This window comes from Dryobates pubescens, chromosome 34 (genome assembly GCF_014839835.1).
Source record: "Dryobates pubescens isolate bDryPub1 chromosome 34, bDryPub1.pri, whole genome shotgun sequence".
Classification (NCBI taxonomy): Eukaryota; Metazoa; Chordata; class Aves; order Piciformes; family Picidae; genus Dryobates; species Dryobates pubescens.
In genome coordinates this window covers 2,713,632-2,831,232 of record NC_071645.1, presented here as the reverse complement: position 1 = coordinate 2,831,232, position 117,601 = coordinate 2,713,632, and the positions used below count along the sequence as shown (strand labels likewise).

Below are 117,601 nucleotides of genomic sequence, written 5' to 3'. Positions count from 1 at the left end.
TCCTCTAGCACTGGGGAGCTGGCAGGAGAGGAAGGAACTGGACCAATCCTGTAGTGCGAGGCTGAGGGCTGCAGCACCAGACGGTCAGTTTCCTCAGCTGTGGAGTCCCTGTAGCCTTGTAACCCTCCAGCCTTCTCTGCTCCACTGCAGTTTTATTTTCCTGTTTGTTTGTTTTCAATAGTGAGAAAAGGAAAGCTTTTCAGCCATCAATTAATTGGTCTCCTGCATTAGGAGCAATGAACTATTGTTTGACAGAAATTCATCTTCTCCTCCTGCTGAGAAGAAATAAGCTGGAGGAAAAGAACCAGCTTCACAGGGGGGAGAAGAAAATACAACCAACCACCAGCAACAAAAAACCTGCAAAAAAACAACAACCTGCCTCTGCTTCAGAGACAAATTATTCATGAAAGACATAGGAAACAGGCACAGGGGGCTTTGAGCTCATCCCTTTTACACATCATTTCCCTCAGGCCCACAGCTACCAGTCAATTGCTTTGAGTGATCCCTGGGCCTTTGCACCAGTGACCCTGCCCAACAAGCCCTTCCAAGCACTCATTATTCTCAGAACTGAAGAGCATTTCCTTACCTCGGGGCTTTGTTTGCTTTTCATTTATGATTGTGGCCCTCAAGGTCCAGATTCCCTGTCTGGGCTGCAGCTCAACCCTGCAGGGAGCTTCCTGCTGCTGTCTGAGCACAGGCAAAGCAAGTGGCGGTGGTGCCTGGGGCTGGGAATACATAACCTGGTTGGCAGAGCACAGCACCTCTGCAGACTCAAGAAGTGGGAGATGCAGAGCCCACCTCTTCCTCCCGTGCTGCCACACCTGAGCCAGGTGAGGCTTCCCCAGCACAGCCCTCACAGGCATTATGCCACCAAATGCTGCTTCACAGAATGACAGAAGGGCAGGGGTTGGAAGGAGCCTCTGAAGATCATCGACTCCAACTCCCTGTCTGAGCAGGATCACCTGAAGCAGGTCACACAGGAACACATCCAGGTGGGCCTTGAATGTCTCCAGAGACACAGACTCCACCATGTCTCTGGGCAGCCTGCTCCAGTGCTCTGCCACCCTCAAAGTACAGAAGTTTCTCCTCATGTTCAGGTGGAACTTCCCATGCTCAAGTTTATGCTCATTGCCTCTTGTCCACATTGCTTTCTGTTAGACACCTTTGGCAGTGTGCACGTATCTCTGCATGCCCTTCATGCAGTTCTTGGAGCCTCAGCCTTGCTGTTGCACTCTGACAGGGTAACCTGAAGCCTAGAAAGCTGGTACAAAGCCTTCACCTCAACACCTCCATAAGCCATCCTCTGGCACAGCATAAACCAGTGCAGCATCACAGAAATTAGGGCACCTGAAGGGAGGTTGTAGCCAGGTGGGGGTTGGTCTCTTCTCCCAGGCAACCAGCACCAGAACAAGAGGACACAGTCTCAAGCTGTGCCAGGGGAGGTTTAGACTAGATGTTAGGAAGAAATTCTTTATAGAAAGAGAGATTGCTTATTGGAATGTGCTGCCCAGGGAGGTGGTGGAGTCACCATCACTGGAGGTATTTAGAAGGAGACTTGATGGGGTGCTTGGTGCCATGGTTTAGTTGATTAGATGGTGGTTGATAGGTTGGACTCCATGATCTTGAAGGTCTCTTCCAACCTGGTCTATTCCATTCCATTCCATTCCATTCCATTCCATTCCATTCCATTCCATTCCATTCCATTCCATTCCATTCCATTCCATTCCATTCCATTCCATTCCATTCCCCCTTGTCAGCCACCAGCAGGTGAGACCTAGCTAAGAGAAGGCAATATGAAGAGGACAGCTGTCCAGAGTTGTCACCAGGGACTTGGAAAGCAGAAGGCAGATGTGCTGCCTGCCCCTGCTGTCCATCTGGGCAGTGAAAAGCCTTCCTTTCACCTCAACTGTGATGGGCAAACAAACCTCCAGCCTAATGCAACCCTTCCTCACCACATCATCAGGACTGTTCCCAACCTATGAGTCCTGCAAGGCAGAGTGACGAACAGCACAGCTGAGCTCCGTTCCTTTCCCCCTGCTTGCTTCCTTCCTCCCCTGCTCTTGAAGAGCTCAGGCTCTCCTGGTGCAGTTCTCCCCACCGAGTCTCAGCAATGAGAGCTGGATTCCAATTATTTCCAGCTTAATTTGCTCTCTCTGGTTTCTGAGACAGTTGTGTTTTATTTAAAACCTTTGGGGATTTTTTTTTGTTGTTGTTTTTAATGCTGAAGATAATTTAGCAAGGGAACAAATGGGGTAGAAACTGTTTGCAAATAAATCTGGCTTGGTTTGGAAATAAAGGATTCTAACCATAAAGAGAGAGGTTTGTGAAACTGCCTTCTGATAGAAAGTGTTACTTGAGGAGAGGAGGGGGAGGGAAGCCATCCAACTAGTTTTAAAATAGAGTTTGGTCATTTTATGAATGAGCTTATCTGGCACAGTTGCCTGCAAAACAAGAAAAGCAAAGGAGTTTGGTGACCCAGAAAAATGCTGTTTGTGGAGGGAACTGTTGTCATTGTAAGGCTGCAAATACAAAGATTATGGAGAGTTTGGGACCCCACTTACACTCAGGGGCACAGAACGGCAGGGAACAGCCATTGACACCTCAAAGGCAGACTCTTTCCCAGGGAGTCAGAAACAAAGGGCCCTCCAGGGTGTTCAGGGCAGAGCACTGGTCCCTTGGTCTCAGCTGCAACACAAACCCCTGAGAACTTCTTCTCTGAGTCACTGCTCAGAATCATAGCTTCATGAAATGGTTTGGGTTAGAAGAGACTTTAAGGTCAGCAAGGCATTGGGGGGAAATCAAATGGCCTTGGGAAACAAGTTAGTTGTCCAAAACAGGGGCTCAGAATAACAGTTGTGACATAGAATCATAGAATGGCTTGGGTTGGAAGGGAACTTAGAGATCAGCTACCCCAACCTTCCTGCCATGGGCAGGGTCACTTCTCAACTAGACTCAGCTGCTCAAGGCTGCTCATCCAACCTGGCCTTGAACACCCTCCAGGGAAGAGGCATCCACAACCCCTCCAGGCAACCTAGTCCAGTTTCACCTCTCTGGTACTGAAGAACTGCTTCCTAAGCTCCAGTCTCACTCTACTCTCCCTCGCTCCAAACCATTCTCTCTTGTCCTGTCTCTAGACACCCTCATGAACAGTCCCTCTGCAACCTTCCAGTAGGATCCCTTCAGCTATTGGAAGGCAGCTCAAATCACAGGGGCTGGAAGGGACCTTGAAAGATCATCCAGTCCAATCCCCCTGCCAGAGCAAACCCACACCAGATTACACAGGAACACATCCTCTAAGGTCCCCCCCGGAGTCTTCTCTTCTGTAGGCCATTGCAGGTCCAGCTCAGTCCAGCCCCAAACCTTCTTTCCCTAGCAGCAGCTTCAGGGCTGTGCCCACACTGAGTGGCAGCCAGCCTGCAGTGCTGGGTATGGCTCAGCCTGCCCCTGGTTAGGATCATAGAATCATCAAATCAACCAGGCTGGAGAAAACCTCAGAGATCATCCAGTCCAACCTATCACCCAACACCACATGAATAGAATGAGCCAAAACTACTATTTTCCCCCCTTTTCAAACATAAAAAAGGTTGATCAAACTGTATTGTACTCTACCCACACTCATTGCTTGCCCTCGCTGTTTTCTTGTTTGATAGAATAGAATTAACCAGGTTGGAAGAGACCTCAGAGATCATCAAGTCCAACCTATCATCCAACACCATCTAATCAACTAAACCATGGCACCAAGCATCCCATCCAGTCTCTTCCTAAACACCTCCAGGCATGGGGACTCCACCACCTCCCTGGGCAGCACATCCCAGTGGCCAATTACTTTTTCTGGGAAGAACTTTCTCTTCACCTCAAGGTTCACCACTTCCCCTGGCACAGCTTGAGACTGCATCCTCTTGTTCTGGTGCTGCTTGCCTGGGAGAAGAGATCAATCCCCACCTGCCTACAACCTCTCTTCAGGTTGTTGTTGTACAATTTCAGGTAGTTGTAGAGAGCAATAAGGTCTCCCTTGAGCCTTCCCTTCTCCAGGCTAAACACCCCAAGCTGCCTTGCTAACAAGAGGCTGTTTGTTCCACAGAACAATCCACCATCTCCAGATCCAAACATCTGGGGGAAATAGCCACCATCAGTACCCACCCTGCTTATTTGTGGCATATTATATGTTCTAAGCAATTAAATCAGCTCTTCCCTCTCAGCTGCACCATGCGGGGCTCTGATCTCCGCCGTGACATGAAGCTGAGCCCTGGCTCCTTCCACCAGCTGCTCCATTTATCTTCATAGGTGGCTATATTTCAGCAGAAGAGTAAATAACAGTGCCACTGTAAAACAGTGGCAGGCAACTGCATGAAGCACTGAGAGAGATTTCTGGGGATAAAAGACATTGCAAAAGTGGGGAGGGGGGGAAGAAAAATTCCCATTTGACTGAAATACCTCTATAAAACCCAAATCTGTATGTGCCAGGGTTTGGTTTTTCCCCTTCAAGGTTCATAACAACTCTCTATTGGTAATAGAACACATCCAAATTAGATAATTTCCAGGATAAGAAGAGCTCTGAAGGAACCAGCCAGCAGGATAAGTAACTGGTGGTAGTTACATAAAAAAGCCCATCTAATTACATATATATATATATATATATATTTAGATGGCTCCAAGAAGTTAGTAGGATGAGTTAGATAAATAAGGAACATTTTGTGGAACAGTTTGTTTGCTGTCTCTTTCATGCAAAAAAAGAAAATGCCTTGTGGAGTGCAGGAAGCTGGAGTCAGAAGCAGCATCTGCAATCCTGATGCAAAACTGGGAGGGATACTGGAAGCGGCAGCTGGGGAGGCTGCTCCACACCCATCTTGTGTAACTCAGCTCCAAGCCTGATGCATGTGGAGGTGCAAAGCTTTCCACTGGGTGAGGCTGTGTCATAGAATCAAAGAATGGTTTGGGTTGGAAGGGACCTTCAAGATCAGCCAGTTCCAACCCCCTTGCCATGGGCAGGGACACCTCCCTCCAGCCCATGCTCAAAGCCTCATCCAACCTGGCCATGAACGCCTCCAAAGAAAAGGAATCCACAGCCTCCCTGGGCAACCTGTTCCAGTGTCTCCCCACCCTCACTGGAAAGAATTTCTTCCTAATCTCCAGTCAAAATCTCCCTCCTCAAGCTTCAATCCATTCCCTCTCATCATGCCACAACAAGCCCCCTGTAGAAAGTCCCTCCCCAGCTCTCCTGTAGCCCCCTTCAAGTACTGGAAAGCTGCTGTAAGGTCTCCCCAGCTTCTGATGCCACCCAGGACACAGTTTCTGGGCTGCCAGTGCACATTGCCACCAGATGACTCAGGGCACTGCCATGCAGCAGGTGCAGAGGCAGCTGCAGATCCAGGAGATGTGAAATATGAAATCTGGAGGCCACCACTGACATTTTGCTGGTTTGCTGTTCTGCAGCCAGGCATGGCCATTTCCCAGGCACTCTGGGTCATGATGACTTGCCTTCCAGGCCTGCTTTCCAGAGATGTGGGAGTTCTGCTACCACCCTGGCATCACCAACCTTTCAACAGCTCCTGCCACAACCACAGGGATCATTTTTGCTTGAAATGCAGTCCCTGTTCACTGAACCCCCTGGCTAGCACCTTGGACTCCAACCAAGAGCTGGGTACTCAGTCTCAGGTCCTGTCTAGGCTGTATCTCACCTGTTAACAGCCTCCACTCTCCCACTGCTGCTCATTCCCAGTTCTGAAATCAACCCATTACCTTTAACTACCATTTAATCTCCCTAATATGTAGACATATCCACGTGTAGTTAGTGCCTAATGCTTCCAAAAGAGATTGATTCCATCCCCCCTCAGGTGGTGTACACAGAGTGAAACAATCCTGGAAGATCAGAGCATTTAAATAAGGTTCAGAGCAGTGGAGAGGGGGAACAGGCTTGGAGCAATGCCACAATTTCAAGGAGGGTCACACTGGCTTGGGAGGCAAATCTCAGAATCAGACTCAAGCACTTTTAGGCACAGCCCTGTGCTTTCAGAAGGAGATCTGTCCTCTTCAGATGCTAATAAATATTGGACTGAGTGTTTGCAAAGCGTTTATCTTCACTTGCATCTCACTTTTCCTTGCTTTTTGGTGTTCTCTTTGTTGCAATTGCTGCCATCAAAGGAAGTTCTCTCCTGTATGCATTCCTTTGCCACACCAAAGAAAAAGAAGTCATTTAAAAAGCAAGGCAAAAGAAAACCCTCCCAAAAAACCCTAGCCTGACAAAACCAACCACACAACTTAGCTCTCTTTGAAATGTGGTCAAAGCAAAAGATTAAGAGACATTCAGGTGAGAAATAACTAAGCAAAGGGAATAATGAAGAAAGAAACTGACTTCAGAGGGCTCTCATCAGCAGGTTGGTCCAAGGACTAAGTACACAGCTTGGAGAGGAAGAGATGCTGGCTGAGCAGGGCCCTGACAGCAACTGGCAAACTTCCTGAGCCTGGGAGCAGCATTGCACCTTCCCCATCTTGGCAGCAGGTTCAGGGAACTCCAGCCCTGGAGTCTCTGCTCTGTCTGTGACCCACTCTGGGGCAAATTAGTCTGCCCTTAAATCTCCACCAGTTTATAAAGCCTCTGGTCATCAGGGCAAGTGGTCAGGGATGTAGAAACTCCTTTTACTGCTCCAGTTTCCAAAGGAAGCATCAATGGCCCAGGATCACTTGGCTCTCAGGGTTGGCCAGACCTGTTTTAAGTCAGCAAATGCCATTCTGAGCTGAGCCCTGAGCATGCCATTCTGATTTTTCTCAAGGGCACAAAGCAGGATATTTTCCAGCACTAATACTTCTGTGGAGAGCTAAGAAAGCAGAGGAGACAAAGGCTCAGGCTGAGGATGGTCTGTATCTGTACAGTCACTGAACTTTGACTTGGGCCAGAGGAGAATGCAACCCTCAAGTCTCTTAAGCCTAGAATAGAATAGAATTAACCAGGTTGGAAGAGACCTCAGAGATCATCAAGTCCAACCTCTCACCCAGCACCATCTAATCAACTAAACCATGGCACCAAGCACCCCATCCAGTCTCTTCCTAAACACCTCCAGTGATGGTGACTCCACCACCTCCCTGGGCAGCACATTCCAATGGGCAATCTCTCTTTCTTTGAAGAATTTGTTCCTAACATCCAGCCTAAACCTCCCCTGGCACAGCTTGAGACTGTGTCCTCTTGTTCTGGTGCTGGTTGCCTGGGAGAAGAGACCAACCCCCACCTGGCTCCAACCTCCTTTCAGGTAGTTGTAGAGAGCAAAAGGTCTTCCCTGAGCCTCCTCTTCTCCTAAGCATAGAGCAGAGTCCCCAAGGAGCAGCTGAAGCCAGGCAGCCAGCCCAGCACAGCCCTCTGATGCAGGACCAGCAGGTTATCAAGAGGAGAAGCCAAAACTGGAGTCTCTCCCTGCTCCTTTGCTAATACTGAATCACAGAATTGTCAGGGTGGGAAGAGATATTAAACACCATCCAGTTCCAACCCCCTGCCATGGCAGGGACACCTCCCACCAGCCCAGCTTGCTCAAGGCCTCATCCAACCTGGCCTTGAACAGCTCCAGGCAGGGGACATCAAGCAGCCTCCCTGGGCAGCCTGTTGCAGTGTCTCACCAGCCTCACATGGGCTAAGCTACTAAGAGCTCTCCCATGGCTGTGACTGACTGGGGACACCACTGCCTCTCCAGTTGCTGCAGTAGCAGAATGGAAGACTTTTGGGGGTTGGTTTGGGGGTGATATTTTTTCTGTTGTTGCTAAAGTGACCTTATAGTGTCCAGCCTCTCATCAGCATTTGCTTTTTGCCAACTGCAGCCCAGACACAGAGCCCATCTTCCAGGGAGAGACAGATGAGCAATAGCTCAGCAGTGACAGGGGACAGTTTTATTACAGCAGAATAAAGAAATTTCAGAGGGGAAAAAAGATGAGTCCAATATAAGATACAATTGAGGCTATTTGACTTCTGCTGCATGCATCCACCAAAATGATGATGATGAATGGGGTCAGAGGGGCTTCATCTGAAAAGGCTGTGAGCTGGTTTCTTCCAGGACAGAAGTTACAGAAGGAAAGGGAAGCTAATTGTCAGTATCTGGAGGTGAAAAGCGAGGTAAAGGGCATGCAGAGCAGAACATAGAACAAGCAGTTCTATAATCAAGTTCTTGTGTCAAATAAGTGAACCAGCAGCAGAACTGCTGGAGAGAAGGGAGGGCATCTCTTCTGCTCACTGCTGTCTAGGGACAGTATTAAAAGGAGATGGAAGAAGGAGCAGAAACCTCCAGCAGGATTCAAAAAGGCAGTGCAGACCCACAGAGAGGGGTTTCAGCTCCTCTTCTTCACAAAGGTCAGAGGGGAACAGATGGAGGTGTAGCCAATACATAGATTCAGAGAATGGGTTGGGTTGGAAGGGAAGTTCAAGTTCATTCAGCTCCAACCCCCTGCTATGGGCAGGGACACCTCCCACCAGCCCAGGTTGCTCAAGGCCTCATCCAGCCTGGCCTTGAATAGTTCCAGGGAGGGGACATCCACAGCCTCCCCGGGCAGCCTGTTCCAGGTTCTCTCTACCCTCACTGTGAAGAATTTCTTCCCAATCTGCAGTCTAAATTTCCCCTCCACAAGCTTCAATCCATTCCCTCTCACCCTGTCACTACAAGCCCTTGCAAAAAAAAGAGTCCCTCCCTAGCTTTCTTGTATCCAGGTACTGGAAGACCACTGGAAGACCTCCTTGGAGCCTTCTTTTCTCCAAGCCATCTATATAAAGCTAAAGAGAAGGAGACAGAGATGACAAGAAGTGAACACAAAGCTTCCTCCTTTCCATGTTAATTCAGATGTTGCTTTTGCACCATAAGTTGGATGTGGATTGAAGTTTCAAGAGACAGGAGGACAGAAGATGTGCTCATTAATATCCTACTGTAACAATAATCTCAGAGCATATGAATTACTGCAAAGCCCCAGAGAGCTGATAGAAATGGAGATTTACTCTCTCATCCATGGAGCTTCACTTAATACAGCTTATTCAGAAGCACTGAGTAAATATCAACAAGAAGGTTAAAATATTGATCAGGGAAAATACTTCACACTGAATAAGCTGCAGACATCTGGAAACAAACAAACAAACTGGTGCAAGAAAGCAGCAGAGATATTTTGGGCATTTGATTTTGCCAAAAGCCCAGCTGATGATTCACAGCTGTAATCTCCCATCTGGAGAGGAAGCAGGGAAAGGAATAGATGTTCCCTGACTGAAGACGGAAACCCTGTTGATTGTTCTTGGGGTTGTGATGTGGAGAAATGCAGGAGGGATTTGCACAGTCAGAGACTCACAGAATGGGTTGGGTTGGAAGGGACTTCAAAGATCACCCAGTTCCAACCCCCTGCCATGGGCAGGGGCACCTCCCACCTTGCTCAAAGCCTCATCCAACCTGGCCTTGAAGACCTCCAGGGAGGGGACATCCATGAGCTCCTTGGGCAACCTACAGAATCATAGAATCAATAAGGTTGGAAAAGACCTCAGAGATCATCAAGTCCAACTTATTACCCAATACTCAACACCTCCTGACTAACTAAACCATGGCTCCAAGTGCCACAACCAATCCTTTCTTGAACACCTCCAGGGATGGGGACTCCACCACCTCCCTGGGCAGCACATTACTGTTTCTGGAAAGAACTTTCTCCTCACCTCCAGCCTAAACTTCCCCTGCCACAGTGTGAGACTGTGTCCTCTTGTTCTGGTGCTGCTTGCCTGGGAGAAGGAGACTGGAGACCAACCCCCTCCTGGCTCCAACCTCCCTTCAGGTAGCTGTAGAGAGCAAGAAAGTCTCCCCTGAGCCTCCTCTTCCAGTCCCAGTGTCTCCCCACCCTCACTGGCATCTCAAGCAAGGAACACACTTCTCCCAGAATTATTTGCCAGGAAGTGATCCAATCCGTTCCTGGGGCTGGAAATCCCCTTGGCAACACTTCCAGCTCTGCAGAATGGCTCTGCAGGCTCTCCCACAGCAGCAGCAGCCATCTCGTCCTACTTGGTTGCATCTCTTGCCGCTTAGGCAGCAATGCTCCAACCTTTCCAGTGTAGAGCTGGAAGCTGGCTGCTTTCTAAAGCTACCCTGAGCCTCCCTCTTTTTCTTCTTCTTTTTTCCCCTCCTTTTTTGTCCCCCCCTTCTAAATCACAGGTGACTAAAAAGTTCTGCAGGTTTGTTAAGCCAACCTCTTAACACAGCCATATGCTGGGGATCAATCCCACGGTGCTGCCCATCCGACTGTTGGATCACGCTGAAAGCAAACTCATCCAAGCTCTCATTTCAGTGTGAGCTGTGCCCTGCCTGGGTCCATTTCTCTGGTGATTCATTTCCCCTCATCATAATCAGACCAACTGGCAAAGGATACATGCCAGGGACTGGACAGCTTCCATCTGATGCCAACGTGCACAAACATTTTAAGAGGAGGAAAACAACAGCAGCAATAGTCTGGAATCCATTGGCTAGCTGATGAAAACAAAAGGGTAATTTATAGGCATTCCTCAGCAAATAACCAAAGCCACCCTTGCCAAAGGAGGTTTCCTGGAACAGAAAAAGCAATTGGCCACTGGAATGTGCTGCCCAAGGGAGGTGGTGGAGTCCCCATCCCTGGAGGTGGTCACGAAAGGATTGGATATGGCACTTGGAGCCATGGTTTAGTTAGTCAGGAAGTGTTAGGTGTCAGGTAATAGGTTGGACTTGATGCTCTCTGAGGTCTTTTCCAGCCTGGTTGATTCTATTGATTCTATGAAAATGGAATACATAGTTAACTTTTGCTGTTTGGGGTGGGGGTGCCATCCTGATTGCTCAGAAAGCCCCTGGGATCACTGAGTGTGTGAGCAACAGTGGCCAAGACCTCTAGGGGACTTACCCCTAGACCTAGGGAAAGACTAGGAGAAACTTCACACCAAAGAGTGGGAGGTGAGCAGCACTGGAGATGCACTGCAAGTGGAGCACTGCTTGCATCCAAAGCCTGCTGCAGCCTCCTGCTGACTTCAAGCATTCTGGCCCTGAAATTGGTCTTGTAAAGTTGGTGGCACAGTGAAATCCACAGTCCCAGCTACAACTGTCAGGCATTACCATGTTAGGTACATTGATCAGAGAAGCAATAAGGCTGGAAAAGACTTCAAAGATCATCAAGTCCAACCTGCCACCCAAGAGATGGACAAGTATCTTTTACAAGGGCTCGTAGTGATAGGATGAGGGGAAATAGGTAGAAGGAGGAGGGGAGATACAGACTGGGGATGGGGAAGAAATTCTTGCCAGAGAGGGTGGAGAGACACTGGCACAGGCTGCCCAGGGAGGCTGTGGATGTCCCCTCCCTGGAGGCGTTCAAGGCCAGGCTGGATGAGGCCTCGAGCAAACTGTGCTGGTGGGAGGTGTCCCTGCCCATGGCAGGGGGGTTGGAACTGGATGGTGTTTAATGTCCCTTCCAAGCCAAACCATTCTCTGAATCTCTGACTGAGTTTTACCAAACACTGCACCATTCCTGGGAGCTATGCTGCACGACCAGAATCTTTTCAACAACATAACCCAGGAATGACACAAAGCCATCCACACTTTGGAATCCTCTCTTGTGCCTCCCAAACCCCTATCTATGGCAGGCAGCAAGGGAGAGATTAATTCCCTGCATGAACCCTAAGTGATGCAGTGCAGTTCTCTCCCAGCCCTAAGTGGGATTCAAGGGCACAGGCTGCAGGAGGGAACAGAAGGCTCAAGTTTTTCTGCACTGTTTATTTTGAGTCATTTATTTACAGCAGCACAGTAAAGGGAAGATATAAAATAACATTTAAACAGGCAAAACACGAGCAGCATCATTAGGAGAGCATAATGGAGCTCAGATTACCAATTATAATAAAGTAATCTCTCAAGGAGCTTCAGAGACACTGCAGAGGTGTGTGTAGGGGGGGGGGAGGCTTGAAATATTCAGCAATGTTGCTGATTTGGTTTGTTTTCTGTTTGGGAGCCTTGGGGTTTTGATTCCTTCAATTTTATCAGCTTGTCTATCAGAGATGGGAGTGCATCCCTCGCCAGGGAAGCCCAAAGACAGGAATGTCACTAAATGACAGGGATTTGGGTGAAGCACCCTCTGCAAAACAGAGGCCTTGGCACAAAACTCTCAGCACAGATGTTCCCCATTAAAAAAGAATTCTGCAAGTTCCCTCAACAGCAAATTTCCATTTCACTTCTCTCTCACATGTCTGTGGGATCCTAGTGGAGAGAAAGACACCCAGCAAAGGAAAGGGAAGGGAAAGGCTCAAGTGCTGCCCTGCACTGCTGCACAGAGCTTCTGCTGTGGCCTGCCAGTAGCTGAAGGGGGCTACAAGAAAGCTGGGGAGGGACTTTTGAGGGTGTCAGGGAGTGATAGGACTGGGGGGGATGGAGCAAAACTAGAAATGGGGAGATTCAGATTGGATGTTAGGAAGAAGTTCTTCCCCATGAGGGTGGTGAGAGACTGGCACAGGTTGCCCAGGGAGGTGGTGGAAGCCTCATCCATCCCTGGAGGTATGCAAATCCAGGCTGGATGTGGTTCTGAGCAACCTGCTGTAGTGTGAGGTGTCCCTGCCCATGGCAGGAGGGTTGGAACTGGCTGAGCCTTGAGGTCCCTTCCAACCCTAACAATTCTGTGGCTCTATGATTCTATTATGTGACTGTCCCCATAGAGACTCAACCCCACATCCTGTGAGGAGGCTGCCAAGCTCAAGGCTGAAGTTTCATCTTCTAGAAGATCAAACTGAGTAGAGCAGAGCATTTTTGAGAGGAAAAAACCCAAATGCCTTGCTCTGCTGCAAGCAGCCTGGCCAGCAGATGGAGAGAGGTGATTCTGCCCCTCTGCTCTGCTGACACCTCACCTGCAGTGCTGTCTCCAGCCAACACTTCTTTCCTGGTGCTGGGTTGCTCCTTGGATTCAATGATCTTAAGAGGACTTCTCCAACGCAAACAACTCCATCAGCACCAGATTCTGGAAGGTCATTTTGCAGCCTTGCTGATCAAGATGGGTTTACCCTGCCAAAATTCCCTAGGCAGGTAAAAGCAAACCCCTCTCCCCCCAGCCCCTCCAAACAATCCCCCAAACAAAACTTAGCTCCTGGTGTTGGGTTGCCGCTTGGACTCGATGATCTCAAGAGGACTTCTCCAACTCCAACAGCACCAAACTGATTCTGGAAGGTCATTTTGGAGCCTTGCTGATCAAGATGGCTTTGCCCTGCCAAGTTCCTCAGGCAGGTAAAAGCAACCCCCCCAAAAAAAACTTAGGTCCTGGTGTTGGGTTGCTGGTTGAATTTGATGATCTTAAGAGGACTTCCCCAACCCAAACAGCTCCATCAACACCAGATTCTGGAAGGCCATTTTGCAGCCTTGCTGATCAAGATGGGTTTGCCCTGCCAAAATTCCCTAGGCAATACCTCCCACCCCCAAACAAAACCTAGCTCTTGGTGTTGGGCTGCTGCTTGTACTCGATGATCTTAAGAGGACTTCCCCAACCCAAACAGCTCCATCAACACCAGATTCTGGAAGGTCATTTTGCAGCCTTGCTGATCAAGATGGGTTTTGCCCTGCCAAGTTCCCCAGGCAGGTTAAAAGCAAAACCCTCTCCTCCCAGCCCCTCCAAACAATTCCCCAAACAAAACTTAGCTCTTGGTGTTGGGCTGCTGTTTGGACTCAATGATCTTAAGAGGACTTCCCCAACCCAAACAGCTCCATCAACACCAGATTCTGGAAGGCCATTTTGCAGCCTTGCTGATCAAGATGGGTTTTGCCCTGCCAAAATTCCCTAGGCAGGTTAAAAGCAAACCCCCTTCCCCCCAGCCCCCCACCCCAAACAATCCAGCAGCCAACACTTCTTTCCTTTAAGCTTATTTAATGATATTTGAAAGGCTTAAATTGTTTTGTTTTTTTTTTCCTCTTTCTATTTCCCAGCTCCTTGAAAACAGATTTTTTATTTATTTATTTATTTACTTTTTTTTTAATTATTCTTTCTTTTTTTGTTGTTGTTTAAGTGACCAATATTTAATTCCAGAAACATACAACAACCTTACCAGCTAAAGTCATAAAAGAGCTATTTTACAAACATACATCTGGATAATTAGAACAATAAAGTCTTTGTTTTTCTTTCTTTCTTCTGTTTTTGTTTTAGACATTCAAACAGGATCAGTTAAAAATACAGGATTAATAATAAAGATTTTTTGTGTGTGTGTAGGTTTTGTGGTTTTATTTAAAGAATACTTCCAGATTTATTTTTATCACTTTTTTTTTTGTCCTTTTTTTCCTTGATTTTTTCCTTATTTTTTCCTTCTTTTTTTTTCCTTTTTTTTTCCTTCTTTTTTCTTCTTTTTTTCCTTATTTTCCTTTTTCCTCCTTCTTTTTTCCCCCTATTTTTTCCTCTTTTTTCCTTCTTTTTTCCTTCCTTTTTTCCTTCTTTTTTTCCCCTCTTCCTTTTTTCCTTCTTTTTTTTTTTCTTCCTTTTTTCCTTCTTTTTTTTCTTCTTCTTTTTTTTTTTTTACCTTGTTTTTTTTTTTTATTTTTTAACCTCTTTAAAAGTAAAATCTCTGTTAAGAGTACATGATTGTATGTTGTACAAAGGGAAAAGGCAAAGAAAACAAAACCAACCAAACAAACAACAAAAAGTGTTCTAGCATGAAGAGAGCTCTCCAGGAGACTTGGTTGCAAAAGCAAACAGCAGTGCTTTTGGCTGCAGTATCCCTTTTGCAGTACATCTGCTTGTCAATTGGCACCTTGGTTTTGGGGGTTAGGGGCAAGGAGTGAAGAGGATTTCTTTGGGCAACAGGGGAAGAAACAATACCAGCACTGAGATTCAAATCAAGGGGCACCTGCTGAGGCAGACCCAACCTCTAGGAACAGGGACATCAGAGTATCAGAAGGTGAATGAAAACCCTGGCAATAGGCAAGGAGTGAAGAGGATTTCTTTGGGCAATAGGGGAGGAAACAATACCAGCATTCAGATTCAATTCAAGGTTCACCTGCTGAAGCATCAGACCCAACCTCTAGGAACAGGGACATCAGAGTATCAAAAGGTGAATGAAAACCCTGGCAATAGGCAAGGAATGAAGAGGATTTCTTTGGGCAACAGGGGAGGAAACAATACCAGCACTGAGATTCAAATCAAGGGGCACCTGCTGAAGCATCAGACCCCACCGGTAGGAACAGGGACATCAGAGTATCAGAAGGTGAACAAAAACCCTGGCAATAGGCCACGGTGCTGTCTGAGAGCTAAGCAAATCCAGCCAGGCTTCTTGGCTCTTGAGGTGTGCACTCCTCAACCTTCTTTCTGCTGTCAAATAAATCTCCTCTCTTTCCAGACAAGGGATGTTTGAGAAACTACAGTGAGCAGACACCAGCTTCCCCACACCACAAAGAGCCTTTGCTCTGCTATCCTTTTCCAGGAGAAGGAAAATTCCCCTTTCCAGCAAGCATCCATCTGACTTGTTTTGCTTGCCCCTCAGCAGCAGAAAGGAAATCACTTCTCAGGAGCACAGGAAAGCATGGTTGCTATCCTAGCTTGGTTGCTATACTGCATCTTTGTTCCCAAGGTAAGAAATTCTTGCTCATCTTTTATTTGGTGTGGTGGGGGGGAAGAAGATAAATAGAAGAAAGGAATCCAAACAGTGGGGAGGAAGGGCTGGGTGCAATGAAACCAGAGATCATTGTCCTGCTCTGCCAGCCAGGCTGAAGAAGGGAATGCACCATCAACCAATCACCTACCAGGGGCAAACTAAAATGCTTCCTTGCACTGGAAACAAAATTTAAAACAGGGTCATTTTATGGCTTAAAGAGGGGGAATGAGAATCCTGAATAGTGCATTTTGGTTCCAGCTCCTTCCACACAGTGAGACATGGTCTGAGGTCTGCCACGCAGTCAATGTGCTAGAGGGGAAGAAGGGATCACCACCATGCCAGGGTGCTGCTCTCAGAAGGTAATAGGTCCCTGATCACACTCTAGAGTAATGCCCTGTTGGCAGGGATGATCAGTGTAGCAGAAGGGCAGCTGAAACAGAATCCAACCAGTGCAGAGCACAGTGTGCACTCTGTAGTGCACACAGAACTGGCTTCAGATGGGCTGCTCTTCTCTAACACCTCCTGAAGCTCTCTGCCATCTCCTGGCCTGCAAACTGTCTGTTTTACCCAGCACAAAAGCTTCTCTGCCTTCAACATTCAGCCTGGCACAAGGTGTGGGTGCCTCCCCTTACACATCCTGAGGTGTGACAGGGGCAGAACTGCTCCTGGCCTTCCAATGGATTATGGCCAAGGTAGTGTTAGGGGACCATGGGGAATCCAGCAGCCCCAGAGGCAGAAACTTAAGGATGACTTCACTACAACCCCCCTGCATTCCCAGCTTCTGCACTGCTGCTACATCTCATAAAGATGGAGCAGTGATGGATGATGCTACAAAATGCTTATGCAAAGGTGACAAGGTCAGAGGCAGCATGGGCAGGTTGCTCCCCCATGGCCCATCCAAGCAGCTAGATGCTGCTCACCATGAACCATCAAATTCATGCAACTTGGGAGAAAACCTGAGAACCAAGGATTTTGCCTTTAGTCACAAGGAAAGAGCATCAAGCAACCAGGTCCCATCTTTGCTGGTCTTCCAGCATGCTCTTGAAAAGCTCTCCCTGACAGACTTCAGTGGTAATTTTTAACCAGCCCCAGAAGCCTGCTGGAAAACATTTAGACAGCTACAGTCAGAGTAACTGCTCCTGTTTCTGGAGTGTGTAGATGCAGGCAAGCATCATGCCAAGGGTTTGAGGGGGAGAAAGGGCCTTAAACATGAAGTCTGGCTGTAGCCCAGTTCTCTTCCTGGCAGGATTAGGTAAAGGATACCCCACCAGCACGAGGCAGCAGAAGTCTGGATGTTTATAACCAAAGGAACCGTATGGCTGAGGTGAGGAGGGAAGATCCCACCCACCAAGAATGGAACCACTCAGATAATACTGACAGAAACTCAGAGAGGTGCAACAGGACAGGCCTTGGTGGGTGCCAAGGAAGAGGAAGCTGCTGCCAGCCTGGAGGAGAACCCTTCAGCTTCTGTTGGCAGTGGAATGCTCTGCTGGTGAAAACAGCAGCTTGTGCAGCTGGCTCTTAAAGCAAGAGATATCCCTCCCTGCTCTAGAAGGGCTCATGTCTCCAACCTTCACATCACCTCTGCTCAACCTCTATTAACCTTCACAGAGTTTATCCCTTGCACATTTCTAACAGGGAGAACCAGAACTCTTTTTTCCCCCCTGCATCAGTAAATAAAGGGCAGATCTGATTTCTTGCCAGCACCTAAAGGTTTGTCTGAAAGGAGCAAGGAGAAGGATCTCTATGCTGCCCAAAGCCAGACCGCCAGCACTTCAGGCTGCAGGCAGTGATGCAAAGATGGCTCTAGCAGTTCTGACCTCTCCCTGGGGTTTACAGGCTTGGCATGCTGTTTAGTTTGGGTTCATTGCACAGTTTAAAACTTGGGAAGAGGCTATAGAGGAGAGTGTCTTACACACCTCCCATGAGCAGTCCCATTCATGGTGTCTGGGACAGCAGGGACAGCTTCAACCATCCTGTGTCAAGCAGCAACTCTCTGCCTTAGGACCAATTTCAGAGCTGAAGCACAGCCAGCTTAGGTTGTTCAGTGTTAGGTCTGCTGGGAGCCTGATACTGACCATCTTGTTCCCAGACTGGAAGGAATTCCAACAGCAAAACCCATTAGACCAGGCCTAAGGAAGCACTTAAGAGGGCTGTTTCAGCCTTCTTTGCTCTGCACACCTCCATTTCAGTGAGAACAACACTGGCTGGCACAAATCAGCCTTCCTTATAAAGAAACAAACCCCAGGACAGCCACCTGAAACAAAAGATCAACCCAGCCCCACCTCTCCCCCCCAAAAATCCCACCCCCAAACCCACCCCAAGCCCTCAGCAAGACATACTTCCAGGTACTGTAACTTACTGGCCCTATAATCAGCAGTACCTGTGGCTAACACAAATGGCAGCCCTTAGTCATTCAGTAGTGAATCAGGGGCACTTCTGCCCCACATCTTTGAAACACTTCTGGGTTTGCATTTTTCTCTTGTTGGTATTTTTTTTTTCTCTCTTTTTGATCCAGAGGAGAGTTACAAAAGTGCTGCAGGTCCAAGTATTTTTATCACTTTACAAAGGAGACAATGATCAAAGCCAACAAAGTCAAGGGGAAAAAAAAAAGAGACCACAATAATTCAACCCATCTCTCTCCTCTCCCAGCCTAATCTTGCACATCAACAAAGGAGACTCCAAATGGGAGAGGAGAAGGAAAATTTGCCCATCTCAAGTGCCTGGCAATTTAGTGCATGGAGAAACCTCTTGGTAGAGCTGTGGTGAGAGGAGCAGTTCCCATGCAATCCTTGAGTCCAGATGGTTCCAGCCACAAGCCATCCTAACCCCTTCAGAAGTAGCTCTTCATGTGGCAGTTTGAATGCCAGCAGGGAGTGCAGAGTCCCAGTCCAGTGAAGTAAAGACACAGCTGCACAGTGTGTGTGTGTGTGTGTGTAGGGGGGGACACCCTCAGGCCTGACTCACTGGGGTTCAGGAGCAGCGGCAGGCAAGGGTGCCCCTGTATGCAGAGGGCTAGAACTGGTCACTGCCCAGTGAAAACAGAACAACAACAACAACATCATCATCCAAACAAAACAAACCAGAACAAAACAAAAAGGCAGATGAAAAAAGAAAACCAACAACAACACCACCCCCAAAATTAAAATGTGCTTTTGATACAAGGAATGAAGTCAAATAAATACATTGATTTCTCTCTCTCTCTTTTTTAATGTCTAAATAACATATTTGCTTTTTTTTTTTTTTTATATCCTACACCCAAAGCTCTGTACATTTGGTTTGGTTTCTTATTTTTTTTTATGTTTTTTTTTTTGTGGTTTTTTTTTTTCCTGCTCTGAAAAAAAAAAAACCAACAAAACCAAAAAGAAGAATTTCTGGGGAGCAAGGAGAGAAGCAGAATAAAGTACGGTTCGTGTTTGGATGATCCAAACCCTCTCACAGCTCAGAGTCCACCAGCAGGACAGCAAAGTGCTGTGTCCTTCATCCAGTCTTCAGCCACTCCTGAAAACCTGACCAGCTTTAGTCTGAAGGAGGAGGGGAGGGGGGAAAGAAAAACATACATGAAGAGGTTGGTGAGAAAGAGGAAGAGTGCAATGAGGGATGAATGCCCAACATCTCTTGAGCAGAGGCAGTGTGTTAAGTGAGAGACAGCACATCCATTTAACCCTAGGGCCTCTGCTAGTAATTCCAGCAATTATCTGGGATCTCCAGGATGCCTAAGGCAAATGTAAAAGGGACCCATGGCAACCACTTTACTCAGCATCAGAGACACCTCAGAGAAAGACAAGACAGATTAGAATCATTTCGCACGTTCCAAACCCCTCCCCTCTGGGACTTTACATCAATCCAGGCTTCTCTTCCAAAGAAGTTGTACATCTTGAGATGGAGGCCTTTGGCAGGAAGGGGGTGAGACATCTTGCAAACAGCATTTGCAGAGGAAGGAACGAGCTCCTCTGCACATGTGAGCCTCAGTGGATTCCACTGACCTTTGCTGCAATCAGCAGGGGCTCAGCCCTCAGAGAGCTGCTGGGGCAGGTGAAACGTTTTGGATGTATGAGGAACATTAAAAATTGACTTTGTGCTCTTTGTTTAATGTTTGAAGCTAGTGTGGTGCCAGCTACCCATTACCCACAGCCTGGCTGCATACCTGAGTGCTCTCCTGTGGAGGCTGATCCAGCCAGCCCTTGGCGTCGGAGAATGGTGTAGTCTTCCTCAACCTCCTGAAAAACAACACAACCCCCAAGAGTCAAGTGGCATCACAGAATGCTTTGGGTTGAAAGGGATCTTAAAGATCACCTTGGTCAAAATCCACCTGCCATGGAGGGACACCTCCCAGGTTGCTCAACTCATCCAACCTGGCCTTGAACACCCCCCAAGGAGGAACAGCCACAGCCTCCCTGGGCAGCCTGTTCCAGTGTCCCCCCACCCTCACTGGAAAGAATTTCTTCCTCATCTCCAGTCTCAATCTGCCTTCCTCAAGCTTCAATCCATTCCCTCTCATTCCATCACTAAAATCCCTTGTAAAAAGACCCTCCCCAGCTCTCCTGTAGCCCCCTTCAGTTACTGGAAGGCTGTTCTAAGGCCTCTCTGCAGCCTTCTCTTTTCCAGGCTGAACAGCCCCAACTCTCCCAGCCTGTCCCTGCAGGGGAGGCTCTCCAGCCCTCTGATCATCTTTCTGGACTCCTCTAGACCCCCTCCAGTAGTTCCATGTCCTTCTTGTGCTGGGGGGCACAGTGCTCCAGGTAGGGCCTCAGCAGAGGAGAGCAGAGGGGCAGACTCTCCTCATTTACTAAAGAGGGCTTTGAAGAGAAGTTGGACTACAGCTGAGTGGTCTGGAAATACCCCTGCTGCACAGTGCCCCACACTGGATCTCAACTCCTTTAGCAGCAGCTTTGTCAGGCCTTCCATTGGCATGCAATAGTCCACTTTCTTTACAGACTTCAGTTAAATTCAAGGCTGGCTGCTGACTCAGTATTTCAGTGAGTCTCATATGGCAAGATGCTAGAAACCTTCCCCAGCAGTGGCTGTTATGTACAGGGAATCCCCACTACATGCAAGAGGTCATTCTGAACACAGGCTGAAAACCTTGCTACTGATCTACTGCAACTCAGCACCTTCATTGACATGAGCAGCAGCTGGGTTTTTCATGTCAGCAATTCACATTCCTTAGGCCAGTGGCCCTTCAGAAGTCCACTGCTGCAGACTTGCATCAGTTTTGTCCTGTCCCTGAGGAACCTCTCCAAAGTCCAATCAAAGCAGGCTTAGATCCCTGCCAGCTCTAGCAGGACTGCTCGCCTCTCCTCACCCACAACTCCATGCAAGCAAAACAGCACCAGAGTGTGACTTCAAAAGCTTCCAGAGATGAGAGGCAAAGGCACAAAGAGGCACAGCTGCCTTTCTTCCTGCTCAAAATGATTTTTCAAGCTCTCCTCTAAAACACAAACCTGAGGCAGATGCAGCCCTTGCTGCATGCCAACAGGAACGAGCCATACCTTTAACTTTTCAAGGTCATCCTCTATCTTCTGGATGTACTGCATCATCTGCAGGCGCGACTCGAGAGAGAAGGGAGGGCTTGCTACGAAGGAACAGGACTCTTCCACCCCTGCCCAGCGTGAGGCCATCATCTCCTCAGCAAAAGGGGAGCTTCCTCCATCAGACTGGGTGTCCCGTGGGGAAAGTGGCTGCTGCTGTGCAGAGTCCAAAGAGCTGTGGCCACCCGCAGTGCACTGGAGAACCAGCGCCGACACCTCCTCGTCTGTCGAGCTCTCCTGCACCGTGCCATATCCATCAAGGATCAAATAATTTCCTGGGAAGGGAACAGCTTTTTACCACCAGGCCCAGCTCAGTAATCACCAAGAAGCACTGAGCTGCAGATAGCTTGAGCAGGCTTTAGGGAAGATGAGCGGCGAGAGGTCCATCGCCCGAGACACTCGCAAATGGCTAAGGAAAAGCATTTGTGAGCACTACCCAGAGCAGTGATTGTATCAGACCAGACCTATTTGGCTCTGAATTAGGCTTCAGAGATCATGGCTGGTTTTTGGACTGCAGTTTGAGAAGGACACCATTAGATGAGCTCATCACCCACCCTCCTCCCTGCCCCAAATCCATGTTTCTATTACCATGCCTGAAAACCCTGCACTTATTAACAGCACCTGACAACTCAGGCTGCTGCATTTCCAACATCCACTTATTAGCTGTAGTACTGAGGATGCTTTTAAGATTGGTTGGCTTGAAGACTTAGCTTTTAACATAGCAGCAGCAAGCTACAAAGCTGATCAGGGGGCTGGAGCACCTCTCCTATGAGGACAGACTGAAAGAGTTGGAGCTGTTCAGTCTGGAGAAAAGAAGGCTCTAAGGTGACCTTATTGTGGCCTTCCAGTATCTGAAGGGGGCTACAAGAAGGCTGGGGAGGGACTTCTTAGGATCTCAGGTAGTGACAGGACTAGGGGGAATGGAATGAAGCTGGAGGTGGGGAGGTTCAGGCTGGAGGGGAGGAGGAAGTTCTCCCCCATGAGAGTGGTGAAGCCCTGGAATGGGTTGTCCAGGGAGGTGGTTGAGGCCCCATCCCTGTAGGTGTTTAAGCCCAGGCTGGACGAGGCTCTGGCCAGCCTGATCTAGTGTGAGGTGTCCCTGCCCATGGCAGGGGGGTTGGAACTAACTGATCCTTGTGGTCCCTTCCAACCCTGACTGATTCTATGATTCTATGCTATGCTTCTAAGCTACAACAATCAGAGAGAGAAATTCTTTCACAGCCTGCACCCAGCAATAGGGTTGCATTAAATAGTTTTCTCCCCAGCAAAGCTAGCAACTAAACCCAAGCCAATCTCATTCTGATATCCCTGCACAGTTAAGAAAGTAAACAGCATAAGAGGTGACAAATAAATTAAGATGCTTCAAGTTGTTGGCTCAGTTTTAATAATTTAAAATGCCTCTGCAATTCATGGAAAGAAAGAAAGGGAAAAAAAGCCTTTTCAATATGCAGTTGGGAGGCAGCATTCAGACAGGCACAAATTGGCTTCCTCACAATGAACAGAATCCAACTTTTCAATGCAAGGATATTTATGGCTAAGCAATTTAAAGGCATACAGTCAAGTGGAGGCCACATGCTAAGGGCTACTTCTACCACAACAGGCAGGTGTGAGGCAAACCAACTCTTGTGCTAAATGCATTGCAGTGGCACCATGCTGGCTGAGCAAATTCACAGGGTTTTCCAAACACAAAGTGTGCAAAGACCCCTCCAAGGGCTCACAGTTGCTGTCTTGGAGCTGGTTTTGTGCAGAGTTAACAGCTCTGCAACCTTCTTGAAGGCTGGAGTAGATACACTCTGAAACACTGCTCAGGTAACTGCCAAAGTTACAACATGCAGCAATGGTAACAGGACCAACAGAAATCTGAAGCTTTTAAGAGCTCCAGACTAGGGTAAGGCTGCAGGAGACAATTACAGTGCAAAGCTGAACTTGGGAGTTTGTTTTCTGAAGCTCACAATCATAGACTTGTTTGGTTGGAAAAGGCCTGTAAGATCATCCAGTCCAACCATCAGCCCAACACCACCATGGCCATCCAACCATATCCCCCATGTTTCTTGAACACCTCCAGGGATGGTGACTCCACCACCAACCTGGGCAGCTTGTTCCAATGCCTGTCCACTCCTGCAGGGAAGAGTTTTCTTGCTCATCTCCAACCTAAACTTCCCCTGGCACAATTTCAGGCTCGATTAGGCAAAGCCATCACCGTATCTACAAAACAGCACCAGTCATGGGGACTCTCTGTGTCACACTAAGGAAGTGCTTTGCCTTCAGGGAAAATGTCCCAACAGTCAGTTGAGAGATAAAGCAGCCCAGTGGCAAAGGCAATCAAGAGCTTGCATTGTGCCTGGTGCCTCTGTAATTACAGACTGTCACAGTAATCCCACAGTACTTCAGCTTCTCCTTTCACAGAGTAGAGAATTCATTAGGTCCGTGTTTGCACAGCCCTTTTTCAAGGCTAAAATGACTGCCAAGGTCTGAGAGTTGACTTCAAATGCCCTATAAGCAAGAGAGGAAGTCTCTAATAACGCATCTGCAGGGACTGGGGCTCAATAAGTGAATGAAATCTGCTCACCTGAGATGCGGATTTGCACATCCTCTTCCTCCTTCCTTTCCATCAGTTCGCTTTCAGAGGGATTTTCATCGCTGTGAGCTTCTCGGGCATCAAAGAAATGCTCCCCGCTCTCATCAGCACCCACCCCTTCCAGCTCTGCACTCGCCATCTCCAGGTTCAGACTCATGTGCTCCATTGCCAAGGTACTGCCTGGTCTGGGCTCTCTCCCCACCAGCTGCATGGCATCCCCTGAAGCCGGCGGTTCGGCGGAAGTCCGGAGGCCATAGGCAGCTGCGGCCCCATTAGCGCCGGCTCTTGGCAGTGTTCTGTCTGCTCCGGGCTGATGAAGTTTGTTGTTGTCAGAGTGCTGCAGTCCAGGCTCATTCCCACTCTCTGTTTGGGCCTCTTGAGAAACTGTCCTGAACCTGGGGAAGCGCTGCCAGTCTTCGTGGGTGCCCTTCTCAGCGAAGCCGAACTGCTGCACCAACAGCTGCTTCAGCAGGCCCACTGCAAGAGGAGGCAATGGTCACAGGGCTCCACACACCAGGACCTCCCTAACAGCACCTCAGGCATACACAAAGGCCACCTTAGCTAGAGGGAGGATCTCATAGCAGCCAGCCCTCTCTTTGCTCTTGGTAGGAAACCACAGGATGTAAGGAGTTGGAAGGGACCTCCAGAGATCATTGAGTCCAACCCCCCCCAGCCAGGGCAGGACCATAGAATCTAATGCAGGTTGTGCAGGAATGCATCCAGATGGGTCTTGAATGTCTCCAGAGGAAGAGACTCCACAACCCCTCTGGGGAGCCTGTTCCAGTGCTCCATGACCCTCACAGTGAAGAAGCTCCTCCTCATGTTGAGGTGGAACCTCCTGTGTTGTAGTTTATACCCATTACCCCTTGTCCTATCACAGGGCTAAACCCAGGGAGGCCTGAAGCCTTACTCCACATTTTGCCTTACATGCAAGAGCAAACAAAAAGAGCACGAGTTCCACCTTGCTTAGGGAAAGCCAGGCTGGATGAGGCCTTGAGCAACCTGGGCTAGTGGAAGGTGTCCCTGCCCACAGCAGGGGGGTTGGATCTAGATGATCTTTGGGGTCCCCTCCAACCCAAACCATTCTAGGAATTATTTTATACATGGAAAACCCACAGAAAAACACTGAGATGCCTAAAGCCAAAGGAAGGGCCAGCATTAAGAATCCTAAAATCATGTTGGTTGGCAAAAGGCTTTTAAGATCATGGAGTCCAACCATCAGTGGATGAATCCAGAACTCAGAATTTCCTGCTGTCAGATCCATTTCATTTTGCTCTCATCTACAGCACAGAAATGGGCTTTAGATTTTATTTTAACTCATTGACTTAGGTGATTGACCTAACAAATTCCACCTCCACATCCCACCAGACACTGCCCACAGATACTCACAGTTCCTTAATGCATCCAATGCCCACTGCCCTTCTGCTACCGAAGGCAAACTGCTGGCTGTGTGCTCAAAGCATGCAGAAGGATCTTTAAGTGTCAGGTCTGCCTGCTGCACTTTATCAAACTGTCTTTCTGACACTAGAAGACTTTCTACCTTGGACTTCTCAGACATGATGGGTGAAGAAGACTGAGCATTCAGTATTAAGGGAGCTTCGAGGCCCAAATCTTTATCTAGCAAACAAAAACACAGACACTCAGGTTAAACAACCATGGCAGAGAGGATTGGGAACTGCAGAAAACTCTGCTTCACACTGAAATGTATGAAACCACTACAAATTACAGCTCTTGGGGCTTGAGGAAAGGGCAATTCTTTCCAGGGGAAGAAAAAAAAAAAGATAGTATTTCCCAGCAATTTATAAAGCAAAGCAGTGAGAGAGACATTTCCAAGAGGCTCAGTATCACCTCTCTGTATGAATTACAAGGAAATTACTCCCTTGCAGAGCTATGAAAGGATCCAAGCCTCAAGGAATACGGCTTGGCACCTTTGCACTCCATGGAGCAAATCTACTGCCACCACTTCCCTGGACCACTGTTTCACCTGGACTTTGCAGGCTGCTGGCAGGAATGTCATGCTGCTCCTTGAGCTTCTGTTGCTCCTCTTCCTCACGTTCCTCCCTGCAGGGAGGAAAGAATGAACATGTTCTTGCAGTCACATGTACCTGACCTGCCAGAATCCCTGCTTTAGCTAGCAATATTTTAGCAGGAGGAGGTGTACTGGAAAAGGGAGGAGCAGCCTTTCTTCCTCCAGCTACTTACTCGCCAGGTCCTGATTGTGGTAATGGAATCACTCTTCTGCTGCTCCCCATTTTTACAGTCCCTGCCATCTGAGCTATAAGGTCCTGCCACCTGTAATAGAAACATCAAATAAATACATGCAAGACATGAAATGGAATGAATCCTTCCCTGCTTAACACCTCTTCAGTGCAGTTAATGCTCTTACTGCTTTTCTTATCAACAGAAATACCTTCTCCTTTATTTTATGTTAATGCTGTGACATTCAATTCCTCACTAACACCTGGCAAGCACAAGTGAAGCATCAAAGCATAATGCTCACCTCTTGTGCAGGAGAAAATGAGTGGCAGGGCCTTAGCAGGAGCTGTCAGGTGAGGCAGTTATTTTATATATAAATTTCACATATTAGTGAAGAGTTTTGTACATGACACAGTAGAAGAGCTGTTATGAATCATACAAATAAGTCTATGCCCTGCTTGTACTTCAGAAGAAAAAAAGCATTTCTACTCAAGAGGAAACAAAGCCTTCAGCTAGGGAACCAAATTTCATGCACTGGGGTGCTTTCCAGCATCAGTGCCTGACAAAGCTTAGCTGGTTCTGCATGAGGATGCAGGATTTCAGTTACTTATCTAGAAGATCAGGATTGGAAAGGTAAATAAAAGCATTTTTGAGGTGAAACCAGAGTCTGGGGTGATCCAGACAGCAAAGAACGTCGGAGTGTACCTGTGGGGTGGGCGGTTTCACACCTCTGTGTGTGTGTGGTTAGGGAGACTAACCTTGGCTCCTTCCCACACAGGCTAATGGAGCTCTGTTTTCAGCTAAGCTTAGAGAAGAAACTCATGGACACCTGCACAGTTAACTGCAGGCAAGCAGATGTGAAAGATCTCCCAAGTACAAGCTCAGCAAGAGCAGATGCAGCTGAAGCAAATACTTACACATTCTTTTCTGAAACAGTCTGTGCCACCAGTTCATAAATATGAGCCCCGTTCTCCGACATGGAGATGACAAAGAAAGCTTTGTTATCTGCAACAGCACAAGGAGAGAGGAGTTGCACTGCATTCCTTGTCCCACAGAGCTTTCTGAAAATTCCTAAAGCTAGGCATAACCCCAACCAGAAGCAGCAAAAGAAGAGCTGATGAGACGACCTTCCGAAGCTCTCATATACAAAGATCCGTCCCTCCCTATCCAGGAATTTCTCTGTTAGTCCTGAAAGAAAAGAACCATCACTGCCCAAACACTGAAGGGTTGGAGCATGTCCAGAGAAGGGCAAGGAAGCTGTTGAAGGGACTGAAGAACAGGGCTGGTGAGGAGCAGCTGAAGAAACCATGGGTGTTTAGTCTGGACAAAAAGGAGGCTGAGGGGAGGCCTCGCTGCTGTCTGCAACTCCCTGAAAGGAGATTGGATTGAGGTGGGGGTTGGTCTCTTCTGGCTGAAGGAAAGGAAATGGCCTGAAATTGCACCAGGGGAGGTTTAGGTTGGATATCAGTGACAATTTCCTTGCTGCAAGAGTGGTCAGGCATCATAACAGACTGCCCAGGAAGGTGGTGGAGTCCCCATCCTTGGAGGTGCTCAAGAAACCTGTGGACATGGCTTACTGGCCATGGAGGTGCTGGGTTGAAGGTTGGACTTGATCTTAAAAGGTTTTTTTCCAACCCAAACACTTTTTCTTCTCTTCTCTCTCTTAATAATTTCTAGAGTACCTTTCATCTAATACAATCAGAGCACTTTAATTTAGAAATCTATTTAAAACTCAAGCTGTGCTTATTACTGATGCAAAGAAGTTAAACAGCTCATACATACAAAGCAAGATGTTGGACAACCAAGAATTAAGCCCACACATTTTTCCATCTTCTACTCTGGAACTCCAGGCAAAAGCCCATCTCCCCTCAACTGATCCAGTCTGCATTTTGGGCTTCCTCTGTTGCTTTTTCAATTGCTTGCACTGACCTGTTGCCACCTGACGAACCAGAACGGTGTTGAGCTTGATGATAGGGCTGAAGGTGTGTTTGCTGTCAGCTGTTGAGGCCAAGATTTTACTGTGACACTTCAGGACCAGTTTATCATCTTGTTTCTGCAACAGCACCAGAATGTCCTCCAGAAGCAGAGTGTAGAGGTCTGCAGAGAGTGCAAAAGAAGCCAGAATGAGTTAAAAGAAGTCATAGTTTTGTATCACACTCCTGCAGAAAGGAAAAGAAGGCTGCATTTTTGATTACTCATGCAGAGGCAGTAATCAGTGCTCTGCCATTCTAGGCAATGCTTGCAAATCTTCCTCATCAAAACTACAGCAGAAAGCTACAGATGGAATTGGATCATCTCATGACTGACTGCTGTGTCCCTGCATGGCCTTAATGACACTCCAGCACCAATTCAGAATTGACAAGAATAATTTAATCAGCTCTGAGAAACACACAGGCATTATTCTAGGTGGCAGGAAGAATGGTAATTGGGAGCTGGAGAAATGCTCTCTCTGCTCAGCAAACACACACAAAGCAAAGGCAGCTGATGGAATGAGACTCACCAATAGTTTTGTCACGATTAACCTTCCAAGTCAGAGGTCCTTCGTGAAGCATTTTTCTCTTGGTTAGGTCCAAGTTCTGGCACCAGGGAAAAGAAAATCAACAAGAAAAAACAAGCAGCATTTGAAATTTCTGTGGATGCAGGTAAGAGGAAGGGATAGGAATGTCAGAAGAGGGCTAGGAAACTGCAGTTTGGAGGGAGAGGATGAACCCAGACTGGAAAATGGAACCTGGAGCAGGATTAGGCTGGGCATGTAAAGCGAAATTTCATGAGAGCTGTTTGTGGCAGACCTTAGAGCTACATTCAAGATCTGAAGGGGGCCTATATGAAGGCTGGGGAGGGACTGCTTAGAAGAGCTTTCAGTGATAGCATGAGGGGCAAGGGTTTGAAACTGGAGCAAGGGAGATTTAGGTTGGACATCAGGAGGAAGCTCTGCACAATGAGAGTGGTGAAACCCTGGAACAGGCTGCCCAGGGATGTGGCTGAGGCCCCATCCCTGAAGACACTGAAGATCAGACTTGCTGTGGCCCTGCGCAGCCTGATATTGTTGGAGATGTCCCTGCTGTCTGTAGGGAAGTTGGACAAGATGAGCTTTGGGGGTCCCTTCCAACTCATTGCTGTGAATCTGTGTTTATTATTACTCTCCCTCCGTCACTGCTCCTTGGCAGATGCTGGGGGCACAGGGTAGAGACTTTCCCTACCAAGGCATTAGGATGTCATCTGTTTTCTAGGGGTTTTTCATATATCCCATAGAAATCCCACAGTTCTGGGATTACAAGTGGTTAATGCTTTAGTGCTTGATTTGCAAGTCAAGTGTGCCCACCAAATGCTGCACTGATACACAAATCATTCCACTGATCTGATGGACTTTAGAATGTCAATGGATTCTTCAGTCATTTCAGCGCCTGTGACATTTAGATCTGCAGGCAAGCAGCAGCCACAGTTTTCACAAGTCATTCCTTCCAAGTCTCAGAGTCTACAATCAATGACAGCAAGATTTCATAACTCCCAGCAAGTTCTTCCTTTCCTAACTACATGCCTGCAAGTTTATTTGTGGGAGGATACATGACACAGTTTTATAGAGAAGCTTTCACAAAAATGTCTTTGGATACCCACTGGTGTTGGGGAAGACAGGGGAGTGATAAATAAATAACAGAGAATCTATACAAAACACAGGCAGTGATCAAAATTAAGGACATCACAAGGAAAAGAAGCAGGAGCAGAAGGGGGAAGTGTCCCTGTGCAAAAGCTAGTTCATGGAATCCTAGAATGGTTCAGGTTGGAAGGGATCTTAGAGATCATCTACTCCAGCCTCCCTGCCATGGGCAACTAGACTTGATTGCTCAAGGCCCATCCAACCTGGCCTTGAACACCTCCAGGGCACCTACTGGAACACCTATTTGGAACAAGAAAGAAAACTTTGAGGGTTTAGGTTGGACATCCAGAGGAAATTCTTCACAGTGAGAGCAGTGAAATCCTGGAACAGGTTGCCCAGGGATGTGGTTGAGGCCCCATCCATGGAGACATTCAAGATCAGCCTTAATGTAATCCTGGGCAGCCTGATCTAGTTGGGTGTCCCTTTTGCCTGCAGGGAGGTTGGCCAAAATGACCTTTTGAGGGTCCCCTGCAGCCTGATGCAATCTGTGAATCTGCAAGTCTTCAGAGGTGCCTTTCAACCACCACCACTCTGAGCTGCTGTGATCATCCAGAAAGTGAGGCACGAACTGAGTAAGGCTGCAGTCCCTGCTTACACAGAGACTGCTTTAATGGTGCCACTCACCCTGAACTCATCCATCATGGGATCCTCAGATTGCTTCAAGTAGGAAAGGTCAAGACGCCGCTGATAGTCCTCTAAATGCTGCAGAAAGCAGAAGGCAGATGGTCACTGCTCAGCAGAACTCACCAGAGCTGGAGTGCAGGCAGTCAGGATTCCTGCCACACATTCCCAAATGCCTGGGATTCCTCCTCTCACAGGAACACTTGTGCCACAAAAGACCTTTGAAACACTACACAGTCACTAGCAGAGGCACTCCAGCTCTCTCAAACGGCTCGCTGCCCTTCAGCTCTCTTCTCCCTAACCCTTGCTGCTCACTGTTCACCTCCTACCTGCTTGTTCTCAGACTCTTTGACAGCCTGGTTCACGTGGTTAAGGATCTGACGACAATGATCTGCTGCTTTCTTCACTTTCTCTTTCTCTTCAGGAAGTTCTGCAAGAGGGGAAAAAAGAAAGGCAATGCAGTAATACTTTCCAATAAAGGTTCAGAAAGTCAGGAATCTGAAAGTGCAGCTTCCTGACCTCAAATTTGAGAGAGTTCCCATTCACAGAGCAGCCTGTCAGCAAAAGCACTGCATTTCAAAAGTGAAATGACAAGCCCAGGTTTGTGACAGGAGATAATGCAGACTGCCCTACAGGCCCTGAGGTCTTAGAGCAGCCTTCAGTACCTGAAGGGGGCACAGGAGAGCTGGGGAGAGACTTTTTATAAGGGCTTGGAATGATAGGATGAGAGGGAATGGATTTAAGCTGGAAGAGGGGAGATTTAGACTGGGGATTGGGAAGAAATTCTTTCCAGTGAGGGTGGGGAGACACTGGAACAAGCTGCCCAGGGAGGTTGTGGATATTCCCTCCCTGGAGGTATTCAAGGCCAGGCTGGATGAAGCCTTGAGCAACCTGGGCTAGCTGAGAGGCTTTCCTGCCCATGGCAGTGGGGTTTGGGGAAGACAAACTCCGAGATCCTTTTCCACCTAAGCCATTCTATGCTTAGATTATCTTTTTTTCATTGTGCAGAAGGCACAATGGAAACAGAGGGACACATGAAATTGAGCTGCTCATCAACACGTGCTTTGAGGCCCCTTTTGTGTAGAAAACCTGTTGAGATGACAGCACAAACCCTGGTGGCGAGGCTTTACCTGTGTACTTAGCAATGTTATCCAGCAGCAGAGGGTACTTAGTCAACCTCTGCATCTCTTTGGGAATGATATCCTTCAGCTGCAACCGGCGGCACAGGGGATTACTCTCAGCATCCTAAATTTAAGCACCACAATAACTGCATTTGTCATTTTTATTAAGACCTTAATTACCTGAAGGTGTTAACATCTATTCATCACATAAACATCTATTACTTCACTTTTCAGTAATTAAATACAAGACAAGAAATGCCAAGATCTATCACTCAGACAACACATTCCCCCTCCATGTGCACTCATATAGCAAGTGCTCATCACAAAATCAGCAGCTTCCTTCTCTCATTACTTCACAGAAGCCTGCTTCCATCTCCAATCAATCTCAGTCACCACCACACAGGGAAGGCATCAGTTGAGGCTTTTGCACTACAGCAAAAGCCCAGTACATTTTTCAGCATAATCTCAGCCCTTGTATTACTGAGTTCTTCCCAGCCTGTGCTAATGGAGATCATGCTCTCTCCTCCAACCACCACAAGCCCCTTTCCTGGCAGGCAGAACAGGTGTCTGTCATCTGTCTTCTAGCCAGCATTTTTCCCCACTGAAGTGAACCATCCACCTCAAGTTGAGATACCATCTCCTGCCTGGACAGCACATGCTGTCCTGCACTCTACCAGCACATTCTGTGTTCCCCAGAATGAAAGGCTCCTCCCTCCACAAATGATCAGCAAGAGATAAATACAGGATTGGAAACGATCCCCATCTAAAGCCGACGTTAGATGTGACGTCATTAATCACCATAACTTTATCTACAAGCCTTCATTATACCATGCTGGCCACCAGCCACATCCTCAGGCAACTCAAGAGTCTTGCACGAAATTCACCTGCACAAAGGTCTGGAAGCGAGAATCCTTCTTCTGGCGTGACTTGATGACCTCTAGAGCAAAGGGCTGGTTACTGCAGAAAGTGGCAGTTGCATGTTTCAGCTTCTCCTCTGCTGGTCCACTAAACTGTGTCAGAAAGCCAAGAAAGTCCAATCGAGACAGAATTCAATTCAGCAGGTGCCACTTAAAACAGACAAAGAGCCACACAGCAGACTGCAGCCTCGCTGGGCAAGAAAGAATTAGTGGCAAAACAAGAGCAGCAATTTCCCCCCTGGTTTCAAGCCCTTGTGTTCCCAGCTTCCTGAGGAATCCCTTTTCATCAAGCTCTACAGTTCTCCTGCCTCTAGCCCTAGCACATCCAACTCTTTCCATAAACACTCTGCTGATTCAAAGAGAGAACACAGTGCCATGTCTGTCCTGTTAGCTATAAGGAGAGCAGAAAGAAAACCTGCTCTCAACTGAGTAACAAAGGATTATTTACCAGACTGCTGGTCAGCAAAGCTACCTTACTTGTTTCTCAGGGACACTCATGCTTGAACACCAGAATATCTTATTTCCTAAACAAAACCCATGGCACAGCCATGAGCAGAAGTGAGAAATGTGCTGCAGATGAGAAATAGTTCATCTGGTACTGCAACTGCTCCCATTCCTGCTCCCCTCACCTGGTACTGCAACTGCTCCTATTCCTGCTCCCCTCACCTGGTACTGCAACTGCTCCCATTCCTGCTACTGCAACTCTTCCCATTCCTGCTACTGCAACTCTTCCCATTCCTGCTACCCAGCCTGTGATCCTTCAAACACTCACTCTGGAGATCAGGATTCTGTCTTTTGTTGTTTTAGTCACTTAGCCAAAGCATTACCCAAGGGCATTAAACTATTTGCTTAAGGTCTAGCTTGCTCTAGCAGAGATTTTCTTCTCTTTTCCTCCACAATGCACATAAGAACTGAAAAGGGTTGGAGGTGTTTTCTTTACCAGCCACATCTGATTTTCATTTTCTTCCTTTTTTTCTGTACTAGACAAACAGTGGGAGATATATATATATATAAAAAAAACAAGGACCCTGCAAGAGGCTTCTGCATGAAGGGTTGAAAAGAATAAGCAGATCAATCTTCAGTCCTAAATTAAGCAGGTTTGAAAGCAAACAAACTGGGTGATTCCTGAGAGAGAATTGATTTGGGGTTTTTTTTTTAAGCAGCTTATCACTCCTGCTCCTGTCATCTGGAGCTCAGAAAGGAAGCCTGCAACAGTGCTGTAAATCTGAAAAGGTTCAGTTATGTAAATTCTAAGATTGGAAAGCAGTATTTTAACTTTTAACTGCACCACAGGCAGCCCAAGATTTATGTTTCGGTGGGACTGAAATAAATGGTGCTATTATATTTTTCCCAAATCCTGCTCTCATTCTCACCTTTATGTCTCTCTACTGACACACCATAAGGAAATGGTTTTATTTTTTTTTTAAACCTTCTTTAAATTACTCTTAGCCAAATGAAAACCCTAAGAGTTCCTCCTGCTTTCCTTCAACCTTCATTCTCTAGGTTTGTGGAGCCAACACGGAGGCGACAACTCCAAGCCGTTCTGTCCCTCGCTAACCTCTGGCTCTTGTTTGTCAGAAACATATTTCCAAGTGCAAGAGAGCAAAAAGCATTTTACATATGAAACATTATTTCCAAGTACAAGAAAGCAAAAAGGATTTTACCCAGGAGAGCAAATCTTCCCCAATCTCATCAATAACAGAGGTCTCGTTCCTTTTCCGGACGGCTTTCATCTGATCATTTAATGCAACTTTGACAAAGAAAAGAAGGAGGGAGGGGGAAAAAAAAGGTAAATTTTATTAATACTGCTCAAATTTTCCACTAAATTTTCAGCATTTATTTAATCAATGCAGCAGAGTAGCTAAGAAAATGCTAGAGACTCCTTTGCATTTCTGGCTCCTTGTCTTCAAATGCCCCCTAAAAACTTTTCCAGCCTGATCTTTTCTGAGGCTCAACTATCGCTGCCCTTTCCACCACAGCAGTAATGTAGAACACAATTCAAGCCACAAAAATCTGTAAGTGATAATTCAGTGGCAGAGCTGAAATTCTGATTCTGAAGAGTCCTTTACTCTAAACAATTAGGGAGGGTCACCCCTCAAATCCACCTCCAGACTGGGTTTCATACTCTCTTCAACAGCTGTATCGTTTTAGAACGTTAACCCACCAAGACCATTGCTCCTCTTATCAAAGCATGGACCAGCACAAGAGAGGCTGTGCATACAGATAACAAAAAGCAAGCTCACTGCAACACAGGAATACTTTATCCAAATATCTGTGTTAACCAGCAATGGCAAAACTGTGTGCAAGAGGAAGAACACTTCTGAAGTGTTGTATGAGGTTTGCCTCTTGTTTCGGGAGCACCTGCTCGCATTTTTCAGATGCTTGTATCCAGAATTACAGCCAAGACCACAAACCCAGAAGGCACTCAGCTGCTCCTACCGTGAAGCCCAAGGATATCCTCCAGATTGGAGAAGATTTTCCTTTTGTCACTGGAGTTGAGGATGCCCTCCCGGGTGACACGCTGATAGAAGACATTGTGCAGAACCTTCAGCGTGCGGACGTGAGCTCGCTCGGTGTAAAACAGCTCTGCAGAGAGAGGGGAAAGCAGGAGTGTAACCACCTCCTCCAAGAGGTGTGGCAAGGGGGATCCAAAACATGAAACTAACAGAAATCAGAAGCATGAACTTGGAACAAAACAGGAATAGGAATAGAAGAGGAATAGGAATAGAACAGGAATAGGAATAGAATTAACCAGGTTGGAAAAGACCTTTGAAATCATCGAGTCCAACCTATCACTCAACACCATCTAATCAACTAAACCATGGCACCAAGTGCCTCATCCAGCCTCCTCTTAAACCCTTCCCGTGATGGTGACTCCACCACCTCCCTGGGCAGCACATTCCAATGGCCAATCTCTCTTGCTGGGAAGAACTTCCTAACATCCAGCCTAAACCTCCCCTGGCACAGTGTGGCCTGGGAGAAGAGACCAACCCCCACCTGGCTACAACCTCCCTTCAGGTAGTTTTAGACAGCAAGAAGGTCTCCTCTGAGCCTCCTCTTCTCCAGGCTAAGCAACCCCAGCTCCCTCAGCCTCTCCTCACAGGGCTGTGCTCCAAACCCCTCCCCAGCTTTGTTGCCCTTCTCTGGACACTTTCCAGCAACTCAACATCTTTCCTAAACTGAGGAGCCCAGAACTGGACACAGGATCAAAGTGTGGCCTAACCAGTGCTGAGTACAAGGCAGAATGACTTCCCTGCTCCTGCTGGCCACACTATTCCTGATCTAGGCCAGGATGCCATTGGCCTTCTTGGCCACATGCTGCTGGCTCATGTTCAGCCTACTATCAACCACTACCCCCAGGTCCCTTTCTGCCTGGCTGCTCTCCAGCCAGCCTCCCTCCATCCCCAGCACATCCTTTGCTGTCCCATATTCCAGCTCGCTCCAGAATGAAGCTGTGCTCTAATTCCATGTATGAAAGCACAGTGCAGCCAATTGATTTGTGACTAATAACTGACCCCAAACACACAGAGGAAGCTCTGAGCAGCTCATGTAGCCAGACACTGCTCTGCAGGATTGTGGAACATGAAACTGAGTGAAGCTTGGAAGCTTGCTAGCAGCCCTCCTTAGCATTATCTCCTTGCTAGCAGCCCTCCTTTGCATCATCTCCTTTCCAATGGTCTAGACAGGGCCTCTTGCATTCTTTTATAGAACAGGAGATTGCAAACTGGCCTTTCAGTGTCCAAACACTGAACTTTATTTCTGCTCTAAGGACTGGAGCAGTCCCACCTCAGGATACTTTTCAGTAACAAACATGAGCTCTGTAAACCACAAGCAAAGATGACCACTACCTTGAGCAGACCAGTGCAGAAAGATCTAGCTATGAATGTCAAGAACTGATCTCAAAGGTCTTTTCCAGCCTGCTTAATTCTTTATCTATCTATAGATCCAAGATAAAAATCTCCATCTCACCATTAATGACTTCCTGGCGCTTGATTTCGTAGGGCTTGAGCCCCATCAACACCTCCCTGCTGACAAGTTGCTGCCAGTTGGGAGGGTCCATGTCCATGTCAAAATCACAGAGCTCATCTTCGCTCTGCACATCTGCGAAACCAACGCTGTCCGTCCTAACAGGGAAAAACAGGTCAGATACTACCCCCTCTTACAGGCATGGATGTAAAGGTGAAAGAAGAGAAAACTCCAAGTCTATACATCAGTTGTAAAGCATCATGAATGTGGCTCTCCAGAGCAGTCTTAACCTCGAGGCATCTTTCCTCATTTTGCCTTTTACAGCTGAATTAAGAGAGAATCTCTTCCCCATCTCCCCTACCACTCCTTTTAATGACACAGAAAAAAGAATTTCCTTAAAGTAAACCAAAACTTGGTGAAAAGGCAGGTTACAGTTTCTTTCCTCCATTTACCTGCAGATACAGAGCTAACAGCACTGCACAACTGTCCTGGCTCAGAACAGAGAGCAGTGCAGCATTCATTCTACTTCAGTCTCACCAAAACTCAGGGAAGTTCACACATGTAGCAGTCTACTCACTTGCGAAAAGGCTTTGGTGTTCCCATGTCAACCACTCTGCAAAGAAGGAAAGAAATGATTAGGGAAGGCTTGCAAGAATTTCATCAGACATTCAGCATAACTTCAGAGGCAAGGCCTAGCCTCCTAACTGGAAGATGTGGTCAATCTGCCACCCAACCCCTTTCCTGATCATGGTTTTCAAGTACTGTCACAGCAGCACAGACATCAGCATCTCCTACTTCTACCCATACTGTTGAACACCAAGGATGGCACTCACAGTTCTATGAACTAAGCTTCAACAGCCACTGTCACATCAACTTTCTTCCAAGGGCACCATAGTTACCTCTCTGATTCTCCCTCCTCCTCCTGCAAGTTCTCCAAAGGCGATGGGAATTCAAAGGTATTATTAGGTGTGCGGGGTGTGCCATCCATGGAGTCATTTGCAGGTGGAGCTTCTCCAGTCTGCTTCAAACCTAAACAGAGAACAAGTCCAAAAAGTCAAGAACCATCCCAAGTTAGACTACAGGAGAGAACTTCATAGCCTCTTTACAACCTCTTGATTCACAGCCTCATTTCTGCTTGAGGCTGGAGGAAATGAATTCCCAGCTTGGTAAGGAAACTCTCAGTGACAAATGCTTCCAGCTGACACCGACTTGGTGCTTACAAAAGCAGGCAGCTGAGCTCATTTTTTTCCCCTGCTACATGATCCAATGCCACAGTGATAGAATCCACCTACCAACAATTCCTGGCCACGATAAGAATTCCTGATCTGAACCAGAAAAGATGACTAAGGTGAGGTAGAGGACATCTAATGACATCAGCACATTTCCCAATTTGGCAGCTTTGTTGCATCAGAACTGTGCTTTGCATATCCCCTTCACAAAAGAATCTTTCATCATTCCTCTTCGCTAGCATCATCCTACCTGCTTCACTGTCCTTGCTTCCCTCTGGAGAAGAGAAGGGACCCACTGCCAAAGGAGACATTGGGTTGGCTGGCTGGTATGGTGCTTCTGCTCCATCACTGGAGGAGCCACTCTGGCGCATTTTGCCAGGGTCTGGTGGCTCAGGGCTAACAGAAGCTGCTGTGGTTAAGTGCTTTGGATGGCGAGGCTTCTGCATTTCCATGGCTCTGCCAACTGAACAAACACACAGCGGTTACCTTGCTGAAAGAGCTTCTGCCCCTCCTCAGTGATGAAGAGAGGAAGCATTTCAGGACAAAATAAAGTTTGTGTGTCTTTAGAAACATCTTTGAAAACCAAACAGGTGACTGAGTCTGCTCCACAAAAACTTCAGCTGGTTAGGGAACAAAGATTCCCTTGTCTGACATACTTGCACTGCTATCGTGTCGACTTGGTCTCCTTGGTGGGCCCAGAATATTAGGAAAGCCTCTTCTCTTTCCTTTTTCCTCTCCTTCTTTCTCCTTCTTGATACTTTGCTGCAGATAACACACAAGAAGGAAAAGCAAAGCAAGAGATCACTCATTCCTTCAAAACCACTTTCAGACTTCCTCTTTCAAACTGCAGGAGTTTGGTACGTGAGAATTTTGTTGCTGACAAGTTATTGAGAGGTCAACATCCTGCAGCATTCAGGGGCAAAGACAAGCTATGGAGAGACTATTAGTGGTGTAGGATGGAGACACATCACATTAGGAGATTCATAGATTCACAGGATGGTTTAGGCTGGAAGGGTCTTTACAGATCATCTAGTTCTAAGGGCAGGGACATCATCCACTAGCCCAGGTTGCCCAAGGCCCTGGCCCTGAACACCTCCAGGGAGGGAAAATCCACAACCTCCCTGGGCAACCTGTTCCAGTGTCTTAAGTATTCTAAGCAAAAAACCCCACACCTTGTTTTTAACTTAGCAGGAGTTGGACTCCACTCTCCTCCCTAGAGTAAGAGACTTATTTACAGTGACCAGCAACACTTCCTTTCTCTGAGGCACATCTTGTGCCTCCAAATCTCCCACAAGCATACAGACTCATCTGGGAGAGAGAAATACAACTTGTTGTACTACTTCACAAAGGTTGTGAGTGCTTAACCAAACCTCTTTTCGCTGTCAGAGCAGAACTGCTCCTAACAGCCTCAAGATTTCAAAGGAAGTTGGAATGCTGATAAAAATAAGTAGCTGCTGTGACCAGATACACCCCCAGAGCGTGGGAGACAATTGAACACACCCACAGAGATGGAGTTTTGGTGGAAAAAGTCATTATATAACTAGGGAAGTGTGGGTGGCAGGAAGAGCAGCTCTCCTGCATCATGCAACATGAGTTTTTGGGCAAGTTTCTCAAGAAGAAAACTGAAGTACACAGCCTTAATGAGACCCTCAAGTGATTCATGGTAGTGATACATGAAACATGGAGTGAGAAGTGTTTCAATGAGGCTAGTATCGGGAAAACCAAGCTGCTAGAATTCAGGGACAGAAATAAAGGAAGCAAGAAGGCAACTCAGTTCTAATGAATGTTTGGAATCCTACGTAGAGCCCACTTTCAACTTCAGGCTTTCCGTCCAGCTCAGTAATCCCAGATCCTCTTGCTGCAGCCTTGAAGACTGTAAAACAGCCTCAAATTGCAATGTGTCAGGCACAAGTGGAGTTTGAATTCTGACAAAGCTGCTGGGCAGCTTTAAAGCAACAGATTCTTGCTACAATGTTGTTACCTTGATCTTTGGCAAGAAACCAATGCGGCCACGCTTCTGCTCCAGGTTCCGAGGCTCCTTCACTTTGACTCCCAGGTGTTTCATGTAGGTGAGAATCACATACTGCATGGTGGAACTGCCAAGGGCAGAGAGACACAAAAAAAACTCCCATCAAAACAGGAGGAGGAGAAATGCACTGGGGGAAACACAAAATTCTTCTGTCAAGAAACTTAAGAAGGTGAAATGCAAAGGTTCTCTTGAGAAATTAGTGTTTTAGACTAAACAGAATTGGGGATCTCTCCATTTTTTAATGTGAAACAAACCACCACAGCAATGGCAAAGACTGAACAGGAGACATATAAGGAGTATATGAAAGATATAGGAAGTATAAGTATAAAAAGACTATATAAAAGATATACAAAGAAGATGTAAAAGATGATATATAAAGACTACATAAAAGCTACATAAAGAGTCCATAAAAGATATGTAAAGAGTATCTAAAAGGTGGCAACTACCCAAAAGGTCCTAAAATCACAGAATGGTTTAGGTTGGAAGGGTCCTGAGATCAGCTACTCCAACCTCCATACCATGGCCAGGGACACTTCTCAACTAGACTCAGCTGCTCAAGGCTGCTCATCCAACGTGGCCTTCAACACCCAAAGGCAGGAAGCATCCACAGTCTCCCTGGGCAACCTAGTCCAGTCTCACCATTCTGGTACTGAAGAACTTCTTTCTAAGCTCCAGTCTCACCCTACTCTCCTTCAGCTTCAAACCATTCCCCCTTGTCCTGTTTCCAGACACTCTCATGGAAAGTCCCTCTGCAACCTTCCTGTAGGATCCCTTCACCTATTGGAAGGCAGCTCTAAAGTCCCCCAGGAGTCTTCTCTGTTTTAGGCTGAACAACCCCAGCTCCCTCAGCCTGTCCTCATAGCAGAGGTGCTCCAGCCCTTGGATCATCTTTGTGGCCTCATCTGGACTCTCACCAACAGCTCTGTGTCCTTGTTATGCTGGGGACAGCAGAACTGGATGCAGTATTCAAGGTATTTACACCAGAGCAGAGTAAAAAGGAAGAATCACCTTTACTCTCATGAGACCCCGTCTTGAATAGCATTAAATATTTACTTCAAGTCCCAGAATAATTTTGATTTATGGTAAAAACAAGCAACAGTAAAAGGCACAGCTGCTGTGAAGAGTAGAAAGCTGCCCAGATGGTTGTATAAATGCAAACTGAACAGGGCAAGGCACATAGAGAAAACAAAAATGAGACCAGGTTAAAACAGCTACAGAAGACAACCAAAAGAAAGATGAACTCAAAGTGACAGCAACTTTTTTACATGTGAAACAAATGCAACAAACTTCAGCATAAGCAAGGGTTGAGAGCTAGAGGCTGAAGCTCTGAAGTGAATGATGCCAGGGGACTCAGGAAATGAGAGCTAGAGCCAGCAGAGGGCTGTCATGCTCTGCTCAGCACAGAGCCAGCAGTAGGCTTCTACACAAATTAAGCAAGCCCACACAAATTCCATTACCTCCTGTCTTCTTCCAAAGGCTGAGATGTCATCCTAAAAAGAAGAGAGAATACAAAACCAGAACTCAAACCCCAGTGAACACACAGTCACATCCACCCTGAGCATTAGCAGTTCTTTAGAATTAGTTAGAAAGCCCCAGGAGAGAAATAAGTAAACAAACTGAAGAGTTAGCCTGGAAAACTGGATTCAGCTCACACCAGAAGAAGAAACAGGTTCTGAGCCTGTAGGTTTCTACAGCCCATAAACAGGACTCTGTTCTAATAAAGTGCAAGCTGTGGAAACACCACCTCTGCTCTTTGAACAGCAGCCTCCTTGAAAAGCTATTATGGACTGTACCTAACTATCAGCTTACTTCTGGCTAGTGTCACTCAAACATACACTGACAGCAAACAGGGGAAGCAATACAAACACAGTGATGGCAAATTGCTTCCAGTTCCTCATTTCTTGCCCTGCTGTTGGCAGGTTCAGGGTAGAATCTTTTCCCACTCCCCCACAGTTATACTCACAAGACTTCCTCAATTTTAGCAATGATCTGTTCTGCACATGCTCTTTCCTTCTCCACCGAATTCCTGTCACGGACTCGCTCTGCATCCAGCCTGCTCAGCTCTCCTTCTGCCAGGGTCAATCCCATGCTCCTTTTCTGCCTAGAAAAGGGGGAGAGGGAAGCATTATTTGAAACTGAACACTGACAGCTCCAGGGTAAAGGACCCAGAGGTTCTGGTGGACAACAGGATGACCACGAGCCAGCGATGCGCCCTTGTGGTCAATCAGGCCCATGGCATCCTGGGGTGTATTGGAAGGGGTGTGGTGAGGAGGTTGAGAGAGGTTCTCCTCCCCCTCTACTCTGCCCTGCTGAGGCCACATCTGGAAGATTGTGTCCAGTTCTGGGCCCCTCAATTCAAGAAGGACTTTTGGGAAATGCTTGAAAGAGCCCAGCACAGAGCCACAAAGATGCTGAAGGCAGTGGAACACCTGCCTGCTGAGGGAAGTCTGAGGGAGCTGAGGCACTTCAGTTTGGAGCAGAGGAGCCTGAGGAGTGTGGGGAGGATGGAGCCAGGCTCTGCTCAGTGCTGGTCAATGACAGGACAAGGGACAACGGGGGCAAGCTGGAGCAGAGGAGGTCCCACAGGAAAAGAAGGAAGAAGTTTTTACTGTGAGGGTGACAGAGCCCTGGAGCAGGCTTACCAGAGAGGCTGTGGAGTCTCCTTCACTGGAGACATTCCAAACCTGCCTGGATGTGTTCCTGTGTGACCTGTCCCTGGTGATCCTGCTATGGCAGGGGAATTGGACCCAGATCTTTTGAGGTCCTTTCCAACTCCTAACATTCTATGATTCTGTATGGAAAAACCCCTCCATTATTGGGTTGAAAATAGAGCAGTCACAACATTTCCCTGTAACATTTGCACTCCCTGTAAAGCACAGCTAAGATAGGCTTGGAAGGGACAAAGCTGTTTGGTATTTATCAAGAGAGGCAGCCACTCTGAGGGTCAAGAAAAAGAAGTTATTCTTTTTGCAGCACGCAAGGTTGGCTATTGGAAGAATATCCTTGAACTGAGACAGTTTGGTGTCTGAAAAAGTCCATTACTGAGCACTTGTCTTGGTGTATAATGCCTCCTGTTGGCACAGAACTCTTGTGACTTCACATGAAAGGGCATATTAATGATGAAATTCTACTATATGCCCATGACAGCTCTCTAAAGTGGATTATTCCATGCCCAAAGGGGAAAGGGTAGGAAAAAAGAAAGGGGAAAAAAAGAGACCTAAGCTGATTATAAACACAATTAGTAAGAAGGATTTATATGACCTCATCTATGAAACCATATTTTGAAACTGCCTCAAATAGCTTCAAGGAATGAAGAACGGAGGCTCTAAAAATAATCTTGCAATTGATTACTTGCAACACTGTCAAAAAACATTCAAGGAATGGTCACAGGGTGAGCCTGCAGGCCCTCTCCAGGGGCATCTTCCTGTTCAGTCCAAGATGAATTACTTTGCCCCTCAAGTCTGGGCTTCCCCTGTATTGGGCAGGCCTTGCTGTTACCTGAAATCTTCCAGATTCCTCTGAACTTCTGGACAGACTTTATCTTGCATGGTCTGAATGAACTGGCGATGAAGCTCTTCAGGAAGGAGTTCTGGTCTTCTTCTGTCTGTAATTCAGAAGACCAAAGTTAATAGACTATTCAAGGCCAGGTGGGATGAGGCCTTGAGCAGTCAAGTCTAGTGAGAGGTGTCTCTGCCCATGGCAGGGAGGTTGAAGCAGATGAGCTCTGAGCTCCCTTCCAAGCTAAGTCATTCTATGATACACACGTATCAGAGCATGCATTATGTCCTCCTCAAGAAACCTAGCAAGACTTGTCTCTCCCTGTAATACATGACAGTGTGTGTTTGAATTAACTCCAAGTGCATTTCAAACTTGCTTGGACTGCCTCAGAGAGCAGAAACAGCAGAAATAGATACCCAGGGCAAGAGCACCCTACCTAGTTCTAAGGAGATTTCTTCTGGAACTGGAACTTTGAGATTCTGCAAAAGAAAAGAAAAGAAAGGCTAAAGAAATACACACCAAATACCCCTGCAATAAAACAAAGAGTGCAGAGCATAGAAGAAAATCCCCTCCATAGCCATAATCACACAACCTGAACACACCTGAGGTGACTCTCATCCTGCATATTTATTACCCAAGGTTTATTTAAGCTAAACCTGCAGTACTACACCACCTAAGAGCCCAACACATAACAGTGAAGAAGTTTCTCAGGTATCCAAACAGCAAGTTTCCCAATACATCAGAAGAGCAGCAATTACTCACTAAAAGGCAATGTGCAACAGCTTGGGCTTGCTTATGGATCACAAAATTATTTCTCCTATCAGATAAAGCACTCCCCGTGATGTACTGAGTTACCAGGCACCCCAGACTATACACCATTCATTCTGCCACATTCACTGGGAACTTTTCACTTTGGAGGAGTTAAATAATTGCTTTGTGGGGAGAGTGGAGGAAGTCAACATGCTAGACATGCTTGAAAATCTGAGAAGTGGCTGGAACCTACTGCAGCTCGGTCCAAGAAGAACTGATAAAACTCAAGGAAGACACGCCGAGTCTCCTTGGAGTTGGTTTGCTTGTACAAGTCTGTGTAAAGGTAGCACAGCTGTGGGGAAAAAGGAAGGCAACAAATCAAAGGATGCCATGAGAACTCTTCTGACATCCTAAATCCAAGTTTTCTTTCAAATATTTCAAGGGATTCAGCATTGCTGAGCTGATATTCTTCTCTGCTACCTTCAGCCACCCAGACTGCTCTTCTAGGCTGCCCAGGTGAAGGGAAAGTAGGGGAGGTTGGGGAGAGGGGAGGAAGAGAGAGATCAGAACTTCCCCACAAACCACTAATCCCCTCAAGGTGGAATTAAATGCTTTCAAGAGCTAAGAACTTGTTTGTCAACAGTGAAATGTAAGCAGAAAGAGACAGTTCTCTCTGTGCTTCTCTTCACCTGTCTGTGAAACACTCTCATGCCTGCACAGGATGTGTATTTCTCTCCTTGCCAATCCAGCCATGGCACTGCCAGTTCCACAAGAACAGGGAGATCTTGCCACACTCTGGTTAAGACTACCAATTTGGGCCAGGGAAACAACCCCAGAACATCTTACCAATGCTGCAGGGTCAAACTGGGACACCACATGGTGCAGAAGAACAGCCAGGTGAGCTGGGCGAGATTTCAGGAGCTCAATGTTTTGGAAACAGCTGCACTGTCCATTAATCTGCAGAGATGCAAAGAAGCTGCTTGAATTATTCAACAAAGTTACTGTGAGCAAAAAAAAAAACCCACCTCAAACCAAAACCAAGCAGCTTTGTTCCAACAGCTTAGCTCCTTATTTCTTTAATTAGAATAAAAACTTATCAAGGCCAGAACCTTTGCAATGCCATTCGAACATCCCAGGAAGAGCTCACAACGATAAGGCTGCTTTAAAATAGTCTCCTGAGCACAATGCAATGAAGCACAATTAACAGCAAAGGACAGCTAAAATAACTCTCAGGATTAATAAATCAAAAGCCATGGTAGTAGTAGTAATGCAGAACCTGGCCTAGAGGTGTTCAAGGCCAGGTTGGATGAGGCTTTGAACAACCTGGGCTAGTGGGAAGGTGTCCCTGCACATGGCAGGGGGTTGGAACTAGGTGATCTTTAAGGCCCCTTCCAACCCAAACCATTCTATGAATCTATGAACTTAATAGAAACTAAATAAGCAAAGGGAAATTAAATAAGTCAAAGAGAAATTCTAGAAAGCCTGAAATTAAGAGAAGAAAGAGGAACAGAAAGAACAAGAAGATGACATATTGCCAGAAATTCCCCAAATTATTTCATTTGGCAAAATCAGCACCTACAGGGATCACATTCTGCAGCTCTTCACTCACCACACAAGAAGTGCTCAATAAGAACAAGTGCTACAGCACCTGCAGTTTAGGCACAGAGGAAAAGAATTCTGGCTGAGGGAGGAAAAAGATGTGGCTGAGGCTAAAGCAGTCGCACCTGCTCCTGTTCGGTGTCAAAGTCGTCATCCTCTGCTCCAATGATCTGAGGCCCCACTCGGGATAAAGGACTTCCAACACCAGACTGGCAATCCTGGGGTGAGTTGGAAGTGAGGGAAGAGAAAGAGCAGGGAAGGGAAGAAATGCACAGTGCTGTTATTCTCTTGGCACAGTAAACCAAGTTAGAGATGTTACCTTTTGTTTTATTCCCCTTCTCAAAACTCAGTGGAAACCCACGTGCCTTTCACTCGGCCCTGTCCAAGCTTGCAGCTGCTGTGAACTGCAAACTGCAGCTGCATCCAAGTTGCAGTTGTGAACTGCACACTGCAGTGGAACTGCAGCTGTGCCCAAGATGCATTCCTTACAAATGCTTCCATGCATCCAGAAACATTCAAGCAGATGACTCAACCCCAACCACATCACCCACAGATAGGAGCACACTAAGCACGTGGCATGTTTTCATCATTAAGATGACAAATGCCATCTCACTACAAAAGCAGAAATATGACTTTGAGAAGTCAAGCAGATGAGGTGGAAAATGCTTTAGAATTCATCCTAAGGATGAAAATAATACACTCAGACAGGTCTGCACTTTCTGCTGTGTCTCACTTCTACCTAAGCTTGAAGCCATCCCTCATGACAAAATATCCTAAAGGCTGTTTCCTTTACTGCTGGCCTCAAGGAATAAAATGTGTACAACTGCTCTACCTATTTTATGTCCAGCTGTTTCACTGCTGATTATGTATTTCTTGCCTCTAAATGAGCCTGCTCTTAAGCTCCATAAACATTTACTCAGCTAATTACCTTTCCTTGCACAACTATAATTGCATTTTATTTTCTAAAGCAAAGTTTGTGCATGCTCCATCTATGAAATGGGGGAAATCAGCAAGATTTTAATGAGTGCACTACAGGAGATGCTGTTGTAAGACTTTATGCTTTGTACTCACAGTATCTTGAAGCTCAGTCTTTTCTGGGCTCTCATCTGGATAAATCTGCTCCTTCAAGCCACTGCGAGGACTCTGGGGAAGGAGGAAGCTCTGGTGAGCAGCAGCAAAGGCAGGAAAATGAGAACTGCACAAGAAATCTGCCAGCCACAAGAGCCAAAACTTCTTCTTTCTCACAGAGTGAGCTGTTAAACAGCTGAGGGATGAACAACCAAACTCAAATGCATCATATGCACAGTTTCCAAAAAACCCCACCCCAACCAACCAAATGCAGAAGGAGTTTTGGTAAAAAAAACCCCAAAACCCCAGCGAGAGAAAATAGCAGAAGCCAGCAACTTCCCTCCACCTGCTGGGCAACCTCTTTCTCATGTGGCCCAGTAGACAGAGCTTTATTTGCAAAACCAAAATGCTGCAAAATTGAAGTGCATCCACAGCAACACTCAGGTCTTTTCAGCTAGGCTGCTAACTCAGCCTGTTGATTCCCAGCCTACAGGAAGGCTGCAGAGGGACTTTTCATAAAGGGTGTCTAGCAATAGGACAAGGGGGAACGGCTTGAAGCTGAAGGAAGGCAGAGTTAGACTGGATCTTAAGAAGATCTTCAGGTGGGTGGTAGAACTGCAATAGGTTGCTTTGAGTGATACTAGAACAGGCTGCCCAGGGAGGTGGTGGAAGCCTCATCCCTGGAGGTGTTGAAGGCCAGGCTGGATGTGGCTCTGGGCAACCTTATCTAGTGCAAGGGGTCCCTGCCCATGGCAGAGGAGTTGGAACTAGATGATCCTTGGGGTCCCTTCCAACCCTAACAATTCTATGATTCTATGATTGTGGATGCCCCCTCCCTGGAGGTGCTCAAAGCCAGCCTAGAGCAGCCAAGTCTAGCTGAGAGGTGTCCCTGCCCATGGCAGGGAAAATTGGAGATGATCTCTGAGGCCCCTTCCCAAATCAGCCATTCTATGATTCTACCAGGAAGAGAGCTATGAATTTTGTTGTGCATTTTATATACAAGCACGAGTGCTATCTAGTCAGATTTAGAGAGGGAGGAGGAAGGTTTCAAAATAGCCATGTATGCTCACATTCTGGAGGTGTATCTGACCCACCTTCCTTTTCACTTCCACCCCCTTGCAAAAATTTAGCTCCCACATGCTTAACTTCTAACAACAACTCAGGCCAAAACCCAAGTGCAGAGTCTCAGTTCCCCTGCACTAATCAGATAATGACTTCACTAATGATTAGGTGCCTAGAGACTCCAATAGGGAGATCATATGAGCCCACAGATTGCTAACTAATGAGTGAACAGACTAAGAGCTTTACTGTTGGCAATAATTGAAGCTGAGTTGGTAGAAGTGAGGCTCTTCCCCACTTACATGGATGGCAGCTTGCCCACCGGCTGGATCTGAGTCACAGCTGCCACAACCAGAACATTACCACGCTCTTAAAAGATGCTCTAATTGGCATCTCCACGTTCTGAAGAAGATGCTGGCATCCATCTTTCTTTCTTTGGTTAAGGGAATTGTGCCAGGAAAAAAAAAATCTAAATCTGGATTAAAAAAAACCCCAACAACCCAAACCCCTCATTATTTCTTTCCCAGTCCCTAATGGAAGCACAATAAAATATGCTTCTGCAGGGAAGTATTTTTGCTGTGTACAGAGAAGCCTGTTTTAGCAATACACAGTGCTACTGATGCACAGGCCAACAGAAGCAAAGAATCTGCACAAGAAAACCAAAACCAAAAGGTATCTAAGCAAAGCCATGGCGCTCACATCAGCAATGTCACTGTTTGGTCGGGAGGGGCTGTCCCCACTGTAATCCAGTTTGCTCACACAGTCCCCGCTCTCTGCCTCCACGTCGCTGATCTGCAGAGATTCTGTAACAGACCTGGAGGACAAGACTCCATCCTAAAAAGAGAAAGGGGGTGGGGAGAAATGGGGAGACATCCTTCAACATTAGCTGTTTCCAAATGCAGGTAGTTTTCATCACTTATAAGACATTTTTATACAAGGGTTGGTAGTGATAGGATGAGAGGGAATGGATTGCAGCTGGAGGAGGGGAGATTTAGACTGGAGATTAGGTAGGAAGACTTTTTTTTACAGTGAGGGTGGGGAGACACTGGACCAGGTTGCCCAGGGAGGTTGTAGATGCACCTCCCTGGAGGTGTTCAAGGTCAGGTTGGAAGAGGCCTTGAGCAACTTGATGTAGTAGGAGGTGTTCTTGGCCATGGCAGGGCACTTGGATCTAGATGACCTTAAAGGCTCCTTCCAACCCAAACCATTTTATATATCTAAGAACTGAAAGTCCACTGTCAATTCCACCACACACAGTCACACTGCCCTGTATTTATTGCCTGACAAGCTCTGCAAGCCTCATTGCCAGTCTCAACTCTAGAGGGTGCAATTCGCCTGTACAAGCAGAGAAGAGCAGGGCAGGGAACTCCTCCTTGCCCAGAACATCATCATCTCCCAGGAATTTCCACCCGGAACTCAGCACAGAGCAGCCTGACACATTCTGTTACCTGAGCAGAGCCTGTGGCTTTGGACAGCTGCTCCTGCAGCTGGGGAATGTGTTTCTTTGTTTCCTGTATCTCCTTGAGCAGCCTTGTGGTATGTGACCGGCTGTACTCTTCTTGCAGAGACTGAAAAACAATTTAGGAGCTTTCAATTCAGTATCTCCTCAATATCAAAGCTGAAAACTACAACCTACTACTAATCTGCATTCCATTTCCACATTTTACATAATAAACAGCACATCTGTACACATTTCAAGTAGATACCAGCCTAGAGAAGAGCATACTCTAAGGGGACCTTGGAGCTGCCTTCCAGTAGCTGAAAGGATCCTACAGGAAGGCTGCAGAGGGACTTTTCATGACAGTGTCTACAGACAGGACAAGGGGGAATGGTTTAAAGCTGAGGGAGAGAAGTGTTGGACTGGATCTTAGCAAGAAGTTCTTCAGTATAAGGATGGTGAGACTCTAGAATGGGCTGCCCAGGTGGTGGATGCCTCCTCCCTGGAGGGTGTTTAAGGCCAGGTTGGATGAGGCCTTGAGCAGCTGAGTCTAATTGAGAGGCATCCCTGCCCATGGCAGGGAGGTTGGAGTAGATGATCTCTGAGGTCCCTTCCAACCCAAATCATTCTATGATTTTGTGTAACTGGATCTCTGGTGTTAGGCTGGTATATAGAAAAGCTAAGCTGCAACACAAGCTCTGCAAAGGCATGGTGAATGTGCTGCTAAGAAGGGATTCAACAATCAGTCTTTGTATCTGCACCACTGCTTTCTTCCACCTCCCTCCACCTCACACAGCTCCAGTACCTGCAGCCGCTCCTGCTCTTTCTGTAGCATCTTTCTCAGAATCTCCACCTTCTGGTTATGGACAATATTATTTTCCTCCTAGAAAACATGGAGAGATTAAAGGTTGGGGTGGGGGGTTGGTGGAGCTGGGAAGAAAGATAATGGAATGGATATGCTCAACTTTTCATCTACTTCCTAATCTGTGCTCTGAAGCCCTGGAAGAAACAACTAAAGTTTCCAAATCCTGTCCTGTGCATTCTTTCCTACTTTGGAACACAGCTATCAGCATGAAACAAATCAATACATAACAACAGTCAGACCACAAGTGTTTGCTTAGTTGCTTTCTCTGCTCTTCTTTGCCTTATCTACTTTTGAACAGAAGTTTCAGCATGCCTGACTCGGACCCAACCAACACCCAGCCTCACATGATGCAAAAGGCAGTCCAAGACAACCTGTGATTAACCCCTCTACTGTATTTCTATTACCCTCAGATGGAGCTGGCTATTTTTACTGGCAAAATGGTTTTCCCCACTGGGTAGCAGGATAAATATTCCAATTCCAATTTGTTGAGTTGTGCAAAACAATTCAAGACACACACAAAAAAAGAAAAGATTCAAGCCCAGATGGTTTCCACTGCTAGATTGGTTCTTTGGAAAAAAGAGCTTTAAATCTTACCCCCACCAGCACTGGGCTAGTGATCCTTTCTGCATTTACAGCTGTGCCAGGAGAATGGGGAGATGACATGATGGGAGACATATGCCCAAATGCTGCCAGATCCACTTCAGAATCAACTAATGGAATCTGAGGCGACCCTGGTGGGCGCCCCTGAACAGTGAGAGCTACATAGGAGCCCGCTGCAGGGAGAAGAAGAAGAAGAAGAACAAGTCAAACTTCAGACACACTGACAGATTTCTATGGTTGTCCTTTCATCCTAGAGACAAAGCTCAGGCCACTGTCAAGTCTGTTTCAGGTAATCCAAAAACTTGGCCTTGAACACAGCCAGGTTGGATAAGGCCTTAAGCAACCAAATCTAGTTGAAGGGGGTATCCCTGCCCATAACAGGGAGACTGGAGTAGATGATCTCTGAGGTCCCTTCCAACTTGACCCATTCTACTTCATACTCATCCTACATTCTCATTCTATATACATTCTCATCCTACATACTCATTCTACATTCATACTCATCCTTTGTTATGATCCTAGAATCAGCCTTGCAGGCAATGCAATTGCCAGTCTATCAGGTTACAATTATCAGGTTGCTTTTACAGCACACACATGCTCACACCACAAAATAAACTGTGCTGGGGTGGATGGAACCACCACTATCACCTTCTTGGTACAAAAAAAGTTATCAGCCAAGCATGACAGCATTTTGCAAGCACCATACAGTTCTACCTACATTAAGAGTGTCTCCATAGCTATGGGGGAATCAAAAGATGGGAAGATACACAGGCAAAGTTTGATAGTAACTTCAAACATGAATGAAGCTAAGGAGAAACTCCAGAAGCATGTGTCAGCTCAAGCCTGGGATGTCAGTGAAGTTTCACTTCAGTGTTTCATACACACCCTTCGTCTCTCAGCATGGTTAAACCTCATTGTTGTCACTTGACTGCTGAATTGGTCATTGGTCCTTTTAAATGAAGTCTTTCATGCTTTAAAGGAGCACAGTGACAAAAATAGTAACCTGCCCTTACTTACACTTGATCAGCTTTACCACCTCCAAATGGTTTGAGTGTGTTACAAGAGTGCCATTCACCTGGGGAAAGGGAGGAAGCAAAAGTTAACAGTGTTTAGCTCCTGGTTTCCAACCCAAGGCAGCCAAACACTAAAGAACAAGCATATGAGGAATATTGTCCTTGCCCCTCCATCACCATGTTTTTTCAAGACACTAGCAGATAAACATTTGCTCCTTCTAACAGTTTATCTAGGTGAGAAGAGCTCTGCAAAGACTAAAACTATACAAACATACCAAAGGAAGCCAAGGAAGTGGACACAAAAAAAGCAATCCACCTCTGCCTGGGCAGAAAAAAAATGAGGGTAGCTATTTAAACTCCTTTATTTCAATGCCTACTTGAAATCTCAGCTCTTTGTGTGCAAAAACACCACAGCATTTTGTAGCAACAGTTCAACTAAGTTGTGGTTTTAGTTCCTGATTTGATTTCTTAGCTGTTTGAAAGAGAGGACACAGACCTGAGGGCAGTTAGGGGATGAAAATGCAACCCCCAAAGACTATTTATTTACAGCTAATTAGCAAGAAATTTCTACTCCTCCTCTCCCCTCCCCAACCTCTGTCTTTATTTCATGTGTAATACCTGAACTTTGCAGGATGCTGCACTTGCCTCTGTGTCTTTATATCATGTGTAATACCTGAACTTTGCAGGATGCTGAACTTGCCCATAAAGTTCTGCAGTGAAAGTGATCTCCAGTACAGAACCCCATCATTCAGCAGTGGGTTTTCAGTGGTTGCTGTCCTGGTATCCCCTGAACATGGAAACTTAGCCCCTTCCCCTCTCCCACAAGCAAATACAAACCTCACAGCAGACAGATCAGTGACACTCCTTCAGGGAAAGGCAGCATTCAATACAAAGGGTCAATTTCTCTGGTGATTTGAATGCCCTTACCTTGATAATTCTATCACCTGTTTGCACTCCAGCCCGCATGGCTGCTCCATCTAGAGAAGCAAGAAAGGATTTAGTTCCAGTTTCAGCAGAACTATTCAAAGCAAGACCAGAAAGATTTCAAGCACTTCTGCAGTCCCACACAAAGCTGCTTCCTGCACTCACACAATCACCAAGGCTGGAAGAGACCTCAAACACTCACTCAAGCTTCCTCTGTTTCTAGCAGATAAAAATCTCTGAGTATCTGGACTAGAGCAGCTCTGTTCTCATATTGCAGTGGCTACATCAAACCACAATCCCACCAGGTTCCAAGCAAGACTTCCTCTCAGACACAAGAGGGCAGTTTCCAAATCCATCGGATGACGGCATCCCGGCGGCGCAGCGCACCGTCCTTGCGCCGAGCTCTAGCCATGCCGCGTGCCAGGAAGGCAGGAGCAGTTTTCTCCTCCAGCTCACTCGTGGTTCTTTTGACTCCCAGGAAAGCTGTGCAGGCTGCTCCCTGGCCACCACACTGGGCAAAGGCTGCTCACCTTCCTTGACGGACTGCACGAAGACCGGATTGTCTCCGCTGACTGTCAGCCCAAAGCCGTTCTCATCCCGTTGGATAACAACACACCGCTGAACGAGACCTGGATAAGAACGGTGGGGAGAGGGCAGGAGAAAGAGAAGGAGAGAAATACAAAGAGACACAAGCTAGGCATCAGTCCAAAACCTTATCCTCCTAGATAATCACAGAGCACTGAGAGAAACCGGTACAGTACAACAGAGGGAAGAATACAGGAGAGACAGGAACAGGGCATCAGTCCAGAAACAGACAGGAATGGCAAGACAGGTCAAGCTCATTGCTTCAGTTACACAAAACAGAGATCTCCAAGAGCAGAGATGCAGATAGCTCTGGCACATCAGACACAACTGGAGGTACAAGCAGCTTTTAAAGAACAGCAGCTATGTACACAAACCAATGAGCATCGCTCCCTTTGTCTGTATTCATAGCTCCTCAGGGTATGGTAGAGGGCTGTCACCTTCCAGTACATCACCCAAAGCCACCAAACAACTTTTACAATCTCCTCTGAAAAAAACCAAGTCACAAATCTCTCAGACTAACTTCTGCATTTTGGACTAGGCCAGATTTATTGATCAGGAGAAGTCCTCCCAGTTCTCAGCAAAAATCTCCTCTGAAGGCACCTGCTGGTCCAGATGACAATACCACACGGAACCTGAACAGCAGCAGTAAAGGAGAACAAGACACACTTGGAACAGGACTTCATGATTGTCACTCAGCTCCTGGATGACAGGGCCAAAGTTCTAGGAGATGGGAGCTAGAATCTGCTCCTCCTCTAACCTGCTGAGTGACAAAGGCAATCTGTTCTGCTTCCTGGTGGCAGGATTACTCAGGATGTGACCAAAAACCTGCTGCAGAGACGGTGGGGACAGCATCTTGGAAAGGGGAAGTGCTGGGCAGTTTTCTTGAGCTTGGAAGGAACAAAAGCAATTGTGAAGATGCTGTCCCAGCAACAGTGCCTCTTCTGGAATCATTTTTAAGGAATTAATTGTAACAATTGTAACAGAGCCATACCCCTGTCTTAGATTCCTGTTGCCCCATCAGAGCCCCTTTCACTTCTCTGGAGCAACTCCCAATGGAAGTGAGGAGCCTCAGTGAAAATACTCTCTCTGCCCAGTCATCCCTCTTCTCCTTAAGGTTGGCAGAGATGAAAATGGTTGTGGGAATAGTGCAAAAGGTTCCACTCCAGAACCTCTTGCAGCAGTCAGGTCACAGTATCACAGCCCAGTAATTCCCTCTCTGCCAGCAAAGCAGAAGCAAATTGTGCTACACATCACAATCTACAGCTGATGGAAGGGATGCAAGGTGAAAGCAGGCAAGAGTACCACAACCCACCACCTTGCAGACCCTGTTTACATGGTTAAGCAGAAGAAGATGCCTCTCCCTTCTGTACCTCCCATTTTTCTATATGACCAAGCTTCTTTAAGCCTCACTTCACAAGAATGATGCCCCAGGGTGGGGTGTGGGAAAAAGAACATATGCTAGTTCATAAAAACAGCTCAGTTTAAAGCCTATGCCAGATGCACAGCTTTTATGAGTAAGACACCAACTAAATCTCTTGACTCACAAGAACTGTCCCTGTTTAAAGGCACAGCACAGCTCTGTGCCCTCGTTGCTCTTCCACTGAAGCTCTTCCTTTCCAGGAATCAATAAACCCTGCATCTACTGAGAAGCTTCTTCCTTGCATGAAACTGATGCCAAAGCAGTGGCAATGCAGGAGGACCTTCCAGAGTATAATTTGAGTTCTAACAATAATCAAGTTCAACTATACTGAAGCCCCATCCCTGGAGACATCCAAGATCAGCCTTGATGTGGCCCTGGGCTGCCTGATGTAGTTGGAGGTGTCCCTGCTGACTGAGATGACCTCTGAGGGTCCCTTCCAACCCAATGTAAACTGTGCATCTGTGCTTTACATCACAAGTCTCAATTGCACTCAAGATCTTTTAATTTCAGAATGGAGAGGCAACCACAATTAGGACAACTTGAACCCAAACGAGTCTGTAATTGCTTTTCCTCCACATCTGTTCTCTTCAGACAAGAAGCAGGTGCTTCATCCTTGCCCTACCACAATGTAAAAGGCTGGAACGAGGTCCACATGGGCCAGCTGAGAGAGGCTGTGCTTGACAGAGACACACAACAGCTTTAGAGTGATTTTAACGAAGCTATCTGAAAGTTTTCCAAAGACAACACTGTGACCTGCAGAACTAGATCAGCACTCTGGCTGAACCAGGTAGACTACAAAGAGCAACCCTGAAGTGCTCCCTTTTACTGTGCTGTGGGGGGGGGGGGGTGGAACTCAGCAGAGAACTCCTCCTGAATCTGTCATTTGTTCACTTTTGTTCTTTAAGTGAAATACATTCAATGTGAAATCTGCTTAGTGGTGGAATGTTAAGATCAGAGCAGCAGTGTTTTCATAACCCATGCCTTGTACCTTGAACATTTCCTTAGACACGCTGGAATGGGCTGAAAGGGAAGCTACAAACCATTGAGAACCTAATAACACAGAATCACAGAATTGTCAGGGTTGGAAAGGACCTCAAGGATCATCTAGTTCCAACCCCCCTGCCATGGGCAGGGACACCTCACACTTGCTGGCTATGCTTCTCTTGATGCAGCCCAGGATGGGATTGGCTTTCTGGGCTGCAAGTGCACCCTGGTGGCTCATGTTGAGTTTCTCATCTCCCACCACCCCCAGGTCCTTTTCTTTTGCAGGCTGGGCACTAACTGGCTTGAGAGCAGCCCTGAGTTTGCAATAGCTGCCACCAACATGCCTGGGTATCACTGCAACTGACTCTTAACAAGGGCTTGCAGTGATAGGACAAGGGGGAATGGATTGAAGCTTGAGGAGGGGAGATTTAGACTAGAAATTAGGAAGAAATTCTTTAGAGACTCTGGAACAGGTTGCCCAGGGAGGTTGTGGATGCCTCCTCCCTCCCATGGCAGGGAGGTTGGAAGAGCCATCTCTGAGGTCCCCTCCAACCTAAGCCACTCTACGATGATTCTTCAGTCAAGAGATGATTTACCTTCTTCTCTCCTACAGATTTAAATGACTGCAATTAATTCAATCAACTAGGAAATCTCATTTCCCTAGCAGTGCACAACAACTGGAGCAAGGGTTCAGCCTAAAAAAACCCTGACTCACTGGAGAGAACAGACACGTCAATTCCACATCCCATAATACAAAGTAGCTTTTCCTCTGATCAGACTTTTGTGGGACATGGCATGGGAGGAGCCTTGTGAACTCTAACCTCCCTGGAGGCATGAGGGCCACAATGGGAAACTGTAACTCAATATTGTGATTTGAAATGAATCACTCAATAAACAAAGCCAAGCTCCTTGGGGTTTTGAGGAGGTCCCAAAGGTTTCACATCCCTTGGGAAGTTCTCCTTTCCAGAAATGATTTGCAGAGCCCCTGCTCTGCAAAATAAACTATCAAGAAGATTAATATATATATATAAAGACTTCTCACAGGATGAAATTCTGCATTTCATTTAGGATGCTCATACCAAACACCACACTAGAAGCATTCTCCAGGTGATCTCTAAGGTCCCTTCCAACCTAAGCCATTCAATGCTGATTCTTCCACTAACCTGGTAACAGAAACCCTGTAAAGCCCCTGCAGATACTCCCTGGTTTTAAATTCATGGGAGGTATTGACTTGATAAAACCATTCAGAACAATGGCACTGAGCAGTGTTCATAAAACAAGGGTTGGGAACCTCACCAGCAAAACAGCAGCATGGATTTGGACCATGATCAATAGGGACTATCTGCTGCCATGGCAACCACACATTCAAGCCCTGTGGTCAAGTGCCCCTTGCACTACTGCCTGTTACAAGGGCACTGATGAGAGGCTTGCAAGAGTCCTTTCATGATCTGCAAAAATGGCAGTCACCAGATAAAGACACAAGCTGCAAGAAACTGAACAGGAAGGGGCAGCCTGATTTAAAAGCATCTCACCAGGGGTAAAATGATGAGAGTCCAAAAGAAAAACGTTTACAAAATTACCCCAAAGTTGCAGGGAATATATGGAAGAGTCCCCTATGGAGACAGGCTGTGAGGGGCTGCCCAGACTGGACAAGGGGAGGCTCTAGGGAGACCTCAGAGCAGCCTTCCAGTACCTGAAAGGAGCTACAGGAGAACTGGGGAGGGACTTTTTACAAGGGTTTGTAGTGACAGGATTAGAGGGAATGGATTGAAGCCTGAGGAAGGCAGATTTAGACTGGAGATTAGGAAGAAATTCTGTCCAGTGAGGGTGGAGAGACACTGGAACAGGTTGCCCAGGGAGGTTGTGGATATTCCGTCCCTGGAGGTGTTCAAGGCCAGGTTGGATGAGGCCTTGAGCAACCTGGGCTGCTGGAAGGTGTCCCTGGCCCACGGTGGAGTGGTTGGACATATGTGATCTCTAAGTCCCATTCCAACCCAAACCATTCTATGAATCTATGAATTGTGGAAGGTTATGACACTAAACAGTCAGTTGCAGCTACCTAAACCTCCACTCACTCTCTCTCCTGATCACATAAAGGTTGTTGACTACATAGATAGGAGATGGGTGGATTTATGGATGCAAATATCACACTCTATGTTTCATGGCACTGCAACTCAGCTTCTGTAGGTCAGAATGATTTCCCTACCTCACCACTCTGCTCCCCCTTCCCAAGCCACTCACATACTTCAAGAAACTCTGCTCTCTTGCTTCTTAACTAAGAATTTCAAGAGGTAAGAACAAACCCAGACACAAAAGCCCCACCTCCCTTTCCTGCTGTCATTCAAGACTGTTTTATTCTTCCCTTTCCAAGGGCTAGCCAAAGAAGCCAGCTAGCATCCACTCACCAGCAAGCAAACTATCAGCACAGTATTTCTACTTCTAGCCTTTTAAATAGTTTGGTCCCATCCAAAGCAAACAGCAGGCTTCTCTACACATACCACAGAACCTGGGGAAAAATAGAGGGTAGGCACAAAGGCAGGGCAAGGATAACACAGCAAAGGCCACAGGAAAGGAAGGATGAGTGGAAACTGCTCCCACAGATACTGGGCATGGATCGAGCATCTGCAGGAAGCTTTGGGGGAAGTAAAGGCTTACATTAGGAAGTCATGTTTCTTTCTGCCACCCATGAAAAACTAGGACACTGCACAGACGCAGGGAGAAGTATAAACACAGATACATTCCATCAGGCAGACCAAATGTTTCCTGTAATTAACCTACAGCAGTTTGACAGCACCTCCAGAACATTATGGGCAAGCAGCACTAAGCAAAACTGCAGGTTCAGGGCTCTAATAAGCCTGAGCTGTCACTAAGCACCATGGGGAGGAACACCACCAGGCAGCACCAGGGCTTGTCCTGCTGGAAAGCAGCTCCATGGAGAAGGACCTTGGAGTCCCAGTGGACGGTTAAGCTCTCCATGAGACAGCAATGAGCCTTTGGGACCAGAAGGGCCAACAGCATCCTGGGGTGCATCAAGAGAAGTGTGGCCAGCAGGTCTAGGGAGGGTCTCCTCCCCTCTATTCTGAGACCACACCTGGAATACTGTGTCCAGTTTTGGGCTCCCCAGTTCAAGAGAGACAGGGATCTGCTGGAGGGACACTAGTGGAAGGTGTCCCTGCCCATGGCAGAGGGGTTGGAACTGGACGATTTTGGGGTCCTTTGCAACCCAAACCACGATGCCATGATGCCTGTGTAGGTTTAGAAGGAACTCATCAGGAATGGTGATTTTGGGGGTTTGCAGGGTTTTTTTTTTTGCCTTATTTTTTAATGCTCTTTAGAAGCAGAGCTATGATGCACTTTGTTTTCCATAGGAGGTTTAAGAGGCTGTCTCCCAGCCATTAACACCTGGCAGTTTTATTCTAGTGGAATGATGAAGCTGATAATGGAGGAGTTATTGCATCTGCTCCCAATCCCTCTGCCACAGCAGGTTATGCAGCAAGCAATTTTCTCAACAGAGGGAAAATAAATAAATCAGAAAGTATCACAGACTGTTTTACACCTCAAGAGAAAGAACAGGAGAGGAAAAAAGAAGGCAGCTCATGAATGGACAAACATGAAATGCAGCAGTAATGGCCATGTAGCAACAAGCCTTCAGAAGCCAGAAGGATTCAAAAGAAGCTCCCACCAGCTTGGGAAACCTCCATGTCTTCCAGTTTCTAAGATATGAGTGCAAATATCTTCAGAGATCAGGAATTCCACTAGTCACTAAGATAAGGGTAATATGGAGAGAGTGTCCCAGGCTGGGGACTGAGACATCTGAGCCAGTGCTGTGTGAGGGCTGCTCCTCCCCCAGCCTGCTGTACACCTGTCTGTTCAAGCCTCCAAGCCCACGGTGCAGCAGTAACACACAACAACAAAGGACTGCCAGGGGAAGTTTCCCCCCTCTTGAGAACAAAGAATGGTGAATGAAGCTCATTTTCTTGTATTTTTTTTGAAATTACAGGGATATTTTTCCCCTCCTGTGAAACATGAAAAGGAACTGACAGGAGAGCCTCTACAACCAGCGCTAACAGATCACTTGCTAGCTCACCCAGGTTAACCTCTGCAGTTACAGCAAAACACGAGATTCTCCTAGAACTAAACAAACCCAGCAGGAGCTGCATCCTCCTCCAATGCCAAACACACTCAGTGGCACAAAAAAAAAACCCCTCCAAGAGGAGCAGTTCCAGTAAGTTTCCCCCAAGTCTCAACAGCCACCAGGCAAACCCAGCTGACAGCCTGCGCTTTCCAGCTACAGGTTAGTTTCCAGCAACTACAAAATGAAACAACTACAAGCTGATAGCAACATTGAAACCCGCTCCCTGCTGCAGAGCCAACCATGCAGATCGTGTAAAGGATTAAAAAAAACATCAACAACAACAACAAAAAAAAAAACAGCCTTGGGTGCACAGACAGAAAGCAGGGAGCAGACTGCAAAGGTGCAAGGCTGCAGCAGCTGCTTTAGCTTACCATACGTCTCGGATCTACTCTCCTCCGAGCTAGACTTTGTCTTCTTGGAGGAGCTATCTGCACGAGAGCAGGAGAAAAGGAGAGAGAGATATAGAAAATATGGAGACCAAACATGAGAAAAAAAAACAAAACAAAACAAAACAAACTTCATGAAAAACACAGACTGGTTTATTAGGTTAAATCGTGCAAAACATGAATAAGATGTGAACGAAACACAGGTGGAACACTTGGAGCGAGGGGTGAATAATACGAGCGTGAAGACACAGGTAACACCACAAAGAAATTAATACAGGATCCAAGACATAATAAAAGAAGTTCCTTGGCAATGAAGTACAGAAAGTATCCTTGGGAAAAACCAGGCCAAGCTGCTCTGGGAACGTTTATGGCCAGAGCAATTGCCGCCTGCATTCTGAATTCGGCCCTTGGAAAGAAAAGGAGGTTACGAAGGCCACAGCGCAGAGTTCCTCTGGCAGAGCAGATCACAGGCACTGCAACAGTGGTGCCAGGTAACAGCTCTCAGAATTGGAATGACTTTCAGTCAGATGGAGATCAGAGGATTCCTGAAGTTTGCTTCTGAAGAAAACAACCTCCTACAACACAAGCCTATAGCCTGAGACCTATCCCAACCTCAAGTAACTTCACATTGCCTACTGCTAAGGACAAAGGGGAATGAGCCAAGCACTGACTCAGGGTTTGGGGTTTTTCCCCTTACATGGGTTTTTTTAAACTGCTATTAAAAGCCCATTTTTTGGGTGCACACTAGGAAGGAGTCATGCAGCTAGTGGCAGAAAGCGTGAACAGGATGGCTCTAAAGGATCAGCTTCAAATGTCCTGTGCAAAACCCCCCACACACACTACACAAGATCTTCTACCTTTCCATTCAACTCTCATCTCTTCCACAAGCCCCAGGGAAAAAAACTGGGCTACACAGCAGAATGCACAGGCACGAAAAAAAGCACATTGCATGGGGCCAGGAGGCTCAGACAAGAGCCTGTCATGCATTTCATGAACATACACAGTAGTCACTGGGTTAGTGTTTCAGAGAAAGAATGAAGTATCCCTGCATGCATCCTGATTTCCAAGCCAGGCTTACCAAGCTGACCCTAATTCAACCTTTTGCAAGGGTTAAAAATAAATAAATATATATAGAGAGAGGATAAAATACCCTTTAAAAAACAGACATTTGTCTTCAAGGACATTATGGTGGGAAACACAAATTTACTTCAGAAGTAAGAGATGGATCAAAAATCCACCGAGGCTCCAAGGAAAGAGGAATAAATCCAACAGGAATAGTGGCTGCAGCAGAGGCTAGAACATCTCCAATTTCACACTCCAACTAAAACAGCTAATAGAACTACTCACAACTAATTACAGTATCTGCCTCCTGAAATTTCAGACTGATTTTTCTGCAAGAGGAAGTCGTTCTAATTATTCACTGACACCACTAATCCAGGTTTATTCTTGCCCAGTTAGCAGCTGCTTTGTAGATCAGCGTCTTGAAAAGCGAGTCCATATGCATTTCAATGCCTGCATGCTTCAGAAAGCCTTTGCCACTGCACAACAATGCAACTCTGAAACCCACCTCTGTTGACACACACAAATCATTTCTATTCCCAGCCCCAGCAAGCCTGGATTTCCCCCTGGGAAGCGGTAGGACTTTACCTGTTGGATCAAAGTCGTGCGTGCTACTGCAGCGTTCAACCTTCTGCTTCTTGTCAGCTGGAGACTCTCTGCTCAGAATGCTGCCGTGTCTGTGTCAAACCAAAGCACAGGATCAGAAAAGCAGAGGGGGAAAAAAAACAGAGGAGCAGGCTGCCCAGAGAGGCTGGGGAGCCTCCTCCTCTGGAGACATTCAAAGCCCATCTAGATGTGTTCCTGTGTGACAAGCTCTAGGTGGTGCTGCTCTGGCAGGGGCTTGGACTCCATGATACAAAATTATCCAGATTGGAAAAGACCTTCAAGATCATCGAGTCCAACCTATCAACCAACACCATCTAATCAACTAAACCACAGTACTAAGTGCCTCATCCAGTCTCCTTTTAAACACTTCCAGTGATGGGGACTCCACTACCTCCCTGAGCAGCACATTCCAAAGGCCAATCTCTCTTTCTGGGAAGAATTTCTTCCTAACATCCAGCCTGAACCTCCCCTGATGCAGCTGGAGACTGTGTCCTCTTGTACTGCCACTGCTTGCCTGGGAAAAGAGACCTTTTGAGGTCCCTTCCAAGCCCTACACCATTCTGAGATCCTGACCACCATGCACAGCACTGCCCAGCTGCCTAGGCACTTGGAAATAGCTACAGCTAGTTCTGTTTGCTGACGAGGAACTGTGATTAAAATGAACAAATTAACTTCACCTAAAAAAATTGCTTATTCCCAGGCTGAATTCAAGTGGAACAACCAGACAGTAGAGACTAGATATTGGTAAGAAAGTCTGTTCAGTGAGGTTGGTGAGACACTGGCACAGGTTGCCCAGGGAGGTTGTGGATGCCCCTTCCCTGGAGGTGTTCAAGGCCAGGCTGGATGAGGCCCTGAGCAACCTGGGCTGGTGGGAGGTGTCCCTGCCCATGGCAGGGGATTGGAACTGGATGATCTTTAAGGTCCCTTCCAACCCAAACCATTCTATTTTTTTTCCCCTTTTAAAAGCATTTCCCCTCCAAAAATGTTCTGGCATAATTTACAACACAGGTAAAACAGACTTCAGCAACTCACCTTGTAGGTTTTTTGAGAGGAAACCTGAAAAGAAGAAAGGACATAAAGTTTAATGATTTATTTTCTCTTGTACTGCAATCAGCTTCATCCCTCTCTCTCTAATGAGTGTTGCATTAAATCTGTTTACACCCAAAATGCTGGCCAGCTCACACATGCAAATTGCCTAGGCAAGCATGCACTAATATGGCAACTCTGAAACAAACATCTGATGACACATTAGACAGTGAAATTCAAATGTTGCCTGCCTGGTACTGGAAAATAATTACAGACACCCAGCCATTTGCCATCTTTGAGATAACAGCTTCAAATTTGGTTGAAATACAACAGCCAGCTTGAAATGAAGGCCCTTTAATTGTATAAGGCTTAGGAACCTATGGGTAAAGCAGCACAGAAGTTAAGAAATTGAAGGAAAAGGTTGCATAGAGACTCCCCCAAGAGCAGTAGTTCTCTTTCCTCCTCCCTCAGAAGCATTACTTTCATCTCAGCAGCCTGGGAAATCCACTCTGTTTCAATCAAGAAACAAGAAGCTAATGAAGCCTCTCCTTGTTCTGCTCTACCTGCAGCAAACAAAGTCAGCTCACTCCTGTGCTAGTGTGGCTGGAGCAGTTCCTTACTTTCCATCCAAGGATGAAGTGCAAATGTTTGAGTTTAGAGCTCTAGAAAGTTCTGTAAAAATCCTTCTCTGCTGGCCACTGTCATCACTTCTTTAGCAACAGAACCCTGAAGGCACTGAATCATCAGGAGTTTTGTCTGTGCTTTGACCTCAGCAGCGAGCACAGAAGTGTCCCTGAGAGAGGGCCAAAAGCTCACAGCTCCTTGCGTCCTGCTAGGAGAGGGTTAAACCATGCCAGCTCATTTGGGACTCCCCAAGAGAATCCCCACCCAAACTGACAGCTTTGGGTGTTGGATCCTGGTGCTCCCTCCTCTTGGGCTCCACCATACACTGCTGTGGAGCAGGCTGGGAGCAGCTCCTGGAAGCTCTGGAGACACCAACTTCCTGCTTTTCTTTTCTCTCCAAAGCCAGCAGGGAGGCAGGGAGGGACATGGTGGGGAAGCAAGCAGGCAGCAGGTCAGCATCAGGGCCAAGCTTCTCAGGCACACACAGCCAATCTGCATGCAGTCAAGGGGTTATGATCTGGTGGCAATGACAGAGATGTGGTGGGACAGCTCACATGGCTGGAATGTGGTCATGGCTGGCTATGTCCTTTTTAGGAAAGACAGGTCAACAAGGCAAGGTGGTGGAGTTGCTCTTGACATGAGAGAGCAACTAGAATGTATTGAGTTCTGTCCAGGGGCTGGTGAGGAGTTGAGAGTTTGTGGGGGTGAATGAAGGGGCAGGCCAGCAGGGGTGATGCTGCTGTGGGTATCTAGTACAGGCTACCTGATCTGGACAAGGAAGTTGATAATAACCTCCCAACTGCAGGCCCTGGTTCTCACAAGGGATTTTAACTACCCAGATATGTGCTGGAAGGCCTCCTCAGGCAGCCAGCCACAGCCCAGGAGGTTCCTCCAGTGCACATAACTTTCTGATGCAAATAGTGGATGAGCCAACTAAGAGAAGGGTCTGGTTGAAGTGGTGAAAGTTGAGGGTGGTTGCCCCGCTGTCAGAGGATCCAAAGGCAGAGCTATTGGATGCTGCCTTTGTCCCTGTTTCTACTGTTGGAGATTGTCCTCAGCCATGGGTGCTGAGGGAGCTGGGTCTCTTTAGCATGGAGAAGACTGAGGAGTGACCCCACACACGTTTATAAAGACATGAAGGGCAGGCTTGGTAGACATAGCCAGGCTCTGCTCAGTCCTGTCCAATGATAGGACAAGGGCCACAGGTGCAAGCTGGAGCAGAGGAGGCTCCACAGAAACAGAAGGAAAAACTTCCTCCTTGTGAGGGTGCCAGAGCCCTGGAGCAGGCTGCCCAGAGAGGCTGCAGAGTCTCCTTCTCTGGAGACAATCAAGACCCATCTGGATGTGTTCCTGTGTGACCTGCCCTAGGTGATCCTGCTCTGGCAGGGGAGTTGGGACTCGATCTTTTGAGCCCCCTTCCAACCCCTACCACTCTGTGAAGCTCCTCTCACTGTGCTACAGCCCCACATAGAAGACACAATACTTCCTCCACCTACTACTGTAAACACCATGCAAGCTGAAGGCACAGCAGGGTGTGGTGAACAGCTGGAGACTTTCATTCCAAATCTAGCTGGCAGGTTTAGGCTCCACGATAAAAAAGCCCTGCAGACATTTGGGATGATAGCTGATGAACATCAGCACATTTTCAAACAAGTTGTTCCACTCTCCTGAATACCAGGAACAATTAAAAGCCAAGTCACATTTTGGTTTTAAAATGCAGGGTCACATCATTTTAAGCCATTTCAATGCAGCAAATGACTCAAGGTACAGGTTGTTAGTCATGCTGCACAGGGAAAATGATTTACTGTAAAGCCAAAGGAAAGAAACACACCTCCAACTGGGAGCACTGTGGAGCAGAAATCATTCTAGTCCATGGCAGGGGGGTTGCAGCAGGTGATCTTCAAGGTTCCTTCCAACCTTAAGCTATTCTATGAATCACAGAATGGCTCAAATTGGAAGGGACCTCAGAGATCATCCACTCCAACCTCCTTGCCACAGGCAGGGATGCCTCTCAACTAGACTCAGCTGCTCAAGGCCTTATTCCACCTGGCCTTGAACACCTCCAGGGAGGAAGCATCCACAGCCTCTCTGAACAGCCTAGTCCAGAGTCTCACCACCCTCCTACTGAAAAACTTCTTCCTAAGATCCAGTCTAACCCTGCTCTCCCTCATCTCAAACCATTCACCCTTGTCCTGTTTCTACACACCCTCATGAAAAGTCCCTCTGCAGCCTTCCTATAGAATCCCTTCAGCTATTGGAAGGCAGCTCCAAGGTCCTCCCTTCAGGCTGACCACCCCAGCTCCTTCAGCCTGTCCTCACAGCAGAGTTGCTCCAGCCCTTGGCTCATCTTTGTGGCCCTCTTCTGGACTCATTCCAACAGCTTTGTGTCCTCCTTATGCTGGGGACAGCAGAACTGGGCACAGTATTCAAGGTGGGGTCTCACCAGAGCAGAGTAAAGGGGCAGAGGAGATGTTAGCTCAGTCATGCACGCTCCATGCAGTATTGGACCACTGCCTAAAAACTACCTTGAAGCCCTGACAAAGTTTTAAGACCTAATGTGTCAAAACACAGCAGAGTGAGGAAGGATTCCCAGCTTCCAAGAGTACAAAGCATTCCATTCTAACCCAGGAGGTTGAAAATACATCTGACCATAAATAGCACAGCATTCAGATCACCATGTTGGGGATTTTTTTTTCCTCCCATACTAAAATATTACCAGAATCCAAGTATCTGCTATCTCAAAAACTCATCAAAGACAAAAATATTTAGATACAGGCAAGGGCTCCAACCTTGGAAATATTTACTCATGTGCCTAACTTTAGTTCCATTTACTTCAGGCCCTATTCACATGCCTGAAATGAAAACCTCTGTGTGTGTGTGTGTGTTTTGCACCATGCAAGTAGAAATGACTCTGACTTGTGCTGAGATGAGTAAGAAATATTGTGAAACCCATACAAAAGGCAACAGCCAAAAACTGCTTGCTTGACAGAACTCAGCTTTAATTAGGAGATGAAGAGCTGTAAGAGAAGCTTCTTCATTGCTTTACTGGTTTCATTGAGCTAAGCAGTTGCTTGTTACAGGCAAAATCTTCTTCAAAGAAGTCTAAATCTGAAAGGAAAATACCCAAACCACCCAATCACCCCAAACTCAGGGGAGAGGAGAAATATTACAGGTTCATTTGTTGATTTTGCATGCATTTAGAATGAAAAGAGGAAAACCAAAGTTAACTCAGTGTCAGATTTGTGCCCCTCTCCCCCCTGCCCCCCTTGCAAGCAAAACCCCAAACTGTGTCTACTTAAAATTACATCTTCCTACTTTGGGTGGTTTGCACCAAGTTAAGTAGTCAATGAGGAGCTTTTGGCCAGAACCACCTTCACAGATTTTGGTCAAGAAGTGAGTTGTGTGACTGTCAGCTGCACCTCTGGAAGGATGAGCTGGGCTTTCCTCTTGCTCACAGTGCAGACACGTAGAACAGGTTGGGTTGGGAGGGACCCTAAAGACCATCCAGTTCCAACTCCCCTACCAAGGACACCTTCCACTAGACCAGGTTGCTCATACCAACCCCTGAAGGACGCCACTTGTCACTGGTCTCCACTTGGACATTGAGCCTTTGACCTCAACTCTCTGAGTGCAGCCATTCAGCCAATTCCTTACCCAGCAAGTGACCCACCCCTCAAGTCCATGCTTGTGCCATTTGGTGACCAGAAAGTCACATGGGACAGTGTCAAATGCTTTACACAACTCCAGGTAGATGACATCAGTTGCCCTTCCCTTATCCACTCATGCTGTAGCTCCATCATAAAAAGCCACCACGTTCGTCAGCCATCATTTGCCTTTAGTGATACCAAGTTGGTTGCTACAAAGAGTCCCATGAAGAAGATGAGGGGTGATGGGGACAAGCTACTGCTGAGGAGATTCCCATTGGACTCCAGAAGACAGTTTCCCCACCATGAAAATAGCTAGACATTAGAATCATCTCCCAAGGGAAGCAGTGGATTCCCCTACACTGGACAGTTTTAGGACTCAGCTTGGCAGCATGCTGGGCCAGCTCATTTCAATTCCACTCTCACCTAGAAAGCTTGGACCAGATGATCCTTGGGGTCCCTTCCAACCTGGCACCCTGTGAGTCTATGAAATGCCATTCTGCAGACAACTTCCAAAACCTGATCTTGAAAGAGACAGGAAGAACCAAAGGGAAGGAACCCCCTCCAGTCTGCTTGTGTTCCCAGTTTGCAGAGCCACCACCGCACGTTCTGCAGGGGCTTATAAGCCCTGAGAAAAGCATGCTGGGAGACTGCAGACACGACCTGAACAAAAGCAGTACCAATGTGACCTTAATGTAGAGCTAAAGGCAGTCTCCTGTCACAACAAAAAGGGGTGGCTGTGCTCTGCACAGAGCACTGGGTGAGCAAAGGAGTGATGAGATGGCAAATGACAGGCGGCCAGAGAGAAGCACAGATGCAGCGAGTGGGACAGCTATTAGCAACCAAGAAAAAACGCAGACACAAGCCTGCCATTTCCCTCTGCTGCCCACAAACTCCAGCTGTGACCACAGCAGCCATTCTGTGGCCAGCACTGATTCAACACATGGAGTCCCTCCACCTTAGCATTAAGCCACTTAAAGAGCAGTTTTCTGCGGTGTCATCTTTTCCCTGCATCACAGTACGGAAGCTCAGCAAACCACAGAGATCTCTTCCTCAGAAGGGAGGGAAAAAAAAGTCCACTGCATACTGATGGCACCAGATTGTAACACAAGCTGCAGAGAAGCAGGCAGGCTAAAGAAGGGACCCAAAGAGTGTGGATTCCTGAGAGCTGTCAGAGCCTATGGACAGATGTTAGGAACTTGAGGCAAGTGCACAAGCAGGCGACACCGAGCTAGGCAAGAAAAGTTTCCATGTTATTTTTGTAGGAGTCCAAGGCAGCAGCCACAGCTGATGCAGTGACTCATGGAAGAATCCTTCATGGCATTATTAGCTTGAGATTACTGACAGCTTTGTGAGCAGGCCTGCTCACTGCCTGCTGAGAAGGAGCAGAGGAGAGGGTCCAGAGGAGGCCATGAAGATGATCAGAGGACTGGAGTACCTCCCCTCTGGGGACCCGCTGAGAGAGCTGGGGCTGTTGAGCCTGGAGAAGAGAAGGCTTTGGGAAGACCACAGAGCAGTCTTCCAGGGTCTGAAGGGGCCTTCAGGAGAGCTGGGAAGGGAATTTTTACAAGGACTTGTAGTGACAGGATGAGAGGCAACGGATTGAAGCTTGAGGAGGGCAGATTGAGACTGGAGATTAGGGACCCAGGGTTGTCCAGGGAGGTGGCTGAGGCCCTGTCCCTGGAGCTGTTTAAGCCCAGGCTGGATGAGGCTCTGGCCAGCCTGATCTAGTGTGAGGTGTCCCTGCCCATGGCAGGGGGGTTGGAACTAGATGATCCTTGTGGTCCCTTCCAACCCTGACTGATCCTATACTATGATACTATACTATGACCCTTCTTGCCCTCACACAAGGAGCTCCATGGAATTTCCTGATCAGACTGGCAGCATGGTCTACCCAAATGAGCGCTGCTCTCTGGGAGGTACTCCCTTGCAGAGAGATGTGACCAGCTCTAAAGGCAGCTTGCAAGAGTGTTTGCTAAACAGACTAAATAAACAAAATGAACAAGCAGCAGGGTAGGTTGGACACACCATGGCCAGCTGGAGATCTTTCTTAGCACCCTCTCACTGCAACACTCTCAGTAGGTAAGGGTTTAGATTTCTCTATGAACGTTTGGAAAGAGCAGAAGAAAAGCATCTCTAGGGAAGTTTCATCCACAGTTCAGTCATTCAGTCCCAGCCCAAGCAAGTGCCTCAGCTATTTTCCATGACACAAGCACTTGGATTTTTCCAAGAGCTGATGTCAGGGCTTTTCATGGAGAAAGAACTGCATTTACAGGGCAGGCAAGGAAGGAGGGCTTCCCCAGCAGCCATTCTCAATGTGGCCTTTGTGCTGTTCTGCTGCTGAAGCCAGGACCCTGCAAGAACTTCTAGTCCCCACAAAAACTCTACAAGGGGAGGGGACAGAGACATTTTCAGCAGCCAGTACTGTTCTTCCACTCCTGACTGACTTCCAAGGCTCAGAAGCATCAGCTTTCCATCTACAGAGCCTGAAGTTACAACCTCTTAAGACAAGGACACCTATTGTTTAGTATCTCTATGATGGGGTGGAAGCAGGCAAACAAACTAAAACTGGAGAGGGGGGCAGTGGAAGAGAACATAAATAAACCAAGCTGCTCATGTCTCCCTAAGGCTGCTTTTAGGTTCAGCCCAAAAGCAAGACTTGGACAACAGGACTATGGTTTGCCCACAAAGCACTGCTCAGAAACTGATAATGAACAGAGCTTACCAATTCACAGCTTATTTCCTACTAGTTTCCCAACATGACTGTTCACAAGTTACTAAATCCATCAGTTTCCACCTCTGGGAAAGAAAAACTTCCATCTGTGAAATGGGGGGGAACCCCAAATGAATGAAACACTAGAAATGCTACAAAGCACTAAGCCCTTCTTTCTAAAGAGACCTTGAGCAAAGTCACCACAAGAAACATGGAAGCACTGCAAGAAATGGCCACCAGTTGTTCTGCTGCTGCAAGCTTTCATTGCATGACCCACTTCAAGAGAACTGGCCAGGTACAGGAGAAAGGTCAAGACTTGTGATTTTAGGAGTCATGACCCAGTTTTCTCCCTTCTTTATTTTTAAGTAGGCTAACAGACAAGTATTGCCAGGCATAGAGAGCTCGAGCTTCCCTCCAGCAAGGGAAAGGAGCTAAAATATGCACAGTTTGGCCATACTAGAGGAGCTCCAAAATAGCCTTTTTTTCCTTCACATTTCCATAGCATCTTGGCAACTGGAGCTTGAGTTCTTTGAGAGGTTGGGGGGGGAAGAAAAAGAAGAGCAGAACATGCGTGCTCTGCTTCTCTTCTCCAACCTGAGCTTCTGAAAGCCCTTTTGAGATCCTTGTTGCTCCTCGCCGCAACAATGAAAGGAGAGCACCAAGGTCTCTTGCACAGACAGGGCGTGGCACTCCAAATTAACCTGCCTCCCTAAACTGCAGCTAATTAGGGGGAAATGAAATGTTTGCTTTGCTTGCCAATAATTGCAATACAGAACTGCCTCAATGGAAGCCAGCCCCGCTTCCCCGCCTCCCTACCACCACTCCTCCTACACACTGTCTGGAAAAGCTTTCTAGTCAGATGCACACACACACACTCACAATCAAAAATGTTAAAAAATATAAATAAATAAAATCACAAAGGCAGAGCCAAAGGAGCAAGAGAGCTGTGCCAGACAGTTTGATTTTCCCAACCCAACCACAGCAACCTAAAGCCATCGACCGCCGGGGGATTTGCTTTCGCTCACCGTGTGCGAGAGGGCCGGGAGCTCGCTCGTGTTACCCTGGTGTGGCAAGGGCTCTTGGCATTTCATTAGGCACACAGCCTGGCTCCTTATTAAAGCCATACCTAGCTTGTGGTTGTTATGAACCAGCAAGGAGACAAGTGTGGAAGCAGCTCCTAAACCCAGCACAAGATGGCAATTAGAAAGGGAGAGGGCAGGGGAGGTTTAGGCTGGATGTTAGGAAGAAATTCTTCCTAGAGTGATTGGAATGGGCTGCCTGGGGAGGTGGTGGAGTCACCATCATTGGAGATGTTTAAGAGGAGACTTGATGGGGTGCTTGGTGCCATGGTTTAGTTTATTAGGTGGTGCAGGATGATGGGTTGGACACGATGATCTTGGTCTCTTCCAAGCTGGTTTATTCTATTCAAACCCCACTGTGCTCCATGTGACTGGAAATGGAGCTTGCAAAACACCCTAATGCTCACTCCAATTATCCAGCTCTAGGTTTTGCAAATACAGGCACAAGGTTCAGAGTCTTCCACACCAGAGCATTTGGCCCAGAGTTCACATTTCTGGTGAGTGAGTGCAGTTGCCTGGCACAGGAACACCACACCTCGACGGCTTGTTACTAATAAACATAGCTCGGGTGCTAGATGCCAGGAAGAAAGTATCCAGATTAAGACACGTCCATAGAATGGCTTAGGATGGAAGGGACCTCACAGACCATCTACTCCAACCTCCTTGCCATGGCCAGGGATGCCTCTCAACTGGACTCAACTGCTCAAAACCTCATTCAAGCTGGCCTTGAACACCTCCAGGGAGGAGGCATTCACAGCCTCCCTGTGCGGCCTATTCCAGAGTCTCACCACCCTCCTACTGAAGAACTTCTTCCTAAGATCCAGTTTAACCCTGCTCTCCTTCAGCTTCCAACCATTCCCACTTGTCCTGTCCCCAGACACCCTCATGGAAAGTCCCTCTGCAACCTTCCTGTAGGATCCCTCCAGCTACTGGCAGGCAGCTCTAAGGTCCCCCACAGAGTCTTCTCTTCTCCAGGCTGAACGCCTCAGCCTGTCCTCACAGCAGAGGTGTTCCGACCCTTGGATCACTTTTGTGGCCTCCTCTGGACTCTCTCCCACAGCTCTTATGCTGGGGACAGCAGAACTGGACAGAGTATTCAAGGTGGGGTCTCACAAGAGCAGAGTTAAGGAGGAATTTACTACTCCACCACCATTTCTTTCAAAAGGTGTTTTAAAAAAGAAACCCAACAAGGCTAAGTTATTCTTCTGTCCCTCAGCATCACCAACTCATGCCTGGCTTAACATTCCACCTGAGATTTACCTTGACACAGAGGTTACTACAACCTGAAAACACCAGCAGAAGTCCATAGCAACACTTTCACCACTAGATTTATCTATTCCAAAGCTGTTATCAGTCTGTCTGACCCAGTGCCCGACACAAACCACTTGTGCTCCAAGACAGACATCTTGTCTTAATTTAACTTTCCCTTCAGTGCTCTTGTTTAGCTTGTTTTCAAGGTTAATGTGAGTTTACTGCTCTAGAAATGCAATGCTAACACTTCAAACAAAATCTGCCTGCTCATCAGAGCCAGGAATTTATCAGTTCAAAGCTAAGCAGACACCCAACCGAAAAAACCAACCCCAACGCTTTCAGCCCTGCCTTTCCTTTTTCCAGCCAGGCATGAATCTTTGGTCAAACTACACCCATTCTGCACGGGGATGTGCAGACAACATCCACCCTTACGACCTCTGCAAAGCTTTTTAAGGGTTGCCAGCTGCAATAAACTAATTTACACCTAATACGTCTTCAAGCACCCAAAGGCGAAGCGCTCCCAGTGGCCTAGTTTACACCAGGGAAAAATTGGATGTGCAACCTAACAAACAAAAGCAGCAGCCCAGAGAGGACCAAGAAATCACCACCACATTCTTGCTCAACCTGTAGGCTGTTATTATTAGCTCTTAGTCCTTCCCAGCTCCCAGCCTAGCTAATTCTGCTGGTGACGTTCACTCCTGCAGATGCAAACACCAAGAGCAATAGAAATCCAACCTGGTTTATTCTATTCTAAATCTAAACCATTGGAGATTAAATGGAATGAAATGCAACTAACTGCACATTCCACCTTGCTTAACACCTCCCAACAGAGTTTCTATCCAAGCATGAACTCAAGTCTTTAAACTATCCATGCAACATGGGCTGCATCAAAAGAAAAGTGGCCAGCAGGTTCATAGAGGTGATTCTGCCACACTGCTCTGCTCTGACCTCACCTGGAGTACTGCACCCAGCTCTGGAGCCCTCAATACCAGAGACATGGACCTGATAGAGCAGGTCCAGAGGAGGGCCAAAAGGATGATCAATGGGCTGGTGCACATCTGCTGTAGGGACAGGCTGAAATAACTGGGGGGTGTTCAGCCTCCAAAGGAGAAGGCTCCAAGGACACCTCACAACTATATTTCAGTTTCTGAAGGGGACCTACAGGAAGGCTGGGAAGGGACTGCTTAGAAGGGTTTGGAGTGATAGGATGAGGAGCAGTGGTCTGAAACTGCAACAGGGTAGATTTGTATTGGACATCAGGAGGAAGTTCTGCAGAATGAGAGTGGTGAAACACTGGAACAGGTTGTCCAGGGATGTGGTTCAGGCTCTGACACTGCTGAGATTCAAGAGCAGCTTTAGATGTGGCCCTGCTCAGCCTGCTCTAGTTGGAGGTGTCCCTGCTGAGTGCAGAGGGTTGGACAAGACAACCTTTGGGGGTCTCTTCCAACCTGATGCAACCTGTGAAAGTTTCTCAAGCATCCATCTTACTTTGTCAGAATTGACAGGAAAGAAAATGTGAGGCAAAGTGAACTATTAAGAGATCAGCAACATTGAAGTTAAAGCCATCTAAGCCATTTCCATGATCTCCAAAGCCCAAGCAGGCTTCTGTGATGTGCACATCCGAAAGGCAGGTCCCACCTAGAAAACACAGAACATGCACATAGCATGCACTGCATGAGAGGTGGAAAACAAATCAACACAGGCATTTGTGGCAGGCTTTGCTCCTTCACATTTCCATCTTCCCCTCCATCTAAATTGCAGGGTATATTCAGAAAGAGCAACTGCAAAGGACTGGAGCAGAGCAGAGGATTAGGATTTCACAGCAACATCAAGTCCTGTTTCTTCTACCAGAAAATGGAAGAGGGGGGGAAAAAAAAAACAACACAGTAGTGAAGCCATGGCAGTTGTAAAATGGCTCAAGATCCTGAGAACAGCATGTGAGTCAAATATGTTGCTATTAATAGGCCTCCAAATATGTTTGTATCAGAATCTTCCTCTTGGGTCTCTTAAAATAAATAAAAATACATGGAAAGGGGGGGGGGGGGGGGAGGGAAGGAACAACAGAACACATTTATTCAGGAAACCTACCAGCTGCTGAGAGGTGATTGCAGCTAATTCCTCAGCACATGTGGCAGCAGTACAGATTATAAGCAAGCTACCAGAAGCAAAAATATCAGGTTTGTTTCCCCACCTGCTTCACTTAGAGCAGTTCTCAGTACCTGCTCCACAGCCAGGCACGATGCTGAGAACTGACAGCTCTGTGTTCACGGTGAGAGCAGAGCTGGCAATAACTTCATTAATACAACGACATGGGAGCTGCTGGAGTGGGTCCAGAGGAGGCCACAAAGATGCTCAGAGGGCTGGAGAACCTCCCCTAAGGAGACAGGCTGAGAGAGTTGGGGCTATTCAGCCTGGAGAAGGCTCCAGGGAGACAGGAGAGCCAGGAAGGGACTTTTTCCAAGAGCTTGGACAAAGGAAGGGAAAAATGGCTTTTTACACATCTATCATATATCCATGTGTAAGTAAATCTCTAAAAGGCCATTGCCTACCTATAGATAAGGTATGTAAAAACTCAATCCTCCCCCCACCCCCAGCAGTGCTAAGCATCTCCCAGCCATTCCCATCCAAGCCTCCTACCCATCCATTAGCAGAAACTACTGCAAATGGAGAGGAGCCTCCTGCTCTCCCTGCTGCCTGTCACTGTATCAACACCGCCTGCATTCTGCACCCACAGCACTGTCCAGACCACCACTGGGGCTACCTCCTACTGAAGCAATCTGCTTCCTTTTCAGCAAGCTTCCCAATCAAATGAGAAAGAGATCAGTGAAAATTGTGTTCAGAAGATAAACCACTGAAAAAAAAAAAACCCACCCCACTACCCCAGATGGTTTGTTGAGCACCAGGAGCTAACTGAACATCGACAGACAGAAAATATCAGCTTATCAAAAAAAGAATCACATCCCCTCAGACTGCAAAAGCTGGGGAGAAGGTTCTGCTAACATGCTGGGGTGGAAATTCAGCATTGGGAAATGGAAAGAAGGTAGTGCTGCCAGCATCTACATCTTAGGCATCTTTCCTAGCTGTCAAAACCTTTGTTCTTGAGCTAAGACACCGAGGCAGAGCTTTTCAAAGCAAGCATATGTAATTGGCCATTTTCACAATGAAAATACAAAAGAGTAACTCAGGTTCACACAGCAGCTATTAAAAGAGAGAGGGAGAGAGAGAAAATAATAATAAAGGAGTAAAACCTTCCCTCCCACCCTTTTTCCAAGAGATATTAAAGGAAAAAATCCTCTCTCCCTCCTCTGCATTTCTCTTCTCTCAGTATATTCATCTAACACAGAATGGAAACAAAGACTCTCAGATATTACCTGTTCTGTGAGGCAAAGTCAGCTCAACAGGGAGATCCCAAAGGCCCATTTCCAAGGAGAGTACACTCAGACCAAGTCCTCTTCAAGAAGCACAAGCTACCCCTCTTGGAAGCTGTCTGGTTTTTCAATGCTCATCTGATATCCTTAAGAGGCATCTGCCTGATTGTTTCAGTGACCACTTGAGGGAAGGGAAGAAACTCCACCTCTTCTCTCCCACCTCCTCTCAACCACCATCAGCTGTGGTCCAACACTGCACTGCTAATGGACACGGAGAGAACAGCATCCACGTACATCCCACAGAGACTGCATGCAACAAGACAGCAGAGGAGAGCCAGATTTTCAAACTAAGCATTGCCAGCCACCCTGAGGGACAGCCCAATCTACCCCTGGAGAAGTATTTTCTGTGTATCCAGCAGACATGTGCACTCCCTGTGTGCTTATGCATATATACATATGCATGTGTATGTTTAGAGGCGTCTATGGGCATGCACGGCATTAAATCAGATCACTGATCAAAGGAACTGCTTCACAGGAGGCACAGAAACAAAGGCTTGGCACAGGGCTGCAAGATTTCCCCTGCAATCCACTCGCAGCCTTTTGCAGAGTCACACTGTGCCACGTACTGGGGTTTTGTTTGCAGGCGTTCTGCAAATGCACCACCACTCCGGCACCTGAAAAGCACAGCCTCGGATGCAAACAGAGCCTCTCCAGCAGCCTCGGATGCAAACAGAGCCTCTCCAGCAGCCTCGGATGCAAACAGAGCCTCTCCAGCAGCCTCGGATGCAAACAGAGCCTCTCCAGCAGCCTCGGATGCAAACAGAGCCTCTCCAGCAGCCTCGGATGCAAACAGAGCCTCTCCAGCAGCCTCGGATGCAAACAGAGCCTCTCCAGCAGCCTCGGATGCAAACAGAGCCTCTCCAGCAGCCTCGGATGCAAACAGAGCCTCTCCAGCAGCCTCGGATGCAAACAGAGCCTCTCCAGCAGCCTCGGATGCAAACAGAGCCTCTCCAGCAGCCTCGGATGCAAACAGAGCCTCTCCAGCAGCCTCGGATGCAAACAGAGCCTCTCCAGCAGCCTCGGATGCAAACAGAGCCTCTCCAGCAGCCTCGGATGCAAACAGAGCCTCTCCAGCAGCCTCGGATGCAAACAGAGCCTCTGCATTGGTTTAGAAGGGCAGGGAAGAGGGGGAGAATGAAGGCATGCCTCTTTCTGTCATCCAGGGAGAGAAACTGAGAGGTCAAATGGGGCGGGGGGGGGCAATGAGCTTACTGCTCTTGCAGCTTCCCAGAGTGGTCAAGCCCTGGAGAAGAAGGACTGGAGGGTGAAGGGGCTGTTTGCTTTTTCTGCCCCAATAACCTAATTAAGTTTGTGAGCAGTGCTAGCGGGATAGAAATTTCTTCACGCTACACTGTCTGTTTGTGTTTGATTAATGTAAATCTTCCCAGGGCTCTAACCATGCCCCAGGCACTGGGATGCCTGCCTCCCCATTAACAACCACCCCAGCTGCCAGTGCAGCAGGATGAGAGAGGGAAAAAGTCAGATCTCTGCTCCAGCCTTTGCCATAAAACCACCTCACTCGCTCAAAACAGTTTCTGGTGATTTGAATTACCATTTCCAATCAAATCCTGCATCCCCCTCCCAAACTGATGAGGCCTATTCAGAGGTGAAACTGCAGCAAATCCCTTTAATAATTAACAGCTTCCTTTTGCTTTTGCCTCAGTTCTCATGACCAAAGTTTGGAGACTACACTCACCACAACTTCTGTGCTGCCCAGTCCAATGCATGCTGGTACCAAATATAATCTCCAAGCCACAACTGCATCAAGGCTACAATTACAGAGCAGACAGGAAGCCAAAGAAATCAGCTCCAACCCCTCTATCTGTGTGCTCCACGGTTCTAAGCATGCAATAATTTCCCAGGCAGAGCTTTTATTTTTCCATGCTTCTATCTTTTCCAGTGGCATGCATCACCAGCTCCTAAAATGCAGTTCATTGGTTTGGGGTTGTTTTTTTTTTTTTCCCCTCCTTTCTTTTTTCTTAACTATTTGCCCAGCTCCTCATTTTCTAGGAATTTCATAAATCAGGAGAAGAAAATGTCAGCTCTCCAGAAGAAAATGGTAACCGGAAGAAAGCAGAAAGCCCAAGCCACAGCCAGCTGCTTCAGACTCTGGCCAGCAGCCCTTCCCTTCCAGGCTCCTGCTGTATGATCTGAAGCACGAGGAGGGAAATGACCAGGACAGGGTTTTCTCTAAGCAAACATCAAGTCACAAAGAGTTAAGGAAGCGAGGGGGAAAGCCTTTGCGAATGGCAGAGCAGAGCTCCGCATCCAGTTTGTTCATGCCCGAGTGAGAATCACGTGCAGCCAGCAGCCACCGCTGAGGCACAGAGAGGCTGTCACAGCAAGAGATATTTTTAAACCTGGGTTACATTTGAAAATAATTCTTCTCCTAAATGCTCCTCATCATTAAGTAGACGAAACAATGTGAGCAGGCCAATCTGCCTCGCCTCACTCAGCGCTGCTTTGCTTCCCGCTTCCTTCCTTGCACTCTTACCCACTGCAGCAGTGCACACAACGCGCCCCGGAGCGCGGAACGGATGGGCACAGCCAGACCCGCTCCCCCTCCACAGAAATTCACATTCCCCAGCTCTGTGCCTCACTTTACCCTTCAATAAAACTGCACATCACCCTGCTGCAGGGAAATACCACAAGGTCAAGATTCACAGAATGGGTTGGGTTGGAAGGGGCCTTAAAGATCATTCAGAACCAACCCGCCCCCGCCATAGGCAGGGGCACTTCCCACTGGATACTAGGATACTATGACCTGGCTGCTCAAGGCCTCAACCAACCTGGCCTTGAACACATCCAGGGAGGGGGCATCCACAACCTCCCTGAGCAACCTGTTCCACTGTCTCCCCACCCTCATTGTAATTTCTTCCTCATCTCCAGTCCAATTCTTCCCTCCTGAAGCTTCACTCCCTTCCATCTCTGAGGGCTGCTCCAACCTAAGCCATTTGATGACTCATGGTAAACACGAAAACTCAACAGCATCAACACTTGGGAAAAGAAATGTGTTTGCACCATGAAGCAATCTCAAAACCTTCAGAAATAGCTATTGCAGCCTTCTCTTCATTGTAACCAAGTCAAAACCACTTTGATGAAGCCAAATGAAATTTCAGTCTCTCAGGAAAAGGCTCAAGTAGAAAAAGGATTTAAGCTCAGTGGAAATAGCTTTTGGAAAGCTATTATGAAAAAGAAGTCTTGAGTTGAACACAGAATTTGCTCATTTCTTGCTCTAGGGTTTCTTTCACACTGCACAAACAATATGGAAAGCAGTGGTCTGAGGAAGCAGGGCCTGTAGATGGCTTGCTTTGCTGAAACCCTGACTCTGTGTCAGAACACTGCTTTCTAAAGCACCTTGGAAAGCTTAGTATGGCCAGACTCAAAATACCATTCCTGGGCTGCATCAAGAGAAGTGTGGCCAGCAGGTCAAGGGAGGTGATTCTCCCCCTCTACTCAGCTCTGGGGAGACCCCGCCTGGAGTGCTGCCTCCAGTTCTGGAGCCCCTATTACAAGAGGGCTCTGGAGGTGCTGGAAGGTGTCCAGAGAAGGGCCACGAGGATGAGCAGAGGGCTGGAGCACCTCTCCTATGAGGACAGACTGAAGGAGTTGGGGCTGTTCAGTCTGGAGCAGAGAAGGCTCTGAGGTGACCTCATTGTGGCCTTCCATAGAATAGAATACATAGAATAAACCAGGTTGGAAGAGACCTTCAAGATCATCGCGTCCAACCCATCAACCAATCCAACACCGCCCAGTATCTGAAGGGGGCTAGAAGAAGGCTGGGGAGGGACTTCTCAGGATCTCAGGTAGTGATAGGACTAGGGGGAATGGAATGAAGCTGGAGGTGGGGACATTCAGGCTGGAGGTGAGGAGGAAGTTCTTCCCCAAGACAGTGGTGAAGCCCTGGAATGGGTTGTCCAGGGAGGTGGTTGGGGTGCCATCCCTGCAGATGTTTAAGCCCAGGCTGGACGAGGCTCTGGCCAGCCTGATCTAGTGTGGGGTGTCCCTGCCTATGGCAGGGGGGTTGGAACTAGCTGATCCTTGTGGTCCCTTCCAACCCTGACTGATACTATGATACCACAAAGGGGGGGGCATGCATCACGACTGGAGACAAAGTTCCCCTGCTTACTTACAGTGAGGAGGGGCATTAGAACAACTGATTGTAACAAGATCACTCCCCAGTGAAACCTCCCCAGAGCAGGCACGGCAGGCTTCACCGGTGGCTGCAGGGCTCTTGCCTGTGCACATCATAAACTTCTAATTTTACAGCATTCTTTTTTTTTTTTTTTTTAAATTTCTGTTTTATCTCCCAGCTTTTGGGGGGAAAGCAACACAATGCATTCCTTTCAAGTCCAAACCAAGGCAGCTGCCAGGAAACAGTGTCAAAACAAGAAAGATTCAGGAATGGAAGCTTGTATCTTGCTTCCGACCCCGATTTCCCAGATTTCCTTCCCTCGGTACTCTCTTAGGCACAGGACAGCAGAAGAAAACAATTTGGAGGAGAGAGGAAAAAACCACCACAAAATCTTTGCAAAAAAAACTAAAACCAAAACCTTTTTACAAGAAATCAGAGATTGCTAAGACTGTAAAGGCACTTTTTAGAAGCTCTAACTAAGACTGCAGCTGTAGTATCCCTGTTTCGAATCTACTGGGGGTTCTACAGTCCAGGACAACAACAGGAAAGGAGGATAAAGGAAAGAAAGGATGCAAATGGAACACCACTTTCCACATCACTGAAAAAGAAATCCCTGCTAAGAATGTGTGCCATGGAAAGAAAACGGTCATCTCTCACCTCACAGAATGCCTTAGGTCGGAAGGGATCATCCACTGCAACCTCCCCACCATGGGCAGGGACACCTCACAACTAGACTCAGCTGCCCAAGCCTCGTCCAACCTGACCCTGAACACTCCCAGGGAGGAGGCCTCCATGACCTCTCTGGATCACCTGTTTCAGAGTCTCACCATCCTCCTACTGAAGAACTTCTTCCTAAGATCCAATCTAACCCTGCCCTCCCTCATCTTCCAACCATTCCCCCTTGTCCTGTCTCCAGACACCCTCATGAAAAGTCCCTCTGCAGCCTTTCTGTAGGATCCCCTCAGGTTTTGGAAGGCAGCTCTAAGGTCTTCACAAAGTCTTCTCAAGTACAAGCTAGAACATAGGAGGTTCCACCTCAACATGAGGAGACACTTCTTTACTGTGAGGGTGAAAGAGCCCTGGAGCAGGCTGCCCAGAGAGGCTGTGGAGTCTCCTCTGGAGGTTTTCAAAACCCACCCGGATGCATTCCTGTGTGACCTGCCCTAGGTGATCCTGCTTTGGCGGAGGGGTTGGACTTGAGCTCTGGAGGTCCCTTCCAACCCCTACCATTCTGTGATTCTGTGAGCAGAGGATGAGAAAAGCCTAACAGCTCTCTCTTGCTTTAGAACCCCATTTATTGTGCACCTCACTGAATGACTGACCACTCAAATCCTCTAGCTCTGCTCTGAACAAAACCCACCGCCCGGGCTCCAGCCAGCTGAGGAAAAAGCAGATCTCAGCACAAGTTAGGATTAGACTGGCAACCTACTTTACAGAGTCAATCATTACAAGATTGAACCACATCTGTCTGTTTTTAATGCATGGCTGCATTAACCCCAAGCAAAACCACAGTGGTTAAAAAAGAAATGTTTGGAAAAGAAAACACTGAAGTCATTAAAACTTTGAGCAAAAATTGCTAATTGCATTTAGAATGGAATGGGAATAGAATAAACCAGGTTGGAAGAGACCTTTGAGATCATCAAGTCCAACCTATCACCCAACACCATCTCATCAACTAAACCATGGCACCAAGCACCCCAGCCAGTCTCTTCCTAAACACCTCCAGTGATGGTGACTCCACCACCTCCCTGGGCAGCACATTCCAATGGGCAATCACTCTCTCTATGAAGAACTTCTTCCTAACCTCCAGCCTAAACCTCCCCTGGCACAGCTTGAGACTGTGTCCTCTTGTTCTGGTGCTGCTTGCCTGGGAGAAGAGACCAACCCCCACCTGGACACAACCTCCCTTCATGTAGTTGTAGAGAGCAATAAGGTCGCCCCTGAGCCTCCTCTTCTCCAGGCTAAGCAACCCCAGCTCCAAGCAATAGATAAGTAAAGCACAGCAATAGATAAGTAAAGAATCTGCTAAGCAGGGGGAGGGGGGAATAAAAATCAGCAGGACTCACCAATTTCTGCTGTGACACACAACATGCTACTGGACAATTTCCTCTAGCCAGTAATTAAAAGTTCCAGTACAAAGAGGCAAACTGATTAAAAGACAGCTGCTAAATCTGTGACGCAACCAAAAAAGCCCAAACCTAGCTGGGAAAGGAAAAAGTGAAAGATCCTCTGTGAAAGAGAATCCCACTCCTTTCAGCCTCTCATTGTCTGGGCTGACTTCTGGCAGAGGAAAATGGGGATACATGGAAGCTTCATCTGAAAGGTCAGAGCGTTTCCTTCCTTCATCTTTCACCATGACCAGTTTTAGAAGGCATTAAACATTCAGGACAGCCCTATCTAAACAAATTTTTGCTTATCCTGTCATTGAATTAAGTTCAACCATTTCCAGTAAGAAAAAAAAAAACCACAAACACAAAAAACCCAACAACAGACCCACCAACCAACACTCCCCAAATCAGCTCCAAAATATGGTATCTATCCCAGTCACTAAAGGCAAACTTGAGTCCATGCCAAAACAGCAAACTAAGCTAAAGAGAGACAAGGAACTGTTGTACAGCTGACAGGTTGAAAAGGCAGAAATTACAACAAGGGTACTGCATTTTCTAAGATGCAGTCTGCTTCAGTCACAGATTCACAGAATGGGTTGGGTTGGAAAAGACCTTAAAGATCATCCAGTTCCAACCCCCCTGCCATGGGCAGGGACACCTCCCACCAGCCCAGGTTGTTCAAGGCCTCATCCAGCCTGGCCTTGAACACCTCCAGGAAGCAGGCATCCACAACCTCCCTGGGCAACCTGTTCCAGTGTCTCCCCACCCTCACTGTCAAGAATTTCTTCCTAATCTTCAGTCTGAATCTGCCCTCCTCAAGCTTCAATCCATTTCCTCTCATCCTATGGCAAACAGCCTTTGTAAAGAGTCCCTCCCCAGCTTTCCTGCAGCCCAGCACCTTCACCTTGACACCCTCACTTATTTATAGACAAGATGCCCTCTCATCATTCTCAAGAAGACCGAACAGCCCCCAGGTCCTTCAGCCTTTCTTCAGAAGATGGATGTTGAAGTGCTCCAATCATCCTTGTGCCCTCCACTGGACTCTCTCCGATAGATCCCTGTCTCTCCTGAGCTGGGCTGCCCAGAACTGGACACAGTATTGCAGCTGTGGTCTTGCCAGAAAGCTTTACCATTCTAAGTACAGCACTGGAGCTGCTTCTACCTTTGCAGTCCCAAGGTAGGAGCATTCACACAGCTCATTACAGCAGTGTAATTAGGGGGCACATGTTCCTCCAAGAGGCAGAGGAGCACCTGAGTGGGGCCTGGTGGGGGTGAATCATTTGATCTTTTTAACAGTTGCTCACAAGCTCAGTACTGCTGCAGCCCCACAAGGCACTTCCTGCTTTTGTCTCTGGAGAGGTTTTGTTGTTTGGTGTTGGCTTTTTTTAATATATATATCAAACTAGGCAAATTTTAACACAGCAACTGCAGCTGCTTTGCAGCTTACATCTGATCAGCCAACACACAGAATTAAGTATTCTAATTTTCACTTAAGCAGAGCATGCAGGCAGCTTATCTACAGAAACTTTAATATGCTTGTTCTTATCAGCTAGATCTGAGAGTCATCCATGCTTGCAAGAAACCACAACTCCCTCAATGTTTTATCAAAGCATGCTCCAAATGCCAATATACAGACTGACCTCTCCTATGCCCCCAGCACAAGAAGGACATGGAGCCCCTGGAGCAGGTCCAGAGGAGGCCACAAAGAAGAATAGAGGGCTGGACAACCTCCCCCATGGGGACAGGCTGAGAGAGTTGGGGTTGTTCAGCCTGGAGAAGAGAAGGCTCCAGGGAGACCTTAGAGCAGCTTTCCAGAATCTGAAAGGGCCTACAAGAAAGGTGGGGATGGACTTTTGAAAAGGGCTTGTTGTGATAGGATGAGAGAGAATGGATTGAAGTTTAAGAAGGGCAGATTTAGACTGGAGATTAGGAAGAGGGTGGGGAGACACTGGAACAGGTCACCCAGGGAGGTTGTGGATGTCCCCTCCCTGGAAGTGTTCAAGGCCAGGCTGGATGAGGCCTTGAGCCACCTGGGCTCATGGAAAGTGTCCCAGATGGATGGAACTAGATAATCTTTAAGGTCCTTTTCAACCCAAACCATTCTATGAATTTATGCTGGACTCTACTCACTGAACACATTCCCTGCCCATCAGGGGTTGTCCACAGTCAGCCATCCTTACAGGACTTACAGGATGATTCCAGTTAGAGCACAGATGCAAGAAGCTTGCAAACATAACAATTAAGCACTGATCAGCAGCAAAACATCAGGATTCAGTGCAGGAGATCAGCAAAGGAAAGGTTTTGTTTAAGTTTGTGAACGACCCACAGCAAGGCAAATTTCTCCCAAGCTATTTTCTGCCTGGGGTTCTGAAATGGAATAGATGTAATCAGAGCCACTGCAGCATGGAAACCACCAGGATGCCAACAGAAGTGCTTTAATCTAAAGCAAACATCTCCACATGATGGAAAGGAGAGAGCAGGGGGAGAGCACAGGCAGCTTGCAATCTCACAAGACAAAAGTCATTCGCTACTGGGCAATTCTTTGTGCACATCATCACACAGCTGAATCGGCTTGGCTGCCATTGAGAAACAGATCCTGGGGCCACAGGGACAGCCAAAGTATTTGTCACTGACAAAGGGCTGCCCCACAGATCTGTTATTCCTGTGCCAGATTCATGCAGCCTGACATCTATATCCAGTGTGCACACAGCTGGAGAGGTATCAGAGACAAAGGGAGGATGAAGCCTTCATGGATTCTCAGAGCATGCAACCACCTTCAGGAATGCTACCAGACTTAGCACCACTGAGAAAGCATTTCTTCAAAGCCCACAGGAAACAGGCTTTCCATTTTTGGCTCCCAGATATTTGAGGAGGCTTCTCATTGCCATACAGCTGATCATTGTGCTTCAAATTTACCAGCAGAGCAAACCCATCCAAATACAACTTGGGGATGAAGACGAAGAGATTTCACAGGGGGGTCTGAATAAACAAGGTCCCTCAACAGAACAAACCTTGTTCAGAGTGTCTAGAGTCCCCTTCCTGCCTGTCCTCATAACCTATTACATTTTTCCCCTCAAATTTTCTAATAACAACCAACCAACCAAATCCCAAGCCTCCACCTCACTATTTCTATGCTCTTTGTTATTTCCCCCCCCACACTCTTTACCTAGCTGTTGAAATGCTCTTTTGGGGCCAACTGTAGGTTTGAGCTAAAAGTTTCATTTTCATAAAAAGGAAAGGAAAGGCAAAAAAAACCCCCAACCAAAACCCAAGCAACTTAGTCCCTACAGGTTTTCTAAATAACATTTGGGGAGAACTATATTCCCACTTCCTAATAAAACAGAGGAATCAGCTTGTTTTGGAGGAAGCTTCAGCCAGTTTCTGAAGCCATTTGCTGATCCAACAACACAGACTCATAGAATGGTTTGGATTGGAAGGGACCTTAAAGATCATCCAGTTCCATCCCCCCTACCATGGGCAGAGACATCTCCCACTAGCCCAAGTTGCTTGAGGCCTCATCCAGCCTAGCCTTGAACACCTCCAGGGAGGGGGCATCCACAGCTTTCCTGGGCAACCTGTTCCAGTGTCTCCCCACCCTCAATATTCTGAGCAGCATCTTATAGATCAGAAACAGCCATTTTCTCCATATATGAAGAGCAACAGATGGAGCAAGCTTTTCAGCCCAGCCCGAGTGCTGTGATGCTCCTGTCACTGCAGCAAGCAAGCAGGTTCAGTGAAGCTGCCTCCCAGGAGCTGCAGAGCCACCATGACAAAAACAAAGGGAGAGAGGAAAGGGGCAGGGTTCTCTCCCATCTGGCTGAACTCCAGCAACAGCATTTAGAATTTGCAGGCTGCCCAAAACCCAAACCTGTTGCAAAGCTATTTCCTCTCCCCCCTTCCAGCTAAGCTTAATTATCTGCTTCTGCTTTACACGTGACCCAGGAGCTCTGCTGAGAGAAATCCTCCTCCGGGAAGGCTGCTGCTGTCAAAACAAGCCCTGAGCAGCACCCAGTGCCTCTTCCCCTCTGCCTGGCACCCAGCAGGCAGCATTACAGTATCTCACACCAGGCAAGCATGTTTCACACCACCAGGAAAGAAACTTTTGTTTTCTGGCTTAAACCAGAGACTGCAGGGCTGGATGCCTAGGGTCAGAGCCCAGCCAGATAGCCCATCTGTGGAGGGGGAGTCAATGAAACATCAGAACAGGTGCAGGCACCCAAAACCCAGAGTTACCATCTCCCTGATGAGTGCAAAAGCTGGTAATAAGCCTACTAAAAGGAAAAGGGAGAGGAGGTCAAGGTTTGCTATGCAATACGTAGAGCTGAAGCTGCACTGGTTAACATCCAAAGTAAACAACACTCCAGCATTTAAAGTTCTCCCCACCATGCCTACATCTTTCCACACTGGAAGAACAAAAAAAGCCTTCTTGCCTTGAGTATTTTTCCTGCCCCCCTCCCCCCCACCCCCCAGCATTACAGGGTTTTATTCTCCCAACAGTTTCTATAATGTGAGTGGGCTGAACATTTTATGTAACTTCACAGACCTGACAGATCTGAGTGTAAATCTCAGGGCTCTCAGTACCGCTTGAAGAGCTGCAGTGCTTGGCAACATCACACCAACCAAATGGTGAGTAAGTGCTAGCAAATTGTACACCAAGGCACCCACCACTGCAGCAACCAACCCAGGTACAGAGCAGAGTTCTTTCAGCTCTTGCCCCCATTTTCAAGCTATCAGAGATTCACAGATTGCATCAGGTTGGAAGGGACCCTCAGAGGGCATCTTGTCCAACCTCCCCTGCAAGCAGCAGGGACATCTCCAACTAGAGCAGGCTGCACAGAGCCACATCAAGGCTGATCCTGAATGTCTCAAGGGATGAGGCCTCAACCACATCCCTGGGCAGCCTGTTCCAGTGATTCACCACTCTCATTGTGCAGAACTTCCTCCTGATGTCCAACCTAAATCTCCCCTGCTCCAGTTTCAAACCACTGCCCCTCATCCTAACACTGCAAGCTCTTCCAGTCCCTTGTCAGCTTTTCTGTAGGTCCTCTTCAGCTATCACAATGTAGCTCTAAGGTCTCCCTGGAGCCTTCTCTTCTCTAGGCTGAACAGCCCCAACTCTCTCAGCCTGTCCTCACAGGAGAGATTCTCCAGCCCATTGATCATCTCTGTGGCCCTCCTCTGGACCCACTCCAGCAGGTCCATGTCTCACTTGTGTGTTAGGAGATATATTCTTTAACTGTTGAAGGTTTTATTGTAAGTCAAGGGTAGAGAAGGCGGCTGCCACAAAGGTATTCATTTCCCCAGTGCCCTACAGACTTGGATGCATCCTTACAACAAAGAAAATCCCACAACAATTGCAAACAGCTCTCTCTGCAGTATCCCCATACCACCTTCACCAGCCAAAATGATTGAGCTTGTTGGTTTGCTAAGATCAGATCTGCACCCACATGAACCACTTCTGCTACTCAAACCGCAGGGACTGTGCAAGGCAAACCACAACCTATCATTTTGTGTCTCTCAACAGACAGCAAGAACAAATTGCCAACTGGAGAGCTGCAGTTCATCATGAGGAGATCTCTAAGCTAAGAGCTTTTATCCTTGACACAGAACTATTTCTTATAAAGCAGCATTCCCCACTTCCTTCACATTGAGGAAGTCCACATCCCATAAATTCATCCCCTTCTGTTACAGCTCCTCCTGAATATACCCCTCCCCCCCACCCCCCCAGTTGTTCTGGTGCTGCTTAGCTAAGTCAGGTTATTGATGGTGATACAGTGGGCTGCAGCAGCAGGAAAAAAATCATACATCATCCCTGGGTTTAAAAGAGTGATTTGAGAACAGCAGCTTGCTTTTGGCTGACATCCCTCCCTACCTAGGGACATCACAGCAACATGATTTTGCAGAAGGCAGAAATAAATATCTTATCAACACAGAGCAGAAGACAGAACTATTTTCTTCCTTGCAAGCAAGAACCCTGAAAGGGAACTTAGCAAAAGAACTGCAAATATTATCATCATGGCTCAAACATGGGATTGATGTCACTCAAACCAGAATGAAATCTTGGAAGGCACTGCAATAGCTGAAAGAGTTTTCTGGTCCTGACCAGTACCACACAGCTTGCTCAAGGAACTCTCTGACACCAAATATATACTCAGCCCTCCACAGAAAAATTAACAGTTGTAGCCCTGGCTTGCCAGGGTTTCTTGCCTTAAGCCAGCAGGTCTCAGGCCCTGATGGCTGCCATTTGCCTTCAGAATGCACTGGCAGACAGGAAACCTCTCTCCTATCTGGCAGTTGCCACCACCTCTCCCATTTCTCTCCCTCTCACTCATTTCCTATTGGCTTTCTCATCATCTTACACTGCAGCTTTTTCCTATTTCCTTTTTCTCCTCACTCATTATAACTCCCCTCTTTCAATTCTCTTCTTTTTCCAACACTTTTCTGGCAGCTTTGATCTCAGTCTCTGCTCATTGGAATATTCCTTTACATCTGGGTGCAACAGAAGCCTGCAATGGTGCCGGTGTGCCACAGGAGTGCTGAGAGGAGACGCCTTGTCTGATGAGCTGCCAATAAGCTACACTAACAGCCACTATCGTAACAGGGTAAAAAGACTTGCAAGCAGCCATCAGATACTTTAGGTGAGCCTGCAGGTTGAAGCTTGTATGTTTATGGGAGTGGCAGACTCAGAGCCCTGTACCCGTCTCGGATCAGTCTAGTGCTTTATTACACAGCTGGGTCTTTTCCTCCAGACGGGGAAACGTTTGCTCAGGTCAATTCAGGTCCCACCTAAGCTTTACAATCCCCTTCCAGCACTACAGAACCATAGAATGGGTTGGGTGGGAGAGGACCTTGAAGATCATCTAGTTCCACCCCCCTGCCATGGGCAAGGGACACCTTCCACTAGCCCAGGTTGCTCAAAGACTCATCCAACCTGGCCCTGAACAGCTCCCAGGGAGGGGGCATCCACAACATCCCTGGGCATGTCTCCCCACCCTTACTGGAAAGAATGCCTTTCTAAATCTCCCCTCCTCAAGCTTCAATCCCTTCCCTCTTGTCCTATCTCTTCAAGCCCTTGTAAAAAGTCCTTTCCCAGCTTTCTGGCAAGCTCACTTCAAATACTGGAAGGCTGCTCTAAGGTCTCCCTGGAGCATTCTCTTCTTCAGGCTGAACAGCCCCAACTCCTTCAGCCTGTCCCCATAGGGGAGCTGATGTCAGGATGGAGACTCCCTTTTTTCAAGGGGTCACATGGAAAAGACAAGGGGTGATGGGGACAAGTTACTGCTGGGGAGATTCCCATTGGACTCCAGGAGAGAATGTTTCCCCATGAAAACTACCAGATGTTGGAATCATCTCCCAAAGGAAGCAGTGGATTCCCTTACACTGGACAATTCTACGACTCAGCCTGACAGGGTGCTGGGCCAGCTCATTTCAACTCCACTATCACCTAAGGAGGTTGGACCAGATGATCCTTGGGGTCCCTTCCAAGCTGCCATTCTGTGAGCCTGTGAAATTACTTCAAGTGCAGGAACTCCTGTGCTATGCCTTAGGATCTTTTCCACTTCAGGTACTCATCACTCATCCCCAGGAAAGGACACCATTCATTTGCCTTTCCAGTTCCAGAGCAATTTACTGAGGTACCTCACCAAAAGACATTACAGAGCCCAGAAGTTTCAGTGTTGTCAAAACAAAGCTTAAAAATAGCCACAAAGATAATATTTAAGCATTTGCCAACAAATGTAAACAGCAACGTTTCTTATTTACCAGACTGGGCTAAACGGTGGAGCTGTGCAAGAAAGGTTCCTCCTGCCCATTGATCTTGCAAGCCAGGCAGACACAATACTGAAACTGCTCAAGGAAAGGCTGCTGAGTGACAACAAAGAGTAAAGTGGCTTTTAGTAAACGATTGGCGAGTGTCTCAGGCTGAGCATTGTTTGTTTTGACTATTTATACTTGGGCTTACATTTTAAACAGAAGGACACTGTTTTTTCCTGCCATTTTTTGATACATTTATTTTTAAACGTTTTCTTTTAGAAAAGCCAAATGAGTAAAGCCTGCCTCTTCCTGCCTTTTTTTTTTTTCTCCCTCCTGAGTGTGCTGTTCCTATTTTGGATGTATCCTGCCTTGTATTTTATCCCTTGTATACTCTTAATCAACCACTGCAGGTTTACAGCCCTTGTCGGTTTACTGCTTGGCTATGGCTTCCCCTCTCTTTATTTTGAGACCTCTTTTCTTAGATTAAGACATTATATAATCTACATCCAAGCTCCTGATCCTCAGTTTAACCAAGCTGAGACATGAACTAACACTTCTATTCTTTAAACCTAATAATTATCCAGAACAAGACCACAGAACACAGCAGCACCTACCCCAAGCATGCACTGAACTCTATTTTCTCTTGCTGCTATTGACATCTCTTACACAAGAAAGATCTCTTTATCTCAAAGCAGATAAAATATCAGGACTGGAGTGAACAAAGGGAGAGTGCTTAGGCAGAGGAGCATTTGCAGAGCCTTAAGAACGATACAAGAAGCATTTTTATTAGCATGCTTGATCACCCAGTCTAGAAACAAAAGGATAATACAAATGGGATTCATTAAGAAGTCTCCTACTGCTAATTTTCAGAGGGAAGGAAGAGGCATTCAATGAGAAAGCTGCAGGATAAAGCCTTGAAAGCAAGAGCCTAAGCTTATCTTTCAAGCAGCACAGCCAACATACTTCCCCAGTGTCGTGGTTTAACCAAGGACATCTGGTGACCCAGAAGGACCACCAAGAGGTTTGAGTGAAGAATTCAGTCTCCAGACTGAGGCAAACACTGCTCCTCTTTGAGTCTCTCTGCATAACTACAGTCTACAGCACTGGGATGACTAGAGTAGGGGGCTCACAGTGGTAACCATGAGAGGCAAATGAAGCCACCCAGAACACTGTGCAGAAAAAAAGACATTAAAGTAGAAAACCCTGTTGATTATACTCCAAAGCTTCTTGGGAAAGCAAGGGAGCAGAAGCAGGTGCTGAAGCTATTCACTGAATAGGAATCACGTAAAATGCTTAAGGCACAAATTCACCAGGAGACCCCCCCTTGAAATAATCAAAAGATCTTGGGAGACAGTCATAAAATATGGAAAATAACTGGTACAGGTGTCTGCATCACTTTCCCCAGGCAAATGAACACATGAATGCTCTACACTACCTTTAGATGGACTGCCAAATCATCTTCAGTGCCTAAATCACTCCTTTTACACCATGATACACAACAGTGCTGAGAGCAAACTGAAGATTGCTTTGATTTCCAGCAGGAAGAGTGTAGCCAACACTGCCACCCTCAAGGACCAAGAAATTCTGCACCTATATGGGTCATGCTCCTCAATACAGAACTCAGTTGCATAAAAACTGGTCTGAGAAGATCACAAATGAACACTCACAAAGCTCACCAGGGACCTCAGCAGCTTCTGCTCTGAGGCTAAGATGCATCTTTCTTCACAGACTTCTCTAAACAGGACAGCAGCAGGAACTGGTACCATGGTTTAGTAGTCATGAGGTCTTGGATGACAGGTTGGACTTGATGATCTTTGAGGTCTTTTCCAACCTTATTGATTCTATGATTAAGCAGAGGGACTTTTCATAAGGATGTCTAGCAATAGGACAAGGGAGCTGAGGGAGATCAGGGTTAGACTGGAGCTTAGGAAGATCTTCAGTACGAGCATGGTGAGACTCTGGGGCAGGCTGCCCAGGGAGGCTGTGGATGTTTTCTCTCTTGGGGTGTTGGAGGCCGGGTAGGATGGGGCTGTGAGTGAGCTGCTCTGCTGCCCATGGGGGGTTGGAACTGGATGATCTTTTAAGGTCCCTTCCAACCTAAACCATTCTATAACTATGATTAACAAAACAGCACAGGGATCTTAAAGCACTCCCAGGTGCACAGGAGGAAAGGGGAGAGAGACAGCACAGAGGACAACCCATCCATGACAGTCATGAGTCGTGCTACTACCAGCACACAAGCACTGCTGCAACAACTCAGTCTAAGCTCTGTAGAGAACTTCAGCCTGGGAAAGAAAATCAGAGAGATCCTCTCCATCCTGCAGCACATTCACCTAGGCCCCTATGGATATCACCCTGACAGGAATGGTATCCAAGGATCTCAGACTATCACCACCCCTCATCCCCTCCAGGCTTTCCACAACTAGTTCTGGGGAGCCCTCTTCTTTTTTTGCTGCTAAACATATCACACCTTAATTCCTGCAGATCTGGACAAGACCTTTAGAACTCTCAACCTGAAGTAGCTTACATCCCAGTACCGTTCCTAATCTACCCATGGCAAGCACTACTAAATACTGTAACAGGAGTTTATGTGCACTGGGAGAATTATACAATTGAGCTAACAGATGAAATATCATTCCTGCCTCCACCCAAATAATCATGACGCCCACAGCTCTATTCAAAACGAGAAAATCAAGCTCACCTCAACTTCTGTCTCCACTAAAAACCCTAATAAACTATGCAGACTGAACTGGGAGCATTTGCTTCCCAGCCAATGGTAAACATCACAGGCAGCACTGCAACAGCCTCAGTAAAAGCAAAATAAAACAAAGAAGTTCCGCACAGACTACATCAACGGCTGCTTTGCAAACACGTGAAGGGCAAGATGGTTTGCCTCCATGGCTGTTACACTTTTTAAGCCCACAGAAACAGAGCCTGTGCTGCATCTCACTTTCCAGAAATATGGCAGAATGTTTTGGGTTGGAAAAGACCTTAGAGATCATCTAGCTCCAATCCCCTGCCACGGGCAGGGACACTCTCCACTAGCCCAGGTAGCTCAAGGCCTCATCCAGCCTGGCCTTGAACACCTCCAGGGAGGGAGCATCCATTCCTTTGTGTTTCTCTTATTTGCAGTTGGTGCCACTGCACTGGGAAGACTGATTAGTAGTGGGCCTAGGAAGAGGCTATGTTTTTTGACTAGAAACATTACATCTTACAAACTCTGCTGGTTAAATAAATGCCCGATAGCAACAGCCAGCTTCTCAAGAACATTAAGGAGTGGCTTTCTATGGAATTTTTACCCTTGCTCTGCTGGAGAAACAAAGCCCTTTTTCCTCACTGTGCAATTAAAGAAGCCCCAGTTACTACATGGGCTTACAAACAGCCAAAGACAGGGAAAGTGCATCTGAGGAGATAAGAAACAATTAGGGTCTACTTTAGTACCAAGTCAGGAGCAAATCAGTAATTAAAACTTCTCAAGGGTAATTACTTGCAAATTCTACCTCTTCTATTTTCCAATCATAGCAACAGAAACTACAACACAGTTATAAATAAAACTCATTTGCAAGTTGAGTGCATAGGAAGAGTTATCAGTTCCTCACTGAGGTCCTGTGAAAGCTGCAGGAGCCTCCATTCTTTTATTGTGCTTTAATAAACAGAGAGAAACATACAGCAAGTCCTGCAGCCGTGCAATTGCTCAACCCTGCAGCGTGTTTGGAACGGCTACAGGAAGATAAATACAGAGAACTCCCAACAAAACTCAAGCGAAACAACAACAACAAAAAATCAGCAATCAGGCACAAATATTTCTTTAGTGTCATAACAGGATACAGCAGAGTCCTGATCATCCTCTAACGGCCAGGCAGAGTTTGCAAATGGCTGAAATTCATCCCGGCCCCGCTCTGTCCTTGCAAAGAATCAAGCCCTTATCTCGCTCAGCCATGTGTCGCCTCGCCACAAACGGCAGAACAGAGCAACGCCCAGAGCCAGCCCCGCGGTGTCTGGGCCAGAGGAGCTCTGAAGTGAGCACTGCAGGCACTCTCGTGTGCAATCCCACAGAAGAAACAGGAAAACACCTCCTCTAACACACCCTGCTCAGACTGAGGTCCCAAAGCTGGCCCTAGATGGTTGCTGTAGTCCAGTCTCCTCCTTCCAAAAAACATCTGCCAAACCCAAACCAGCATCCAGCAGCAGGACTCCAGCCTAGCACTAGAAACTAGACAGAAAGTAGAGAAAGAACAACAGAAATGTTCAGGCTACAAGGTAAGGCTTAGCTCACCTAAATGAACCTGCCTGAAAGGAGGTTGGAGTGAGGTGGGGGTCAGTCTCTTCTCCCTAGTATCACGTGGTAAGAGGAGAGGAAATGGCCTGAAATTGTGCCAGGGGAGGGCTAGGTTGGAGATTAGGAAAGATTTCTGTACAGAAAGAGTGATCAGGGATTGGAACAGGCTGCCCAGGGAGGTGGTGGAGTCCCCATCCCTGGAGGTGTTGAAGAAACCTACGGCCATGGTGCTTTGGGACACAGTTTAATGGCCATAGTGGGGTTGGGCTGAAGGCTGGACTCGATGACCCTAATTAGAGGCCTTTTCCAACCAAAGCAATTCTATGACTCTATAAATCCAGAACTGGTATTTTGTTATTCACCTGACCCAATTTTGGACACCTACTTCAGCATAAGAAATGGTCCCCTTGATGTGTCTGCTTTCTCCCATAAAGGCAGTCTAGCTGAACAGCTCAGAGGGAGATGCCTACCTGAAAGACTTATTAAACAGGCAAGATAAATGGCAACTTAGGAGGCCTCTAAACAAACACAGCATGGCTAAGGGAGGATTAGATTAAAAGGGTGCAAATGTTTACAAACAAAGCTGCAGAGCAGCAAGGCTGAAGATGAATTGTTTGATATGGTCTACTGGGCCAAAAGATTAGGAAAAGAAGTGAAAGAACAGCCTGAAAGAAAGAAGTAGATGTCACTGCTTAGAGCTCTGACTCTCTCATACAGCCAGAAGTTGTGTAGGGCATCATGGCTATGTTGGACCACTTTTGACTGAAGCCTTTCTAAATCTTAAGCACTATGATACAAGAGAAATCTTCTTCTGCTAGCACCCTGCAAATGCTGAGTTGCTGACCAGGAACAACACGAGTTAGAGGCTTCTTCAGTACCTCAATACACCTTCAGAAGCCTTCATATCCCTTACATCTTTTTAACACTCCTTGTTCCCCCCACTTCCCTCCCTCCTAAGACACTGGAGGAAAAAGAAACAAGAAAACAATGTTGCTTCATGAGACAGCTGGGTAACAGAATCCAACTCAGGGATGGAGTAGAGCTGTTACCAAAATTAACTGGGTTAAGGTTTGATTCACAAAGCAAATTACCCCAGCCACGCAAGAGATGAACTGGCATGGCTGTATTTCAGCACAGTCTCAGACACTGAAACCCACTGAACTTTCCTGGGAAAACAAGAAGGAAAAATAAAGAGCAAAATAGAGGAGGGAGCTTAATGAAAACATCATTTGTCATCTTTGTCACTAGAAACAGCCACTCATCAATTCATTCCTCACTTACATACATATAGACATATCTTTTTAATGCCATAGATTACATCATCATGAATGTGAAAGGCAAACCATGTGAAGGATAGGACAAATGTAACATCAAACAGCTATCAATGCACATGGTATGACTGCCATCTGAAACTGAAGGGATATACAAGGATATACCTGCTGTCTGTAACAGGGATCTAAAGAGCTATAGATAAAATGTCCATCTGTAAAGCTAACAGGAAGGAAAACACAGCCCCACGCTACCCTGTCATGCCCATTTGGCACAGATGCAAGCTGAGCTTTTCTGTTTTAAGGGAGTTTTCAGCTTGATCTCACCATGGAAGGTCACTGATAAATGCAGACAGAAGTGCACATGTCATATGATTTACACCATGGAGATTGAATGACACTAGAAGCATCAAGTTTATTTATATTGCACCTGCTTTACATTCCAAGGGCTAGGGGCTGGGGATTTAAAGAGGCAATACAGAGGTTTCTTGGGCCTAGTGAGAAAGCAGCTTTTCACCAATGTACTTCTAGGACAGCAGTGACCAACAGCTCGCCCTCCTCCAGGTCCTGCACAGTGCTGTAGACAAAAAGGAAGAGGCCTAGATCCAGACACTAGAAAGCAGATGTCTACATGATGAGAACAGGCACCACCACTTCACCCAGTGCTCTGCTCAAAGGTTCAGTCAAGAAACAAATGGCCCACAACAACCGAATCCCCTTTGCAAGCTCTCAGCTGGAGTTCCTTCAGGCCAGAGGTGAAGAGCTGTGGCGAGTCCAGGCCCTGCTTCCCCACATTCCCCCAACCATCACACAACCCTGCCACCAGAAAGCTCTGACTGCCAGCTGTGGAGACAGCAGCTCTTCAGATGACATTAAAAGTCTTTCAAGCCAAAACCCTAATGGAACATCAAACAGAACATCATCTTGACATGACTGAAAGCAAAAGGAAATTAGACCTTTTCTGTCTCCACTGCATTTCAATTTGGCTGCTGAAACTCAATAATGGACAGAATTTTGTTCTGCTAACAAGCAAATTAAATTCCCTGTCCTCACACATTTCCCAGGCATCACACAACTGCTTCATGGGATGAAAATCCTGTCCTTCCTTTTCAGAGCTTGCAACCTGCCAGGAGACACAGGCTCCTAAGTACTTGACAAAATGATCACAAAGCCACTGACATGCCACCCTCTTTTTTTACTGTCACTGCCTTGTCACCTATTCTGCTAGCACAAACACAGCACATAATTCATTTCAAAGAGGCAGTGCTCTATGAAAAGCACAGCCATGAACACAGATGATACAGGACCCTTTTGCACTGCTCAGGCACTGGAAGGCCTAAGTGTAGCAAATAGCACGCTCCTGAGAACAATTGGGAGTCTCAAAGGTGATCATCCCCATCCCTCTGTCCCAGACTTTGGTTACATACATTCAAACCTTATACACACATACATTCAAACCAAATACACACAACAATGGGAAACAGAATAAAACACATAATACAAGGTTTTTAGCATCCAAGTATCAAAAAGGTATCTTTCCCTTATGTCCAAAGGCATGCAGTCCCTACTTTTGTCTCAAAAGAACATAAAAGAGGTTTCCTATTTGTTTGGGTTTTTTTTCCTCACGATGGAAAAGACGTTTTCCCCTCTTTCTGAAACAACCCAGGACAAATGAGAGAAACCCCAACTGTTAATGACATAAACGTGGCAGCACCCACAGAGAAGCCCAGAGGCCTGAGCAGGTATCTAAGGTGAGGAACAGATTAACGCTAAGACCATGTAGACACCAGTAGACATTCCTGCTCATCAACTCTCCCTCCTGCCCTCACCTGAAGTGACCTCTCTTCAGAAGGCTTCAATGCTTGACCTAATGACAAGCAAGCACATCCTCCACGCTGTTTTTGAGCTCAGGCTCCAGCTGCATCCTAAACTCTTGTCACTTTTCCTGCTTGAACTTCTCGCAGAAACTGTTCCTTTTGGTGATCCTCCCAGTACCAACCTGTCCTGGAAGCTGAATTGCAATCCCTGGCTCTTACAAAGTCAGCCTAGCAGGCTTGAAAGCAGTTGGACTTGAAATACTTCAGTCTCAAAGTGAACGCAGCTGCCTTGACGCTCAGCCACTCCAGGTACATCCCCATTCCCAGAAACTCAGATTTAATGCTGTTTTTCTGATTCCATCCGTCCCACTGTCACAGAAGTCAGAACGCAAAGCAAAGGAGCTCTGGGTAGAGCCAAGACTTCAAGAAAATTAAAAGCAAGAAGAAAACTCATTTTATACTGACCTGTCCGTGATTGTAGACTGTGTGCCACTCATTGGAGCCTTTGGCAAGAAGTCGTATTATCCAATTTACATTTTACTATTACTGCAGGAATACTAACGAGGCTTTGCCCCCCACTGAGGTTCAGGATCCAGCCTTGCTCCAGAAGAGGCATGCACAGAAGACAAATTCAGTTCAAGGGCAGAAGGAAAAAAAAAAAAAAAAAAAAAAAAAAGAAGAAAGAAAAAAAGAAGAGAAAGAAAAAAACCGAAACGAAACAATTCCAAAACTCTTCTTGCAGTCACTCAGAATATCCAGACCACGGAAGTGGGGTGTGGAGGATGTTCAAGAAAAACTCCAGCAACACAAAAACAACAAGCTGCTCCCCTCGCTGCTCCCTTAGTCCCGAGGAAGAGGAGGAAAAGTAACCGAGAAGAGAATCTTCCCAGGCAAGCGCTTCTCACCGCTCCGGAGTTTCAGCGCGGAGGGGAACTCCCGGTGCCCGCGCCGGCGGCAGGACAGCAGAGAAAGCTCGGGGCCGGCTGCTCGGGGGCTGGCCGGGCCCGCACGCCCACCTCCCCGGCTCGCTCTCCGCAGGAGGGGGTGCCCGCCCGGCGCGGGGTCCCCCCTCCCCGCCGCTGTTTACAGCTTCTGGCCCGCGGGGGGCGGGCGGCGCGTCCCGCCAGCTGCCGGTGTCCTAAGGGCCGCAGCGCAGGGGCCCATGTCCCGTTGCCGGCCCGCCCCGACCCCCCGCCCGCCGGCTCGCCCACAGGGGGGTCGGGAAGGGCGGCCGCCCCGCCGGCCGCTGCTGCCTTTAGGCCCGCAGGTCCATGCCCCACCGCTCCGCCTGTCCCGCTTCGGCCCGAGCTAGAGCTGGGCGCGGCGGCCCAGCCTGCTGGCGAGGCCCGGGGCGGGCTCGGTCCGCTCAGCCGCGGAGCCGGAGGGTCCCGGCCCGGTTCGAGGCAAAGTTCCGCGGCGAGCGCTGGGGCCACGGCCCGTCCCTGCCGCCGCTCCGCTCCTCCCGGCCCGGTTCCGGCCCAGCTAACGCCGCTGCGAGGCGGGAGCGGTGCGTCCCGGCGGAGCCTGCGCCGAGCGGAGCCGGGCCGGGTCGGGCCGCCTCCGCCTTCGCCCCTCCCAGCGCCAACACCGTCCCCTCCCCCAGCTTTCGGGGGGGACTCTACCTCGACCGCTTCACACCCGCCCCTCCTGCCGAGTCCTTCCGCCGCCGCTCCGCCCGCCAGACTCGTCCGCCGGCAGCGGACCTCCCCCACTCCCTCCCGCGGGCGGCGCGCCGCTCCTCCCCTTCCCCCGGCTTCTCGGGGCGGCTGTTTGGGTGCCGGGGTCTTTCCCCTCCGGCGCAGGATGGGGCCGCGATAGGGCTTTCTTTTCGCCTCCCTGCCGGGCCCGGCCCCTCGCCCGGGGCATTTCTCCTCACCCAGGCCCTTCTCTCGGGGCCGGTTTCCCTCAGCCTCCCAGGAATCCCCTGGGCTCGGCTCTGGCGGACACACACCAGCCTCACCGGCGCCCCTGGGCCCCCGTTAGGGCTCCCAGCGGGCCGCCCGGCTTGCTCCGGCTGCGGGAGGGGAAGGCGGGTGCCATGCCGGGCGCCATGCCGGGCTCCCCTGCCCTGCTTGGCCCTTGCCGGGACGGCCTCAACCTTGTGCAGGCCAGCGGCGTGTTTCCTTTTCCTCCCACCGCAACTTATTAACAGCTGCTCCTCCTTTGGCTTGCCCTAACGCTGCCGAAGAAGTTTTCCACTCCATTTCCCATCCTTCCCGGAGCTCCAGCCATCCTCCTCCCCGCCCAGCCCGCTCCTCTGTTTGTGTCTTGTCACAAGCTCTCAAGGGCAGGGAGTGTCCCTGCCTCCATCTGCAGGGTATGCGCCCTGAAAAGTACGACGCTGAAGAAACTTGAAACAGGGAAAAAAAAAAATAATAAATTAAAAAAACAACAAACAATAAACGAAAACAGTAAAAGTGCCGGGAGCCATGCTGCTCTGGAACCTGATGCAGTCGCGGGGTGCAGCGCTTGCTTCCATAGCTCCGTATCGAATCTTGCCCTGCATTTCCACAGCGCATTTCATTGGGAGATTTTCTGACAGGTGAAGGTCAACAAAAATCCAAGATCCCTGCACATACCTCAGCATTCCAGAAGCCTGCCCCCGCTCCTCTTAACACAAAGAACTCCCTCTAACATGAAAAGGAGAGCCACACTGTAACACTCTGCCTACTAACCACAGAATATTGGACATTCAGATTTCAAGACATGGATTTCCCTCTCCTTGGCCACAGCTCTCAACAGAAGCCCATCTGTACAGCTGGTAAATTGCTGTAACTCTGCCGTTTATGCCACACACAGCACAGCTCCAGAGGGAAGTGCCCCTCAGCTCCGCATGCATTTGAACAGCAGGGCCAGGTTCTGACAATGCATGAACAGCATGAAGCCAAGTTCCACGTACATTACCTAATCCCAAAATCTCACTGCCGACACAAAGGATAAACAGGACTCCAGCCAGGCTCTAAAACACCCAGGAATAACATCTACATGCTAGAAGTCCAGGAACCTTCCATGTTGCACCTCACATCACTCAGAATTAAAGCTCCTGGCCTCCCAGCACAGAGGAACCTGTGGAACATCAGGCTTTCCTACCAAATGCCAACAGACCCAAATAATCTTATTAGCTAATCCCAATCACACAGGACTCCATCTTTCTTCCCTGTAATTAAACTTACCTTGTCCCACTTCTTCAAAGCCAGGACGCTGGAGTTGGAAAGAGTCTAGAAAATAGGCTCTGGGATGCTGAGGACCAGACACATCATTAAGCAAGCAGGACCATATCTTGCTTGAAGCTATATTCAGGACCCTGCTGCTCTACAGCACACAGCTTTTTCCTCCTTGGAGTTAAGTGAGTATGAGTCAGGAAGCCAGGAGACTGTTTAATGGTCTGAAGAATTTGTTGTTTTGAAGGGCAAATGGAAGAATTTGTTGCCTTGCAGAAAGGGGGGAAGCAAGGGATGAAATCATTTTCTACATGATACTTGACATATACGCAGGACATTCAATGCTTCCTCTCTTGGTTTCCTTTTGAGGAAGATAAAGGCTTGGGGGAAGGGAAAAAAGGAATGGGGGAGTGCAAAACACGCAGTCACGACTGCCTCTCCTCCTGCAGCTGTTTGCAGGGGTAATGGAGTGACAGAATAGCTCTGTATTTATTATGTATCTCTTTACTGCCTCTTCTCTGCTATAAAACCCTCCCAGCTTTTGACTTAGGAAACATCAAGTTCTGTGCCTCAAGAGAGAAAGGCTCCTGGGAGAAGTTCTTTCTCATGGCAGGCCCAGCATTTGTTTATTAGGCCTTTTTTCTTTATTACTTTAATTATGTTTTATTGTGCATGTTAACATAATGGCAATAACAATTAGCTGGAGGAAATCCTGGGGGGGCAGAAAAAAAAAGGAACAAGAAGGGAACTTCTCCTCTGCTGCAGTAAAGAGATGTAAAATTCAGTGCAGTAAGTGATTAACATTTGCCAAAGATTTACTCAGCGTTGCCAAAAGAAGCATCACACCAAACTCCATCAGCGACAAAGGAAGTGTGGAACCCTTATGCCACACAGTTCAGTAGATTAGCTCTTGCTTATAATAAGCTGCAGTCACATTTCAGTATCTAATGCAGCAATTAAAAATTAAGAAAAGCACTAATAAAACAATTCAGAAGTAGACTCTGAAGCCATAACTGCTCTTTTCTGCAGTTGCTGAGGGTTTTTTGGTGGGAGCTGATTGCACATTTACGTTAAGACAGATGCCTGTTTATGATCTGTCTGCTGCCTGGGCAGCGTTACAATGTGAAACCCAGAGTGGAGGGCTGGAGGAATCAATAAGCAATTACACTGTGCAGTACCAATTAAAAGAGATTGTTTTTTTTGGGTAGCTCTAAAGTCAGCACTTAGCCTGAGTTTACAGATAGTAACCATCACGCAGACATAGATGCTGGAAGTGGAAACTGCACATTAACCTCATCACCCTGTGTCTCCAGGGCAAAGCACCAATGACCCTAAACAGTCTTTTGGGGTTTTTTCACTGTTCAAAACAAAGCTAAGCAGCTCATGTAAGCAAGACCCTGAAGCAAAGAGGGTTGAGCCCTACGTAGTATAACTTCTTGTCATAGAATGGCTTAGGTTGGAAGGGTCCTGAGAGACCATTCTACTCCAACCCCCCTGCCATGGGCAGCTATGCCTCTCAACTAGACTTGGGTGCCCAAGCCCCCATCCTTATATCTATGTGAAGTATAACTTCTTACTTTGCCTTTAAGCAAAGGATGGCACAAGTGCAGATCTTCGGACGTGCCCTTCACAGGACTCCTCCAAAGCAAGCTTGTAGAGAGGTTTCACTGAGGTCCTCCCTGCAGAGCCTCAGTTTTCCAGCCTCCCACCCGAGGCTCACTGAGGAGCTGTTGCCATCTGCTGGCAAAGCCTTGCCTGGCACCTCTTGGAAAAGCTTCACCGCTGGCAGCTCAACAGCGAGGTCCTGCTCACACCCTCGGTCCCCCTTTGAAAAGGCCATGGCAAAGCAGTGGAGCTTTGGGGTGCTCTGCTTGCTGCACTCTGACCGCTCCAGGGTGATGGTCTGGTCAGGGTTTGCACTGCTGTGGCCTCTGCACATCTGGAGGGGAAAGGCACAGGGGAAATGATTCCCAGGCTAACAGAGAAGACAGTTCATTTCTTATAATTAAATAATCTTTATTTTATAAAACAGAATACAAAGCATCTACACCATTGACTGGTGGAATGTTAGTTGCTATTACACAGTAATTCAAACACAAGTTATTATTTCACACTAGTTCTGCAGTTTCCTTTCACAATTTGCTCTATGGACTAGCTCACGTGCTCCCTAGCTTCAAAGTTTTACTTCTTCAGGGTCTTCCAGTCTGTGCTGGAGCCCACTACACAGACTAGGAGGCCTTGCTCTGAGACACTGTTCCTAGCTCTACCTCATAAAGCCATTCCTAATAGCTTCTTATTTTCTGGTGCCCTTGTTTGACTTCTAAAGCCTCAACATAAATCACAGTGCTCTCCCAGTTCCAAGGGGATCACTCAGCCCTTAAGTGCATTATCTTTCAAAACATCTTCACACAAGTGTTTCATAGATTCCTGCAGTCACTAACTGCTATCTTGATTCACTTGGGCAGGTATGGGCTCTACAGCCCCCACGGAAGGGCTGTAACCATGCATTAAGCTGCACACCAAACCTCAGCAGAGGTCAGAGTCCAAGCCATCTGAACTGCTCAGGAAACTCTTTAGTAGGCAAGTCAAGAGCTGCACTGAGAAATGAGCAGGCTGTATTCACCAACTTTTCTTCATGATTTGCTGCTGAAAGCCCTTATTTCCTGGTCAAGCTGGCTCCAGATTTCCTGCAGTGCTTACTAGGCATCCTTGCTTCAACTTGGGGAGTCCAGCTGGACAAGAAGCAGCACAGCTGATCTTTATGCACGTGTCTAGCCTGCTCCTTTTAACTCCTCCCCATAAGCACCACTGCAAAACACCTTGGACTCCTGGTTTTGTGAGGCAAGTCAGATGCTGGGAAGTGCCATGTTCAGGTGACAAAGTACTGAAGATGGGTCTGAGTGGGAAGTGCTTCGCTCAAAGCAACAGCATCTTGCCTTCATACAGCACAACTTGACACAGACCACCAAGCATTCATCAAAGGTGGTTTAGTGTTAACTAAAAACCCACGAGGTAGGTAATACTGTACCCACTTTAATAAGTGGGTAAGCTGAGGCAAAAAGGCTCCTTGACATGCCTGACAGCAGCAGCAGAGCTGGGAAGGACTCAGCAAGTCCCAACTAGCCCTTCCTGCCTCCCTTCAAGACTAAAAAGTTTTTAATCACTGTGCTGTGCTAAATGAGTCAAGTTCCCTTTCCAGGACCAGCTCACCCATCAGCTGGCTTTGCTAATCTGAAGTGCTTTGAGCTCTCCAGATCTTTGGCTGCAAGAGGCAAGGCTCACAGTAGAACTGGCACCTGAGCTGCACTGGAGACCTGATGCTGAGGCTCTAAATAAATAAATAAACAAACACATAAATCAATCAATCAGACATCAACAACACAGGAAAAGGGCTTAAGAACATACAGCAAAATGAACACCAGAAGCTGCCAGCTGGGGGATAGCTTGTCCCTGCCAATGGGACCAGGTAAATCAGGTTCTCCCAGTCAGGTTCACTTTTTCACTTAAAAGAGGTCAGATTCTGTGCCTCTCACTTCTTTAGTTATTGGGCTGTAACGAAGCTGCTCTACCTTATAAATGCTCACTTTATAAAAGTGACCCAAATCCAATCAGGAAGACAGAACTGAATTCAAAGCCCTGGGGTCAAGGCATCAATTCAGACAAAGGAGAGCCAAGTGTAGGTGTCTGGCTTGAACAGGGCAGAGAACAGATTTGAAGCTGGTTAGCTCGTCCACTTTAGCTGCCTTGTTTTGAAGACATGCTGGCCACTCTTCAACCAGAAATCCCAATTTGGATGCAAGGAAACACTCTTGTCACACTATCTATGGCCCTAGGAGCAACATCAATGCTTACTTTCAATGGTTTTTCAATCATCTTTCCACAGAGCTCCCAGACACTTACCTACAGTACCTCACTACCCCCAAACACTGTGGCAGACTCTGGGTTCAGATACACTGATCTGGGGTGACACTTTCAAGGGCAAAAGAAATACACAGCCTCCACTGCTAATGAATGGTTCTACTCCCAGGTTGATGGTTGGACTCAGTGACCTTGGAGGTCTTTTCCAACCAAAACAACACTGTGATTCTATAAATCACATTCTTGCCTCTCTCATCTTTCAAAATGAGCAAGTACAGATTGTCTGCAGATTGCTACAGTAAAAGACCTGCATTTCCTGGGTTTATTTTTTGAAGTTAGTTACAGCTTGAGGAAGGTATTTGTTTGACAGTCTCAAGGCATGCCATTTGGTCTTGGGCTGGCTCCCTGCACTGCCTGAATTTTGGGCCAGTAAGCACAACAGAGGGAATTTTGGCAGTCTGCTGAAAAAATCAGGGCTTGGTCCATTAGCCAGAAAAAAGAAAAGACCTACTGGCAAGTCCTGATGGAGCTTCTCATAATAGAGAGTGCTGGTCCCTCAAGGAGCTAAAAGTAGTATTTGGAGGGGGTGCATGGAGTTTGAGGCTTGACAGGGCTCTGGGCAACCTGATCTTGTTGAGGATGCCCCTGCTTACTGCAGAGGGGGGACCTCCAGAGGTCCCTTCCAACCCAAACCATTCTATGAACAGTCAAGGATGAATAAGAGGGGGGAAAGTCAGCAAAGACTTTCACATCAAGGGCAGTGTCTCTGTCTGGATTCACAGAGCACCTAGTCCTGCAAGGTGCCAGTGCTGATTACAGCTTCTGAACACTACTGAAAAACAAGTTATCAGTTATTTAGTAAGTTATTAAAAGGAATTAGGGTAGGAAACAACAATCTCCCTAACATACTCTCCTACTGCTCCACCAAAATATCTTCTCCCAAAGGAAACACAGGGATAATGAGCAAAGTGCAGGTAACAACCATCATTTTGCATTTATATAGCACCCCTCAAGTAAAGATCTGAAAGTGCATAACACAGATGGATCAGCTCCATCACCCCAAATTCACAGATGGGGAAATTAGGCACAGAGTTAATTATGTGACTTGCCCAAGGCCACATAATGAGTTGGTGGAAGAGCCAGGAATCTCAGCTCTGATGAAACACTGGGACATGCTTCTTCCTAACAGTATGAAGAGCCACTTTAGCTGTCTAGACTGTACAGGACACTGAAGATGAAGATCTGGTATTGTTTTCTCCTCTCTCTTCACCTCTCTTCCCAGAGTCTAGCAGTGCTGAAGGAGTTAGCTGCTAACATTACTACTTACACCTGCACTGCTGGACTAGTTGTGTTTGGTCTGTAAAATTAGCCCTTCTTTCACTGGTATCATTTATTGTGTGCTACGTTCATACTGAGCCAGCCTCTGCCAGGCCAAACACTGCAGGTCCAAAGAATCCATGGCACAACTCCATGGATTTCAGTGGAGTTATGCCAGGGATAAATTTGGCTCCAGAACTGCTAACGTGTGTTGGCTCCTCTCCTGACAGTGGCATTTCAGGCATGATCCCCTTCTTGCCAGACTGTGAACTCAGGGAAGTCTTTACTCAGCATCCACTCAGTGTTTTTTCAGATGGCCATTAGTTTTCAAGTGTAACTCCTCACTCCTCTGACTCCTCCAAGCATGGTACTTCTTCATGCTCTTCCTCCTAGCGAAGCGACAGATGCTGACCATGAAAACCCAGGAGACGGCGTACATGATGACACCACCCAGCTTAATGTACCACCTGGGTTTGGGAGAAGCAAGCTCACAGTACATCAGCCAGGCCCCCACGCCAATCCTCACCCCAGTGAAGAGGACCACAAAGAAGAAATCCACCAGGTCTCCTGTGAAGCTGTGGTAACATCCCATCTCCTTCAGGAACCAGCGGGCCTGCAGCAGCGGGTTAGTGATCTCGCTGCCAAAGATGACAGCATTGACCTCTGCAGCTGACTCCCCGAGTGCCAGCGATGCTGTGATGCCCAAGATGCTCACCAGATGGTGGGCCAGCATGAGGGCACCCTCTGTCTGGAAGTACACACACCAACAAAGGTCAAAGAGAAAGTAGCCCAAGCTAAGGCACAGCCCGAGTACCTGCAAAGTTGTGTTTGGTGATCCTGAAACAGAAAGACACCAGACAGAGCTTTAAAGCACAGAGGCAAGAAGCAGGTAGGATCTCAGACAAGGAAGGGGTATTCACCTTCAGCACTGGCAGGCTGCTGTTAGCTTGTCCTAGTAACAGCTCAGCTGGAGAAGTCAGACAAGTCACAATAGCAGAGTTGTTTGTCTAACAGCTGCACACACGTAATGGCCACATGTGATCACACACTCTGCCAGACTGCAGCTGGGGAGGGCCACTCCACTAGCAAAATACAGTACCAGTCTCTCCACTTCTCTAGTATTTTAAGTTACAAAGCAGCTCAGATATCATTGCAATCATCACTCCTCAAGCAGGCTGGCTGCTGAGGTGGAAGGAGAACCCTGCTCTGTGCCATCACCCACAGGGGGACTTGGGACCACAACTTTGATTACTTACCTGGGTGACTCAAAGGCCAGGGACCATCAATGAAGCCAATGTAAGCAGAGAGACAGGTGGCAAGGATGCCATGGGTCAGCGTGACCAGCCTGCAGCTCCATTCACAACTGCGGTGCTTGAAGCGATGGCAGAACCAGGCATAGAGAGAGAGCCAGGCCAGCAGGCTGCAGCCTACCCGCAGAGGCAGGGGGAACAGCATCCTGTCACAGGAGTGGAGAGACAAAATGGATCAGGAGATCCAGCATCTGACAGTTGGCACAACCCGGTGCTGTAGCTCACCTGTCACCATCCCAGCACTCAGTGGCAGTGCTGTTTCCTGATGGTGTTACTTGCTCCCGATCACTTTCTCTCTGCAGAGGAACTGCAGTTTCTCTGGGGAAAGGACTACATCAAAGAAGCCTGTCACTGGGAATGAGGGCACATTACCATGTGGCCACCAGCACCCCGATCCCACCAGTTCACCTCAGCTGTAGGAAGATGCACTGAAAGGAATTACCTTGTAAGGCAGTAGGTTCCTAGCCTGGTTGAACAGAAAACACCACAACTTGGTAAAGGACCTCAGAAGACTTCCCCAACCAGTCTACCCTGCAGGATCTGCTGGATATGTTAGTGCTCATCTGCACTGCCTGAGGGACAAGCTGAGGAGTGCCACATCCAGCAATAAGGCTTTGATCCAGAGCTACACCTGTCCCTTTATTTTAGTTCCCTGCCCACAGATCTGCATTTGCCTGGTCTGCTTGTGTTGCCCCACCTGATCTCCTCATCCTGCCATGCTGTTTGTTAGCTTAGTTCCTTCTTTCCTGAAACACAAAAAAAACCCCCAAGAGAACTCAAAAAACATAGTCTCTTGCTAAATCCACTACTAAGCAGTTTTTCCAGTGCAGTGACACCATCTGCAAATAACTCAAGAGAAACACAAAGGAATGGATGCCCCCTCCCTGGAGGTGTTCAAGGCCAGGCTGGATGAGGCCTTGAGCCACCTGGGCTGGTGGAGAGTGTCCCTGCCCATGGCAGAGGGCTTGGAACTGGATAATCTTTAAGGTCCTTTCCAACGAAAACCTCAGTGTCATTACTCTTGAGCTTCAGGGAAGCACATCAAAAGAAGTTGAGTCACACTCTGGGATACTCAGAGTTTCCAGTTGTGTAATAGCAAAAGTGCCACTGGTCCTGCTGGTATCTTCTGGCCAGCATGCTGGCTTCACACCCAAGGCTGGGGAACACCATGAGGACTACATACACATGGCAAGGACTCAAGAGTTGTGATGCTCAACCTTCCTGTTTGGCCTGTTGCAAGTATCACCAGGAATGACTGAGGAGGCTGGGTAAACAAAACCATTATGGGATAATGGCCCTTGAGAACATGGGTGAATAACATAAGGAAGTGATTAACTGCTTGGATTAGATGCTTCCATTGACATCCCTTGTACTCGAGGTCTCTATGCATCTAGAGTCAGGGCAGGAGGAATTCTGATGTGGCAGAAGGGATTGAGCAGCTGAAGAAGGCTGGCAGAAGCAAGAGGAACGACCTTTTGAACATTTTGAGGTGTTTTCCACACCTCAAATCTATTTCTCCACCCCCTGGAAAGAAAGAAGGGGGCTATCTTCCAGTTGTACATCAGAGCTGAGCATCTGTCCTTAGCATATACAATATGCATTGCACCTGTCCCTGCACACTGGAAAGGGCAACAGCCTTTAAAATCAGCAGTAGTATATTTTGCACCACCAGTAGCCACGAGGTCATGTACAGAAACATGGGGTTGCAGCTAGGATATTGATTTCATTCACCCACCCTCAGAAGATTACTTAATTCCAGCCTTCCTGGATGCTATCAACGTAATCTCTGCACCTAGTCTCCCACTCCAGACTAATTAGGAACTGTCTCTCATTCTAGGAAAGGAGAACAATCAAAGCAAAGTCATCTTTGCATATAAGGATGCAAAATAGAACACAGTAACTACATGACCCTAAAAACCTGGTCCAGAACAGCCCTGCTCTCTCTCTAACAGATTAAACCCGAGATGGGCACCCCCAGCACAGCACCGTTACCTGCTTTTGAGGTTATTTTTAGTTGGGTTTTTTTTTTCCTTTGTACAAATGAGAAAATGGAGGAGCCCAGAGAGCCTAAATAACGCGCCCCAAAACACAGGCACCCCTTGCCAAACCGACCCGGACCCTCCCGCCGCCAGCCCCACCTTGTTCTGCGGGATGCCGACCCCGTCCCCCTGCCGCCCCCCGCCCGTGGGCCCGGCGGCCAGCACCGCTCTGCTCCAGCCGCTGCCGCAGCTTTGCGGGGCCCGCAAAGCTGCTCGGGGGAAGAGGGCCGCTGCTCGGGCACGGCTGCGGAGCGCCCGGCGGCTGCCAAGCCTGGCCCTTAACCCCTGCCCCGCTGTCCGCAGCCCTCCCGGCCCCGCGCACCCACCTGCAGGGACGCCGCTGCTAGAGCCGGCCCCGGCGCTCGGGAAGAGGAAACGGCGGCGGCCGCGCCGGGCGGCGGCCGAGGGGCACCTGCTGGCGGGGAGGAGGGACGGCAAGGGCTGCGGGAAGGGAGCGGAGAAAGGAGGGGGGAGCGGCAAGGGAGCGGAGAAAGGAGGGGGGAGCGGCAAGGGAGCGGAGAAAGGAGGGGGGAGCGGCAAGGGCTGCGGGAAGGGAGCGGAGAAAGGAGGGAGCGGGCGGCAAGGGCTGCGGGAAGGGAGCGGAGAAAGGAGGGGGGAGCGGCAAGGGCTGCGGGAAGGGAGCGGAGAAAGGAGGGGGGAGCGGCAAGGGCTGCGGGAAGGGAGGGGGGAGGAAGAAAGAGCAAAGGGGCCGCAGGGCTCCCGGCCAGCCCTTTGCACAGGGGGCCCCGCAACCCTTTTGAGCGTCGCTCCCAAAGCCAGCCAGGAGATGGTGATCCTCGGTGCTGGCCCCGTATTTGGAGGGCTCTCTGCCTGGTCAGTGCCCAGCAGTCTGTTGCTCACAGAAGGGGCAGGTCATACCCGCACGGGCACGCACATACCGCATCGCTATAGCCTGTGGGCAGTGGAAATGAGTCCTACGCACCTACGACCCGCTCCGATAACCTCACGCGTCCCAGAGATAAGCAGGCATGAGCAGACAGCTGCGGGCGGATGTGGGCTTGCTTTACTCACAGCCAGGCAGCACCTGATGTGAGCAGGCTCCTCTACAGAAACTGCAGGACGGCGTCTGAACGGCACCGGCTCGAAGGTAACGCAGCCCGCGGGGTTCATCGGCCAGGCACAGCACACAGCATGCAGCTTCAGCAGGTTGGGAAAGCTCACAGCCCTGCCCTGAGCCTACCGCTCATCCACTGCTTATGCAGCAGTTACAGAGCCCAGCAATTTCACAGCATCACAGAACGCCAGGCTGGAAGGGACCCCAAGGATCATCTGGTCCAACCTTTCTGGGTAACAGTACAGCTGAAACGAGCTGGCCCAGCACCCTGACAAGCCGAGGCTTCACACTGTCCAGTGGAGGGGAATCCACTGCTTCCTTTGGGAGATGGTTCCAATGTCTGTTCACATGAAGAAACACTTTCTGCCCTGAAGTCCAATGGGAATCTCCCCATCAGTAACTTGTCCCCATCACCCCTTGTCTTTTCCATGGGACTCCTTGTAAAAAAGGCAGTCTCCATCCTCCTGGTAGCCACCCTAAGGTCTTCCTTAAGCCTTCTCTTCTCAAGGCTGCAGAAACCCAGCTCTCCCAGCCTTTTCTCACATGGCAGGGCTGCCAGGCCTCTGATTGTTCTCATGACCCTTCTCTGAACACATTCCAGCCTGTCTGCATCCCTTTTTTGTACAGCAGGGACCAATTTCTCCTCACTGCAAGCATTCACTGCTATAAACCACATCTTTTCTTTCTCCCACCCTCATCTACACCCGGAGTAGCAAAACACAGGGCTTAAGCAGGAGACCTAAAGTTCACCAAAACTCCTCCAACCAACATACATACTCCTTTTGTAAGTTGCAATTAAAGCCATCTCTCACACCCAGAAATAGGGATTTTCTTTTTTCCTTCATCCTGACAGTTTTTACCCTTTTGAAACATAGCTGTTGGGAGTGGCTTGTCCTGCCTCTTACAGCACTTGTGATAAGCCTGTTTTCAACTGGCTCTCTCTCCATCTCACTTTCCTAGTTGAGGCCAGGCACAGGTTCCTATTGCTACAAGATGCTCATCCTTCAGTTGTTGCAGCACAACATCCTCACTAGCAGTAACAGTGCATCTGCTTCTCTGGCCAATCTCATCTTGCTAACTTTGGGACAGAACAAGAGGGAATGGCCTCAAGCTGCACCAGGGGAGGTTCAGGCTGGGCATCTGGAAAAATGGTTTTCAGTGAAAGGGTTGTGAGGCACTGGAACAAGATGCCCAGAGAGGTGGTGAAGTCATCTTGCCTGGAGGGGTTTAAAAGCTGTGTAGATGTGGTGTTTGGGGATATGGCTTAGTGATGGACTTGGTAGGGTAGGGTTAATGGTTGGATTTGATGATCTTGAAGGTCTTTTCCAACCAAAAGGACTTTATGCACTTTTGCTGGACCAGGCCCCAGGCCCATTCCCATAGCTTCAATAGTAACCAAGATGGAGCTGTCCTAGTATTTAGCTTCAGGCAGAACCCTGAGAAAGAATTATGGTGGTGTGGTGTGGGGGTTGTCCTTGGCCATACAATCTCCAAAATGTGCATGTAGTGAGATGCAAGGTAGCAGGTTAAATCACCTCCCAGTGGATTGTACTGGAAGTGAGGTGCAGCTTATACACTAATTTTCTTGTTTGCTTTGTGCAGAGTCAGCTGTTTAATTGGGCAGGCTGAGTTGCACTGGCTCGTTCCGCCTGCAGATGAACAGCATTCAGCAAAACAGCTCAGGACAGGAGCCTCTGCTAACAGTTCTTTGCACACTGCTACCCAGTTGATTTATTTTTTCATAGTAATGGCCAAAAAATAAACTGGAAATGGACAAGAAGTGGAAATATACAAAAGTATTCTGTTCCCAGCTGGAAACAGTGCACTCAGCAGTGGCTTAGTACATTTCATAACACCAAAGGTGGTGTCATGCTTTCAACTGCTTCTCCAAACACAGTGTAGCCAAGCCACCTTGCAACCCAAGCTGCCCAGATTGGTCATTTCTAGGAGGAAATGCATCAACAGGCAGGCACTGGTGCTGCAGAAGAATAAAGAGCAACCTGAGAGGTAGGTTATGACCAGAATTTAACAGTTACCCTGTGACCCTGTGTCCATCAGGAGCAAACACTTCAGCTCAGTGGCCCATTCTTAAGCTCCCTGCAGTATGGACTGTGACTCGTTGGCAAGGCAGGTTATGGGTACATGAGTCACAAATCTGAGCTGCAGTTTACCTTCATCTATCCTTCAAACCTCAAGCCTGAGCTGCAGAGCACATGGCTTAGTCTGTACTTGTTTCCCCACCAGCTCACTCCTTCCTGAACTGCATGAAGGGCATCAGCCAGAGCTTTGGCAGTGCCTTACTAGCCTTAGCATGCTTAGGCTGCCTTCAAACTTGTTTTCCTCAACATTAGTTGTGTGCTTAAGACTCAGCACAAAAGAACATAACAGCAATCTCTTTGTTTTTCTTTAAAAAAGCCATAAAATCTTTATTAGAAGTCTCATCACTCATAGGAGTTTTCAGAAGAGCACAGTAACTCTTTCAAGAGAGCACACCTCACAAGGCCAGGCCCTCAGAGCCATGCTGGCAACCTTGCAGGAGAGCAAGCCTCCTGTTTCTCGCAACGTATTAGCCTGGTAACTCGCCTGGATTCACAGCTGCAAGGCATTCAGAGGGCATGTCAAAAGTCAGCTTATTCCATGCCATTTTTTAATCTCTCCAGACACCTTATTCTAACCCCCAGCTCAGGCAGATATCTGCCCTGAACAGTGCCAAAGTTGGTGAGATAAGAGGCATGGAGGAGCTATGGCAAGGCTGCTTCCCCACAGAAGACACATTCCCACTGCTCCCCTTCTTTACCTCTGCAGCAGGGATGAAACCTCACTCGAGTAAGAGCCACATAGGCTGTTTAAGGGGCTCTCCAGAAGAAGCTCCTCTAAACAGACTTTGAAAGCAGGAAGGAAAAGAAAACAGCCTTCCTAAGCCTGAGGGCAACACAAAGCCATTTGCCTCTCAGATGCGAGCAAGGCTTTAAGTGGAGGGTAGAGCTGAACTGCAGCCTTGAAGAGAGGGAAAATTCACATTAAAACCCAAGGAGAAATGTCAGGACACAATTCTGAGAGGTAAAGAAAACAAGAGAACTGGTCCATACTCCAAGACCTGCTAGTATGGAGTAGATGTAACACCAAGATCTGCCTCAGCTTCACTGTCACCTCTGAAAACAGTCATTTATTAGACTTGTTAGCCATGGGTTCAACATAAGCAGTCTGTAAATGAGCTAACCCCAAGACAGAAAGGGCATCCAGAGAGGGATGTCTTATGTCTCTCACCCACAAAATGCCTGATTTTCTTTCTTTCTTTGTTTTTAAAGCAACCCAAGGCCAGGTGAACACCTGCTGATAGAGTTTATTGGCACAAGCCTAATTCCTGACTTGTTGGCAAGGGCCTGAGTCAGTCCCAGTGAAGTCACACTGCTCTGAGATCAGTATCTGCTTGAATGCAAGTATTGGAAATGAGTTAAATAAATATATCATTAAAAACAAGGAGGTAAAATACTGCCTCACCTCAAGTACCATCACTTCACACACTCAAAGGATAACTCCACTGTACCTCTGCAAGCACTTGAATCTTGTTCAGGGGCTTTCATTCAAGTATTTAGTCAAGTGTGCTGTCCAACCCCAGGATTAAGGGAGAGTGAGGCTCAGTGAATCTTTGCTAGGTCACACCCCTCCCCACTCCCACTGGCCAGAAGATGGGATTGTTCAGATTTCATTTTCTGGGTCTACACTGCAAAAATGATTCTACCTCCTCCAAAATGATTACAGAACCCACCAGACTGTGCAGTTACTGGTTGCAGACTGAGGAGGTCTGGCATTGCCACCCTCCTTGAGGCTGTACCGTTGCTGGAGAAGTCAGGGTGATCAGAGTTCAGGAGACATGCCAGGTTCCTCACATTTCCGCTTGAACCCCTCCTTCTCCCAGATTTCCACTCAACCCCCTCCTTCTCCCAGATTTCCCACGTTCCTAGCACTTATTCATCACCTCCAGGGGGAGCAGACCACCGCCAGTGCCAGAAAGTCAATGCCACATCGCTTGTAGGAGTCGATTTGACAGGAGTAGACTTCAGTAGCCAGGACTATAGCCCAAGGGATTGTCATCCAAACCCCATCATTGAGCCATCAAGTGCCCGTTACTTCTCACAGGTGCACCCACACTCCTCAGGCCCGTCCAGGAATGATATTTTTTCACCATTTTCCTCCTGACAAAGCGGCAGATTTCAACCATGAACGCCAAAGACACAATGTACATGGCCAGGCCTCCAGCCTTGAGGAGCCAGCTGGGATCAGGGGATGTCACCATCGCATACATGAGCGAAGCTCCTCCTCCGATCCGCAGCACCAGGAAGAGGAGCACAAAGAAGAAATCCACCACCTCTCCCAGGAGAGTGTGGTAGCAGCCTGTCTCACGCAGAAACCAGCGAGTCTGGAGCAGTGGGTTGGTGATCTCACTAACAAATACAACAGCCGTGACTTCCGTAGCAGACTTCCCAAGGGCCAGCACCAGGATCATGCCGCAGATGCTCAGCATGTGGTGGAACAGCATTAGGTACCCCTCTGTCTGGAAATAGAGGCACCAGCCCAGGTCAAAGAGGAAGTAACCCAAGGTCAGGCACAGCACATGGATCTGAAGAGATGTGTTGGGTGAACCTGAAATGAAAGATGTGCACATCAGCCTGGGGTCTTAAGACAGTCTTCTGCAACATGCAGCAATGCAGGTTGTGAGCATAACTCTTTCCTCCTTGGTTTCCAGCCCATGGGTGAAGTGCCCAGCTGGAAGTTTAGATCCCTTGTTCTGCTCTTCCTTCACCTTTCAGCCTGCCCAGCAAAGCCACCAGGCCATCCCATCCTGCCACACTTCTGTTTGTCTTTTGCTCTCCACCCTTTTAGAAAGTAGGGATGGAAAGCTTGACCCACATCAGCAGAACTTTTCCAGACAGAAAACAGCAAAAAAAACCCCCACCAACCCACCCACCCAAAAAACTCCCCAGCCAAATGCCAGGACTTACTACACCCTTAAAGATGTGAACAGCACTTAGTCTGTTCTCAACACATTGCTGCTACACCCAGTGCTGCAATAAACTCAAGCTGCCAACCTGAAAATTTTCAGTGTGTACAGGGGTAAAACAAAAACTAGATTATTAACAGTGAGAAGTGGAAAGGGTTGGAGAAGAAACAGGGGAGTTATACAAAACTCTGCCTCAAACATGCCCCCCGCAAACCACACATATAAGAGAGCAAACAACAAAAGCAGTCAGCCCCTCTCCCCCCCCCTATTCCACCTGTATGAAAACCAGACATGACCCCACCATATGACAAGGAGATGTGTCAGGGTAAGCTCCAAGCATACCTGCATGGGTCAGAGGCCAGGGGCCATCCAGTAGAGTAACATAACCAGAGAGGCAGGTGACAATCACCCCGTGCAGCAGGGTGACCAAGCGACAGCTCCACTCGTGGGAACGGTGCTTGTTCCAGTGGCAGAAGGAGATGTACAGAACCAGCCAGGCAAGGAGGCTGCAGGTCACCTCGAGAGGGACAGAAACCATCCTGCTGAACACAGAGCAAGGACGTTAGGAGCCCAGCAGACCCCTAAACTCTTTGTGCAGACCCTCATCTTGCTATGCACCCCAGCACATAAGTGGAAGCCCTGTGGAAAGGGGGAGCAATGAAACCCAAAGCATACACAAGCAAAGCAAACCAAACGACCACCCCCAAGCATGCCTTGTGGCCTTCCCGAGAGCCTGCTGCTCTCCTGAGACCTCTTCAGCACCATTTTCCTACACCCTGCTCCTCCTTAACAAGCCCCAAATGTGTCTGGGGATAAACAAGATCCCAGCACCTCCCAAGCCAAAGTGTCCCTGGCCTCCCCGGCCGCTGCTCCCCTCGGTGGGGGCAGTGGACAAGGACCAGATCTCATTCTCCAATATGCATGGGACGGGGGGCGGAACAGGAGCTTGCCCCGGGGTTCCCCAGCAGGCCCCCCCGCCCGCTCCTTGCCCCAGGGATCCACAGCAGCAACCCATCCGCTCCTTATTCCGGGGTTCCCCAGCAGCCCCTCCGACGGCTCCTTACCCCGGGCTCTCCACGCCGGGACCAGCTCTGTGCACCCGGGACCTGCCGCCCGGCTGCAGGCTCCAGCACTGCCCGGGACGGGAGGCGGCACCGGCGCCCGAGAGGCTTTTATCTCCCCTCCCCTTCCCTCTTCTCCCCGCCCCCGGCACATCGCTTCTGCCGTGGAGGATTCCTCCGGTTACGTCGCCGGTTGTCTGCTGCCCTTGCCCCGAGACTGCGCTGGGCATCTCTTGCCCCCTGCTCCCCATCCCAGTTTGCTCTGCCCCGAAGAGCAAAAGGCTGCGTGCCCCGGGGCAGGGAGAGCTGCCGGGGACAAGACGGACGGGGGAACAGGGGGTCGGGAAAATGAGGACAGGCGTTTGAGGGGTGACAGCCAGGCTGGAAGCTCCATCCAGCTTCAGTGCTCCGCCTGCCAGACTCACATAGGGTCCCCAAGATTTCAGTTGGGCTGAATGTTTTTCTCGTTGGTGAAATAGAATGCAATGGAGACTAAAACTGGATCCGGCAAGGGGGTGGTGGGGGTGTGATATTCCCCCCGCTTTTGTTGTTGTTGTTCGGGTTTTAACAAGCATGCTTTTAAATTTTACACCAGTCTTGGAAAGAGAGGCTGAGTGGGTGGGTGGGCTTACGGTGGGTGGGTTTAGAGTGGGTGGGCTGAAAGTGGCCACCTTTGTGTTGTCCTGTGCTGGTTGCAAGGAGGGGAGGCTGAGAGGGGAGGCAGTTTGGGATCACAGATTAACGGATTGCATCGGATGGGAAGGGGCTCTCAAAAGCCATTTTGTCCAAACTTCCTGCAGTGAGCTGAGAGCTTGGGGCTGGAGCTGGGGAGTGGTGCAGGATGCCCAGGGAGATGTGACACAGAACACGCAGAACAGGGTGAGTGAGAAAGGAGCTGAGCTGGGGCTGAAGCAGAGACAGGAATGAGTAACCACCACAGGGCTCTGCTTCCTCCCAACCCTGGCAGGGAGCTCAGTGTCAGTGCCATGTAATTTCTGTTTATTCAGTTTGCTTTAAAAGCTGTCTGAAGGAGATTGTTTGTCACAAGCAATGAAAACCTTCCCCACAGCCAAAGAGCTCTGCTCTGCGAGTGAAACCAATCATTCAGAGAGGCCTCAGCTATGGGTACTCAGGTCTGTTGTGTGTGTGCTGCACTCCCTGGAATGGCTCTTAGTGTTAGAAAAGCTTTGGACATTAAAAGATGCCTCTGGCTGGATTGTGGATTAGAAGTTGCTCTTTTGAGCTGAGTCTTCCTGATATTTCTTTTCCCTCTTTTGCCAGCATTTTGGCCCCTGCTCTGGAGGCTGCACAGCCGAGGACCCCCAGCCCAGAGAGAGGGCACAAAGAGGAGCCACAGCAAGCAGAAGAGTTAGATTAACACTTCCCCATCTCCATTTCTTCTCAGCATAAAATGGTTTTAAACTCACAACGGACTTTGTTGGGGGGGGGGGGGGAGGGGGGAAGAAAAACCAACCAAAAAGTTTCATTTCATTTTAATGTCTTCACTGAAAAACAGAGATGATGAAAAGTGTGCTCAAGAGGTAAATGGGTGGGGTGGGAGGGAATCCAGGAAACAGAAACAACAATTTCTCCTCTTTTTTGTTTGTTTGTTTTTGTTTTGTCAGAACATTTTGCACAAACTTGGTTTAGTACTTTAAGAAAAAGAAAGCTTTTTTCCTTGCTTTCCTTTTTCTTCCTCCCCTCCCCCCAAGAAATGTTACCTGATCTTTTCCAGTCCTCTCTCATTATTTTCAGCATCTGCTTCTACACCAAAAACCTCACTCAAAGCAACAAATGCAGTGCTATGTACAGTGTGCATGTGGGGCTCAATACTTTGTGTGAAGGTAGCTGATAAAGGAGTCACGGTCCCTGGAGGTGTTCAAGAGGGGATTGGATGTGGCACTGGGTGCCATGGTTTAGTCATGAGGTCTGTGGGTGAGAGGTTGGACATGATGATCTTTGAGGTCTCTTCCAACCTTGGTGATTCTGTGATCAATTCTGTAGGTCCACAGCCTCCCCCTGGCAATTAAGACCGGGTGAGTAGGGTAAGAAACAACGGATCAAGTATCGTGGGGTGGGGTTTTTGTTTCCTCCCAGAAATGACAGAGGATAATATTTACTTAAAAACAAAACAAAACAGAAAAACCCAAACAAAACAAAAACAAAGCTCACATTTACCTAAAAAAAGGTCATCAGAAAAAAACAACCCAAAGAACTACAGCTCAAAAATGTCTATTTACAATCTGCGAACTGG

At 47.8% G+C, this 117,601-nt stretch overlaps 3 protein-coding genes across 4 annotated transcripts; all 3 read right to left on the bottom strand.

Moving 5' to 3' along the window:
• Positions 1-18,928: 18,928 nt before the first annotated feature.
• On the bottom strand, positions 18,929-97,192 carry ARHGEF12 (Rho guanine nucleotide exchange factor 12). Its single transcript, XM_054175966.1, has 41 exons — positions 96,990-97,192; positions 62,433-62,456; positions 61,383-61,471; positions 59,721-59,777; positions 52,756-52,854; positions 52,229-52,278; positions 51,306-51,363; positions 50,283-50,461; positions 49,629-49,706; positions 48,834-48,953; positions 48,085-48,219; positions 46,330-46,401; positions 45,384-45,476; positions 44,506-44,616; positions 43,913-44,011; positions 43,346-43,388; positions 42,910-43,015; positions 41,375-41,512; positions 40,869-40,901; positions 39,364-39,478; positions 38,039-38,144; positions 37,633-37,845; positions 37,053-37,182; positions 36,731-36,766; positions 36,157-36,311; positions 34,627-34,773; positions 33,852-33,937; positions 32,155-32,280; positions 31,280-31,394; positions 30,479-30,579; positions 30,153-30,230; positions 28,374-28,449; positions 27,803-27,970; positions 26,791-26,878; positions 25,880-25,969; positions 25,662-25,738; positions 25,067-25,294; positions 23,669-24,154; positions 21,061-21,374; positions 19,716-19,788; positions 18,929-19,092 (listed from the first exon to the last, which is right to left on the bottom strand). The coding sequence occupies exons 1-41, from the start codon at positions 97,019-97,021 to the stop codon at positions 19,088-19,090; spliced, it is 4,629 nt and encodes a 1,542-aa protein (XP_054031941.1). The 5' UTR covers positions 97,022-97,192; the 3' UTR covers positions 18,929-19,087.
• Positions 97,193-103,042: 5,850 nt separating this feature from the next.
• Positions 103,043-108,623, bottom strand: LOC104301075 (TLC domain-containing protein 5). 2 transcript variants are annotated; one of them, XM_054176150.1, is made up of 3 exons: positions 108,536-108,623; positions 106,117-106,316; positions 103,043-105,697 (listed from the first exon to the last, which is right to left on the bottom strand). In XM_054176150.1, exons 2-3 carry the CDS (start codon positions 106,313-106,315, stop codon positions 105,159-105,161), a joined length of 738 nt encoding a protein of 245 aa, XP_054032125.1. In that variant the 5' UTR covers position 106,316; positions 108,536-108,623; the 3' UTR covers positions 103,043-105,158. The 2 variants fall into 2 exon arrangements, with proteins under 2 accessions (XP_054032125.1, XP_054032124.1); XM_054176149.1 differs by lacking the exon at positions 108,536-108,623 and adding an exon at positions 106,396-106,949.
• A 4,602-nt stretch (positions 108,624-113,225) lies between these two features.
• On the bottom strand, positions 113,226-115,384 carry LOC104301074 (TLC domain-containing protein 5). The gene is made up of 3 exons (XM_054176131.1): positions 115,351-115,384; positions 114,629-114,828; positions 113,226-113,928 (listed from the first exon to the last, which is right to left on the bottom strand). Exons 2-3 carry the CDS (start codon positions 114,822-114,824, stop codon positions 113,390-113,392), a joined length of 735 nt encoding a protein of 244 aa, XP_054032106.1. The 5' UTR covers positions 114,825-114,828; positions 115,351-115,384; the 3' UTR covers positions 113,226-113,389.
• Between the last annotated feature and the right edge of the window lie 2,217 nt (positions 115,385-117,601).

What these genes read in the sequence shown, in the direction of transcription:
- ARHGEF12 (XM_054175966.1), bottom strand. Translation starts at nt 97,021, where the DNA reads ATGAGTGGCACACAGTCTACAATCACGGACAG. An exon ending in AGAAATCTCCTTAGAACTAG is followed by an intron (nt 43,016 to 43,345) that starts GTAGGGTGCTCT and finishes TCTGAATTACAG; the next exon opens with ACAGAAGAAGACCAGAACTC. An exon ending in GCGCCAGGAAGTCATTAATG is followed by an intron (nt 34,774 to 36,156) that starts GTGAGATGGAGA and finishes CTCTCTCTGCAG; the next exon opens with AGCTGTTTTACACCGAGCGA.
- LOC104301074 (XM_054176131.1), bottom strand. Translation starts at nt 114,824, where the DNA reads ATGGTTTCTGTCCCTCTCGAGGTGACCTGCAGCCTCCTTGCCTGGCTG. An exon ending in CTGGCCTCTGACCCATGCAG is followed by an intron (nt 113,929 to 114,628) that starts GTATGCTTGGAG and finishes CTTTCATTTCAG; the next exon opens with GTTCACCCAACACATCTCTT.
- LOC104301075 (XM_054176150.1), bottom strand. Translation starts at nt 106,315, where the DNA reads ATGCTGTTCCCCCTGCCTCTGCGGGTAGGCTGCAGCCTGCTGGCCTGG. An exon ending in CTGGCCTTTGAGTCACCCAG is followed by an intron (nt 105,698 to 106,116) that starts GTAAGTAATCAA and finishes TTTCTGTTTCAG; the next exon opens with GATCACCAAACACAACTTTG.